This window comes from Vulpes vulpes, chromosome 4 (assembly GCF_048418805.1).
Source record: "Vulpes vulpes isolate BD-2025 chromosome 4, VulVul3, whole genome shotgun sequence".
Classification (NCBI taxonomy): Eukaryota; Metazoa; Chordata; class Mammalia; order Carnivora; family Canidae; genus Vulpes; species Vulpes vulpes.
This window is the reverse complement of record NC_132783.1, coordinates 116,850,887-116,994,724: the sequence shown is the minus strand read 5'-3', so window position 1 is coordinate 116,994,724 and position 143,838 is coordinate 116,850,887. Positions and strand designations below refer to the sequence as shown.

Sequence of the window (143,838 nt, the reverse complement as noted above, 5' to 3'; positions counted from 1 at the left end):
ACACAAGGCTGGTTCAACACTCGTAAAACAATCAATGTGATTCATCATATCAGCAAGAGAAAAACCAAGAACCATATGATCCTCTCATTAGATGCAGAGAAAGCATTTGACAAAATACAGCATCCATTCCTGATCAAAACTCTTCAGAGTGTAGGGATAGAGGGAACTTTCCTCGACATCTTAAAAGCCATCTACAAAAAGCCCACAGCAAATATCATTCTCAATGGGGAAGCACTGGGAGCCTTTCCCCTAAGATCAGGACCAAGACAGGGATGTCCACTCTCACCACTGCTATTCAACATAGTACTGGAAGTCCTAGCTAGCCTCAGCAATCAGACAACAAAAAGACACTAAAGGCATTCAAATTGGCAAAGAAGAAGTCAAACTCTCCCTCTTCGCCGATGACATGATACTCTACGTAGAAAACCCAAAAGCCTCCACCCCAAGATTGCTAGAACTCATACAGCAATTTGGTCGCGTGGCAGGATACAAAATCAATGTCCAGAAATCAATGGCATTTCTATACACTAACAATGAGGCTGAAGAAAGAGAAATTAAGGAGTCAATCCCATTTACAATTGCACGCAAAAGCATACGATACCTAGGAATAAACCTAACCAAAGAGGTAAAGGATCTATTCCCTAAAAACTATAGAACGCTTCTGAAAGAAATTGAGGAAGACACAAAGAGATGGAAAAATATTCCATGCTCATGGATTGGCAGAATTAATATTGGGAAAATGTCAATGTTACCCAGGGCACTTAACACGTTTAATGCAATCCCTATCAAAATACCATGGACTTTCTTCAGAGAGTTAGAACAAATTATTTTAAGATTTGTGTGGAATCAGAAAAGACCCCAAATAGCCAGGGGAATTTTCAAAAAGAAAACCATAGCTGGGGGCATCACAATGCCAGATTTCAGGTTGTACTACAAAGCTGTGGTCATCAGGACAGTGTGGTACTGGCGCAAAAACAGACACATAGATCAATGGAACAGAATAGAGAACCCAGAAGTGGACCCTGAACTTTATGGTCAACTAATATTCGATAAAGGAGGAAAGACTATCCACTGGAAGAAAGACAGTCTCTTCAATAAATGGTGTTGGGAAAATTGGACATCCACATGCAGAAGAATGAAACTGGACCGCTCTCTTTCACCATACACAAAGATAAACTCAAAATGGATGAGAGATCTAAATGTGAGACAAGATTCCATCAAAATCCTAGAGGAGAACACAGGCAACACCCTTTTTGAACTTGGCCACAGTAACTTCTTGCAGGATACATCCACGAAGGCAAGAGAAATAAAGGCAATAATGAACTATTGGGACTTCATCAAGATAAGAAGCTTTTGCACAGCAAAGGATACAGTCAACAAAACTAAAAGACAACCTACAGAATGGGAGAAGATAGTTGCAAATGACGTATCAGATAAAGGGCTAGTTTCCAAAATCTATAAAGAACTTATTAAACTCAACACCAAAGAAACAGACAATCCAATCATGAAATGGGCAAAAGACATGAAGAGAAATCTCACAGAGGAAGACCTAGACATGGCCAACACGCACATGAGAAAATGCTCTGCATCCCTTGCCATCAGGGAAATACAAATCAAAACCACAATGAGATACCACCTCACACCAGTGAGAATGGGGAAAATTAACAAGGTAGGAAACCACAAATGTTGGAGAGGATGCGGAGAAAAGGGAACCCTCTGGCACTGTTGGTGGGAATGTGAACTGGTGCAGCCACTGTGGAAAACTGTGTCGAGGTTCCTCAAAGAGTTAAAAATAGACCTGCCCTACGACCCAGCAATTGCACTGTTGGGGATTTACCCCAAAGATTCAGATGCAATGAAATGCCGGGACACCTGCACCCCGATGTTTCTAGCAGCAATGTCCACAATTGCCAAACTGTGGAAGGAGCCTCGGTGTCTATCGAAAGATGAATGGATAAAGAAGATGTGGTTTATGTATACAATGGAATATTCCTCAGCCGTTAGAAAGGACAAATACCCACCATTTGCTTCGACGTGGATGGAACTGGAGGGTATTATGCTGAGTGAAGTAAGTCAATCGGAGAAGGACAAACAGTGTATGTTCTCATTCATTTGGGGAATATAAATAAAAGTGAAAGGGAGTATAAGGGAAGGGAGAAGAGATGTGTGGGAAATATCAGAAAGGGAGACAGAACATAAAGACTCCTAACTCTGGGAAACGAACTGGGGGTGATGGAAGGGGAGGAGGGCGGGGGGTGGGGGTGGATGGGTGACGGGAACTGAGTGGGACACTCGACGGGATGAGCACTGGGTGTTATTCTGTATGTTGGTAAATTGAACACCAATAAAAAATTAATTTATTTAAAAAAATTATGGTATAATGATGTGGTGCTACCATATGGGTAGACATATAGATCGAGAGAATAAATGGAGACTCTAGAAATCAACCCATATACCTATGTTGAAGTGGTTTTTGACATGAGTGGCAAGAGCATTCAACAAAGAGAGGACTGTTCTTTCAACAAGTGGTCCTGGGAACATTTGCTAGGCACATGACAAGGAATGAACCTGGATCCTTACACCGAATGTAAATAGCTAACAAACACATGAAGAATGCTTGATGTTATTAGTCAGCAGGAAAAGGCACATCAAAACCACAGTGAGATACCACTTCACAGCGACTACATGGCTAACATCAAAACGTCAGATAATAACAAATGGTAGTGATGATGCCCTGAAACTCGAACCGTTAAACACTGCTGGTGGGAATGTAAAATCTTGTAGCACTTTGGAAAAAAAATTGGCAGTTCCTCAAATGGTTAAACATAGACCTACTTTGGACCCAGCAATTCCACGGCCAGGAATCTACCCAAAAGAATTGAAAGTGGTGTGTGCACCGAAATGTATACACTGTTGACACAATCATGTAAATCAAAAGATAGAAACAGGCGCCAGGGTGATGCAGTCAGTTGAGCATCCAACTCTCAGTTTCAGCCTAGGTACAGTGGTCTCCGGGTCATGAGATCAAGCCCAGCCTTTGGCTCAGCACAGGGTGTGGAGTCTGCTGGAATTTCTCTCTCCCTCTCCCTCTCCCTCTTCCTCTTCACCTTGTGCTCTCTCTCTCTCTCTCTCAATAATTCTTTTTTAAGTACAAACAAGCCAAATGTCCATCAAATGGTGAGTGAATCAAGAAAACATGGTATACAAAAACCATAAGATACCTAGGAATAAACCTAACCAAAGGGGCAAAGGATCTGTACTCTTGAAAACTAGGGAACACTCCTGAAAGAAACCGAAGGAAGCACGAAGAAATGGAAAAACAACACTCCATGCTCGTGGATTGGAAGAACAAATATTGTTAAAATGCCTATGATACCTAGAGCAATCTAAAAATTCAACGCAATCCCTATCAAAATACCATCAACTTATTTCGGCGTTGAAACAAAGAATCCTAAAATTTGTATGGAACCAGAAAAAGACCCCAGATAGCCAACGGAACGTTGAAAAAGAAAACCAAAAGGGTGGCATCACAATTCCAGACCGCAAGCTCTATTCCAAAGCTGGAATCATCAAGAAAGCATGGTGGCACAGAAACAGATACGTAGATCAATGGAACAGAAGAGAGAACCCATAAACGGACCCTCAACTCTATGGTGAACTAATCTTCAACCACGCAGGAAAGAATATGCGATGGAAAAAAGTCTCTTCAACAAACGGTGTTGGGAAAATTGGACAGCCACATGCTGAAGAATGAAACTGGATCATTTTCTTACACCATGCACAGAAATAGACTCAGAATGGAAGAAAGACCTGAATGTGAGACAGGAGTCCATCAAAATCCTAGAGGCGAACTCAGGCAGCAACCTTTGTGACCTTGGCTGCAGCAACTCCTCACTAGACACATCTCCAAAGGTAAGGAAAACAAAGGCAAAAATGAACTATTGGGACTTGATCAAGGTAAAAAGCTTTTGCACAGCAAAGGAAAGCGTCAACGAAATCAAAAGAAAACTGACAGCAAGGGAGAAGATAGTTGCAAATGACATATCAGGTAAAGGGCTAATATCCAAAATCCATAAAGAACTTATTAAATTCAACACGCAAAGAACAAATAATCCAACCAGGAAATGGGCAGCAGACATGAACTGACATTTCTCCACAAAAGACATACAAATGGCCAACACACACATGAAAATATGCTCAATACCACTTGACATCAGGGAAATACAAATAAAAACCACAATGAGATACCACTTCACACCAGGGAGAATGGCTAAAATTAACAAGTCAGGAAAGAACAGACATTGGCAAGGATGCAGAGAAAGGGGAACCCTTTTACACTGTTGCTGGGAATGCAAGAAAACAGTATGGAGGTTCCTCAAAAAGTAGAAAACAGAGCTACCCTATGACCCAGCAATTGCACTACCAGATATTCACCCCAAAGATACAAATGTAGTGATCTGAAGGGGCACCTGCATCCCAACTTATAGCAGCAATGCCCACAACAGCCAAACTACGGAAAGAGTCCGGATGTCCATTGACAGATGAATGGATAAAGAGGATGGATAGAGATATAGATAGATGGATGGATGGATGGATAGGTAGATAGATAACTAATCATTCACACATGATTAGTACTACTCAGCCATCAAAGAAATAAAAGAAATTTTGCCAATTGCAATGATGTGGATGGAACTAAAGGCTATTATACTAAGTGAAAAAGTCAGTGAGAGGAAGACAATTATCATATGATCTCACTCACAGGTGGAATTTTAAGAAACAAAACAGGATCATATGGGAAGGGAGGGGAAAAATAAAACAAAAGGAAACCAGAGAGGGAGACAAACCATAAGAGACTCTTAATCACAGGAAATAAACAGAGGTTTGCTGGAGGGGAGGGGAGTGGGGCTAGGTGGGGCTAGGTGATGGACATTAAGAAGGGCATGTGGTGTAATGAGCACTGGATAGTATACGAAAAGCCACTAAATTAGACACTTTAAACGGGTGAATTATATCTCAATAAAGATGTTCTTTATTGAAACAAAAAAAAAAAAGGAAAGTCTTAAAAGTAGTCAAAGAAAACTTATTCCCTTTAAGAACTAAGATTGTCAACTGACATTTTTGTTTAATGCAAATAAGTGGAGCAAGGCTTTATTTTAAGCCCCGGGGAAACTGGTAGAACATAGAAAGAACATGGGGAGGGCAAGAGTCAAGTGTGGGTCGGGGAGGAGTCGTGTGTGCTGCAGGACTGGAGACAGATGGGACACGGGCCTGCGTGCACTGTCCTGGGGCCTGTAGCCACTGGGATCTGACACAGCCTCGAGCCACCCACCTTTGGGCAGAAGTGCGGGGCAAGGCTTGGGAATATTCTGGATGGTGGCTTTCGGGATGCCCAGGGTCGCTCCAGGTGCACAGAGGTCAGGGCTAGCCTAGGGTTTCCCATGGGCATGAGGTCCATACACGTGTAGCCTAGAGGGAAGGGGCACGCGGGCGACTTGCCAGGAAGGAAGCTGTGGACTCAGGCCCGCATTTTCCTCCTAGACCCCAAAAGAGTGGATTGCGGGGTGGAGGCAAATGACTTGTGGCCCGGCGCAGCTCTTTTGCGACTCCCCGAGCCCTGGGCGGCTGACGAGGGGCTCGTCCTGGCAGGGCTGCTCCTGGCTGTGCTCAGCACAGAGGCAGCGCCAGGAGGAGTAGGGCCCGGGACCCATGCGACCCTGCAGGTGGCCTCGCTGGCAGTGCTGCTGGGCTCTGGGCTGGGCCTCGGGGGCCTCGGAGCCGCTAGGTGCCTGGGGCTGGGACTTACACGAGGGGCTTTCGGGCCTGCAGACACAGGGTTGTGTTGAGTGCTGGCTTGGGCCGTGGTGATGGGGGTGCTCCCACAAGGCTGGCCCCGGGTGTTCGGGCCCAAGCTGTCCCCAGAGCGGTGTGTGCCGCTCGGGGCCCTGCTGGTTTGTGGTGTAATGCTGAGAGCTCCAAAGCTGCGCTTCCGACCTGGGGCAGCCTGTCGCCTCCCCAAGCCTGCGGGGGCTGCGGCAACCCCCAAGCTCAAGGGGGCTGGGCTTGCACCGCCAGCTATTGGGCAGGGCTGCCGGCTGTTGGGCCCAGCATTGGTCATGGAGCTAGGGGCGGTGGCCGTGCCGGGGGGCACGACAGCTGGGGTGGCAGCAACGCCTGGCTGGGTGCCAGCATGGGTCCCCGAGGTGCAGGATGTGGGCGGGGAACCCCCGAAAGCCACCTGTGTGGCGCTGCCCAAGGAGAGCTGGCCTAGAGCCGAGGTCAGGGCCGGGGCTGCGGTTGAGGCTGGAGCTGCCCCTTGTCCACAGGGGCCAGCGCTGCGAAGGCTGGTGGCTCCCTGACACTGCCCGTCAGTGGCCCCGAATGTGGGCTGAGCTGGGGTTCCTGGGTTCCCACAGGGACGGTTCCCAGGTGGGCTGGGGCTCCAGAGCCCCAGCGTGTGCAGGCCAGTGGTGGCTGTGACTGAGCCCATGCTGTCTCTGGAGGGCATCGGGAGGGCCTGGGCAGATGCAAAGAAGCTCCCACTAGAGCCAGGGGGAGACCCCGAGAGCAGAGGCTGGCAAGGGGGAGTGCAGTCCATGGGGGTGACCTGGCCGTCAGAGGCTGGCTGGGGAGCCAAGCCTGCGGATGTGCCGCTTGAGGGGCTGCAAGGGACAGCACAGGTGACGGGCAGGCTCCTGGAAGGGGGGGCACGAGGCCCCACGGCGGGAGGGGTGCTCCGGGAGCTGAACACGGGATAGTCAACACACATGGGGCTAGGGCACTGCGTTCTGGAGGTGCTGGTAACAGTGGGGAAGGCACAGCTGGCGTCCGTTAAACCGCTGACCCAGTCCTCGGTTGGCAGAGAGCCCCCTCCCTCGCCTCCCATCCGAGGGCAGTGCCCGCTATGCTTCACCCTGGAGGGGCGCAGGGACTGTGCAGCAGCTGCGGGAACGGAACAGCCAGGAGCTGGGCTGCTCGGTGCACACGCCAGGCCTGATGCAGAGCAGGGAGCAGGCCTGGACGGGTCTGGGCCCTCGGCAGACAGGTCAGCCCTGCCCGATCCCCATCCCGGGCAGGAAGCAGAGGCCAGCAAGGTGCATGGGGCTGCGGGTGGGGATCGTGCACAGGTGCCAGGGAGGGGCTGTGACAGGGAGCAGGGGGCGCCAGGGGAGCTGGGCTCCCCCTGAGACAGAGGCGGCACAGAGACAGCCCCTCCACCAGGCGACAGGACAGCCAGGGGACCCGGGGAGTCCTGCTCCGCCCGCGGTGCACTCAGGCCAGGGGCTGGAGGGACAGCTGGCAGTACAACGGCCGGTGCAGCAGGCCAGGGCAAGGCACTGGAAGGGCACCTGGAGCCGCACCTCGAGACGCCCCCCATCTCCCCTCGCAGAGCACGGTCGATGCGCTGGAGGGCGGCTTTCTTCTCCCTGTCTAGGTCCTCAGCGGTGACTCGAAAGCCGAGCTCAGGGGCTGGCGGCAGCCGCACAGGATCCCCTGGCCTGTGTGGCAGCAGAGGGATCTTGCGTCTTCGGGGCCTGGAGCAGTCAGATGTGGGTGAGCGGTCCTGGCAGGGTTCTTTCTGCCCCGTGGTGGCACCCGCCTCCTCCTGGCGCTGGTTCTTCATCTGGCAAGGCACGGGAGGCGCAGCGGGACACGAGGGGCTGTCTCGGCTGACTTTCTCTGGGGGCCTCGGGGGCAGCGGGCCCTGTCTTCTGGCTGGACCCCTCCTCCTCTGCACGGGCGGGAACTCCCTGGTGGAGCTGTAGGAGCTGCTGATGGCATTTCGAGTGCGGCACGAGCTCCTGCTGGACATGTGGGACTTCTTGTCTGCTGCGTCGGCTGCTCTCTCTGCGGGGAGGCTTCTGTGCAGAGGCCCAGGCCTGGGCACGAAGGAACACAGGCTTCTGTCCGCCCGGAAGGGCCTGAATGCCGGCTGTGCTGCCCCCGCACCTTGAGGGCACCTTCTCCGAGCATCTGGGGGCTCTGTGAGGGCAGGGTCCTCCTCCTCCCGGGCCCTCCACGCCCTCTTCACTGCGGAGACAACTTGGGCACAGTTGGGAGCTGCCATTGGCCCCGGGGTGACAAGCCGCAGCCGGGGCACGTTGGCAGGGAGTCTGCCCAGGGTGGACGCGGAGGTGAGGGACGCCTGTGCTTGGGGGGCTGACAGCATCGTCCTGTGCAGGCCCCTCGCCTGCAGATCTAGGCGATGAGCCCCAGAACAGAGCGCAGGGCCACGGGATCACAGAGTACCTTGTGGCCGATGCTAGGAACCAGTGCTGATCCCAGGTCGCGGCACACTTGCAGGATGGCCTAGGGGTTGACCCCGGCGTTTGGACCGCTGGACCACCCGTGCGGGCCAAGGCTGGTCGGGGGGTGCAGTGAGCGGGCTGCAGGCGGCCGAGGCTTGCTGCGGGGGCTGACCCCGCGGGGCCCGGGCGGTGCCTGAGGGGCGCAGCCTGCCCAGGTAGGTGCCCTTCGAGCACTTGGCTCCGGGCGGAGGCCGTGCATACAGAGCTGGGCTCCCAGCGCTCTCCTTCGGTTGCCAACGTGGCGGCGAAGGCCCAGAGCAGTGTTTGGCCCGTTGCCAGGACACGGCTTTGGAACCCAGGGCGCCCCAGAGTGCGCGCGCGCGGGCACGAGGCCCGCGAGGCCCGGGGGCGCGCAGGGATTGTGCACGCGGGCACCCGAGCCCTGGCACCGCGAGGGCAGTGATCCGGCCAAGGTGTGGCCACCCCGCGACCATCACCCTCAGCTTTCCCCAGATCTCCTGCGGTGATGCTTGAGCTGAGGCACAGGTATCGCCTGGCAGTCAGGGGTCCTTGTCCCTCGGCAGGGCCCCAGCGCCCTCAGGGAGGTCCCGGCATGATCCCCGCTCAACTGACTTTTCAATACAAACTGTGAAAGCCAGAAAACCATGCAGTCCCAGAAGATGTATTAGGATCCCGAGCTCTTTCTTAGCAGAAGGAACAGGGAAAACTACATCTTCCTACAGGTGGAAGTACCTTCCTTCCATCTTCCTACAGGTGGAAGTACCTTTAGGATGGTTTTTTACCATAGAAAGTTTTCATATTTTCCATAACATAATCTAATTTTTCCCTTATGGTAAAAGTGAGAGTCTCTCCACCTAAAGATTTGGTATTAGCCTTATATTTTTAAAATGTTCATAATGTTACATCTTCATTTTTATGCAGTATTTCATGCAGACGAAGGGCATTTACTATAGAGCAGAGGTTGACAAAATTTAGTTTAGGAAAAGGGCCGAATAGGAAACAATTTAGGTTTTCTAGGCCATATGGCCTCTATCACAAGTCAACTCGCTGTTGTAGAGTGACAGCAGCCATAGACAATAATAAATAAGTCAATATTGCTATGTTTCAATGAAACTGGACTTATATACACTAAAAGTAGAATTTCACAAAATGTTCGTGTATTTTGAGACACTATATTAAGCATATTTTTTATCTTCTCCTCATTAGGATGTGTTGACCTCCTGGGGGTGGGGGTGGGGGTGGGGGGTTAATTCCTATTGCGATAAACAACTTGCCTGACAGCACTCCTCTCACAGGTAAACCAGCCCCGTCCCATACCCCCAACCACCTCCTTTATCTAATAATCACAGACGGAGCCAATATTCCCCTGCCCTAAATCAATCAAGGGCCAGGGAACAAAGACAATCCCTATGTCCCAAAGCCCTCCACAATTATTCAAACCAGCCAATTCTAAACTGTTTGACCTGCTCTGCCTTTCCTTGCCCATGGAAATTCCAGAAAAGGCTACAGTCTGTAGTGCATTTGCCATGACGCACTTGGTGTTACATGGAATCGTTGCATCGCTGTATTATATATGTACCCCAAACTAATATTACACTGTATGTTAACTGTACTGGAATTAAAGAAAATAAAAACACTCTTCTCTTTAAAAAACAAACACAGAAACTGTGATCTTTACTCCTGCCTCTTGACACTGGTGCTTCGTGTCCCCGTGACCCTATGTGATACTGTAATTTATTAGAAAAACAGTTTTAGTCAACTCAATGACCAAATATATTTCTCACATTGGTCATTGTCGATGGTTCCTGGCTCACGGCTTCCAAAACCCTTGGAATTTCCTGAGTGAGAAGAGCAATGGGAGCATCTTTGGTCATCCTATTGGTCTCCTGCCCTCAGTTTCTGAAATTGCTTTGGAGTCATAAAAGTGAAACGGGTGTCTTATTATTCATAACAGACCCTTTCCACCACAACCGGGTTGACATTACTGATGTGACTTGTGGAAAGCACCTAAAGAGGGTGGCCGGTTGCCAGGGTAACCAACGATGCATACAGGGGTGAAACTTTTAGTCCCACTTCCTGATCTTCAGGGATGGGCTAGGGGCTGGACGTTGCATCAGGCACCAATGGCCAGTCCTTAATAGATAGAAAGCCTATAGAATGAAGTCTCCCTAAAAACACGAAATGACAGAGTTTGAAGAGCTTCCAGGTTGGTGAACATGTGGAGATAATGGGGAGAGTGGCTTGTTTAGACAGCATGGAAGCTCGACACCTTTTTCCCACACCTGCCCCTACATGTGTCTTCCGTTTAGCTGTTTCTGAATTCTACATTTCATAATAAATCAGTAATCGAATAAGTAAAATATTTGGGTTCTATGAGTTCAAATTAATTGAACCCAAGGGAAGGGCTTTGTGGCTTGTGGCTCTGATCTATAGCCGGTCAGTCAGTAACAACCTAAACTTGTGAACGGAGTTTAAGGAGTTGGCCTGGGAACCTCCAAGCAATAGCTGGTGGGTCATAACCATATAATAACCTGGGCTTGTGGCTAGGGTCCGAAGTGGGGGGGGGGGTGGCGTCAATCTCGTAGGACTGAAGTGTGAAGCTGTGGGATCTAATGCTATGTCCCAGGACGTGTGACACAATTGAGTTAAACTGTGGGACAGCTGGCTGATGTCCAAGAATTGCTTATCATTGGTATGGGGAACCCCCTCAGTGGAATTGGGACCTGGAGACTTCTACCCTGCCTCCCATCTCTAGGGGAACTTCAAGCAACACTAACCTTTTCTTTCAAAGACACTGACCCGTCATCACGCAGCCGCTTTTATACACTAAAACACAAACACAGCTCTCTGAATTCTTTCCAGCAAATGTGAAAAACATCCTATGGTCACAGACGGTAGAAAAACAGGCAGTTGGCTGATGTGGCCTGTGAGTAGCAGTTTACCAATCCATGGTCTACAGCCCTTCTGCCTTGCTCTCCCACTAACTAGCTGTGTGTTCCCCAGCGAGTGGGTGAATCTGTGTGTCTCCATTCAACATGTGTAAAACGAGGTTAAGAATAGAATCTACTTCCTACAGTCCCTATGGGAGTATTAAATTAGTTAATACATTTAAAGCACCTAGAATCATGCATAGTACATAGTGCATAGCCTCGGTGATTTCTGACACTAACTGGCTAGAGTTGGGCCAAACTTCCCAGATTAGGGGCACAGTCCTCCATAAGATTGCCCTCACTTCAGTCACCAGCCGCATGCCCAGGAATCCGCAGGTCACCCTCACCTCTGGCTCGTGGGCTAAAGATTCAGGGCTTCCCAGTACCCCTTCTGATACTTTGATAATTCACTACCGTGACTCACAGAACTCACGAAAGCACTGTGCTGGGGACTACAGTTTTATTATAGCATTAGGATATGAATGAGAACTAGCCAAAGGGTGAGACTCATAGTGTAAGATCTGAAAGGGCTACAAAAGTGAAACTTGTTTTCCTCTCTGGGTTGTCAGGATGTCATAGCCTCCAAGCACGTCAATGGGGCCTACCAGGGACATTACTTACTAGGGAAATGCCAAGAATCTAGAGGCCACCTTTTAGAAACCAAGGACAAAAATCTTTATCTTGCCGGCCACATTCTTTATTCCAAGCAAACGCTCTGTACGTATTTCTTTTCATTGTAACTTTTAAGCCATACGGAAACTGGCACAGCATGGAGGGTGATCATCCAAAAAAACTTTTTCCCCAAGTAACCAGTTTCTCCAGAACTGTGGATACCTACCAGGGCACTGATTAATGTTGCACGAGATCAATGTGAAGCAACAGCACTTTCTGAATGTCCACCTGCCCTGTGGAGGAAACTATCTCTAGGTTTTTTCAAGTTGTTCTTTTTACTATTACTCGAAGGAGTTAGCTATTGGTCTTTATGTTTGTGTCAGCAAAATTAATTGGTGTGTGTTCCTAGAAAATATGCCGCTGTTAGCTTTGACTTACAGGCACTTTCCCGAAAGCTCTGAGACGTGTTTCCCCTCTTGTCACAACGTTATGCTCTCAGGTCCATTCAGGGAGCCAGAGAAGCTGACTGCAAACACAGGAAAGGCCTGGGGTCAAACTCCACTGCCTGAGTTAAGTCCTCCAACCATTAGTGAAACGTGCTCGGGCCTGGGAGAGAGAATTCTCGCCACGTCGTAGGTCTTGCCGCCATGGCTAGGCTCGTGCGCCCGTTGGTCCTCCACCTGGGTCTCTTTGCAGGACCGGTTTGCAGACGGAGGGGCTGGGGGCCCGGCCTCCCGGCCTCCCGGCCTCTCGGCCTCTCGCTGCGCAGGTGCGGCGCCGAGCACACGCATTCATTCTGGGAGATGTATTTCGGGGGCGAAGGGACCCGGCGCCCTCTTCCGCGCGTGTGTGCCCTCCAAGGCCCTGCGGCGGGGCCCCGGGGGCGGGGGCGAGATGCCCTACGCGTGGTTGATGGTTGACGTCGGGCGGGCTGGAGAGGTGGGGGAAGAACAACAGGGTTCAGCAGGCCTCTGGGGGTAGGCGTGGATCGGGGTGTGTCGAAAGCTGCAGGGACCCTCCTCGACCTGGGTCCGTGAGCCCGGGGCGGGCGGGGTCCCGGCACCGCGTTCTGGCTGGTGCCCTGGCGCCGCGCTGCAGGTGTCGTGCCTGGAGCGCATCAGGCCGTGCCGGGGCGCGCAAGGGGTGGACACCAAGGCGAGGAGCGCCCTCCGGGCTGTGGAAAGAGAACCAAGCTTTCCTGGAGGTCTGAAACGTTCCAGGTGGAGGGCTACCTGCTTTTCCAATGGCATCTCACCTCTCAGCCTTCCAGTGGCGCTCCAAGTCCGCTTTATAAGTCATTGGCTACAACCCCGTAGTGAGTATGGGCGGTGAAATCTGTTTAGTGAGCTGGCACTAATAGTTGTATTTGCCAGCATTTTTAGGTGGGACGTAATTTACATAGAATGATTTGCACATAATTTACATGGAACAAAAATGCAAAAATTGCCGATGAACCTGTGTAACAACCTCCCCCCCCCCCCCCCCGTGAACATACAGAACACTTTACTTCCCCAGAAAGTGCTGCCCCTTTTTAGTCAACCCCCAGCCCCCGACACCCGCTTAAGGATCAATCGGTTTTACAATTTTATCTCTGCGGGTTAATTTTGCGTTTGTAGTACATCATAGAAATGGAATCCTGCAGTATGTACTCTTGTATGGGGGCATTATTTAAAAATAGGTAAAATACTGTAGAATACCATATATATTCCCTTGTGATAAGGATCGTTTTATGAAATTTACTACATATAACTGTTTTTTATTAAATGACTCTTTACTGAGCGTCCGTGAACCGCACACTCTTTCTAGTGCTGGGGACACAGTACTGAATCAAGCAGATCAAAAAATGCTACCTTCTTGAATTTAGTTGAAGTAGAAGTAGTCAGCTAACAATAAGCATTATCATACTGTATATTAGATAGTAAAATATAAATTAGAAAGTAGATCAGGTAAAGGGAGATGGGGGATTAAGTTTAAATTAGGTAGACAGCAGAGGCCTCCTTGGTGATTTTGGAGCAAAGACTTGAAGAGATAGAAGACTAAGGGTGCCTGGTCTCTAGCTTACTTTAAGAATACTATATATAGTACCGCGACATACAAAATAGGTGTTAATTGTTATTGATAAGGCTTCCAGTCAACAGCAGTCTATTAGTTACATATTGGAGGAGTCCAAAGTAATATGCGGATTTCAAACTGCATGGGTGGGGGGTAGGTGTCTGTATACCCCATGCGGTACAGAGGTTAACTGTGTGATGGTGGGGACATTAATACTGACCTGAAGATGAAAAAGATCATAAGGATAGTAGGAACAATTATATACCAAAAAATTAGATGACCTAGAAAATGGACAAATTCCTAGAAGCACACAAACTACTGAAACTGATTCAAGAAGAAATAGAACAGCCCTATATCAGACCTATAATGAATGGACTGAATCGGTAAGCAAAAACCTCTCCACAAAGAAAAGCTCAGAACCAGATGGCTTCACTGGAAAATTCTATAAAACACTTAAAGAATTAATGGAAATTATTCTCAAATCTCCCAACAGTGTCTGACTTTTTGATGCTATCTATCCTAGGGGGTATGAAGTGATACTAAAGCCAGACAAAGACATCACAAGAAAATTACAAACCCATATTTCTTAGGAGTATATATGGGAAAAATCTTCAGCAAAATCTTATCAAACCAAATCTAGCACATTAAATGGATTATTCTCTTTATTATTACTACTAGTACGAACAAGTGGGATTTATCCTAGAAATAAAAGAGTGGTTCATTATTAAAAAATCCATCAGCATACATTGATAGAATGAAGGAGGGGGAGCAATCCTGATCATCTCATCATCTCAATTAATGCAGAAAAAGTATTTAACAAAGTTCAATACCCTTTTATGATGAAAATACAACAAACTAGAAGAAGGAAACTTCCTAAACATGATAAAGATAACTTATGAATAACTCACAGATAACATATTCAGTGGTAAAAGGCTAAAAGTTTTCCCTCTGCGATCAAGCACAGAACAAAGATGCCTTCTTTCAGCACTTTATTCAACATTGTGTTAAATGACAGCCAGAGCAATTAGCCAAGAAAAAGAAATGAAGGGCATCCAAATCAGGAGAGATATAAAACTGTATCTATTCATAGGTAACCTAAAATCTAAGTAAAGTTAAAAAAAAAAAATCTCCCTCCTGCCTCACACACAAACTAGTAAGCTAATAAAGAAATTCAGTAAAGCTGCAGGACACAAGATCAGCATACAACGTAAGTGGTATTTCCATACAATTATCAATGAACAATTCAAAAAAGACATTAAGCAAACAACTTGATAATAGTTTCCAAAGGAATAAAATGCCAAGGAATAAATTACACCAAGCAAGTACACTTCTACACTGAAAAGTTAAAGGCCTAAGCAAAAGGAAAGGTAGTATGCGATCGTTGATTGGGAAACTTGATATTTTGAAGATGCGGTATTGCCCAAAGGCATCTACAGCTTCAGTGAACTCCCTATCAAAACTCAGTAGCTTCTTTTGCAGAAATGGAAAAGATGATCCTTAAATGCATATGGAACTGCAAGAGACGTGGAAGCGCGGAAACAATCTTGAAAAGAACGAAGTTGGAGGGCTTACACTTCCTGATTTTGAAAATGACTAAAAAATTATGGTATAATGGGAAAGAGGGGCAAGATGGCTGGAGAGTAGGGTCCCCGAGTCACCTGTCCCCACCAAATTACCTAGATAACCTTCATTCAAATCATCCTGAAAATCTACGAATTGGGCCTGAGATTTAAAGAGAGACCAGCTAGAATGCTACAGTGAGAAGAGTTCGTGCTTCTATCAAGGTAGGAAGACGGGGGAAAAAGAAATAAAGAAACAAAAGGCCTCCAAGGGGGAGGGGCCCGCGAGGAGCCGGGCTGAGGCCTGGGCGAGTGCCCCCAAGACAGGAGAGCCCGACCCGGAGAAGCAGGAGCTGCACCTATCTTCCCTGGCGGAAAGGCGCCCGCGGGCAGTTAGAGCAGGACTCAGAAGGGCGGGGATGCCCTCAGGCTCCCTGGGACACTTACAGGCACCTGCACGCCCAGGAGAGTGCGCCGAGCTCCCTAAGGGCTGCAGCGCGCACACATTGACCCAGGAGCAGCTCGGAGGAGGGGCTCAGCGGTGGTTCCGGGGAGGGGGCTGCAGGGCGGGAGCAGGAATCCAACAGCACAGGCCCGGGAGCACAGGGCGCCGGGACACAGCCCAGGATCCGGCCTCCCCCGGGACAGGGAGAGGCCGGGAGGGCCCAGGACAGCAAGGACGCTCCTGCCCCGAGCTGAGCAGATCAGCGGCCCCGATCCCGGAGCCTGCAGGCCCTGCAGACGGTGAGCTCTGGAGTTCCTGCGGGGGCTGAATCCAGGGCTCTAGAGCTGCCTCAGCCACTGGGGTTGCTCCTCCAGGGGCCTCACGGGGTAAACAACCCCCACGGAGCCCTGCACCTGGCAGGGGGCAGAGCAGCTCCCCCAAGTGCTAACACCTGAAAATCAGCACAACAGGCCCCTCCCCCAGAAGACCAGCTATTAGGACCAGTTCCAGGGGAAGTCAAGGGACTTAAAGTATACAGAATCAGAAGATACTCCCCCCGTGTTTTATTCTTTTCTTTTTGATTTCTGACTGCTTCCCCCACCCCTTGTTTCCCCTTTCTTTCTTTTTCTTTCCCTTTTTCTTCTCTTTTTTCCTTTTATTCTTTTTTTCTCTTTTCTTTCCTTCTTTCTCTCTCTTTTTCTCCTTTTCCCAATACAACTTGTTTTTCGCCACTCTGCACTGAGCAAAATGACTAGAAGGAAAACCTCACCTCAAAAGAAAGAATCAGAAGCAGTCCTCTCTCCCACAGAGTTACAAAATCTGCATTAGAATTCAATGTCAGAAAGCCAATTCAGAAGCACTATTATACAGCTACTGGTGGCTCTAGAAAAAAGCATAAAGGACTCAAGAGACTTCATGACTGCAGAATTTAGATCCCATCAGGCAGAAATTAAAAATCAATTGAATGAGATGCAATCCAAACTAGAAGTCCTAACGACGAGGGTTAATGAGGTGGAAGAACGAGTGAGTGACATAGAAGACAAGTTGATGGCAAAGAGGGAAACTGAGGAAAAAAGAGACAGACAATTAAGAGACCATGAAGACAGATTAAGGGAAATAAACGACAGCCTGAGGAAGAAAAACCTACGCTTAATTGGGGTTCCCGAGGGCGCTGAAAAGGGCCGAGGGCCAGAATATGTATTTGAACAAATTCTAGCTGAAAACTTTCCTAATGTGGGAAGGGAAACAGGCATTCAGATCCAGGAAATAGAGAGAAACCCCCCCCCCTAAAATCAATAAAAACCGTTCAACACCTCGACATTTAATAGTGAAGCTTGCAAATTCCAAGGATAAAGAGAAGATCCTGAAAGCAGCAAGAGACAAGAAATCCCTGACTTTCATGGGGAGGAGTATTAGGGTAACAGCAGACCTCTCCACAGAGACCTGGCAGGCCAGAAAGGGCTGGCAGGATATATTCAGGGTCCTAAATGAGAAGAAAATGCAACCGAGAATATTTTATCAAGCAAGGCTCTCATTCAAAATGGAAGGAGAGATAAAGAGCTTGCAAGACAGGCAGGAACTGAAAGAATATGTGACCTCCAAACCAGCTCTGCAAGAAATTTTAAGGGGGACTCTTAAAATTCCCCTTTAAGAAGAAGTTCAGTGGAACAATCCACAAAAGCAAGGACTGAATAGATATCACGATGACACTAAACTCCTATCTGTCAATAGTAACTCTGAACGTGAACGGGCTTAATGACTCCATCAAAAGGCGCAGGGTTTCAGACTGGATAAAAAAGCAGGACCCATCTATTTGCTGTCTCCAAGAGACTCATTTTAGACAGAAGGACACCTACAACCTGAAAATGAAAGGTTGGAGAACCATTTACCATTTAAGTGGTCCTCAAAAGAAAGCAGGGGTAGCCATCCTTATATCAGATAAACTAAAATTTACCCCAAAGACTGTAGTGAGAGATGAAGAGGGACACTATATCATACTTAAAGGATCTATCCAACAAGAGGACTTAGCAATCCTCAATATATATGCCCCGAATGTGGGAGCTGCCAAATAGTTAAACCAATTAATAACCAAAGTGAAGAAATACTTAGATAATAATACACTTACACTTGGTGACCTCAATCTAGCTCTTTCTACCCTCGATAGGTCTTCTAAGCACAACATCTCCAAAGAAACGAGAGCTTTAAATGAGACACTGGACCAGATGGATTTCACAGATATCTACAGAACTTTACATCCAAACTCACCTGAATACACATTCTTCTCAAGTGCACATGGAACTTTCTCCAGAATAGACCACATACTGGGTCACAAATCGGGTCTGAACCGATACCAAAAGATTGGGATCGTCCCCTGCATATTCTCAGACCATAATGCCTTGAAATTAGAACTAAATCACAACAAGAAGTTTGGAAGGACCTCAAACACATGGAGGTTAAGGACCATCCTGGTAAAACATGAAAGGGTCAACCAGGAAATTAAGGAAGAATTAAAAAGATTCATGGAAACTAATGAGAATGAAGATACAACCGTTCAAAATCTTTGGGATGCAGCAGAAGCAGTCCTAAGGGGGAAATACATCGCAATACAAGCATCCACTCAAAAACTGGAAAGAACTCAAATACAAAAGCTCACCTTACACATAAAGGAGCTAGAGAAAAAACAGCAGATAGACCCTACACCCAGCAGAAGAAGAGAGTTAATTAAAATTCGAGCAGAACCTAACGAAATCGAGACCAGAAGAACTGTGGAACAGATCAACAGAACCAGGAGTTGGTTCTTTGAAAGAATTAATAAGATAGATAAACCATTAGCCAACCTTATTGAAAAGAACAGAGAGAAGACTCAGATTAATAAAATCATGAATGAGAAAGGAGAGATCACTACCAACACCAAGGAAATACAAACGATTTTAAAAACATATTATGAACAGCTGTACGCCAATCAATTAGGCAATCTAGAAGAAATGGGCGCATTCCTGGAAAGCCACAAACTACCAAAACTGGAACAGGAAGAAATAGAAAACCTGAACAGGCCAATAACCAGGGAGGAAATTGAAGCAGTCATCAAAAACCTCCCAAGACACAAGAGTCCAGGGCCAGATGGCTTCCCAGGGGAATTCTATCAAACGTTTAAAGAAGATATCATGCCTATTCTACTAAAGCCGTTTGGAAAGATAGAAAGAGATGGAGTACTTCCAGATTCGTTCTGTGAGGCCAGCATCACCTTAATTCCAAAACCAGACAAAGGCCCCACCAAAAAGGAGAATCACAGACCAATATCCCTGATGAACATGGATGCAAAAATTCTCAACAAGATACTAGCCAATAGGATCCAACAGCACATTAAGAAAATTATTCACCATGACCAGGTAGGATTTATCCCCGGGACACAAGGCTGGTTCAACACTCGTAAAACAATCAATGTGATTCATCATATCAGCAAGAGAAAAACCAAGAACCATATGATCCTCTCATTAGATGCAGAGAAAGCATTTGACAAAATACAGCATCCATTCCTGATCAAAACTCTTCAGAGTGTAGGGATAGAGGGAACTTTCCTCGACATCTTAAAAGCCATCTACAAAAAGCCCACAGCAAATATCATTCTCAATGGGGAAGCACTGGGAGCCTTTCCCCTAAGATCAGGACCAAGACAGGGATGTCCACTCTCACCACTGCTATTCAACATAGTACTGGAAGTCCTAGCCAGCCTCAGCAATCAGACAACAAAAAGACATTAAAGGCATTCAAATTTGCAAAGAAGAAGTCAAACTCTCCCTCTTCGCCGATGACATGATACTCTATGTAGAAAACCCAAAAGCCTCCACCCCAAGATTGCTAGAACTCATACAGCAATTTGGTCGCGTGGCAGGATACAAAATCAATGTCCAGAAATCAAAGGCATTTCTATACACTAACAATGAGGCTGAAGAAAGAGAAATTAAGGAGTCAATCCCATTTACAATTGCACGCAAAAGCATACGATACCTAGGAATAAACCTAACCAAAGAGGTAAAGGATCTATTCCCTAAAAACTATAGAACGCTTCTGAAAGAAATTGAGGAAGACACAAAGAGATGGAAAAATATTCCATGTTCATGGATTGGCAGAATTAATATTGGGAAAATGTCAATGTTACCCAGGGCACTTAACACGTTTAATGCAATCCCTATCAAAATACCATGGACTTTCTTCAGAGAGTTAGAACAAATTATTTTAAGATTTGTGTGGAATCAGAAAAGACCCCGAATAGCCAGGGGAATTTTCAAAAAGAAAACCATAGCTGGGGGCATCACAATGCCAGATTTCAGGTTGTACTACAAAGCTGTGGTCATCAGGACAGTGTGGCACTGGCATCAAAACAGACACATAGATCAATGGAACAGAATAGAGAACCCAGAAGTGGACCCTGAACTTTATGGTCAACTAATATTCGATAAAGGAGGAAAGACTATCCACTGGAAGAAAGACAGTCTCTTCAATAAATGGTGTTGGGAAAATGGGACATCCACATGCAGAAGAATGAAACTGGACCGCTCTCTTTCACCATACACAAAGATAAACTCAAAATGGATGAGAGATCTAAATGTGAGACAAGATTCCATCAAAATCCTAGAGGAGAACACAGGCAACACCCTTTTTGAACTTGGCCACAGTAACTTCTTGCAGGATACATCCACGAAGGCAAGAGAAATAAAGGCAATAATGAACTATTGGGACTTCATCAAGATAAGAAGCTTTTGCACAGCAAAGGATACAGTCAACAAAACTAAAAGGCAACCTACAGAATGGGAGAAGATATTTGCAAATGACGTATCAGATAAAGGGCTAGTTTCCAAAATCTATAAAGAACTTATTAAACTCAACACCAAAGAAACAAACAATCCAATCATGAAATGGGCAAAAGACATGAAGAGAAATCTCACAGAGGAAGACCTAGACATGGCCAACATGCACATGAGAAAATGCTCTGCATCCCTTGCCATCAGGGAAATACAAATCAAAACCACAATGAGATACCACCTCACACCAGTGAGAATGGGGAAAATTAACAAGGCAGGAAACCACAAATGTTGGAGAGGATGCGGAGAAAAGGGAACCCTCCGGCACTGTTGGTGGGAATGTGAACTGGTGCAGCCACTCTGGAAAACTGTGTGGAGGTTCCTCAAAGAGTTAAAAATAGACCTGCCCTACGACCCAGCAATTGCACTGTTGCGGATTTACCCCAAAGATTCAGATGCAATGAAATGCCGGGACACCTGCACCCCGATGTTTCTAGCAGCAATGTCCACAATAGCCAAACTGTGGAAGGAGCCTCGGTGTCCATCGAAAGATGAATGGATAAAGAAGATGTGGTTTATGTATACAATGGAATATTCCTCAGCCATTAGAAAGGACAAATACCCACCATTTGCTTCGACGTGGATGGAACTGGAGGGTATTATGCTGAGTGAAGTAAGTCAATCGGAGAAGGACAAACATTGTATGTTCTCATTCATTTGGGGAATATAAATAAAAGTGAAAGGGAGTATAAGGGAAGGGAGAAGAGATGTGTGGGAAATATCAGAAAGGGAGACAGAACATAAAGACTCCTAACTCTGGGAAACGAACTGGGGGTGATGGAAGCGGAGGAGGGCGGGGGGTAGGAGTGGATGGGTGACGGGAACTGAGTGGGACACTCGACGGGATGAGCACTGGGTGTTATTCTGTATGTTGGTAAATTGAACACCAATAAAAAATTAATTTATTTAAAAAAATTATGGTATAATGATGTGGTGCTACCATATGGGTAGACATATAGATCGAGAGAATAAATGGAGTCTCTAGAAATCAACCCATATACCTATGTTCAAGTGGTTTTTGACATGAGTGGCAAGAGCATTCAACAAAGAGAGGAGTGTTCTTTCAACAAGCGGTCCTGGGAACATTTGCTAGGCACATGACAAGGAATGAACCTGGATCCTTACACCGAATGTAAATAGCTAACAAACACATGAAGAATGCTTGATGTTATTAGTCAGCAGGAAAAGGCACATCAAAACCACAGTGAGATACCACTTCACAGCGACTACATGGCTAACATCAAAACGTCAGATAATAACAAATGGTAGTGATGATGCCCTGAAACTCGAACCGTTAAACACTGCTGGTGGGAATGTAAAATCTTGTAGCACTTTGGAAAAAAAATTGGCAGTTCCTCAAATGGTTAAACATAGACCTACTTTGGACCCAGCAATTCCACGGCCAGGAATCTACCCAAAAGAATTGAAAGTGGTGTGTGCACCGAAATGTATACACTGTTGACACAATCATGTAAATCAAAAGATAGAAACAGGCGCCAGGGTGATGCAGTCAGTTGAGCATCCAACTCTCAGTTTCAGCCTAGGTACAGTGGTCTCCGGGTCATGAGATCAAGCCCAGCCTTTGGCTCAGCACAGGGTGTGGAGTCTGCTGGAATTTCTCTCTCCCTCTCCCTCTCCCTCTTCCTCTTCACCTTGTGCTCTCTCTCTCTCTCTCTCAATAATTCTTTTTTAAGTACAAACAAGCCAAATGTCCATCAAATGGTGAGTGAATCAAGAAAACATGGTATACAAAAACCATAAGATACCTAGGAATAAACCTAACCAAAGGGGCAAAGGATCTGTACTCTTGAAAACTAGGGAACACTCCTGAAAGAAACCGAAGGAAGCACGAAGAAATGGAAAAACAACACTCCATGCTCGTGGATTGGAAGAACAAATATTGTTAAAATGCCTATGATACCTAGAGCAATCTAAAAATTCAACGCAATCCCTATCAAAATACCATCAACTTATTTCGGCGTTGAAACAAAGAATCCTAAAATTTGTATGGAACCAGAAAAAGACCCCAGATAGCCAACGGAACGTTGAAAAAGAAAACCAAAAGGGTGGCATCACAATTCCAGACCGCAAGCTCTATTCCAAAGCTGGAATCATCAAGAGAGCATGGTGGCACAGAAACAGATACGTAGATCAATGGAACAGAAGAGAGAACCCATAAACGGACCCTCAACTCTATGGTGAACTAATCTTCAACCACGCAGGAAAGAATATGCGATGGAAAAAAGTCTCTTCAACAAACGGTGTTGGGAAAATTGGACAGCCACATGCTGAAGAATGAAACTGGATCATTTTCTTACACCATGCACAGAAATAGACTCAGAATGGAAGAAAGACCTGAATGTGAGACAGGAGTCCATCAAAATCCTAGAGGCGAACTCAGGCAGCAACCTTTGTGACCTTGGCTGCAGCAACTCCTCACTAGACACATCTCCAAAGGTAAGGAAAACAAAGGCAAAAATGAACTATTGGGACTTGATCAAGGTAAAAAGCTTTTGCACAGCAAAGGAAAGCGTCAACGAAATCAAAAGAAAACTGACAGCAAGGGAGAAGATAGTTGCAAATGACATATCAGGTAAAGGGCTAATATCCAAAATCCATAAAGAACTTATTAAATTCAACACGCAAAGAACAAATAATCCAACCAGGAAATGGGCAGCAGACATGAACTGACATTTCTCCACAAAAGACATACAAATGGCCAACACACACATGAAAATATGCTCAATACCACTTGACATCAGGGAAATACAAATAAAAACCACAATGAGATACCACTTCACACCAGGGAGAATGGCTAAAATTAACAAGTCAGGAAAGAACAGACATTGGCAAGGATGCAGAGAAAGGGGAACCCTTTTACACTGTTGCTGGGAATGCAAGAAAACAGTATGGAGGTTCCTCAAAAAGTAGAAAACAGAGCTACCCTATGACCCAGCAATTGCACTACCAGATATTCACCCCAAAGATACAAATGTAGTGATCTGAAGGGGCACCTGCATCCCAACTTATAGCAGCAATGCCCACAACAGCCAAACTACGGAAAGAGTCCGGATGTCCATTGACAGATGAATGGATAAAGAGGATGGATAGAGATATAGATAGATGGATGGATGGATGGATAGGTAGATAGATAACTAATCATTCACACATGATTAGTACTACTCAGCCATCAAAGAAAAAAAAGAAATTTTGCCAATTGCAATGATGTGGATGGAACTAAAGGCTATTATACTAAGTGAAAAAGTCAGTGAGAGGAAGACAATTATCATATGATCTCACTCACAGGTGGAATTTTAAGAAACAAAACAGGATCATATGGGAAGGGAGGGGAAAAATAAAACAAAAGGAAACCAGAGAGGGAGACAAACCATAAGAGACTCTTAATCACAGGAAATAAACAGAGGTTTGCTGGAGGGGAGGGGAGTGGGGCTAGGTGGGGCTAGGTGATGGACATTAAGAAGGGCATGTGGTGTAATGAGCACTGGATAGTATACGAAAAGCCACTAAATTAGACACTTTAAACGGGTGAATTATATCTCAATAAAGATGTTCTTTATTGAAACAAAAAAAAAAAAGGAAAGTCTTAAAAGTAGTCAAAGAAAACTTATTCCCTTTAAGAACTAAGATTGTCAACTGACATTTTTGTTTAATGCAAATAAGTGGAGCAAGGCTTTATTTTAAGCCCCGGGGAAACTGGTAGAACATAGAAAGAACATGGGGAGGGCAAGAGTCAAGTGTGGGTCGGGGAGGAGTCGTGTGTGCTGCAGGACTGGAGACAGATGGGACACGGGCCTGCGTGCACTGTCCTGGGGCCTGTAGCCACTGGGATCTGACACAGCCTCGAGCCACCCACCTTTGGGCAGAAGTGCGGGGCAAGGCTTGGGAATATTCTGGATGGTGGCTTTCGGGATGCCCAGGGTCGCTCCAGGTGCACAGAGGTCAGGGCTAGCCTAGGGTTTCCCATGGGCATGAGGTCCATACACGTGTAGCCTAGAGGGAAGGGGCACGCGGGCGACTTGCCAGGAAGGAAGCTGTGGACTCAGGCCCGCATTTTCCTCCTAGACCCCAAAAGAGTGGATTGCGGGGTGGAGGCAAATGACTTGTGGCCCGGCGCAGCTCTTTTGCGACTCCCCGAGCCCTGGGCGGCTGACGAGGGGCTCGTCCTGGCAGGGCTGCTCCTGGCTGTGCTCAGCACAGAGGCAGCGCCAGGAGGAGTAGGGCCCGGGACCCATGCGACCCTGCAGGTGGCCTCGCTGGCAGTGCTGCTGGGCTCTGGGCTGGGCCTCGGGGGCCTCGGAGCCGCTAGGTGCCTGGGGCTGGGACTTACACGAGGGGCTTTCGGGCCTGCAGACACAGGGTTGTGTTGAGTGCTGGCTTGGGCCGTGGTGATGGGGGTGCTCCCACAAGGCTGGCCCCGGGTGTTCGGGCCCAAGCTGTCCCCAGAGCGGTGTGTGCCGCTCGGGGCCCTGCTGGTTTGTGGTGTAATGCTGAGAGCTCCAAAGCTGCGCTTCCGACCTGGGGCAGCCTGTCGCCTCCCCAAGCCTGCGGGGGCTGCGGCAACCCCCAAGCTCAAGGGGGCTGGGCTTGCACCGCCAGCTATTGGGCAGGGCTGCCGGCTGTTGGGCCCAGCATTGGTCATGGAGCTAGGGGCGGTGGCCGTGCCGGGGGGCACGACAGCTGGGGTGGCAGCAACGCCTGGCTGGGTGCCAGCATGGGTCCCCGAGGTGCAGGATGTGGGCGGGGAACCCCCGAAAGCCACCTGTGTGGCGCTGCCCAAGGAGAGCTGGCCTAGAGCCGAGGTCAGGGCCGGGGCTGCGGTTGAGGCTGGAGCTGCCCCTTGTCCACAGGGGCCAGCGCTGCGAAGGCTGGTGGCTCCCTGACACTGCCCGTCAGTGGCCCCGAATGTGGGCTGAGCTGGGGTTCCTGGGTTCCCACAGGGACGGTTCCCAGGTGGGCTGGGGCTCCAGAGCCCCAGCGTGTGCAGGCCAGTGGTGGCTGTGACTGAGCCCATGCTGTCTCTGGAGGGCATCGGGAGGGCCTGGGCAGATGCAAAGAAGCTCCCACTAGAGCCAGGGGGAGACCCCGAGAGCAGAGGCTGGCAAGGGGGAGTGCAGTCCATGGGGGTGACCTGGCCGTCAGAGGCTGGCTGGGGAGCCAAGCCTGCGGATGTGCCGCTTGAGGGGCTGCAAGGGACAGCACAGGTGACGGGCAGGCTCCTGGAAGGGGGGGCACGAGGCCCCACGGCGGGAGGGGTGCTCCGGGAGCTGAACACGGGATAGTCAACACACATGGGGCTAGGGCACTGCGTTCTGGAGGTGCTGGTAACAGTGGGGAAGGCACAGCTGGCGTCCGTTAAACCGCTGACCCAGTCCTCGGTTGGCAGAGAGCCCCCTCCCTCGCCTCCCATCCGAGGGCAGTGCCCGCTATGCTTCACCCTGGAGGGGCGCAGGGACTGTGCAGCAGCTGCGGGAACGGAACAGCCAGGAGCTGGGCTGCTCGGTGCACACGCCAGGCCTGATGCAGAGCAGGGAGCAGGCCTGGACGGGTCTGGGCCCTCGGCAGACAGGTCAGCCCTGCCCGATCCCCATCCCGGGCAGGAAGCAGAGGCCAGCAAGGTGCATGGGGCTGCGGGTGGGGATCGTGCACAGGTGCCAGGGAGGGGCTGTGACAGGGAGCAGGGGGCGCCAGGGGAGCTGGGCTCCCCCTGAGACAGAGGCGGCACAGAGACAGCCCCTCCACCAGGCGACAGGACAGCCAGGGGACCCGGGGAGTCCTGCTCCGCCCGCGGTGCACTCAGGCCAGGGGCTGGAGGGACAGCTGGCAGTACAACGGCCGGTGCAGCAGGCCAGGGCAAGGCACTGGAAGGGCACCTGGAGCCGCACCTCGAGACGCCCCCCATCTCCCCTCGCAGAGCACGGTCGATGCGCTGGAGGGCGGCTTTCTTCTCCCTGTCTAGGTCCTCAGCGGTGACTCGAAAGCCGAGCTCAGGGGCTGGCGGCAGCCGCACAGGATCCCCTGGCCTGTGTGGCAGCAGAGGGATCTTGCGTCTTCGGGGCCTGGAGCAGTCAGATGTGGGTGAGCGGTCCTGGCAGGGTTCTTTCTGCCCCGTGGTGGCACCCGCCTCCTCCTGGCGCTGGTTCTTCATCTGGCAAGGCACGGGAGGCGCAGCGGGACACGAGGGGCTGTCTCGGCTGACTTTCTCTGGGGGCCTCGGGGGCAGCGGGCCCTGTCTTCTGGCTGGACCCCTCCTCCTCTGCACGGGCGGGAACTCCCTGGTGGAGCTGTAGGAGCTGCTGATGGCATTTCGAGTGCGGCACGAGCTCCTGCTGGACATGTGGGACTTCTTGTCTGCTGCGTCGGCTGCTCTCTCTGCGGGGAGGCTTCTGTGCAGAGGCCCAGGCCTGGGCACGAAGGAACACAGGCTTCTGTCCGCCCGGAAGGGCCTGAATGCCGGCTGTGCTGCCCCCGCACCTTGAGGGCACCTTCTCCGAGCATCTGGGGGCTCTGTGAGGGCAGGGTCCTCCTCCTCCCGGGCCCTCCACGCCCTCTTCACTGCGGAGACAACTTGGGCACAGTTGGGAGCTGCCATTGGCCCCGGGGTGACAAGCCGCAGCCGGGGCACGTTGGCAGGGAGTCTGCCCAGGGTGGACGCGGAGGTGAGGGACGCCTGTGCTTGGGGGGCTGACAGCATCGTCCTGTGCAGGCCCCTCGCCTGCAGATCTAGGCGATGAGCCCCAGAACAGAGCGCAGGGCCACGGGATCACAGAGTACCTTGTGGCCGATGCTAGGAACCAGTGCTGATCCCAGGTCGCGGCACACTTGCAGGATGGCCTAGGGGTTGACCCCGGCGTTTGGACCGCTGGACCACCCGTGCGGGCCAAGGCTGGTCGGGGGGTGCAGTGAGCGGGCTGCAGGCGGCCGAGGCTTGCTGCGGGGGCTGACCCCGCGGGGCCCGGGCGGTGCCTGAGGGGCGCAGCCTGCCCAGGTAGGTGCCCTTCGAGCACTTGGCTCCGGGCGGAGGCCGTGCATACAGAGCTGGGCTCCCAGCGCTCTCCTTCGGTTGCCAACGTGGCGGCGAAGGCCCAGAGCAGTGTTTGGCCCGTTGCCAGGACACGGCTTTGGAACCCAGGGCGCCCCAGAGTGCGCGCGCGCGGGCACGAGGCCCGCGAGGCCCGGGGGCGCGCAGGGATTGTGCACGCGGGCACCCGAGCCCTGGCACCGCGAGGGCAGTGATCCGGCCAAGGTGTGGCCACCCCGCGACCATCACCCTCAGCTTTCCCCAGATCTCCTGCGGTGATGCTTGAGCTGAGGCACAGGTATCGCCTGGCAGTCAGGGGTCCTTGTCCCTCGGCAGGGCCCCAGCGCCCTCAGGGAGGTCCCGGCATGATCCCCGCTCAACTGACTTTTCAATACAAACTGTGAAAGCCAGAAAACCATGCAGTCCCAGAAGATGTATTAGGATCCCGAGCTCTTTCTTAGCAGAAGGAACAGGGAAAACTACATCTTCCTACAGGTGGAAGTACCTTCCTTCCATCTTCCTACAGGTGGAAGTACCTTTAGGATGGTTTTTTACCATAGAAAGTTTTCATATTTTCCATAACATAATCTAATTTTTCCCTTATGGTAAAAGTGAGAGTCTCTCCACCTAAAGATTTGGTATTAGCCTTATATTTTTAAAATGTTCATAATGTTACATCTTCATTTTTATGCAGTATTTCATGCAGACGAAGGGCATTTACTATAGAGCAGAGGTTGACAAAATTTAGTTTAGGAAAAGGGCCGAATAGGAAACAATTTAGGTTTTCTAGGCCATATGGCCTCTATCACAAGTCAACTCGCTGTTGTAGAGTGACAGCAGCCATAGACAATAATAAATAAGTCAATATTGCTATGTTTCAATGAAACTGGACTTATATACACTAAAAGTAGAATTTCACAAAATGTTCGTGTATTTTGAGACACTATATTAAGCATATTTTTTATCTTCTCCTCATTAGGATGTGTTGACCTCCTGGGGGTGGGGGTGGGGGTGGGGGGTTAATTCCTATTGCGATAAACAACTTGCCTGACAGCACTCCTCTCACAGGTAAACCAGCCCCGTCCCATACCCCCAACCACCTCCTTTATCTAATAATCACAGACGGAGCCAATATTCCCCTGCCCTAAATCAATCAAGGGCCAGGGAACAAAGACAATCCCTATGTCCCAAAGCCCTCCACAATTATTCAAACCAGCCAATTCTAAACTGTTTGACCTGCTCTGCCTTTCCTTGCCCATGGAAATTCCAGAAAAGGCTACAGTCTGTAGTGCATTTGCCATGACGCACTTGGTGTTACATGGAATCGTTGCATCGCTGTATTATATATGTACCCCAAACTAATATTACACTGTATGTTAACTGTACTGGAATTAAAGAAAATAAAAACACTCTTCTCTTTAAAAAACAAACACAGAAACTGTGATCTTTACTCCTGCCTCTTGACACTGGTGCTTCGTGTCCCCGTGACCCTATGTGATACTGTAATTTATTAGAAAAACAGTTTTAGTCAACTCAATGACCAAATATATTTCTCACATTGGTCATTGTCGATGGTTCCTGGCTCACGGCTTCCAAAACCCTTGGAATTTCCTGAGTGAGAAGAGCAATGGGAGCATCTTTGGTCATCCTATTGGTCTCCTGCCCTCAGTTTCTGAAATTGCTTTGGAGTCATAAAAGTGAAACGGGTGTCTTATTATTCATAACAGACCCTTTCCACCACAACCGGGTTGACATTACTGATGTGACTTGTGGAAAGCACCTAAAGAGGGTGGCCGGTTGCCAGGGTAACCAACGATGCATACAGGGGTGAAACTTTTAGTCCCACTTCCTGATCTTCAGGGATGGGCTAGGGGCTGGACGTTGCATCAGGCACCAATGGCCAGTCCTTAATAGATAGAAAGCCTATAGAATGAAGTCTCCCTAAAAACACGAAATGACAGAGTTTGAAGAGCTTCCAGGTTGGTGAACATGTGGAGATAATGGGGAGAGTGGCTTGTTTAGACAGCATGGAAGCTCGACACCTTTTTCCCACACCTGCCCCTACATGTGTCTTCCGTTTAGCTGTTTCTGAATTCTACATTTCATAATAAATTAGTAATCGAATAAGTAAAATATTTGGGTTCTATGAGTTCAAATTAATTGAACCCAAGGGAAGGGCTTTGTGGCTTGTGGCTCTGATCTATAGCCGGTCAGTCAGTAACAACCTAAACTTGTGAACGGAGTTTAAGGAGTTGGCCTGGGAACCTCCAAGCAATAGCTGGTGGGTCATAACCATATAATAACCTGGGCTTGTGGCTAGGGTCCGAAGTGGGGGGGGGGGTGGTGGCGTCAATCTCGTAGGACTGAAGTGTGAAGCTGTGGGATCTAATGCTATGTCCCAGGACGTGTGACACAATTGAGTTAAACTGTGGGACAGCTGGCTGATGTCCAAGAATTGCTTATCATTGGTATGGGGAACCCCCTCAGTGGAATTGGGACCTGGAGACTTCTACCCTGCCTCCCATCTCTAGGGGAACTTCAAGCAACACTAACCTTTTCTTTCAAAGACACTGACCCGTCATCACGCAGCCGCTTTTATACACTAAAACACAAACACAGCTCTCTGAATTCTTTCCAGCAAATGTGAAAAACATCCTATGGTCACAGACGGTAGAAAAACAGGCAGTTGGCTGATGTGGCCTGTGAGTAGCAGTTTACCAATCCATGGTCTACAGCCCTTCTGCCTTGCTCTCCCACTAACTAGCTGTGTGTTCCCCAGCGAGTGGGTGAATCTGTGTGTCTCCATTCAACATGTGTAAAACGAGGTTAAGAATAGAATCTACTTCCTACAGTCCCTATGGGAGTATTAAATTAGTTAATACATTTAAAGCACCTAGAATCATGCATAGTACATAGTGCATAGCCTCGGTGATTTCTGACACTAACTGGCTAGAGTTGGGCCAAACTTCCCAGATTAGGGGCACAGTCCTCCATAAGATTGCCCTCACTTCAGTCACCAGCCGCATGCCCAGGAATCCGCAGGTCACCCTCACCTCTGGCTCGTGGGCTAAAGATTCAGGGCTTCCCAGTACCCCTTCTGATACTTTGATAATTCACTACCGTGACTCACAGAACTCACGAAAGCACTGTGCTGGGGACTACAGTTTTATTATAGCATTAGGATATGAATGAGAACTAGCCAAAGGGTGAGACTCATAGTGTAAGATCTGAAAGGGCTACAAAAGTGAAACTTGTTTTCCTCTCTGGGTTGTCAGGATGTCATAGCCTCCAAGCACGTCAATGGGGCCTACCAGGGACATTACTTACTAGGGAAATGCCAAGAATCTAGAGGCCACCTTTTAGAAACCAAGGACAAAAATCTTTATCTTGCCGGCCACATTCTTTATTCCAAGCAAACGCTCTGTACGTATTTCTTTTCATTGTAACTTTTAAGCCATACGGAAACTGGCACAGCATGGAGGGTGATCATCCAAAAAAACTTTTTCCCCAAGTAACCAGTTTCTCCAGAACTGTGGATACCTACCAGGGCACTGATTAATGTTGCACGAGATCAATGTGAAGCAACAGCACTTTCTGAATGTCCACCTGCCCTGTGGAGGAAACTATCTCTAGGTTTTTTCAAGTTGTTCTTTTTACTATTACTCGAAGGAGTTAGCTATTGGTCTTTATGTTTGTGTCAGCAAAATTAATTGGTGTGTGTTCCTAGAAAATATGCCGCTGTTAGCTTTGACTTACAGGCACTTTCCCGAAAGCTCTGAGACGTGTTTCCCCTCTTGTCACAACGTTATGCTCTCAGGTCCATTCAGGGAGCCAGAGAAGCTGACTGCAAACACAGGAAAGGCCTGGGGTCAAACTCCACTGCCTGAGTTAAGTCCTCCAACCATTAGTGAAACGTGCTCGGGCCTGGGAGAGAGAATTCTCGCCACGTCGTAGGTCTTGCCGCCATGGCTAGGCTCGTGCGCCCGTTGGTCCTCCACCTGGGTCTCTTTGCAGGACCGGTTTGCAGACGGAGGGGCTGGGGGCCCGGCCTCCCGGCCTCCCGGCCTCTCGGCCTCTCGCTGCGCAGGTGCGGCGCCGAGCACACGCATTCATTCTGGGAGATGTATTTCGGGGGCGAAGGGACCCGGCGCCCTCTTCCGCGCGTGTGTGCCCTCCAAGGCCCTGCGGCGGGGCCCCGGGGGCGGGGGCGAGATGCCCTACGCGTGGTTGATGGTTGACGTCGGGCGGGCTGGAGAGGTGGGGGAAGAACAACAGGGTTCAGCAGGCCTCTGGGGGTAGGCGTGGATCGGGGTGTGTCGAAAGCTGCAGGGACCCTCCTCGACCTGGGTCCGTGAGCCCGGGGCGGGCGGGGTCCCGGCACCGCGTTCTGGCTGGTGCCCTGGCGCCGCGCTGCAGGTGTCGTGCCTGGAGCGCATCAGGCCGTGCCGGGGCGCGCAAGGGGTGGACACCAAGGCGAGGAGCGCCCTCCGGGCTGTGGAAAGAGAACCAAGCTTTCCTGGAGGTCTGAAACGTTCCAGGTGGAGGGCTACCTGCTTTTCCAATGGCATCTCACCTCTCAGCCTTCCAGTGGCGCTCCAAGTCCGCTTTATAAGTCATTGGCTACAACCCCGTAGTGAGTATGGGCGGTGAAATCTGTTTAGTGAGCTGGCACTAATAGTTGTATTTGCCAGCATTTTTAGGTGGGACGTAATTTACATAGAATGATTTGCACATAATTTACATGGAACAAAAATGCAAAAATTGCCGATGAACCTGTGTAACAACCTCCCCCCCCCCCCCCCCGTGAACATACAGAACACTTTACTTCCCCAGAAAGTGCTGCCCCTTTTTAGTCAACCCCCAGCCCCCGACACCCGCTTAAGGATCAATCGGTTTTACAATTTTATCTCTGCGGGTTAATTTTGCGTTTGTAGTACATCATAGAAATGGAATCCTGCAGTATGTACTCTTGTATGGGGGCATTATTTAAAAATAGGTAAAATACTGTAGAATACCATATATATTCCCTTGTGATAAGGATCGTTTTATGAAATTTACTACATATAACTGTTTTTTATTAAATGACTCTTTACTGAGCGTCCGTGAACCGCACACTCTTTCTAGTGCTGGGGACACAGTACTGAATCAAGCAGATCAAAAAATGCTACCTTCTTGAATTTAGTTGAAGTAGAAGTAGTCAGCTAACAATAAGCATTATCATACTGTATATTAGATAGTAAAATATAAATTAGAAAGTAGATCAGGTAAAGGGAGATGGGGGATTAAGTTTAAATTAGGTAGACAGCAGAGGCCTCCTTGGTGATTTTGGAGCAAAGACTTGAAGAGATAGAAGACTAAGGGTGCCTGGTCTCTAGCTTACTTTAAGAATACTATATATAGTACCGCGACATACAAAATAGGTGTTAATTGTTATTGATAAGGCTTCCAGTCAACAGCAGTCTATTAGTTACATATTGGAGGAGTCCAAAGTAATATGCGGATTTCAAACTGCATGGGTGGGGGGTAGGTGTCTGTATACCCCATGCGGTACAGAGGTTAACTGTGTGATGGTGGGGACATTAATACTGACCTGAAGATGAAAAAGATCATAAGGATAGTAGGAACAATTATATACCAAAAAATTAGATGACCTAGAAAATGGACAAATTCCTAGAAGCACACAAACTACTGAAACTGATTCAAGAAGAAATAGAACAGCCCTATATCAGACCTATAATGAATGGACTGAATCGGTAAGCAAAAACCTCTCCACAAAGAAAAGCTCAGAACCAGATGGCTTCACTGGAAAATTCTATAAAACACTTAAAGAATTAATGGAAATTATTCTCAAATCTCCCAACAGTGTCTGACTTTTTGATGCTATCTATCCTAGGGGGTATGAAGTGATACTAAAGCCAGACAAAGACATCACAAGAAAATTACAAACCCATATTTCTTAGGAGTATATATGGGAAAAATCTTCAGCAAAATCTTATCAAACCAAATCTAGCACATTAAATGGATTATTCTCTTTATTATTACTACTAGTACGAACAAGTGGGATTTATCCTAGAAATAAAAGAGTGGTTCATTATTAAAAAATCCATCAGCATACATTGATAGAATGAAGGAGGGGGAGCAATCCTGATCATCTCATCATCTCAATTAATGCAGAAAAAGTATTTAACAAAGTTCAATACCCTTTTATGATGAAAATACAACAAACTAGAAGAAGGAAACTTCCTAAACATGATAAAGATAACTTATGAATAACTCACAGATAACATATTCAGTGGTAAAAGGCTAAAAGTTTTCCCTCTGCGATCAAGCACAGAACAAAGATGCCTTCTTTCAGCACTTTATTCAACATTGTGTTAAATGACAGCCAGAGCAATTAGCCAAGAAAAAGAAATGAAGGGCATCCAAATCAGAAGGAGAGATATAAAACTGTATCTATTCATAGGTAACCTAAAATCTAAGTAAAGTTAAAAAAAAAAAATCTCCCTCCTGCCTCACACACAAACTAGTAAGCTAATAAAGAAATTCAGTAAAGCTGCAGGACACAAGATCAGCATACAACGTAAGTGGTATTTCCATACAATTATCAATGAACAATTCAAAAAAGACATTAAGCAAACAACTTGATAATAGTTTCCAAAGGAATAAAATGCCAAGGAATAAATTACACCAAGCAAGTACACTTCTACACTGAAAAGTTAAAGGCCTAAGCAAAAGGAAAGGTAGTATGCGATCGTTGATTGGGAAACTTGATATTTTGAAGATGCGGTATTGCCCAAAGGCATCTACAGCTTCAGTGAACTCCCTATCAAAACTCAGTAGCTTCTTTTGCAGAAATGGAAAAGATGATCCTTAAATGCATATGGAACTGCAAGAGACGTGGAAGCGCGGAAACAATCTTGAAAAGAACGAAGTTGGAGGGCTTACACTTCCTGATTTTGAAAATGACTAAAAAATTATGGTATAATGGGAAAGAGGGGCAAGATGGCTGGAGAGTAGGGTCCCCGAGTCACCTGTCCCCACCAAATTACCTAGATAACCTTCATTCAAATCATCCTGAAAATCTACGAATTGGGCCTGAGATTTAAAGAGAGACCAGCTAGAATGCTACAGTGAGAAGAGTTCGTGCTTCTATCAAGGTAGGAAGACGGGGGAAAAAGAAATAAAGAAACAAAAGGCCTCCAAGGGGGAGGGGCCCGCGAGGAGCCGGGCTGAGGCCTGGGCGAGTGCCCCCAAGACAGGAGAGCCCGACCCGGAGAAGCAGGAGCTGCACCTATCTTCCCTGGCGGAAAGGCGCCCGCGGGCAGTTAGAGCAGGACTCAGAAGGGCGGGGATGCCCTCAGGCTCCCTGGGACACTTACAGGCACCTGCACGCCCAGGAGAGTGCGCCGAGCTCCCTAAGGGCTGCAGCGCGCACACATTGACCCAGGAGCAGCTCGGAGGAGGGGCTCAGCGGTGGTTCCGGGGAGGGGGCTGCAGGGCGGGAGCAGGAATCCAACAGCACAGGCCCGGGAGCACAGGGCGCCGGGACACAGCCCAGGATCCGGCCTCCCCCGGGACAGGGAGAGGCCGGGAGGGCCCAGGACAGCAAGGACGCTCCTGCCCCGAGCTGAGCAGATCAGCGGCCCCGATCCCGGAGCCTGCAGGCCCTGCAGACGGTGAGCTCTGGAGTTCCTGCGGGGGCTGAATCCAGGGCTCTAGAGCTGCCTCAGCCACTGGGGTTGCTCCTCCAGGGGCCTCACGGGGTAAACAACCCCCACGGAGCCCTGCACCTGGCAGGGGGCAGAGCAGCTCCCCCAAGTGCTAACACCTGAAAATCAGCACAACAGGCCCCTCCCCCAGAAGACCAGCTATTAGGACCAGTTCCAGGGGAAGTCAAGGGACTTAAAGTATACAGAATCAGAAGATACTCCCCCCGTGTTTTATTCTTTTCTTTTTGATTTCTGACTGCTTCCCCCACCCCTTGTTTCCCCTTTCTTTCTTTTTCTTTCCCTTTTTCTTCTCTTTTTTCCTTTTATTCTTTTTTTCTCTTTTCTTTCCTTCTTTCTCTCTCTTTTTCTCCTTTTCCCAATACAACTTGTTTTTCGCCACTCTGCACTGAGCAAAATGACTAGAAGGAAAACCTCACCTCAAAAGAAAGAATCAGAAGCAGTCCTCTCTCCCACAGAGTTACAAAATCTGCATTAGAATTCAATGTCAGAAAGCCAATTCAGAAGCACTATTATACAGCTACTGGTGGCTCTAGAAAAAAGCATAAAGGACTCAAGAGACTTCATGACTGCAGAATTTAGATCCCATCAGGCAGAAATTAAAAATCAATTGAATGAGATGCAATCCAAACTAGAAGTCCTAACGACGAGGGTTAATGAGGTGGAAGAACGAGTGAGTGACATAGAAGACAAGTTGATGGCAAAGAGGGAAACTGAGGAAAAAAGAGACAGACAATTAAGAGACCATGAAGACAGATTAAGGGAAATAAACGACAGCCTGAGGAAGAAAAACCTACGCTTAATTGGGGTTCCCGAGGGCGCTGAAAAGGGCCGAGGGCCAGAATATGTATTTGAACAAATTCTAGCTGAAAACTTTCCTAATGTGGGAAGGGAAACAGGCATTCAGATCCAGGAAATAGAGAGAAACCCCCCCCCCTAAAATCAATAAAAACCGTTCAACACCTCGACATTTAATAGTGAAGCTTGCAAATTCCAAGGATAAAGAGAAGATCCTGAAAGCAGCAAGAGACAAGAAATCCCTGACTTTCATGGGGAGGAGTATTAGGGTAACAGCAGACCTCTCCACAGAGACCTGGCAGGCCAGAAAGGGCTGGCAGGATATATTCAGGGTCCTAAATGAGAAGAAAATGCAACCGAGAATATTTTATCAAGCAAGGCTCTCATTCAAAATGGAAGGAGAGATAAAGAGCTTGCAAGACAGGCAGGAACTGAAAGAATATGTGACCTCCAAACCAGCTCTGCAAGAAATTTTAAGGGGGACTCTTAAAATTCCCCTTTAAGAAGAAGTTCAGTGGAACAATCCACAAAAGCAAGGACTGAATAGATATCACGATGACACTAAACTCCTATCTGTCAATAGTAACTCTGAACGTGAACGGGCTTAATGACTCCATCAAAAGGCGCAGGGTTTCAGACTGGATAAAAAAGCAGGACCCATCTATTTGCTGTCTCCAAGAGACTCATTTTAGACAGAAGGACACCTACAACCTGAAAATGAAAGGTTGGAGAACCATTTACCATTTAAGTGGTCCTCAAAAGAAAGCAGGGGTAGCCATCCTTATATCAGATAAACTAAAATTTACCCCAAAGACTGTAGTGAGAGATGAAGAGGGACACTATATCATACTTAAAGGATCTATCCAACAAGAGGACTTAGCAATCCTCAATATATATGCCCCGAATGTGGGAGCTGCCAAATAGTTAAACCAATTAATAACCAAAGTGAAGAAATACTTAGATAATAATACACTTACACTTGGTGACCTCAATCTAGCTCTTTCTACCCTCGATAGGTCTTCTAAGCACAACATCTCCAAAGAAACGAGAGCTTTAAATGAGACACTGGACCAGATGGATTTCACAGATATCTACAGAACTTTACATCCAAACTCACCTGAATACACATTCTTCTCAAGTGCACATGGAACTTTCTCCAGAATAGACCACATACTGGGTCACAAATCGGGTCTGAACCGATACCAAAAGATTGGGATCGTCCCCTGCGTATTCTCAGACCATAATGCCTTGAAATTAGAACTAAATCACAACAAGAAGTTTGGAAGGACCTCAAACACATGGAGGTTAAGGACCATCCTGGTAAAACATGAAAGGGTCAACCAGGAAATTAAGGAAGAATTAAAAAGATTCATGGAAACTAATGAGAATGAAGATACAACCGTTCAAAATCTTTGGGATGCAGCAGAAGCAGTCCTAAGGGGGAAATACATCGCAATACAAGCATCCACTCAAAAACTGGAAAGAACTCAAATACAAAAGCTCACCTTACACATAAAGGAGCTAGAGAAAAAACAGCAGATAGACCCTACACCCAGCAGAAGAAGAGAGTTAATTAAAATTCGAGCAGAACCTAACGAAATCGAGACCAGAAGAACTGTGGAACAGATCAACAGAACCAGGAGTTGGTTCTTTGAAAGAATTAATAAGATAGATAAACCATTAGCCAACCTTATTGAAAAGAAGAGAGAGAAGACTCAGATTAATAAAATCATGAATGAGAAAGGAGAGATCACTACCAACACCAAGGAAATACAAACGATTTTAAAAACATATTATGAACAGCTGTACGCCAATAAATTAAGCAATCTAGAAGAAATGGGCGCATTCCTGGAAAGCCACAAACTACCAAAACTGGAACAGGAAGAAATAGAAAACCTGAACAGGCCAATAACCAGGGAGGAAATTGAAGCAGTCATCAAAAACCTCCCAAGACACAAGAGTCCAGGGCCAGATGGCTTCCCAGGGGAATTCTATCAAACGTTTAAAGAAGATATCATGCCTATTCTACTAAAGCCGTTTGGAAAGATAGAAAGAGATGGAGTACTTCCAGATTCGTTCTGTGAGGCCAGCATCACCTTAATTCCAAAACCAGACAAAGGCCCCACCAAAAAGGAGAATCACAGACCAATATCCCTGATGAACATGGATGCAAAAATTCTCAACAAGATACTAGCCAATAGGATCCAACAGCACATTAAGAAAATTATTCACCATGACCAGGTAGGATTTATCCCCGGGACACAAGGCTGGTTCAACACTCGTAAAACAATCAATGTGATTCATCATATCAGCAAGAGAAAAACCAAGAACCATATGATCCTCTCATTAGATGCAGAGAAAGCATTTGACAAAATACAGCATCCATTCCTGATCAAAACTCTTCAGAGTGTAGGGATAGAGGGAACTTTCCTCGACATCTTAAAAGCCATCTACAAAAAGCCCACAGCAAATATCATTCTCAATGGGGAAGCACTGGGAGCCTTTCCCCTAAGATCAGGACCAAGACAGGGATGTCCACTCTCACCACTGCTATTCAACATAGTACTGGAAGTCCTAGCCAGCCTCAGCAATCAGACAACAAAAAGACATTAAAGGCATTCAAATTTGCAAAGAAGAAGTCAAACTCTCCCTCTTCGCCGATGACATGATACTCTATGTAGAAAACCCAAAAGCCTCCACCCCAAGATTGCTAGAACTCATACAGCAATTTGGTCGCGTGGCAGGATACAAAATCAATGTCCAGAAATCAAAGGCATTTCTATACACTAACAATGAGGCTGAAGAAAGAGAAATTAAGGAGTCAATCCCATTTACAATTGCACGCAAAAGCATACGATACCTAGGAATAAACCTAACCAAAGAGGTAAAGGATCTATTCCCTAAAAACTATAGAACGCTTCTGAAAGAAATTGAGGAAGACACAAAGAGATGGAAAAATATTCCATGTTCATGGATTGGCAGAATTAATATTGGGAAAATGTCAATGTTACCCAGGGCACTTAACACGTTTAATGCAATCCCTATCAAAATACCATGGACTTTCTTCAGAGAGTTAGAACAAATTATTTTAAGATTTGTGTGGAATCAGAAAAGACCCCGAATAGCCAGGGGAATTTTCAAAAAGAAAACCATAGCTGGGGGCATCACAATGCCAGATTTCAGGTTGTACTACAAAGCTGTGGTCATCAGGACAGTGTGGCACTGGCATCAAAACAGACACATAGATCAATGGAACAGAATAGAGAACCCAGAAGTGGACCCTGAACTTTATGGTCAACTAATATTCGATAAAGGAGGAAAGACTATCCACTGGAAGAAAGACAGTCTCTTCAATAAATGGTGTTGGGAAAATGGGACATCCACATGCAGAAGAATGAAACTGGACCGCTCTCTTTCACCATACACAAAGATAAACTCAAAATGGATGAGAGATCTAAATGTGAGACAAGATTCCATCAAAATCCTAGAGGAGAACACAGGCAACACCCTTTTTGAACTTGGCCACAGTAACTTCTTGCAGGATACATCCACGAAGGCAAGAGAAATAAAGGCAATAATGAACTATTGGGACTTCATCAAGATAAGAAGCTTTTGCACAGCAAAGGATACAGTCAACAAAACTAAAAGGCAACCTACAGAATGGGAGAAGATATTTGCAAATGACGTATCAGATAAAGGGCTAGTTTCCAAAATCTATAAAGAACTTATTAAACTCAACACCAAAGAAACAAACAATCCAATCATGAAATGGGCAAAAGACATGAAGAGAAATCTCACAGAGGAAGACCTAGACATGGCCAACATGCACATGAGAAAATGCTCTGCATCCCTTGCCATCAGGGAAATACAAATCAAAACCACAATGAGATACCACCTCACACCAGTGAGAATGGGGAAAATTAACAAGGCAGGAAACCACAAATGTTGGAGAGGATGCGGAGAAAAGGGAACCCTCCGGCACTGTTGGTGGGAATGTGAACTGGTGCAGCCACTCTGGAAAACTGTGTGGAGGTTCCTCAAAGAGTTAAAAATAGACCTGCCCTACGACCCAGCAATTGCACTGTTGCGGATTTACCCCAAAGATTCAGATGCAATGAAATGCCGGGACACCTGCACCCCGATGTTTCTAGCAGCAATGTCCACAATAGCCAAACTGTGGAAGGAGCCTCGGTGTCCATCGAAAGATGAATGGATAAAGAAGATGTGGTTTATGTATACAATGGAATATTCCTCAGCCATTAGAAAGGACAAATACCCACCATTTGCTTCGACGTGGATGGAACTGGAGGGTATTATGCTGAGTGAAGTAAGTCAATCGGAGAAGGACAAACATTGTATGTTCTCATTCATTTGGGGAATATAAATAAAAGTGAAAGGGAGTATAAGGGAAGGGAGAAGAGATGTGTGGGAAATATCAGAAAGGGAGACAGAACATAAAGACTCCTAACTCTGGGAAACGAACTGGGGGTGATGGAAGCGGAGGAGGGCGGGGGGTAGGAGTGGATGGGTGACGGGAACTGAGTGGGACACTCGACGGGATGAGCACTGGGTGTTATTCTGTATGTTGGTAAATTGAACACCAATAAAAAATTAATTTATTTAAAAAAATTATGGTATAATGATGTGGTGCTACCATATGGGTAGACATATAGATCGAGAGAATAAATGGAGTCTCTAGAAATCAACCCATATACCTATGTTCAAGTGGTTTTTGACATGAGTGGCAAGAGCATTCAACAAAGAGAGGAGTGTTCTTTCAACAAGCGGTCCTGGGAACATTTGCTAGGCACATGACAAGGAATGAACCTGGATCCTTACACCGAATGTAAATAGCTAACAAACACATGAAGAATGCTTGATGTTATTAGTCAGCAGGAAAAGGCAGATCAAAACCACAGTGAGATACCACTTCACAGCGACTACATGGCTAACATCAAAACGTCAGATAATAACAAATGGTAGTGATGATGCCCTGAAACTCGAACCGTTAAACACTGCTGGTGGGAATGTAAAATGGTGTAGCGCTTTGGAAAAAAACTTGGCAGTTCCTCAAATGGTTAAACATAGACCTACTTTGGACCCAGCAATTCCACGTCCAGGAATCTACCCAAAAGAATTGAAAGTGGTGTGCGCACCGAAATGTATACACTGTTGACACAATCATGTAAATCAAAAGGTAGAAACAGGCGCCAGGGTGATGCAGTCAGTTGAGCATCCAACTCTCAGTTTCAGCGTAGGTACAGTGGTCTCCAGGTCATGAGATCAAGCCCAGCCTTGGGCTCAGCACAGGGTGTGGAGTCTGCTGGAATCTCTCTCTCCCTCTCCCTCTTCCCCTTCACCTTGTGCTCTCTCTCTCTCTCTCTCTAAATAATTCTTTTTTAAGTACAAACAAGCCAAATGTCCATCAAATGGTGAGTGAATCAAGAAAACATGGTATACAAAAACCATAAGATACCTAGGAATAAACCTAACCAAAGGGGCAAAGGATCTGTACTCTTGAAAACTAGGGAACACTCAGGAAAGAAACCGAAGGAAGCGCGAAGAAATGGAAAAACAACACTCCATGCTCGTGGATTGGAAGGACAAATATTGTTAAAATGCCTATGATACCTAGAGCAATCTAAAAATTCAACGCAATCCCTATCAAAATACTATCAACTTATTTCGGCGTTGAAACAAAGAATCCTAAAATTTGTATGGAACCAGAAAAAGACCCCAGATAGCCAACGGAACGTTGAAAAAGAAAACCAAAAGGGTGGCATCACAATTCCAGACCGCAAGCTCTATTCCAAAGCTGGAATCATCAAGAGAGTATGGTGGCACAGAAACAGATACGTAGATCAATGGAACAGAATAGAGAACCCATAAATGGACCCTCAACTCTATGGTGAACTACTCTTCAACCACGCAGGAAAGAATATGCGATGGAAAAAAGTCTCTTCAACAAACGGTGTTGGGAAAATTGGACAGCCACATGCTGAAGAATGAAACTGGATCATTTTCTTACACCATGCACAGAAATAGACTCAGAATGGAAGAAAGACCTGAATGTGAGACAGGAGTCCATCAAATCCTAGAGGCGAACTCAGGCAGCAACCTTTGTGACCTTGGCTGCAGCAACTCCTCACTAGACACCTCTCCAAAGGAAAAGAAAACAAAGGCAAAAATGAACTATTGGGACTTGATCAAGGTAAAAAGCTTTTGCACAGCAAAGGAAAGCGTCAACGAAATCAAAAGAAAACTGACAGCAAGGGAGAAGATAGTTGCAAATGACATATCAGGTAAAGGGCTAATATCCAAAATCCATAAAGAACTTATTAAATTCAACACGCAAAGAACAAATAATCCAACCAGGAAATGGGCAGCAGACATGAACTGACATTTCTCCACAGAAGACATACAAATGGCCAACACACACATGAAAATATGCTCAATATCACTTGGCATCAGGGAAATACAAATAAAAACCACAATGAGATACCACCTCACACCAGGGAGAATGGCTAAAATTAACAAGTCAGGAAAGAACAGACATTGGCAAGGATGCAGAGAAAGGGGAACCCTTTTACACTGTTGCTGGGAATGCAAGAAAACAGTATGGAGGTTCCTCAAAAAGTAGAAAACAGAGCTACCCTATGACCCAGCAATTGCACTACCAGATATTCACCCCAAAGATACAAATGTAGTGATCTGAAGGGGCACCTGCATCCCAACTTATAGCAGCAATGTCCACAACAGCCAAACTACGGAAAGAGTCCGGATGTCCATTGACAGATGAATGGATAAAGAGGATGGATAGAGATATAGATAGATGGATGGATGGATGGATAGGTAGATAGATAACTAATCATTCACACATGATTAGTACTACTCAGCCATCAAAGAAAAAAAAAGAAATTTTGCCAATTGCAATGATGTGGATGGAACTAAAGGCTATTACACTAAGTGAAAAAAGTCAATGAGAGGAAGACAATTATCATATGATCTCACTCACAGGTGGAATTTTAAGAAACAAAACAGGATCATATGGGAAGGGAGGGGAAAAATAAAACAAAAGGAAACCAGAGAGGGAGACAAACCATAAGAGACTCTTAATCACAGGAAATAAACTGAGGTTTGCTGGAGGGGAGGGGAGTGGGGCTAGGTGGGGCTAGGTGATGGACATTAAGAAGGGCATGTGGTGTAATGAGCACTGGATAGTATACGAAAAGCCACTAAATTAGACACTTTAAACGGGTGAATTATATCTCAATAAAGATGTTCTTTATTGAAACAAAAAAAAAAAAAAGGAAAGTCTTAAAAGTAGTCAAAGAAAACTTATTCCCTTTAAGAACTAAGATTGTCAACTGACATTTTTGTTTAATGCAAATAAGTGGAGCAAGGCTTTATTTGAAGCCCTGGGGAAACTGGTAGAACATAGAAAGAACATGGGGAGGGCAAAGGTCAAGTGTGGGTCGGGGAGGAGTCGTGTGTGCTGCAGGACTGGAGGCAGATGGGACACGGGCCTGCGTGCACTGTCCTGGGGCCTGTAGCCACTGGGATCTGACACAGCCTCGAGCCACCCACCTTTGGGCAAAAGTGCGGGGCAAGGCTTGGGAATATTCTGGATGGTGGCTTTCGGGATGCCCAGGGTCGCTCCAGGTGCACAGAGGTCAGGGCTAGCCTAGGGTTTCCCATGGGCATGAGGTCCATACACGTGTAGCCTAGAGGGAAGGGGCACGCGGGCGACTTGCCAGGAAGGAAGCTGTGGACTCAGGCCCGCATTTTCCTCCTAGACCCCAAAAGAGTGGATTGCGGGGTGGAGGCAAATGACTTGTGGCCCGGCGCAGCTCTTTTGCGACTCCCCGAGCCCTGGGCGGCTGACGAGGGGCTCGTCCTGGCAGGGCTGCTCCTGGCTGTGCTCAGCACAGAGGCAGCGCCAGGAGGAGTAGGGCCCGGGACCCATGCGACCCTGCAGGTGGCCTCGCTGGCAGTGCTGCTGGGCTCTGGGCTGGGCCTCGGGGGCCTCGGAGCCGCTAGGTGCCTGGGGCTGGGACTTACACGAGGGGCTTTCGGGCCTGCAGACACAGGGTTGTGTTGAGTGCTGGCTTGGGCCGTGGTGATGGGGGTGCTCCCACAAGGCTGGCCCCGGGTGTTCGGGCCCAAGCTGTCCCCAGAGCGGTGTGTGCCGCTCGGGGCCCCGCTGGTTTGTGGTGTAATGCTGAGAGCTCCAAAGCTGCGCTTCCGACCTGGGGCAGCCTGTCGCCTCCCCAAGCCTGCGGGGGCTGTGGCAACCCCCAAGCTCAAGGGGGCTGGGCTTGCACCGCCAGCTATTGGGCAGGGCTGCCGGCTGTTGGGCCCAGCATTGGTCATGGAGCTAGGGGCGGTGGCCGTGCCGGGGGGCACGACAGCTGGGGTGGCAGCAACGCCTGGCTGGGTGCCAGCATGGGTCCCCGAGGTGCAGGATGTGGGCGGGGAACCCCCGAAAGCCACCTGTGTGGCGCTGCCCAAGGAGAGCTGTCCTAGAGCCGAGGTCAGGGCCGGGGCTGCGGTTGAGGCTGGAGCTGCCCCTTGTCCACAGGGGCCAGCGCTGCGAAGGCTGGTGGCTCCCTGACACTGCCCGTCAGTGGCCCCGAATGTGGGCTGAGCTGGGGTTCCTGGGTTCCCACAGGGACGGTTCCCAGGTGGGCTGGGGCTCCAGAGCCCCAGCGTGTGCAGGCCAGTGGTGGCTGTGACTGAGCCCATGCTGTCTCTGGAGGGCATCGGGAGGGCCTGGGCAGATGCAAAGAAGCTCCCACTAGAGCCAGGGGGAGACCCCGAGAGCAGAGGCTGGCAAGGGGGAGTGCAGTCCATGGGGGTGACCTGGCCGTCAGAGGCTGGCTGGGGAGCCAAGCCTGCGGATGTGCCGCTTGAGGGGCTGCAAGGGACAGCACAGGTGACCGGCAGGCTCCTGGAAGGGGGGGCACGAGGCCCCACGGCGGGAGGGGAGCTCCGGGAGCTGAACACGGGATAGTCAACACACATGGGGCTAGGGCACTGCGTTCTGGAGGTGCTGGTAACAGTGGGGAAGGCACAGCTGGCATCCGTTAAACCGCTGACCCAGTCCTCGGTTGGCAGAGAGCCCCCTCCCTCGCCTCCCATCCGAGGGCAGTGCCCGCCGTGCTTCACCCTGGAGGGGCGCAGGGACTGTGCAGCAGCTGCGGGAACGGAACAGCCAGGAGCTGGGCTGCTCGGTGCACACGCCAGGCCTGATGCAGAGCAGGGAGCAGGCCCGGACGGGTCTGGGCCCTCGGCAGACAGGTCAGCCCTGCCCGATCCCCATCCCGGGCAGGAAGCAGAGGCCAGCAAGGTGCATGGGGCTGCGGGTGGGGATCGTGCACAGGTGCCAGGGAGGGGCTGTGACAGGGAGCAGGGGGCGCCAGGGGAGCTGGGCTCCCCCTGAGACAGAGGCGGCACAGAGACAGCCCCTCCACCAGGCGACAGGACAGCCAGGGGACCCGGGGAGTCCTGCTCCGCCCGCGGTGCACTCAGGCCAGGGGCTGGAGGGACAGCTGGCAGTACAACGGCCGGTGCAGCAGGCCAGGGCAAGGCACTGGAAGGGCACCTGGAGCCGCACCTCGAGACGCCCCCCATCTCCCCTCGCAGAGCACGGTCGATGCGCTGGAGGGCGGCTTTCTTCTCCCTGTCTAGGTCCTCAGCGGTGACTCGAAAGCCGAGCTCAGGGGCTGGCGGCAGCCGCACAGGATCCCCTGGCCTGTGTGGCAGCAGAGGGATCTTGCGTCTTCGGGGCCTGGAGCAGTCAGATGTGGGTGAGCGGTCCTGGCAGGGTTCTTTCTGCCCCGTGGTGGCACCCGCCTCCTCCTGGCGCTGGTTCTTCATCTGGCAAGGCACGGGAGGCGCAGCGGGACACGAGGGCCTGTCTCGGCTGACTTTCTCTGGGGGCCTCGGGGGCAGCGGGCCCTGTCTTCTGGCTGGACCCCTCCTCCTCTGCACGGGCGGGAACTCCCTGGTGGAGCTGTAGGAGCTGCTGATGGCATTTCGAGTGCGGCACGAGCTCCTGCTGGACGTGTGGGACTTCTTGTCTGCTGCGTCGGCTGCTCTCTCTGCGGGGAGGCTTCTGTGCAGAGGCCCAGGCCTGGGCACGAAGGAACACAGGCTTCTGTCCGCCCGGAAGGGCCTGAATGCCGGCTGTGCTGCCCCCGCACCTTGAGTGCACCTTCTCTGAGCATCTGGGGGCTCTGTGAGGGCAGGGTCCTCCTCCTCCCGGGCCCTCCACCCCCTCTTCACTGCAGAGACAACTTGGGCACAGTTGGGAGCTGCCATTGGCCCCGGGGTGACAAGCCGCAGCCGGGGCACGTTGGCAGGGAGTCTGCCCAGGGTGGACGCGGAGTTGAGGGACGCCTGTGCTTGGGGGGCTGACAGCATCGTCCTGTGCAGGCCGCCTCGCCTGCAGATCTAGGCGATGAGCCCCAGAACAGAGCGCAGGGCCACGGGATCACAGAGTACCTTGTGGCCGATGCTAGGAACCAGTGCCGATCCCAGGTCGCGGCACACTTGCAGGATGGCCTAGGGGTTGACCCCGGCGTTTGGACCGCTGGACCACCCGTGCGGGCCAAGGCTGGTCGGGGGGTGCAGTGAGCGGGCTGCAGGCGGCCGAGGCTTGCTGCGGGGGCTGACCCCGCGGGGCCCGGGCGGTGCCTGAGGGGCGCAGCCTGCCCAGGTAGGTGCCCTTCGAGCACTTGGCTCCGGGCGGAGGCCGTGCATACAGAGCTGGGCTCCCAGCGCTCTCCTTCGGTTGCCAACGTGGCGGCGAAGGCCCAGAGCAGTGTTTGGCCCGTTGCCAGGACACGGCTTTGGAACCCAGGGCGCCCCAGAGTGCGCGCGCGCGGGCACGAGGCCCGCGAGGCCCGGGGGCGCGCAGGGATTGTGCACGCGGGCACCGGAGCCCTGGCACCGCGATGGCAGTGATCCGGCCAAGGTGTGGCCACCCCGCGACCACCACCCACAGCTTTCCCCAGATCTCCTGCGGTGATGCTTGAGCTGAAGCACAGGAATCGCCTGGCAGTCAGGGGTCCTTGTCCCTCGGCAGGGCCCCAGCGCCCTCAGGGAGGGTCCCTGGCATGCTCCCCACTCAACTGACTTTTCAATACAAACTGTGAAAGCCACAAAACCATGCAGTCCCAGAAGATGTATTAGGATCCCGAGCTCTTTCTTAGCAGAAGGAACAGGGAAAACTACATCTTCCTACAGGTGGAAGAAGTACCTTTATGATGGTTTTTTACCATTGAAAGTTTTCATATTTTCCATAACATAATCTAATTTTTCCCTTATGGTAAAAGTGAGAGTCTCTCCACCTAAAGATTTAGTACATATAGCCTTATATTTTTAAAATGTTCATAATTTTACATCTTCATTTTTATGCAGTATTTCATACAGACGAAGGGCATTTACTACAGAGCAGAGGTTGACAAAATTTAGTTTAGGAAAAGGGCCAAATAGGAAACAATTTAGGTTTTCTAGGCCATATGGCCTCTATCACAAGTCAACTCGCTGTTGTAGAGTGACAGCAGCCATAGACAATAATAAATAAGTCAATATTGCTATGTTTCAATGAAACTGTACTTATATACACTAAAAGTAGAATTTCACAAAATGTTCGTGTATTTTGAGACACTATATTAAGCACATTTTTTATCTTCTTCTCATTAGGATGTGTTGACCTCCTGGCGGTGGGGGTGGGGGTGGGGGGTTAATTCCTATTGCGATAAACAACTTGCCTGACAGCACTCCTCTCACAGGTAAACCAGCCCCGTCCCATACCCCCAACCACCTCCTTTATCTAATAATCACAGACGGAGCCAATATTCCCCTGCCCTAAATCAATCAAGGGCCAGGGAACAGACAAAGACAATCCCTATGTCCCAAAGCCCTCCACAATTATTCAAACCAGCCAATTCTAAACTGTTTGACCTGCTCTGCCTTTCCTTGCCCATGGAAATTCCAGAAAAGGCTACAGTCTGTAGTGCATTTGCCATGACGCACTTGGTGTTACAGGGAATCGTTGCATCGCTGTATTATATATGTACCCCAAACTAATATTACACTGTATGTTAACTGTACTGGAATTAAAGAAAATAAAAACACTCTTCTCTTTAAAAAACAAACACAGAAACTGTGATCTTTACTCCTGCCTCTTGACTCTGGTGCTTCGTGTCCCCGTGACCCTATGTGATACTGTAATTTATTAGAAAAACAGTTTTAGTCAACTCAATGACCAAATATATTTCTCACATTGGTCATTGTCGATGGTTCCTGGCTCACGGCTTCCAAAACCCTTGGAATTTCCTGAGTGAGAAGAGCAATGGGAGCATCTTTGGTCATCCTATTGGTCTCCTGCCCTCAGTTTCTGAAATTGCTTAGGAGTCATAAAAGTGAAACGGGTGTCTTATTATTCATAACAGACCCTTTTCCACCACAACCACCCGGTTGTGACATTACTGATGTGACTTGTGGAAAGCACCTAAAGACAGTGGCCGGTTGCCAGGGTAACCAACGATGCATACAGGGGTGAAACTTTTAGTCCCACTTCCTGATCTTCAGGGATGGGCTAGGGGCTGGACGTTGCATCAGGCACCAATGGCCAGTCCTTAATAGATAGAAAGCCTATATAATGAAGTCTCCCTAAAAACACAAAATGACAGAGTTTGAAGAGCTTCCAGGTTGGTGAACATGTGGAGATAATGGGGAGAGTGGCTTGTTTAGACAGCATGGAAGCTCGACACCTTTTTCCCACACCTGCCCCTACATGTGTCTTCCGTTTAGCTGTTTCTGAATCCTACATTTCATAATAAATCAGTAATCGAATAAGTAAAATATTTGGGTTCTATGAGTTCAAATTAATTGAACCCAAGGGAAGGGCTTTGTGGCTTGTGGCTCTGATCTATAGCCGGTCAGTCAGTAACAACCTAAACTTGTGAACGGAGTTTAAGGAGTTGGCCTGGGAACCTCCAAGCAATAGCTGGTGGGTCATAACCATATAATAACCTGGGCTTGTGGCTAGGATCTGAAGTGGGGGGGGCGGGTGGCGTCAATCTCGTAGGACTGAAGTGTGAAGCTGTGGGATCTAATGCTATGTCCCAGGACGTGTGACACAATTGAGTTAAACTGTGGGACAGCTGGCTGATGTCCAAGAATTGCTTATCATTGGTATGGGGAACCCCCTCAGTGGAATTGGGACCTGGAGACTTCTACCCTGCCTCCCATCTCTAGGGGAACTTCAAGCAACACTAACCTTTTCTTTCAAAGACACTGGCCCGTCATCACGCAGCCGCTTTTATACACTAAAACACAAACACAGCTCTCTGAATTCTTTCCAGCAAATGTGAAAAACATCCTATGGTCACAGACGGTAGAAAAACAGGCAGTTGGCTGATGTGGCCTGTGAGTAGCAGTTTACCAATCCATGGTCTACAGCCCTTCTGCCTTGCTCTCCCACTAACTAGCTGTGTGTTCCCCAGCGAGTGGGTGAATCTGTGTGTCTCCATTCAACATGTGTAAAACGAGGTTAAGAATAGAATCTACTTCCTACAGTCCCTATGGGAGTATTAAATTAGTTAATACATTTAAAGCATCTAGAATCATGCATAGTACATAGTGCATAGCCTCGGTGATTTCTGACACTAACTGGCTAGAGTTGGGCCAAACTTCCCAGATTAGGGGCACAGTCCTCCATAAGATTGCCCTCGCTTCAGTCACCAGCCGCATGCCCAGGAATCCGCAGGTCACCCTCACCTCTGGCTCGTGGGCTAAAGATTCAGGGCTTCCCAGTACCCCTTCTGATACTTTGATAATTCACTACCGTGACTCACAGAACTCACGAAAGCACTGTGCTGGGGACTACAGTTTTATTATAGCATTAGGATATGAATGAGAACTACCAAAGGGTGAGACTCATAGTGTAAGATCTGAAAGGCTACAAAAGTGAAACTTGTTTTCCTCTCTGTGTTGTCAGGATGTCATAGCCTCCAAGCACGTCAATGGGGCCTACCAGGGACATTACTTACTAGGGAAATGCCAAGAATCTGGAGGCCACCTTTTAGAAACCAAGGACAAAAATCTTTATCTTGCCGGCCACATTCTTTATTCCAAGCAAACGCTCTGTACATATTTCTTTTCATTGTAACTTTTAAGCCATACGGAAACTGGCACAGCATGGAGGGTGATCATCCAAAAAAACTTTTTCCCCAAGTAACCAGTTTCCCCTGAACTGTGGATACCTTCCAGGGCACTGATTAATGTTGCACGAGAAAATGTGAAGCAACAGCACTTTCTGAACATCCTCCTGCCCTGTGGAGGAAACTATCTCTAGGTTTTTTCAAGTTGTTCTTTTTACTATTACTCGAAGGAGTTAGCTATTGGTCTTTATGTTTGTGTCAGCAAAATTAATTGGTGTGTGTTCCTAGAAAATATGCCGCTGTTAGCTTTGACTTACAGGCACTTTCCCGAAAGCTCTGAGACGAGTTTCCCCTCTTGTCACAGCGTTATGCTCTCAGGTCCATTCAGGGAGCCAGAGAAGCTGACTGCAAACACTGGAAAGGCCTGGGGTCAAACTCCACTCCCTGAGTTAAGTCCTCCAACCATTAGTGAAACGTGCTCGGGCCTGGGAGAGAGAATTCTCGCCACGTCGTAGGTCTTGCCGCCATGGCTAGGCTCGTGCGCCCGTTGGTCCTCCACCTGGGTCTCTTTGCAGGACCGGTTTGCAGACGGAGGGGCTGGGGGCCCGGCCTCCCGGCCTCTCGGCCTCTCGCTGCGCAGGTGCGGCGCCGAGCACACGCATTCATTCTGGGAGATGTATTTCGCGGGCGAAGGGACCCGGCGCCCTCTTCTGCGCGTGTGTGCCCTCCAAGGCCCTGCGGCGGGGCCCCGGGGGTGGGGGCGAGATGCCCTACGCGTGGTTGATGGTTGACATCGGGCGGGCTGGAGAGGTGGGGGAAGAACAACAGGGTTCAGCAGGCCTCTGGGGGTAGGCGTGGATCGGGGTGTGTCGAAAGCTGCAGGGACCCTCCTCGACCTGGGTCCGTGAGCCCGGGGCGGGCGGGGTCCCGGCACCGCGTTCTGGCTGGTGCCCTGGCGCCGCGCTGCAGGTGTCGTGCCTGGAGCGCATCAGGCCGTGCCGGGGCGCGCAAGGGGTGGACACCAAGGCGAGGAGCGCCCTCCGGGCTGTGGAAAGAGAACCAAGCTTTCCTGGAGGTCTGAAACGTTCCAGGTGGAGGGCTACCTGCTTTTCCAATGGCATCTCACCTCTCAGCCTTCCAGCGGCGCTCCAAGTCCGCTTTTTAAGTCATTGGCTGCAACCCCGTAGTGAGTATGGGCGGTGAAATCTGTTTAGTGAGCTGGCACTAATAGTTGTATTTGCCAGCATTTTTAGGTGGGACGTAATTTACATAGAATGATTTGCACATAATTTACAGAGAACAAAAATGCAAAAATTGCCGATGAACCTGTGTAACAACCCCCCGCCCCCCGTGAACATACAGAACACTTTACTTCCCCAGAAAGTGCTGCCCCTTTTTAGTCAACCCCCAGCCCCCGACACCCGCTTAAGGATCAATCGGTTTTACAATTTTATCTCTGTGGGTTAATTTCGCGTTTGTAGTACATCATAGAAATGGAATCCTGCAGTATGTACTCTTGTATGGGGGCATTATTTAAAAATAGGTAAAATACTGTAGAATACCATATATATTCCCTTGTGGTAAGGATTGTTTTATGAAATTTACTACATATAACTGTTTTTTATTAAATGACTCTTTACTGAGCATCCGTGAACCGCACACTCTTTCTAGTGCTGGGGACACAGTACTGAATCAAGCAGATCAAAAAATGCTACCTTCTTGAATTTAGTTGAAGTAGAAGTAGTCAGCTAACAATAAGCATTATCATACTGTATATTAGATAGTAAAATATAAATTAGAAAGTAGATCAGGTAAAGGGAGATGGGGGATTAAGTTTAAATTAGGTAGACAGCAGAGGCCTCCTTGGTGATTTTGGAGCAAAGACTTGAAGAGATAGAAGACTAAGGGTGCCTGGGTGGCTCAGTTTGTTCAGCATCTGATTCCTGGTTTCCATTCAGGTCATTATCTCTAGGTCATGAGATGGAGCCCCACGTCTGGGTCCAAGTTCAACTGGGAGTCTGCTTGAGATTGTCTTCATTTCCCTCTGCCCCTTCCTCTCTCATTTTCTCTCTCTCCCTCTCCCTCCTTCTCTCTTTCTCTCTCTCTCTATGTCTCTCTCTCAAAAAAAAAAAAGAAAAGAAGAAATCTTAAAAAAAAAAGAGAGGAGTGTGGTAGGTAAACAGCCATCATAGATGCACACGCATACACACATACACATTAACATATTAATATTAGGCAGTTTTGTAAAATATGTTTCTTACCTTCATCACTGATAACACAGATTTTATTTCTAATTTTACTGAGGCTTCAGAGTTGAAATTGATGACTTGTCCAAAGTCAAATAGCCAGCAGGTAAATTCAAGCTCAAATATTTACCTCCAAATCTCCTACTCTTTATGTCTCCCAAACTAAAATAAAGCATTTAACTGACCTCTCCTTCCCCTTAGCTTCAAGCACAGAGATCGGCACCTCAACTCCCCTGGGAAAGATTCCAGAAAGACTGTTGCATGAATCTCACCATGTGGACATTATATTTACAGAGTCTATTGGTATCTTTTCTGCAGTTCCTGGGTCCCACTGAGAACCCGTCGGTGGTACATTCTAACTTCAGACTCCAATCTGTCTGTGTTCCTACACAGAAGGTCCAACTAATTGGCCAGAGAAGGATGTGCACCAACTGCCATTACATTACAATACTTGGCAACATAGTTTTTGGTGACTGTACATTACTTTATCTTTGAGTATATATCTGTTTTATCTGTTCCTTAATCTGTTCCAACTTTTCAGTATGTTAAAAAGTGCTGCAACAGATATTCTTGCAGCTAAATCTTAGTGCAAATGTCTGGTTTTTCTCACAATGAATTCTGGAGGGCCCAGGGGACATTCTCCCACAGAGTGACTTCCTCAACCAAACTGTTGAGGCACCCATGTATGGGTTTGTTACATCAGTGATTCTGGGATCTTCAAGTCATACCTGGTCTCTCATGGCTCCATCTCTTCCCCTACCTCTGCCTTCAAAGATTTCTGTCTTCACCCAAAGCATGCAGAAAATGACCAAATCCCAGGTGAGTTAGTTTGTTCCATTATATAGGAACAGTAGTGAAAGATCGTAAAAATGACCATGGAATTTAAAATCATGCAAAACAATCTTAATAATCAAGGGGATTTTTTTTTACATTGGTTATAGTTGTTCTGTGATCTTCAAAAATTTTGGTTAAAACATTAAATCATCTTACATACACATATAGGAAAATGAAAAATAGTAAAACATTTATACATTGTTAATTTGAAACATTGAAAATTAAAATAATTTCTGTGTTGAAAAAAACTTATCAAGAGTATTTTGAACAGTGCCTTCTTCCCTTTGTATAACTCAATATCAAGTGAGCATCTTTTCTGAGCCTTGGCAGATTGGACCACATTCCAATATTTGATCCTTTGCATCTAGAACAGTCAGTTCTAGACATGTATGGGGTGTTCAGTAAATGTTTGCTTAATGGCTTAATAAATGAATGGCATAATGAATAATGAACATACAGCGTAAAGTATTTCAGATACAATTTTTGTGTTACTCACAAAATGGAACATAAAACTAGACAAATGGGCGTCAAAACATAGAGCTAGAGAAACAGAATGAGACCAAATTAGTATAATATTTTAGGTGACTAAGATGAAATGGGGCTAAAATGCAGGAAACATTATCATATAACGAATATCCTTTAAACAAGTTGCCATTCTTTTTTTTTCCATTTTGTGCAATATGATGACTGTAGTTGGAATAGGATTGTGTTGTTACAGGGACCAGTATCATTCAAGGATGTGGCTGTGGATTTCACCCAGGAGGAGTGGCAGTACCTGGACCTTCACCAGAGGGATCTATTCAGGGATGTGATGCTAGAGAATTATATCAACCTCATCTCAGTGGGTGAGGACCATTTCCCAGTGTTGATTGGCATGTGACTAGTTAACTACTTTTCCTTTCTCAGTTACTCTAAACAGTCAGCCCTTTGAAGTACTTTTACAAGTGTAGCCCTGAGTCTTAGTAGATTTAAGATTGATCATATTTGGGAGGTACGGCTACAAGTTTGTTTAAAGACCTTTTTCAGGTATAAATTGGTATCTTCATCAGGCAGTCTCTGATGAAGTTCAGAGTTCAGAGGACCTGAAGCCCAGTAGCTAGGTCCAACTCCCTTATCATTTCCCATTGACAGGATATCAAACCACTAAGCCATCTGTGACCCACAAGTTGGAACAAGGTGAAGAACCATGGATGGTGGAAAGAGAAATCCCATGTGGGAGCTATGCAGGTGAGTTAGGCAAAGGGCTCTGTGGATGGAAGGGAATGAAATTAAGATCACAGTTGATCTAATGGTTACCAGAGGGGTGGTGGTGGGAGGATAGGTGAAATAGGTGAAGGGTATTAAAACTATACTGGTCATGATGAGCACTGAATCATATACAAAACAGTCAAATCATTGTAATGTACTCCTAAAACTAATATACTATATGTTAACTATACTGGAATTCAAAAGAAATTTTTTAAAAGGATTACAGTTGATCGATAAAAATTGGCATCTTTGAAAAATATGCTTCAAGATTCTCTTCTTAAATGCCTTGGACCTTTGAAAATAACTGGGATGGGGTCCCTGGGTGGCTCAATCCTTTAAGTGTCTGCCTTCGGCTCAGGTCATGGTCCTGGGATCAAACCCTGTGTCAGGCTCCTTTCTCCTAGAAAGCCTGCTTTTCCCTCTCCTCCCCATTCCTGCTCTCTGTCACTACCTCTGTCTCTCTCAAATAAATAAATAAATAAATAAATAAATAAATAAATAAATAATATTTAAAGATATATATAACTGGGATGGTCAACATAAGTTCCTTATTTACCTGAATGCCATTTGCATATATCACTTTCCCATATTAATGCTCTTCTTTGCATGGCTATTAAAGAATATTTTCCCTTACAGGTATATTCTGCCTATGATTCTTACCAACTTCATTTAAGACTTTGAGAAGATTTTTTCCTCTTTTAAATTTTATCAAAATATACATAACATATAGTGTATTATTTTTAAGTGTACAGTTCAATGGCATTAGGTACATTCATATTGATTTGCCACCATCATCACCATCCATCCTCAGAACTCCTTCATCATCACCAGCCAAAACTCTGTACCCATTAAACTCTATAACTCTCCATTCTACCTCCCCTGCTAGCTACTGGTAACCACTATTCTACTTTTTTTGCTATGAATCTGACTATTCTGGATACCTCATATAAGTGGCATCAAACAGTATTTGTCCTTTCATGTCTAATTTATTTTATTTAGCAGAATATCTTCAAAATTCATCCTTGTTAGGGCACATGGATGGCTCAGTGGTTGAGCATCTGCCTTTGGCTCAGGTCGTGATCCCAGGGTCCTGGGATCAAGTCCCACATCGAACTCCTCACAGGGAGCCTGCTTCTCCCTCTGCCTATGTCTCTGCCTCTCTCTCTGTGAGTCTCTCATAAATAAATAAATAAATAAATAAATAAATAAATAAATAAATAAAATCTTTAAAAAATTCCTCCATGTTGTAGCATGTAATAGAATTTGATTCATTTTTTAGGGCTGAATGGTACCCTGTTGTATGTATATACCACATCATTTTCTTTATCCATTCTATTGTATGTATATACCACATCATTTTCTTTATCCATTCATTTGCAGTGAACATTGGAGTTGTTCCCATCTTTGGGGTACTGTGAATAATGCTTCTAAGAACGTTTGTGTAAAAATATCTGTTTGGGCCCCTGCTTTTGATTTTTTAGATATATACTCAGAAGTGAATTTTCTGGGTCATGTGGAAACTGTGTTTACATTTTTAAGAATTTCTGTGATGTTTTCCACAGCTACCACACAATTTTACATTCTCACTGGCAGTGCACAAAGGTTCCAGTTTTTCCATTCTCAACAATGCCTGTTATTTTTTATTTTGCTTTGTTTTGTTTTTCTGGTAGCAATCCTAATAGGTATAAGTGGTATTTTACTTTTTGCATTGAATGACTAGCGATATTGAGCAATTTTTCATGTGATTTTTGGCCATGTGTATATCTTCCCTGGAGAGGTGTCCAGTCTAGCCTCTGGGGAACCAGTGTTGGATAAAGAATGGAAATCTCACTTTATTTAAAAATTGATGGCTTATATGTCAGGAACTGGGTTAGGAACCTCAGTGGAATTGTTGAATTCTGAGCCAAGGAATGCCTTTATTGCTCTGGATGTAAGTAGCATAAATTCAACAGTAGTCAAGTACTGTCAGAGGTTTATAAAATAGATTAAAATGAAGACAGATAGGATTTTAGATTCAGAGTGAAAAATCTGCCACTTAGTGTCTCCACAGTAATACTATCCAGAAATTTGGAAAGCATGATATAAAGCAGGAAGTGGCAAGCACATAGTTGACTGAGGATCAGCAATAACACATATAATAATGATATCTAACTGATAAAATGTATTATCTGTGAGGCAGCTATCTGAGTACTTTACATCTGTTGACTTGTTTAATCCTCATGACAACACTTACAAGGTGGGTGCTATTATTATCCATTTTTATAGAAAGGGAAATTGAGGCCCAAAGAAATCAAGGAACTTGACCTGTGCCACATGTCTAATTAGTGATAGAGCTAGGATTGAAACTCTGGTAATCTTGATTTACTGTCTATGTCCTTAACTGTGATTCCTCTTCCATATATGGTAGGTAGAGAGGAAGATGGAGAGAGTATTTAAAAGTCAGGATTAATGGAGTATTTGTAAACTATTACAGAATAAGATGGTTCATTCAGCAGTGAGAATTCAGTAGTTAATCTATCCTGAGGCAGGTAGTATTTGGCTTATCCTGTGGCCTATTTCTCTTACTGGACATACAGATTCCCATATAAGAATGAATTATTGTTATATGGTTTTTGAAGCACTGGCTACAAATGTGTTCCTGCTTTTAAGTGGACTTGATGGCTTTGTCAAATCAGTTTTTGTTGATGAATAAATAGACAAGAACTCAAAGACATTGGAAGCAAAGAGACAAGTGATAATTAAACTAGAGCAGTCCAGCAATGAGTTGATGAGGGACCTGTCCAGCTTTCTCTGTTGCTCATCCAGTCTTTATTTCCTCTAGTCACCATTTCACCCAATCATTTTAATTCTCCTAGATGGGCTCTAGCTGTCCTCTTTTGTTCTTTTTATTGCACCTTATAATCATTTTCATTTTTTTCCCCAGTTTGCAAAATCCTATTTGCATATAGCCAGATATATTTATATTCTTTTTTGTACTCTCTATTTCTGTTCTACAAATGCAATTTTTAAAAAATTGTGGTTTTATTGCAAAGCTCAGGGGTATAGCTTCCATTTAGCCTTGGTATTTCTTTTAGATAGGGATACTAGGCCTGAAAGTAAAGATTCAATCTCACAATAGGGTGAAAAGTTATGAGCCATAATACATTCTAAGAATTACTCACAAACAGATAGCTAATTTTGCTTCCTTATAGAAATCTGGCAACTTGATGACCACATGGAAAGAAACCAAGAAAATCAAGAAACACTTTTGAAGCATGTTGCATTCACTGACCAGGGAACAATGACTGAGGAAAAGAGCAACAAGTGTAATGCACTTAGAAATATATTTCCTCTGAGCACAGACTTTTTTTCTTCAAAACAAAGATTCCAAAAATATGACTCTTATGGTAGGAGTTTTAATTATTTAAGCTTATTTGGTGATAACAGAGATACGCAAGAAAGAATGAATGTAGTGAATGTGGGAAAGCCTTCTTCCAGAAGTCAGACCTTATTATACATAAGAGAACTCATACAGGAGAAAAGCCCTTTGTATGTATGGAGTGTGGGAAGGCCTTCAGCAAGAAATCCAATCTTGTTATACATCTGAGGATCCATACTCATGAGAAACCTCATGAATATACTGAGTGTAGAAAAGCTTTTGCCCATAAGTCACACCTCATTGAACATCAGAGAATTCATACTGGGGAGAAACCCTATGAATGTGATGAGTGCGGGAAGACCTTTTTCCAAAAATCACACCTCAACATTCATCAGAGAACTCATACTGGAGAGAAGCCCTATGGGTGTGATGAATGTGGGAGATCCTTCAGCATGAAGTCACACCTTTTTGTACATGGAGAATACACACAGGAGAGAAGCCTTATGTTTGTACCAGGTGTGAAAGAGCTTTCAGTGAAGTGTCATGCCTTATGACACATCAGAAAATCCATACTGGGGAGAAACCTTATGAATGTCATGAGTGTAAAAAAGCCTTTTCTGAGAAGTCTGACCTCATTATACATCACAGAACTCACACAGGAGAAAAGCCCTATGAATGTAATCAGTGTGGGAAAGCCTTCAGACATAGCTCAGCCCTCTGTCAACATAAAAGGACTCATAAAGAAAAAATTACTTAAAAGAGAAACTAATGTGGGAATATCTTCAACTAAATGCCTCAATAGAAATAAAATCTTACTATGTATCAAGAAGTCAAGCCTATGAATTCAACATATTTTTAAAGTATGTAGCTATGTTTTTTTTAAAGATTTTATTTATTCATTCATGAGAGACACAGAGAGAGAGAGGCAGTGACACAGGCAGAGGGAGAAGCAGGCTCCATGCAGGGAGCCCCCGATGTGGGACTCGATCCCGGGTCTCCAGGGTCACGCCCTGGGCTGAAGGCAGCACTAAACTGCTCAGCCACTCAGGCTGCCCTGTAGCTATGTTTTAGAAATTATATTCCAGATGTGATGCCAAAGTATTTCTAGAAGATATTGCAGAAAGTATGCCTTCTTGTAAAAGGATAAATGCTCATGTGGCCTACAAAGATCTTTGAAATATTAGTAAGTGGACTAGTCAGAACAAATTAGAAAAACTTACATGGACAATCTGCAAAGTATGAAAGCATTATATTCCTAGTTTTACCAGTATGTACCATATAGCATAAATCATATATTGGAATTGTATATGTGAAGTTAACATAAATATGAGTATAAAATAAGTATTACATGTACAATGCCATCTACCAAGATCTTCCACATTGGATACTGTTTTCTTCTATTTAACATAAGATATGTCATTCAAGAAGAATTTAAGACTAATATTGTATGTCAACTATATTTCAATCTAAAAAATTCTAAAGTAAAAAATAAAATTTTTTCCTGTTGATTGCTAGTGTATGTCTTCTACTTTTTGATCAATGAAAGAATACAAAAACGTGTTGTTATTGTTCCTATGTACATATGACATAGATACATGAAAACGAGTGAAAGAAAATAGCCATGGCTTCTTAACAGCATTCACTATGATTTAAATAATCAGTTTTGGTGATGAAACTACCTTCTTCTTACATACTGTTATTGTCTTCCCTAATTAAAGTCCTAAATGTCCAGTACCTCAGTGTGCCTGTATTTGGAGATAGAGCCTCTAAAGCACAATTAAGTTAAAATGAGGCCATTCGGCTGACCTCTTCTCCAATCCGACTGGTATCCTTGTAAGAAGAGGAGATTAGGACACCAGGTATGCAGGTTCACAGAGGAAAGACCACGTGAAGAGGCAGCAAGGGGGTGGGCTAAGAGGAACTCAACCCTGCTGGCACCTTGAGTTTAGACTTCCAGCCTCCAGAGCTGTGAGAAAATAAATTTCTATTTCTTAAGTTACCCAGTTTATGGCATTTTGTTATCACAGCCCTGGCAAACTAGTACACACACTACTGCTCTTTTTCACTGGAGTACTTCATAAAGCTGAAAATACAAATTATAAGTACTCCATAATCCAACAATATGATTGGGGGTTCATTGTACTGTGCACCATTTCCGTCTATTTGGCATTTCCTAATTCACCTTGTGATAGAATAGTAAGAAATACTTTAATAAGCATTTTATAATTCAGAAATGTACAAGATTTTGTTCAGAGAGAATCATTCATTTTTAAAAATAAAAGCCATCCAATGGTAGGTGGAGATATCCTGCAAATTTCCATATGAATATCTGTGGGATTAGAAATGGACTTATTCCTTATTTGCTAATTAAAGATAGAACTTCATTCTTTGGAAGTGAGTTTTAATAAAGATTTAGAATACAGACAGGAGAGTGCCCGGGTGGCTCAGTTGGTCAAGCATCTGCCTTTGGCTCAGGTCATGATCCCAGGGTCCTGAAATCTAGTCCCACATCAGGCTCCCTGCTTCATGAGCCTGCCTCTTCCTCTGTCTCTGCCTCCCTCTCTCTGTCTCTCATGAATAAATAAGTAAAAAATTTTTAAAAAAAGAATACAGATAGGAAATGTATAAGAGGGGGTGTGAGAGCTCCTATTCTACAGCCTGCTACATCCAGATTCTAGATTTGCTTTGAGCCTCATATTCTCTTCTGGAATTAGAATAATCCCATGATTTCTTGGGCTACTGCAAGATTATACAATATAATATGTGTGGTGCTCATAAGATGTTATGAGGATATAATTGGAGTTTTCAAGGATATAATTGGAGTTCCCATTGTAATTAGACAGACAAGGAAACAATTCATTGTGATCAAGGCTTTGATGGAGAAGATAGGACCATGGGGGTTACATGCATCATTCTGTTTCATTCTCACAAGGGTATGGGGCTGGAACCACTGCCCTGCATTGTTTCCATATTAAGCCACTTTGTTTAGTGGTTGCACCTAGAAGCATACTACTAATGCAACAAAAAATAAAATAGGTAACATTGGCCTTGTACTCAGGCAATGAGAAAACTGATGTCAGAGCCTGGAAAGATAGTGACAAACTGGTAAAACATGGTAAAATTGTCTCCTCTGTATAAGCCTACTGTGCTGGCACCTCTAGAAGATATTAGAAAACAGAATATTGGTAATATTTGCTGATTGATATTAGCTTCCTTTGGCCAGCTGTTACAAGAAAGAGAAACTCAGGCAAAACTAATGATTGACAAGCCAAAATGAAAACAAATAGAGTTGACATTTGGAATCTTACAAAATTAAAGAAAAACCAACTACTCTAGACTTCAAATAATAAGATAATAACTTAAAATACTTTATTTTTTATTTTTTTAAAGTAGGCTCCATGCCCATTGTGGAGCCCAACATGGGGCCTAACCTTATATCCCTGAGATCAAGACCTGAGCTGAGACCAAGAGTCAGACACTTAACTGACCAAACCACCCAGGTCCCCCTAAAAGACTTTAAATATCAACAACATGATAAGCCTTTTCAGTGAAGTAAAAGGACTCAGAAAAAAAGATCCTATTAAGGGACTGAAATCTCATTCAAGCCTGATATCCTCAAAGGAGAACCTCATCTACCACCTTGGCTTCATATTACAGAAGCTCAATTTTAGTCACCTACAGCTAAGAAAACTGGGGCTGCCATGCCCAACCTAGCTCCTGTTTGTACAACAGATGCCCTACCTAAGGCAAGGGAGGTGAAGAATACTGAGGCCCTGATCCCTCCCCCCATACTCTAGTTTATAGAGCAGATGTTTCATGCCAGGGGGCAAGATGAAAGGACAGCAAGCTATCATTCTCCCAGGTCCCATTTACAAAGCAGAAGTTCTATCGTGGAAGGAGTGAACCTTGGGCTCCCATTCCTCTTCCAAAATCCCACTTGTAGGGTGGAGTTTCTGTGCCAAGAGAAGCCAAGAAGTTCCCTCAGCTCCATTTGTAGGATAGATGTGTTACTCCAAGAAAAATAGGCTGCCCCTTCCACCTCCTCTATTGCTCCAGTGCAATAGAGTAGACATCTATCCAGAGAGAGATGCAAGATGGGAGAGCTGGAAGCTCCACAGCTCCACAGAAGGAGCTGACTTTATCTGGTACATAGTGGGAGGAATGCATGACTTAGGCATTGTTGAAAATAGAGGTCTTAGTTGTAAGCAATTACAATTCTAATGGGCCTATAAAACAACAGCAAAGGAAACAGCAGGCCATCCAGAAGTTTATCAGAAAGAACCAGGGAGATAGCTAAAAAGCGCCCTGTAAGATTACAGTTCAATACTCACTGTCTGGAAGGCTATGCACATGTCTCGGTATCACATGGATTATTAAGGACCAACCAGAGAGGGCACTTGAAAGGCACTAATCACTGTCAGACGTGGGGCAGACTTGAAAGTGAAAGCCTTGCTGGCTCCAGGGGCTTAAGAAAACCTCTGACCCATCACTGGCTGAACATTTTTAAGTTTTTTGAGCCAGGGTGACCTCTAGAAAGCACATGGGGAGACTGAGTACTGACATCAGAGGCTACACACTGTCAGGGAAAATAGACTCCATAAAAATTAATCCAGGGAAGCCATTAAGCCAACTAACAAAATTAACAAAATGGAGCAACATCAATGAGCTCTGAGAGGCATGTATCATATCCAAGATTGCCACACTGTATTATCTCAAAAACTATGAGAGATGTAGAGAAACAGACTATCACCCTTATACAGGAAAAACAATGGTAATAGAAACGATTTTGAAGTGGCCCAAATTTTGAAATTCTATGGCAAAGACCCCAGAGAAGTCATTACAGTTTCAAAAAGCTAAAGGAAATTAGATTAGGATCATGACAGTAATTCTTCAAATAGAGAATATCAGTAGGTAAACATTATTTGAAAGAGCCAAGTAGAAATTCTGGCGTTGAAAGGTAACAGTACCTGAAATGAAGATTCATTATAGGGGCTCAACAGTAGATTTAAGTTGGCAGAAGACTCAATAAATATGAAGCTAGATTGTTAGCATACGATCTGAGAACAGCAAGAGAAAAGAATGAAGAAAAATTAACTGAGCAGGCTTCTGGTTTTTGTCTGATGCAGGGAAGTCTTGGAGTTACCAATCTGATTTTTACAAGCAGAAAAACAATCTGAACAAACTGGAAATCAACAACTCTTCTTGGATCTTGCAGAGAATTGAGGTCACAGAACAAACCACTGCCATGGAAACTAGAGAGGAAGGCAGATTCCAAGAGGTTAGAAGGAGAGGATAGCTCAGGGGTATAGAATGTCTTTCTGAAGAGGATGGTGACCTGTGTTTGTGCATACACTGCAAACCTTGAATTATATGCTTTGAGTGGGCAACTTGTGTGATATATGAACTATATCTCCATAAATCTGCTTCCAACAATTGAACTGCTGGGTCTGTATTATAAAGAGATAATTACACATTTTACAATAAAAAGAGGGGAGAAGAAAAGTTACAGGGAAGTATTTGCATGTGTACTCTCTTCTCTTGGTTTCTTCAAAAGGCAAAATTATGTAAGGCAACAATTTAACACTATATTGTTGGGTTTCAATATATAGAGATATAATGTATGTGACAACAATAACATAAAGTGGGGGGAGTGGAGCAAATTTTCCATATATCTTCAGATTAATATTAGTCTGAAGGATATTATGACAAATTAAGAAACACTGTCTAAGCCCTAGTGCAACCACTGAGGAAATAACAGGTAGTTTAAAAACCAGTAGAAACTCTGCCCTCAGGAATGGAGAGCATAGCTTTGCAGTCCTTAAGTGTTTGCTGTAAATAATGACCTCCAAAGTGGATGATGTAGAGAGGGGAAAATGGTAACTTTACAGTGGAGAAACATGACAAACACTACCTCAGATGTTCAATGTTGATGTCAACACTGATGAGTTATATTGATATCATGTACCCTTGCTATAATATGATGAAGTAGTACTTTGCCTCCGTCATCTTCCTCCCTAAAATGCATAACTACAGGCTAAGCATGGGGAAAATATCAGAAAAATCTCAGTAGAAGGACTTTCCACAAAGTACCTGACCAGTCCTTTTCAAAACTGTCAGGGTTATAAAAACAAGGAAAGTCAGAGAAACTGCCTCAGCCAAAAGGAGCATAAGGAGACATGATGACTAAATGTAATGTAGTATCCTGTAGGGAATCCTGGAACAGAAAGAAGACATTAGATAGAACCCAAAGAAATCTGGATAAAGCATGGACTTCAGTTAATTAATAATAATGTATCAACATTGGTTCATTTATTGCAACAAATGTACCATAGAATATAATATGTTAATAACAGGGAAACTACTTCAAATAATGGAATCAAACCTATATAAAAACTTGACTGTCAGTCTGCATGCTGGAGAATCCACAGATGGTATCCTCTGCAAATGAAATCATCCACTAGAAGTTCTTGAGGAAGCCCCATGAAGTGGAAAAAAATTTAGAACCAACAAGGCAAGGTAAGAGGTTTCTGGCCCCCTTCCTTTTTCTTTAATAGAAATTACTTGGCCTCGTGAATTACTTGGCTAATTGAATTTAAATTTAAATATAAATTTTTTTATTTTTCAAAAAATTATCTGGGAAGCATTCTGAAACCTTTCCATACACAGGGCATGATGGAAAAAGACAGAATTAGCAGGATTGGGAAGACTTAAGTGTATGAAGATTTGAACACGATATACCCGGAGAAGAAGATGGAGTGAAGAATGGCATGAAGTCTGAGTAACGCTCTGAAGGAGGGATGTTCCAAGGGTAGAATGATGTATTTAGGTGAGACACATGAGAAAGGTTTCCTGTAATGTATTTCTGTTAGTTTAGCAGATGGAATGCACATGTTAATGGAGGGTGTGCAGGGGAAATATAGCAGGGTGGATACCATGAGTCTGGGATTAGAGTGATTTTAGAAACATTTTGAAGCCAAGGGTCTTACCCTCTGTTCACTTCATAGAACAGCAAATTCCCTTGAGTAAGACAAACCCTGATGAAAGACCCAGATATATATCCCTTTCTCTCCCAGTTTTCCTTTCGACCCTGGTTGGCTGCAGGACAGAATTCTGCTGAGTTCTCTTCTCTTCCAGGGAGTTATATTATCATTCAGCATTGGCCCTTGAAAAGAGTCACCACCTTGTATTCTAAGATAGGTTCCTTGTAGGGACATATTGACCACTCCTTCCATATTTGCCTCTTTTTCCACTAGGCATCAAAGCCTAGTAGCCAATGGGCTGCTTCTCTTTCTTAAAAAAAAAACTTACCCAAGGTACTTTTTAAATGTCCTCTCTCCTCACGGGAACTTGCCTACCTTATTGAGCATAAGGATGGTTTTCGTGGCTGTCTTTTCCTTACAAAGTAGGTCATGTGGACCCACAGGTGGGCTGTGTTTACTTTCTTTAAGAAGGTATCACTTGGCTTGGAAATACCAGCCAGCCACATCTGAAATCCCAGACACAGGAGACCAAAGATGAGGGTGAGGCTGCCTGTAACCTCTTTGATAACTAAACCACCAATGGATTATAATCTTAAAACCATAGGACCATGGAAACAGTCAACAGAATTTTGTCCAGGTGGTACTAGAGAACTCACATAATCCAACAATTTAACAATAAAAAGAATTTTCACTTACTGATTAGAAAGGTTTTTTTACCCATGTGGCTTGTTTTTTGAACCTGAACACACAGAGCAAGAATAGTAATATCTTCTTGGTTGCCTGACAAAAGCATAAAATAAACCTGAAACCCTGATGTACCAGAACTTACGAGGGAAAAGGAAGCTTACTTGATCAGGAGAGTCAGAAGCATTTACTGGCTTGGAGATGAAAGTAGAAAATATAAGGTGCATGAGATGGGGTGGGGAGATCAAGACCACTACTTCCTTTATCTACTCCCTTGAAATTTCTTCATTATTAAGACTTTCATTCACCTGCCTTTGGTTTTAACATGTAAGGTATGAACTTTAACACAGATATAAATGCTGCTACTTCTGAAATTAAGTTCTTATAATCCCCAGTCTAGTGACAGCTCATCTGGCATATCTCCATAACCTTGCATAAGCAATGGATACTTAAATATGACGCCAAAAGCATAATAAACAAAGTTTAACAAAAGATGAATTGGGTATTATAAAAATTTAAAAATTTTGTGCTTCAAAGGACACTATCAAGAAAGCAAGTAGAAAAAAAAGAAAGCAAGTAGATATCGGACAAAATTTTGGAAAATTATATAGATTATAAGGGACTTGTATCTAGAATATACAGAGTTCCCATTGAAAAGAAAAATAATCCAACTTAAAAGTAGATATAGGAGGGCTCCTGGATGGTTCAGTTAGTTAAGCTTCTGACTCTTGTTTCAGCTCAGGTCATGATCTCAGGGTCATGAGATTGAGCCTTTCATCAGGCTCTAGGCTGGGCATGGAGCCTGCTTAAGACTCTCTGTCTCCCTCTGCTCCTCCACCCCACCCAACTTGCATACAGGCTCTCTATCTTAAAAAACAAAAAAAAACAAAAAAAACCCATAGATAAAGGATCCGAATAGATGCTTTCCAGAGAAGATACACAGTTGACCAATAAGGCCATGAAAAGAGGCTGAACACCATTAGCCATGAGGAAAATACAAAGCAAAGCCACAATGAGATACCATCTCACCCTCTAGTATGTCTGTAATTGAAAAAATGGACAAGAGAAAATGTTGGAAAGGATATATAGAAACTGGAACCCTCATATACTTCTTTGCTAATAGTAATGTAAAAAAAGCAGCTGCTTTGGAAAACAGTCTGACAGCTCCTCAAAAGATTAATTGTACTCCTAGGTATTTACCCTAAGAGAAGTGGAGACATATACCCACACAAAGACTGGTGCACAAATGTTCATAGCAGCATTATTCATAGTAGCCAAAAAAATGGAAAGAGCCTAACTGTCTACAAACTGATGAATGATAAATAAAAGCTGGCATATACATATTACATATGATAAAATATTATTTGGATGTGAAAAAAAGTGAATACATCATACAACATGGATGAACCTTGAAAATGCTATTGGATCAAGGACCACACATTGCAATATTCCATTTATATGAGATGTCTAGATTAAGTAAATTCGGTGTCAAAGTATATTGGTGGTTGTCTAGAGATGGGAAGGTTGGGGAGATATAGGGAGTAACTGCTCATGGCACAGAGTTTGAGGGTGCGATGAAAATATTCTAAAAATAACTATGGTGATGGTTGCACCACAATAAAACCACATAAATACCACAAATGGGTAATTGTATATATGTGAATTATATCTCAAACTGTTGTATATAAAAATGAAACCCAGATCTGGTACTGGGTACACTTGTTGCTCCTGGAGTGTCACAGCTTCTAGACCTATCAACTGAAAGAGGAAATAAATATATGTGTTTACACTAACTCCTGTATATCCACATATCTATTAATATCCCTGTATGTATCTATGTGTATCTACAGTAAGCGAAACACAATTTCACACTGTCTCCAGCTCTAATCCAAAACCATCCAGACCATCCTAACCTTCCCCAACCTAGCTCCCCTGTCTGCCACCCACTTATTTAATTGTTCAATTCCAGTATACATGTGTAGTGGTTCAGAATTATTATCCTATACACCTGTGGAAGATAACTTTAGCAACTGGGGTACAGTGTTTATGTTTATTTGCCTCTAGACTTAATCTTCTGCTTATTTCCCAAGTTGTCTTACCCCTGAAAGGAAATCTCAAGTTGTGTCATTTTTTTAAAGATTTTATTTATTTATTCATGAGAGACAGAGAGAGAGACAGACAGACAGACAGACCCAGGCAGAGGGAGAAGCAGACTTCATGCAGGGAGCCTGACGTGGGACTCAATCCCAGGTCTCCAGGATCACATCCTGGGCTGAAGGCGGTGCTAAACCGCTGAGCCACCCAGGCTGCCCAAGTGGTGTCATTTTTATTATCATCTAACAGGTTCGAAAATTCAGGCTTTAGAGGCATGAAGGGGGAACAGCCTGGAATGATACCCACTAGGTATTTTCAGTATACCCTCAGACAAGTGTTCTGAGGGCCCAGTCGTCAATTTGTTATCTATCCCAAGAACTTTTCTGCCATACAGCTGAAGGGAAACCATATGCACTTTCTCTACAGGGTTTTACTCACTTTCTGAACCCAAATGGAAGATCCCAAACAAATACTGAATTTCCCCAGATTTTGCCCCCATCTGGAGATTGTCAGCTAGGGAAGAAAATTGCACAATAGCCGGGTGTAAACAGAGGGGTTTGTTGTTGTTGTTGTTGTTGTTGTTGTTGTTGTTTTAAAGATTTATTTATTCATGAGAGATGCACACAGACATAGGCAGAAGGAGAAGCGGACTCCCTGCAAGGAGCCTGATGTGAGACTTGATCCCGGATCCTAGGATCACACCTTGAGCCGAAGCCAGATGCTCAACTGCTAAGCTACCCAGGTGTCCCTAAACAGAGGTTAAACAGAGGTTTTGTTTGTTTGTTTTGTTTAAAAAGGACCACAAGCTTTATTAAAAGTAAGTAAAGGTAATATATAATATATATAGATGGCACATGGTGCCAATATTTGCAGATATTATTTGCAGATATTACAATACTCCAATGCATGTTTACAAGTTACACCTTTGCCTTGGCTAAATCTTGAATTGGAGTATTGAATCAATATTCCAATGCATGTTTACAAGTTACACCTTAGCCTTGGCTAAATTTTGAACTACTGCAGAATTTAGCTGTGCCAGAGTGCTGATCTTAGCATGCTTAGAGGTGGCATACTTGTTCTTGATTGTCATGTGCTTTGTAAGCCCACGATTCACCATGACTATATTCTTTAGAACATTTAGAAGGGATTCTTCAGTGTATGACAGATAATGCTGTAGAGTTGGTGTCCATTCACCATTATCGAGAATTTTCAGCGCTAAGCAAAAAGCTCCAGCTGCAATCTGAGAAGGAGGAAAGTGCACCGTATCGTAGTCTAACATAGATAGTTCCATCAGGTATTTGGCCAAAATCTGTTGCTCAACATCAACCTCTCCAATCTTAGATGCTCTCTGAAGGAAATGCAGGGGTGGAGGGCGGCCCAGACCAAAATTTAAAGATCTTAGAATCTTCATTTCCATCTGTCTGATTTGGTGTTTAGTGTAAGTGTTGTCAGTCACAAAGGCAAAGTCACCAATTTCTGGAGGGTACATTTCCTCATATTTGCTTGCAATAAACATGGCAGTGACACCAACCAGCTGCAGCATCTTCTTGGGCACACAGTTATTCTGCATGAACTGGTCAATAATGGAAACAGTCACGTACATGGTCTCCTGCAGTAACCTGAATTTCATTTGAACCTGTACTAGCCAGTCAATTAGGATAGCTCTCATGTTTCTAGTGACTTCACAACCCAGTAGGTATTTTGGTTTGCTTGTTCTTCTTCAAGTTGTCTCAGATAAGCATGAATATCTTTCACATATTCACTACAAAGGTTTGGATGAGCTCCATCTTCTACATCTACATCATACACCTCAAGAATTACATCATAGAAAGCCTGACACAGATATTCTTCTGCAGGGGCACATCTAGATGTTTCCATCCAGCTTGGAGAGGGAGTATCAACCAAAATAGGCTCTGGTGAAAGTTTTTCTCCTTTAACTGGCTCAAGTTCTGGCACAGGTATAGGGGACAGGCTTGGGTGCCTTCTCCAAAGGCTTTGGTATTTTTTTAGCAATGACTTTTCCAGGAACCGAAGTTTTTGCTTCCTTTTTCAGAGGCAGTTTGGCCTGTGGTTGTTCACTGATTTTGTTACCAATGTCTCCCAGAGCAGTTCTTGGCCTCAGGCGGGGCTTGGAGGCTGCAGCAAAGGCCAGAGGCACCCGCTTTGCCCCTGCCATACCTATCTTCACCTTATTTTCAACATTAACTTTTGTGTTCCTGGTGACCCGGAGCACCATGGCCACGTCTTCACTGGGGTAGAGGAGAGCGCGGGAGCGACCAAGGCCTGCGGGTCAACAGCAGGTCCTCCGTAGCACCTAAACAGAGGTTTTTGTACTGACCTAGTCCAGCCTTCTAACTCCTCCACACCGGTGCCCAAGTGGCTTGGAGATCCCCCCAGGAAAGCACACCCATTCCCCATGCACAAGGAGGTGCTGTAGTCCTGGAGCCCTTCCTAAACACTTGAGAAGGAGCACAAGGAGCCTAATTTCCATTAAACAGAGTGGGATCTCAGAATTCTAAGTCACAGACTTGTGTAAGCAGCAGAGTTGGCCTATACTCCAGAGTTTATTTTGCAGTTTCCTCCTGCCCTTCTTCTGTCCAAACATTGAAGAATCAAGATAATATCTGCAAGCCATGGAAATCTTGTAAATAATGATGTTTGCACCAAAGGCACCAAGCCTTTTTTTTAGCCTGCCCCATATACTCATGGCTCCATAAACGGTTATTCTCACCAGAGCCACCAAATGTAGCTGTCATTTAGATTTTCACTTGCCCCCTGGTACTAAAATGTCCGTTTCTGTCATTTAAGTTTTAAAAACTCTCTGGACACCTAGGGAAGTTGTATAACTCAGTGATTAAGAGCACAAGTTTGAGTCCCTGGTTCCAGTTTGTTTAGCCTAGAAGTGGGATTGTTTGATCATATGGTAATTCTATGTTTAATTTTTGGGAGCACCACCATACTGTTTTCTGTAGTGACTTCTGATGTAAAGTTTTAAGTTCAGACTTTCTAATATGGCAAACAGAAAAAGACAAAAAAAAAACAACTGGAGGCAGAACTGACCTTCCCTCATGGAGTCAGATATACAGGCCTTGGTTAAAGATTGAAACCATTATCATCAGCCTTTCTTCTGATATGAGAGTATTGCTTTTTTATCATTTAAATTTTGTCTTATATAGTGATTTTTTAAAACTTAAACTGTATAGACCTCATATGTCCTGGATGTCTGTCAAATGGCCCTCAGGGTTTGAATCTTTGAGAAATGCTGCGTAAACACTGAACAAATGCATACCTCACTCATTTGCCACCTCCTCCAGGGACATTTCCACCCCTCTGCCCAAGGCGGTTCTTGCTGTGCCCTGAGCTCCTGGAGCAGGCCCAAGGAGCAGATAAATGTCTGTTGACACTGCCACTCTCTGAGGTCCTCATATCTTGGGCTGACTCCAGTGTTAGCTTACTGTGTTTGTGCATGCGTTGTACCAGAGCATGAAATATTTTTTAAAAACATGACTCAGAGTACTCCCCGACCCAGATTGGCTTGTCACAACAGGTAACTCGTGGGTATCTGGTTTTACTGACAGGTTCCCCAACAATTAAAAGAGCAGTAATTCATGCTCATTGTGAGAAATCGGACATACAACTGTAAAGAAGAAAGTGAAAAGCAGCTGATAATTCCACTGCCGGGGTAAACACTATTAACATTTAATGGGTTATCCTTTCATATATGTATAGGTATTTACAAAAAATGGGGCATAGTTTATACGTTTATAATTAGAGTTTTACTTAGCAGTACACCATCAACATCTATTTCATTATATTAAAATGGCTTGATTATATTTCTCCGCGCGGATGTGCTACAATATATTTAGCCAAACTCCTATTTGGAGGCCTGGTTTGCTTTCAGTTTTTGAGTAATCGAAATGCTGGGATAAACGCCTGGCTTCTAGATTAGGAGTTTAAGATGCAGTTTGAATTTTATCCACAAGAGGGAAGCAGACCACTGTGAGAAGACATGCTAATGTTTAAAAGCAAAAACAAAAACAAAAACAAAACAAAACAAAAAAAACCCTAGAAAGTTCTTTGGCGAGCATAAGCTCATCCCAAGCTTGTGAGGTAGATATTAATATTTTCTGCATTTTCTAGGTAAGGAAACGATGTGAGGATAATAAGTGACGTATACAGATTCTCACCAACCAGTGAGTGCTAAGGTGGGATTCAAAGCTGTCTTCAACACAGTTGCCTTGCTTCATTTCCCAGCACTTCCAAAGTTGACAACAGTAAAATGTTCTCCCCACGCTCTATTCAGTTCTAGGCACTGTGCTGGCACACTATGCAGAAATAAATAGGAGGATCCCTGCCCCTCAGGGGTCATTATCAGGTATGAGGACAGACTTGCACATAAATAACAGAATGTCTAAATGACCACCAGAATAGAGAAAGCCCAGGAAGGCAGAAAGTCACTTTGCAGCAAGACTAAGCATGACTTTATAAAAGAGACTTGATAACAGTGAGAGTTAAGGTGTATTTAGCATTTACTTTGTAAGAGACACTGTGCTAATTGCTTTATATGCATTTATTAGAAATTCCCCATATGGGGCACCTGGGTGGCTCAGTCATTGAGTGTCTGCCTTCAGCTTAGATCATGATCCTGGGGATCCAGGGATTGGGGATTGGGGATCAAGTCCTATGTCTGGCTCTCTGCTCAATGGGGAGCTTGCTTCTCCCTCTCCCTCTGCCCCTCCTGCCTATTTGTATGCACTCATTCATGCTTCCTCTCTCTCAAATAAATAGAATCTTTAAAAAAAAAAAAAAGTTCCCCCATAGACCTAGAAGGTGTCATCCTTTTTACAGTAAAGAAAATCAATGGTCAGAGAGTTAAAAAACTGGCCACTGTAGAAGAACACTGGAATCCACATCCTTCACGTCGGTTTGACAGGACCAAATAGGGATGGTAGACCTTCAACAGGCAGAACTTGGAAAGAGACTTCTAGGAGAGAAACATGGAAAAAAAGTCCTGGAGTCAAGAAACACAAGTACATTTACAAATGCAAGGGGATCAGTGTGCCTAGAGGGTGAAAAAGGAAGAATCTGAAGAGTTCAAAACTAGAAGTCTGGGAATAGCAAGCCAGGGAGGTCCTACTAGATTTTGTATTCAGGAAGGAACCAATCCAAGAGAATGACATGACCTGTGCCTTATGAAGATTAAGTTACCACATTGCATAAGGGGACAAGGAGACTAGTTAGGGGATTGTTAAAAAAAATCCCAGCCAAAGACAACCAAAGAAGGAATGAGAACTGAATGACATTTCTGAGATAAAAATCCATAGGATGTGACATCTCATTAGATGTTGGGGAGAGAGAAGGGAAAGCTATGATTAAGGTTTCCATGTTCGGGCAACAGGGAGAATGTGAGCATATATTCTAGAGGAGAGGCTGTGGGGAGGGAGAAAGGCATGAGGGACTGGCCTGGGGACAAAACATGTCACTTTTCTTCTGTGAGACTGAGGAAAGAGCCTGAGTGGAGATACTCACTAGGGAGTTGGCAGTAGGAAGCTGGTGCTTTCAATATGGTACCTGAGAGTCACAAGAAATGACCCCAGGGAACTGGCTAGGGAGAATTTATGCTTAAGATTCAGCAGAGGACATTCATACCCCAAAAACCTATAATTCGACTGCCAGATTTCTGTCATAGCTAAATAAAATCACATGTGCACAAGATGTGTGAAGGATGTTCAGGAAGCATTGTCTGTAGCAGTGAAAGGATGGGTGAGAGGAGAAGTGAGCAAATAAACCATAAAACATCCACATTGTGTAGTGGTTAATAATTAAGTAGATTTAAAATGCTAACATGGACAGATTTCTAACACATACAGTGTATGAGGAAAGCAAATTGTAGCACAATAATAATGTGTCATGGGATCCCTGGGTGGCGCAGCGCTTTGGCGCCTGCCTTTGGCCCAGGGCGCGATCCTGGAGACCCGATCAGATCCCACTTCGGGCTCCCGGTGCATAGAGCCTGCTTCTCCCTCTGCCTGTGTCTCTGCCTCTCTCTCTCTCTCTGTGTGTGACTATCATAAGTAAATAAAAATTAAAATAATAATAATAATAATGTGTCATAATATTTATAGGGGAAAAAAGGAGAAAAAAAGCCAAACAACAACAAAATACTGTCACATATATATTTTAAGTGATGCATGTGTGTGCACATAGAAAATTCTGGAAGGATAAACAGACTGCTAATTATGTGAGAGGAGAAGAGTTGTGACAAAAATGGAACACAGAAGGGGTGGAATGGATTTTTGCCTTAGTTATCAAGTTTTAATTTTACAATAAGAATGTAATCATGTATTGCTTAGTGAATAAAAATTCCCAAACTATTGAAAAACAACATAGTTCCAATGAGAATAAGAGAGAATGGGAGAGACAGGGACATATTTCAAGACTCAAGGTAGGGCAATATTAATGGGAACACTGGGAGAAGTTTCTGGAAGTTCCAGGTGAAGGGAGCAAGGATCCTCTGCACTCACCAACTCGGCAGCAACAACCAGCAGGATGAGCCCTGTGAGTCCAGCTAGTTTTCAACACCTTTCAATTATAGCCACAGCTCCTGTGTCCTTGAAAGGTCACCATGTCCTACCACTTGCCTTGGAACGAGATGGTGTTTGTTTTGTTCTTTCTGAGTTGTGACTGTCCTAAGACATTTCATTCAGCTCTTGGGTTTGGACATATCCTCTTTTCCCAGAAATCCCACAGGGTTCTGGTTCTCATTCCAGTCTTTCAGACTGTCTGTAAAACCCACTTCCTTTCATTCCTGCCCCAGTAAATACCTGTCGCGCCTCTTGTTCCCCATTCAAAAATATTCCCATTCCAGGTCGCTTGCTGTGGGAAGTTTTTAATGGAATTTCTCAAGAGACACCCAGCATAGCTGTAGCTAACACTGAGCACATGGAGGTGCCAGGCACGGTGCCGAACTTCACAGAAGTAACTCATTTAATCCTTCCAACAACCTCATAGGTGAGTACTATTATAACCCTCATTTCACAGTTGAGACTTGGTATGTGTGATTAAGCATGTGGTTGGTGAGAGTGTGTGTGTGTGTCTGTGTGCCTGTGTGAGTTTGTCCTAAGGGATTAAGAAGGGGGTTGATAATTGGGAAGGCATGAGGGACTGGACTGGGAACAAATTATCAAGTGCTCAGGGGGTTTCAGTTTGCCAAGTGCCTTTATAACCATTATTTCATTTGATTTCACCACAGTGCTCGAATGATGGTCATTAGGAAAAATAATGAGATGAATCAAGCTTTAATTCCCTTAAAGCAGCAACCATTGGGTCAAAGGTTTTTGGGGCCCATTAGCCCACCATGCAGCCTTGGACAAATCTGCAAGGGGGAGGATGTAGACAGAACGTGTGTTCTCTGTGATTTCCTTTGACCTCACTCTTCAAGGATCATTGAGTTTCTAGCAGCCGTTCCTCCCAGTCTGGACGCTCTGGGCCAGGCACACCCCCCCAACCCCCTCCCACCCCGCTTTCCAAGCCTGCCCATCCCAGGAGATAAAGCTAAGTGGCAGAGGAGCCAGTTTCCTGGGGTTAATAAACAGGCTGTTTATAGCCAGGAGCAGTCACGGGGCAGGAACAGGCAGGCTAGGAGGTCATGCTCCTTCTGAACATTGAGATTTCTCATAAACATCCCCTGTCAGCCTCCTGGGATGCAAGGACAACTCTGGGCCCATTGCCCTTGCCTGGCAGAGTGCCAGGGCCCCCACACCTGACTTCCTTCTCCTTTCTCCCCACCATGGCTCTCCTCCTCTTTCTTTTCTCCTCTCCTATCCCCTTCCATCACCCCTCTTCCATAATGGAGAGAGGACCCATTTCCACATTAGCCACATTTAATAACTTTGGGCAGGTAATTCATCCCTCTGAGTCTCAGTTTCCTCCCTTGTAAAATGGGGGTAATAATGGGGCCCTCCTCCAAGAATATCTGAGAAGGTGCCTTGCACTGTGTTTAGCACAGACAATGGGTATAAAAAAAGGTTTGCCTTTCCCTTTCCCCATCCACCTCATCTCTTCTCCTTAATCCTGGTCCCCACCCATGTGGTTTTACATTCTAGTTGGGAGAATGGGATAGATTTTAGATAGGTAGATAAATAAATGAATGAGGTCACTTAAAGTTGTGAAAAGGTAATAAAAGAATAACGAAACAGTGATCTGGGGAAGGAGGCTGCTTCTGTCTGCTGTCCTTGGGATAAAGTCCAAGGTCATTGCCAAAGCGCATCTCCATCTGCCTTTGTTTACCCCTCCAGTCTTCCCTCTCATCCCTTTTCACTTTGTGCTCTCTGCTTTAGCCATGAAGAGCACAGAGTATCAAAGCTGGAAGAGGCCAGTCAGCCTTTGATCCAGTGGTTCCTTGGGCCCCAAACACTCTCCCCTGTGTTGCACCATGAAGGAGACCTCCTACTCCTTCTCAGATTACTAGTTACTTCCACCTGGAAGCTGGCCCTGTGGCCACTGAGCTAGTTAGGTTTCCCTCTCTGTGCTATGACTTTTCCCCGGGAGAGTAGCCATCACCCAGCACAGCCTAGGTTTATAGTCACCTCTCTACCAGCCTCTGAGCCTCTTGAGGGCCAGAATCACTCCTCATTCACGGTGAATCCCCAAATCCTCAGCAGTTGGGACAGTGCCTAGCACCTGGTAAATGCTAAATAAAGACCTGTTGTTTACTAATATGCCTATGGAATACTTGGTTTAGTTTAAGAGCTAAGTGATATGAGGAAAAGGCACCGACAAGGCATGACTCTGGAGACAAAGAATGAATTGGAAGGGGAAAAAAATCTGTTCTTGTTGAAGTTCATGTTTTAGTGTCTTTCTGCTCCAACACTATTGGCACTCCCCCAAAAGGCTTACTGAGCAAGCAGAGCAGAAAGCATTGACCCCACTTATCACTTCCCAGAGGAGGATCATGCCCCTGAGGGGTGAATCTGTTTTGGCTGAAGTTATGCAGGCAGGTGGTGGTAGAGCGCATCTGGGTAGAAGTTTAGGGCTCCAGAGATGAATGCCCAACCAACCTCCTCATCTTTCAGGGCATTTGGATGGGCATGGTGATATGCAGACTCTGAACTCAGTGTCCTAGCTCATTTCAAATCAAAATAGCCATTGGAGAGTGATAAAAGCCATGAAGGAGGAAACAGTATGATTTATCCACAGTCCACCCTAACCCTATAACCCAACTCAGATTCTCCGGGGCACCACCCCATTTGTCCTCATGGACTCCTCCCCCAGGTCCAGTTCATGAGAAGCTACACCCTTATAGACTGACCAGGATGGGCAAAACCCTCGAATTCTAATTTCCTCATGTCTGAATTGGAGAGACTGCAAGGTTCAGAGAGAAGGGACTGGTCTACGGCACGTACTAAAATAGGATCAGGACTCCAGACTATCATATCACTCCAAAACCTTCTCAAGTAGACTTCACAAGCCCCTTTGACATGAACCTTCTGAGTTGGGGAAAGGGTAGGAATGACAAGGACCTGACCTGACCATTTGTAAGCTGTGGTCCTGTTGGGAAAAGAGAGAAAGGGAGGGGCACTGATAAGCTACCGACCCCATCTTGTTGTTCTGCTCTAGAGTTTACTAGTTTCTTTTAGTCCTCATTGGTTTTGTGCGTTGTTAGTTAACCCACAGGAAGTAGGATGTGGGTTGTTCACTGTTAAGTGATTGTTTATGAAGGGTGTTACTGCTTCTCCAGCACTACCATCTCCCAGCCCAACAATAACCTAGAAAGGAGGGAGGTCGGTGGAGTGAGGCTAGCACAGACATAGGTAGGGCTCCCTTATTAAGAAATGGGAAAAAGAGTTTGGGGTTCTAGTAATACATAAGGGTATCAAAAAGAATGGAAGGGACCTTTCTCACTGAAAGTGTGGAACTGCATATAGCCTAGATTTGATTCTTATGGTGCCTATATTTGCTGTGAGACCTGAAATCACTCAGCCTCTCAGAGCCTTAGCTCTCAGATGGGAGGGTTGAATGAGATAGTCTCTAGGGGCTCTTCCCCTTTTTATAAGTCCTCCCACTTATAAGGCTTTGGAGCAAGTAAGAGTCATTAACTTCATGTCAGGTAAGCTCAACAAACCTGGTATTGTCCCAGGCCAGGTCCTGGTGGAAGTTTAATTGGGATATCTGCAGAAAAGAGTAAACATAGTAGGATTGCTATGCTTCGAAAGATTTGCTTGTATAGTTGGCCCTTGGTTGGCATTTGGAAACTTCAGTTTCAGGAGAATTCCCACCGTTCCCAGAACTGATAAGAGTGGGTCACTATGCCCAAACTGTTGATAAAAACAATGTGGTTCATGCTGAACACCTGCTATCCTTCTGGGAGTCTGGAGTTTTGGTACATGCTAAACAGAGGATGCCTACATGGCTATCCCCTGGTAAAAGCCCTGGGCACTGGGTCTCTGATGAGCCTCACTGGCAGACAACATTTTACATGAGTTGTCACAGTTCATTGCTAGAGGAACTAAGCACATCCTGTGTGATTCAACTGGGAGAGGACTCTTGGAAACTCGTTCCTGGTTTCCTCCAGACTTTGTCCCATGCACCTATTCCATTTGCTGTCTTGGCTTTGCGAGCTTTCACTGTAATAAGTCATAGCATGAGTATGACTATATGCTGTGTTTTGTGGATCCTCCTTGTTTTGTGGAATCACTGAACCTGGAGGTGGTCTTGGGGACCTTAAACAGAAGATGAGCTGAGATTTCACAACCATAATCCTTTACCAATCTCTTATGATTCTATAGTTTAAACTAGTGCTGTCTAGTAGAAATATAACATCAGTTGCATATGTAATTTTAAATTTTCTAGCAGTCACATTTTAAAATGTAAAAAGAAACAAATGAAATTAATTTCAATAATATATTTTGGAGACATGTGGGTGGCTCAGTAGGTTGAGCATCTGACTCTTGATTTTGGCTTGGGTCTTGATCTCAGGGTCATAGGATCAATCCTCATGTCAGGCTCTGTGCTCAGCATGGAGTCCACTGTCCCTCTCCCTCTGTTCCTTTCCCCGCTCACCGACTCTCTCTCCCTTCCTTTCTCTCTCTCTTTCTAGTTCTAAAATAAATAACTAAAATCTTTTTTTTTTAAAAAAGAATCTATTTTCTTTAACCCACTATATAAAATATTAAAATTCCAACATGTAAGGATATAAGCATTTATTGGGATATTTTACATTCTCTTTTTTCTTTTGAAGTCTTCAAAAACCAGTGTGCATTTTACACTGGTGGCACAACTCAATTTGGGCTAGCTACATTCCAAGTGCTCACTAACCACACCTGGCTGGTAGCTGCCATGTTGGACAACATAGGCTTAGAGATCTGGAGACAGAATATCTGGACCAGAATTCTATCATCTACCAACTGCATGACTTTAAACAAAGTTACTTAACCTCTTTATGTATTAGTTTCTTCAACTGCAATTGGAGATAGTGATGTTAGCTACTTCATGAGGTTGCATGGATTTTTCAGAAAGTTAATAAATTTAAAGCAATACCTGGTACATATAGGATGTTGAGTGAACACTGGCTATTACTCTTACTATCCAACAGTTTTGCCCTTGAGATCAATTAATCCAACTCCTCATTCCATAGATGAGGAAACTAAGGCCCAGAGTTTGAAATGCCCCAGTTTCAAAAGTAGAGGCTCTAACTTCCTCTCCTCTTTATGGACTCCCTGTCTCCTGGCTGACTCTGAGATTGGATCAGCCAATTATTCGGGAAACCAGCAGCAACAGGTCACACCTGGGTTCTGCAATCCCTTCTTGATTGCAAAACAGGGCCACTGTTTGAAATTGGCACCAAGGTGATGGGGGTTGGGCCTCCCTTCTGCTGCCCCCATCTGGACCATCAGTTGGGCTGGCTGACCCCATCAAATCCAGCGTTTACTCAGCAGTGATAGGGCTGGTTTCCATTGTTCTGGCTTTTCTTCAGCTCTTCTTGTTTATCAACCCAAAGACACAAAGCATAGCACTTTTAAAAAACCTTCTTTAAGTCACCTGTAGTCATCCCTACCTAACCACCAAACAGGTAAGTAGTAAGCTCCCTGTCTATCTCCAAAAAAGATGGTGAAGAGGCACTGGGTGCCTCCTTGTCTGGGACTCTGTAGTGTACATTCTCAGGCTGGAAGCAAAACTGGCTTCTGATTCCTCTACAGCGTCTGTCTCCACACTTCCTTTCCTGAAATTCAGTGCAAATCATTTACTCTCCTGTGATGAGCTCACTTAGCTTCACTCACATGTCTCAAATCTTACTACCAGCTCAAATCTGACCAGTTTTATGGGCTTATACTCTTAGCACCTCCTGACCTGAAGCTCCACTTATTCTATATGCTAAGTAGTGTTTTATTTGACATTTATTTAGTATTTACTGAGCCTCTACTATGTATTAAGCCCTGTGCAAAGTTTTTGAAACGAAGCCTCTGTGGACCTTGCAACTTCGTGTAGCAAGTAAACAAGAAATGATGATAAAGGACAACAAAGGGTTGATACAGAAAGTATCAAACATTCTAGGAACAATACTAAAGCAAGGGGACCTAAACAGAAGTGGAGATGTGAAACTTGGTAGGAGAGAACCAGTCAAGGAGAGAATGTAGAGTGTTCCAGGCAGAGGGAACAGTGGAGACAAAACCTGGAGGTAAGAGAGAATGGCATGTTGGAAGAACCAAAATAGGGCCCAGTACAGCTGGGATAGAATAAGAGGAGTGTGGCTGGAATTTGAGGACATTGTCTAAAGCACTAAGGAATTTGGACTTCAACCTGAGGCCAAGAGGAAACAGCCTGGCAGAGAATAACATCTTTCAAAACATAGGGTTCTGGGAACGAATCAACTAAATGAGCTCAAAAGGTGGGCAGTGAAAAGACTGAGGCATGCTATTTCTACGTTTGTCTTCGTGCTCTTGGTGTGAAGGCTCAGCCCTCCTTCGGAAGAGGCGAGTGGGTGGCCCTCAGCACCCAACATGTGCCCCTGGACCCCAGCCCACTTTCTGTGAAGCCACTACTTCTGAGCTTCTGGCAGCACATACTTTCCTTAGACCCTTGGACCTGCAGAGCCACAGAGACCATCACTGAGAGACTGCCAAAGACTCTTAGAAAAGAGTTGGAACAGTTGGAACAGTTGGACCAGTTGAGGCCCAGAGAAGTAAAGTAACTTGTGTGTGGCCCCACAGCAAGCCTCAGGCCCTCTGATTCCTTATTATTTCCCCCAAAGAAACTGAACACCAGGCCTGGGACTAGGATGAGGCAAGTCAGGCACATAGGGTACAAAATTTAAGGAGGCACTCACTCTCAAGTGCCAGCTGTGCACTTGCAAAACCCTAGGTGCCCCCCTGGCCTCATCTGGATACACCCAGAGGACAGAGATTGTAACTTTCAGAAAATTCTCTGATGTCTCTCATGGTGTTTACATGATGCTAGGCACATATTTCGAGAGTCACTAGCTGCCTACTGATGATAACGAACAATGGATTGCTGACAAACTGATAGGTGTACTGATATTTGTATCTTTGGGTAAATATGACCCTCAAAAGACAACAGAACAAAATGAAGGCTGGCTGAGACTGGAGTCTAGAGATCTTGATTCTGGTCCCCACTCTGCAACTGATTTACTATTGGAACTCAGGCAGATTGTTCTTCGTCTCAAGGCCTCAGTGAAATGAGGTGGTTGGATAACATTTATTAATTATTATTAAGCACATACTCTGTGTCAGCTGCTATTCTAATGCTTCTGCGCTTTAACCCATTCGAAGACTTTCTGGGTTTCAAGATCCCCTTCCCTTCAACAGGCTGTGGTTTGAAGTAAGAAAGGCTTTATGGAGAATGTGGGACTTGGGACCCAATTTGGAACTTCCAAATTCCCATGGGGACAATATGGTCAATCAGAGTAAAGGCATGCTAGCTAGCTATCTCAAGGCACTTCTCCGCCAGAAGACAGAATCATCTGCCTCAGAATCACCTTTGGAACATACCTGAAGGCTGAGCTGCAACCTTTGCTCCCTGAGATTCTAATACAGTGATTCTGGAATGGGGTCTGGGAATCTATTAAAAGCTTCTGAGGTGACTGGTAGTTGGGCAGATTTGGGAAGCACTGATCCCAACACATTCCCCTATCTATGAATAGGATCATACCAAGACAGCCCAGACCTACAGCTGCCTACCTCATCCATAGTATTTCCAAGTAGAGAAATGAATTCTTTGATTGATTAATTTAACAAATATTATGCACTTGTGCTCTAGGCCCTGTGCTAGGTAGTGATTATGGTCCCTACTCTCAAAGAACTTCTGTTCTAGGTCACTTATTTTAGAAGCAAGTCATCTAGCCAGAACCAGAAGAGCTTCAGTTTATCAACGAATCCCATCATCACACAGTCAGAGAAAACAAGGCCCAGAGGGGGAAAGTAACACATTCCAGACTATGCAGTGAGGAGATGTATTTTCTTTTTTTCTCTTCTTTTCTTTTCTTTTCTTTTCTTTTCTTTTCTTTTCTTTTCTTTCTTTCTTTCTTTCTTTCTTTCTTTCTTTTTTTTAGATGTATTTTCTGCTCCTAGATCAGCTAAGGTCTCTCACTGTTCTTCCCAGGAAAGGGCTGCATTCAAAATCCATGGGCACCGAATCTTTACTCTTATTATTATTATTTAGGATTTTATTTATTTATTTGAGAGAGAGAGAGAGAGAGAGAATCCAAAGCATACTCCTCCCTGAGCTCTGAGGCTGATGTGGGGCTTGATCCCACTACCGAAGATCATGACCTGAGCCGAAACCAAGAGTGGGGTGCTCAACCGACTGAGCCACTCAGGCGCCCCCCACTCTTTGCTTCTCCCTGCTAAAGCTGCACGGAGCAAGCCCTCCTAGGAGTCTCATCTCAGATCTTGCTGTCCTTTTTAATCCTCGACATCCCTTCAACTGGAATGGAGGAAGGAGGAAAGAGGGAACATCTCAGGGTGTTTTAAAACCTAGGAGTAAGCAATATTTTCTAGGATTGAGCCTTCCTTCCATCAGTTCTTCGGTGATATTTAAAGCCCTGTGCCCCGGCTGCGCTGGGAGGACATTGCGCCTGCCTCCTCCCGCACTTTAGAGCCTAAAGAAGAGGGGGCCGCCTCCTGGGTTGACGGGGACCTACTCCCAATTCTGCCCAGACATGCTTATGTCACTGTCGCCCCGAGCCTAGGGAGGAGGAGGGCAAGCTGTGCCCGCCCCTGAGATGCCAGCCGCCCTGCGATTGGCTACAGGGACCCCGGCCCGGCCGCGGATTGGTCATCGCTGAGGGCTTGAAAGGCGGCTGAGAGCGCCGGGCCCCTCAGACGGCGGTGGCCCGGGATCAGCCCGCGGCCCCGGGAGCCCGAGACGCGCCCCTGCCCGCCATGGCCAGGCTGTTGCGGGCGTCCTGCCTTCTCTCCCTGCTCCTGGCTGGCTTCGTGCCGCCCAGCCGGGGGCAGGAGAAGTCCAAGGTGAGTGAGCCTGGGGGGTGGGGGCCCGGCGGGAAGATCAGGGCCCCCAGGGGGCCGTCCCTCGGTGACCCGGAGCCCCTTCCTCCCGGGCTCCCCTCCAGAAGGGCGACACCTGGCGCGAGGACCCTCCCTCCGGGCCCCCCTCTCCGCCCCTGGGACCCCTCCCCGGAGCGCCCCTATCTTCGCAGTTGCATCTCTGGGAGATCTGGGTGCCCCGGGTGGGCAGAATGAACAGGGAGGGGGTCACTCTCGCCGCACTGACCCCGTCTGCCCCGCGGCTACTCCAGGGTCGCCTTGCTGCGTGCATGCCAGGACGGTCCCCAGCTACTCCCCTCCAGGCGGCCCGAAGGGGGCGGGGGCTCAGAAAAAGGCCTGGACGCGGCGCCTGGGGCTGGCTGCGCAGATTCCCCGGGGAGACTGCCGGGCCAGGAGACAGGGAAGGAGCTGGGTGGTCCCCCGTCTTGATAAATTGCAAGGAGGGCTCTTCTAGCCCAAGAATTAACGCAGGTGGAAATGACCACTTGGATTCCAGGGCGCTGGTAGGAGCAGCGGAGATCTGTGACAGAGGGTACTCTGGGTTGGCAGTGCACAACACCCAGGGCCTTGGCTAGATCCTCAATCCTTTCTGGGCCTCAGTGTGTCCATTTGTGGAGAGAGGGGGTGGGGGGGCTGGCCGGGTGAGACAGACAGCCCCCCCCCCCCCCCCCCCCGCAAGGAAGTTGATGGCTTCAGGGGGAATTCTTGGAGAAGCTGTAAAATCCACATGCTGTTCTTTCAAGGGCTGTTCTGGGGCAGCCTCACTACCCCCCACCCACTGCCTGTAGTGGCCTGAGCAAACCTGGTAGTTGGGGAAAGTTGGGGACTGTGAGCTCAATAGGAGAGGCAGAAATTTCCTGAGACTCCATCTATCCCCAGCAGGGTGGGGATGCTGAGGCCAGGAGTGGGGTGACCCAGCAAGCTTATCTCCTAGGATAGTACATGCCAAAGTAGGCCACGTAGACCTCTCTTCTTCCCCAGGGTGGGAGGCAGAAGCCAGGCATCGGTATAGAGAGATTTCCAAAGAGAGATTTCCACCCTCCCAACACTTGTAACATTCACACAGACACACAGACACACACACTCCCTACATGCTTGTGTAAGCTCAAGAGGAGCTTTGAGCTTCTGGGGCTCTACAACCTTCTAGGTCTTTATTTGAAAATTTTAAGAGTCCATAATTGTATTTTCAAAGTTTTATCCACTGTTCAACCAGCCCATTCCAAGGGTTCCTTTCGTATGTTTCTATTCCCCGCATCTGTCCTCAGCTAAATCCTACTCAGTCTGTTTCTCTTTGGAGTAACCCTAGAAACTGGATGGCTATGAAGGTACAACTTCCACAGCCCTGTTCATTATCCCCAACTCAAAAGGTATTTTCCAGGGCAGGGATGGGACTGAGTTTCAAGACTATGGTGTGGGGTAGAGGTGGGGGTAGGCAGGCCAGCACCACGGAGTCAGCCCTTTACTCTCAGTTTGGGGAAAACCAGAGAAGAGAAGATTGGGTCTTGACTCAAGAAGGCTAGAGGTAAGAATGTGGACCCCATGAGTAGTTCATCATAGCTGTGTGTTCTTTGCTGAACTCTGGGGAGGAATAGGTGGATGCAAAGAGAACAGGATGGGTATGGTCTAGAAAAGTCTTAGGGTGAGGTATGATCCTATCAGATGCAACCAGTTAAGACTTGCTGGCTGACGACAGTCTGGGCAGGCCCATCTCTCCTCCCAAGCCCTCCAAGTCAAGATGTCATAGCTCTGGATTCTAAGACTCAACTACCTACCTTACCTCCAACTCCAGGGCCAAGGGATAGGATGGTGGGGCAGGTGAAGAATGGGATTGACAATAGGCTACAGTCCTGGATGGACGTCTGCCTCCTTGTAGTCAAAGGGAAGAACCAGATAACGAAGGAAATCCTCCTTCTCTTGCTGGTCCCCCGCCTGCCCCCCAGTCCAGCTTACAGCTCCCCAGGCAACCTGTACTTGCTGCGCAGAAGGACTCCGCAGAAGCTGGAGAGGGTAACAACTGCTGACGTGCACGGGATCCTAGTAACCGCTGGTTTCTAGGTGACTAAACGAGGCAGAGAATCATGGAACTACAGACTGACAGAGCTGAAGAGCCCTTAAGATGACACTGAATCTAAGCCCATCTGACAGGCAAGCAGCCAGAGCCCCAGACAAGGGAAAGGAGTGGTCACACAGAGCCAGAGTTGCGGCCAGGCCCAGGACTCAGGTCTCCTGCCCCCCAGGCCCAGCCTGCTTTCCCAGCATCACACAACGCAGTGGTAGATGGGAGAAGGGAAAGATTCAAGGCCAGCAGCCCAAGCCGACCAGGGTCCTGGCTGAGACCCCCTCCAACTCCCGAGCCCCCAGCACAGCCATACTGTCCAGCCACAGTGGGACTGAGGCATCTCCTCTGCCCTCCCTGCTTCGAGAGTGGGGCTCTAGCATGCATGGGTCCCGGGAGAGGGAAGGAGGCTCACAGCTCACATGAGGATGGGGCTGCGGTGCTCAGTGGTGAGTCCAAGCCATGGCTTCCACCCCTATGGACCACCCTCTGAGCCCTCTCAGTCTGAACCCACAGCTCTGGTCCCACTGGCCCCAGTAGAAAGCTCAGAGGCTCTGTCTTCATCCCTTCTCCCCGAGACACCTTGCGCAGCAGCGCAACATCATCTTTACACTGGCTGGGAACATCAAAGCCCTCCTCACAATAATGTGGGAACCTCAGGGCCCTTTACCCTCGTGGCAGACAGAATAATCGCTCTCCCCTGATGTGGGGATTTCTCTCCAAGAGGCTTTCAAGACTGTTTTGTTCTGTGCATAGATTCTCACAGCCATTTGGGGAGGCAGGTGGCATTATCCTTGCCTGTCTGAGGCTCAGAGTAAAAGTGACTCACTCACCGGGGCCAGGGCCACAGAGCCAGTACAGGCTAAAAAGCTTAGTGAGAGGAGTCCCCTTACCCCACCCCCATCCCAAAGCTGTGCCAGAAGTGGATCATCCTGTTGTTTACAAGCTTCTGTTATTTGAACAACCTCTTGGCTTTTGTTCCTTCATTTCCCAGAATTTGCCTTTGGATCGGGGTGGAGTAAAAGAGGTGGAGGGGCATGCAGGGAGGCCTTGCCTTCTGGCTATTAGACCTCAGGGCCAGTGGGGCTGTGTTTGTTGTGCCCTGGACTGTTTGTATTTTGTGGGGGAGCCAACCCAGCTACGGCCAGGGAGACACAACACAGGTTCTAGAGGAATGTTGAGCTTGGGTTTTGGACCTGCCTCCCGCACCCACTAAAAGTCACAGGGCACAGGATATCAGTCTCATGGAAAACAGGGAATTTGCATCAAAGCCAAGAGAGCTTGCAGCTTCGCCTGGCTCAGTAGGCCTCCGACATTTTCCAGACAGAGGTGGCTTTTCTACACCTTCCTGGGGCCACACCCTGCCAGCCAGATGACTCCCTTCACCCAGCTGGGCCCACGTACCTCACCTCAACAGCAAGCCTTCCAGGACTGATGCGAAGGAGAGGGTGTGGATTTGCTTCTCTAGCTCCAATCACTTATCTCTGTCTCTCCTGGTCCATAATGCACTTTTGGACTTCATTTTAGTGTCTTGCCATCTCTCAGATTACCTGATACAACGGCAGCCAACATTTTCCTTTCCCATCATGACCAGCGCTGCTGCTGATTGTGTTATTGATGCCAAGACACCCTTTCAAGAGTCTACCCGGGTTTTCGTAGCCTGTACCAGAGCTGGGATAGGCACAGAATAGAGTCTGCTGCAATGTCCTGCTGGATGCCCGTGATCCCAGTCCTCCTCCCCACCAGTAGTGAGGCTGACCAGCCATCATGGCTGAGCACAGCTGGTCCAGTTCAAGGTTCTCATCAAAGAGGAAGTTGAGGCCCAGAGAAGAGAAAGGGCTTAGCCCCAGACCACACAGGGAGTTAGTGGCAGAGCTGGACGTGGCATCTGGGTCCCCCACCTCAGAGTCCATTGTTGGCTACTTGCTCTGGAGGTTGATGGGGGGAGGGTAGCAGCTGGGCAAAGAGGAAGGCTTACCGGTCGTCCCAGGTGCACACTTACAGGGACCGTCTCACATGGGCGAGGCCCTGTTGCTCTGCCCTGGCCGTCACACTGAATCCTCCTGGCAGGCCTTCCCCTTCCTCGTGGCTCCTTCTTCCCTATTTTATAGCGACAGCCTCAGCTTTCCAGTCCTCCAGATCTGAATCACCCCTCTCCACACCACCGCTTCCTCCTTTCTGTTCAGTTCCTCCTCCACGATGCTGTTGTTCACCCACAGCATCACCTGCCTGGCTGGTGGTGGCAACGGCCACCCTGGGAGCCTCCATCCACGGGTCCAATAATGCAACCACCGGCACCAGCACGGCCTCCCCCAGGCCTGGCAAATGTTTACAAGTGGGCATGGGAGGCAGAAGTAATGGTCACAGAAAGCAATATTTCAGGTTTCCATACAGTCACTGGCTGATTAAGCACTTTCATAATCATTACCTTGCACAGGGAAGTAGACCTTTGTTCTGGTCCATTTCCGGTTCGGAGAATGGTCTTGGGCAAGTCACTCCCCCTGTTGGTATCTCACATTATCTTGAAAATAGAGATGCCCAGTTTCCCTTCCAGCTCTAACAGCTCCCTGCTGCTGGTCTTCCTCTGTTCCAGACGGACTGCCACGGGGGTGTGAGCGGCACCATCTATGAGTACGGAGCCCTAACCATCAACGGGGAGGAGTACATCCCCTTTAAGCAGTACGCTGGCAAATACATCCTCTTTGTCAACGTGGCCAGCTACTGAGGCCTGACAGGCCAATACGTTGGTAAGAGCCCACCCCTGCTTTCCTGCTTTGGGGCTGTTTCTGCCAGTTGGGCACATTTTAATCACCGAAGCTTTTTTGGTGCAAGTGGGAAGGGGTGATCGTGATCATGAGAAAACAAACCCTGTATCCCAATTCTACTGTCTTCCATATTTTGGTGAAGATGATTATATAAGCCTGAGGTCTGATCACCTTCGGACATGTTCTGCAAGATTCTTTGTTACCCTTCATCCCTGGGCCCCCCCAACTGCCCTGAAAGCAGAGGGATGGAGGAGATTGGGTGTGCCTGGAGCATCCTTTCACTGGAGTAAGAAATGGTAGCGTTATCCGGCTGAGAATCTCCCACCTTCCCGCAGCCCCATGTGCCCTAACGCTTCTCTTGGCCCCTATCTGGGAACCAGGCAGGTAGGCGGAGGTCCTGAGTACGTGTGTCAGTGGCAATCCCAGGTGTTTCACCCAGGTTTCATGATCCTGGCATCCTCACTCCTCCCTGCTGAGCCAGGGCAGAGCAAACAGCCTGAGGGAACAGGAAGATGCTGTGAGGCTGAGCACAGTCGGCTGGTGATGGTGGGGGAGTGGTGGGGCGGGGTGGAAAGCAAGGGCAATCTGACCCTGCATGTCTGCCTGGCAGTCTCAGGCAAATTCCTGAAAGTGGAAGGACAGTGGGCTGGATGGCCGAGAGGGCACTGGGTGCTCTGGTCTAGAATGCTTCTGTCTAGCCTTGGAACAGAGCAGAGTGTGTTCCTGCAAGAGATGGGCTAGGTGCTAGCACCCAGGGAACCGGGGAGGCCCTCCCATCGATTCCCAAACTGCCAGAGTATAGGGTGGGTGAGGAGCCCACCCTCCCCTCAGGAAGTCCTTGGCCTTCTGCCCAGGGATGTGTCGCTCTTGCTCTAAGACACTCAATCTTGAGAGTCCTGAAGGAGCCCTCAGCCTGCTGGCCCAGTGGTGGTGGGCAGCTGACTACTGATTTGAGGAAGGGTATTGTTCTCTTTCCTCCCCAAACCTCCAACCCAGCCAGACTGGAGCCAGGGGAATGGGACTTGTATACCCGCACTGCCACACTCACTGGGCAACTTGGCCAAGGCCCCTCCCCTGTCAGGCCTTGGTGACTTCAGCTATACGATGGGTAAGCAGGGGGAGTGGTACGGATGGGCAGGCCTCCTTGATAGGCTACCTTCCTCTCTGCTTTCTCCCTGGCCCAGAACTGAATGCACTACAGGAAGAGCTTGCGCCATTTGGTCTGGTCATTCTGGGCTTCCCCTGCAACCAATTCGGAAAACAGGAGCCAGGAGAGAACTCGGAAATCCTACCCAGCCTCAAGTGAGTGCTTGCTTGCTTGGTGTCTTGAGAAAGCTCAGCCCCCCGGTGCCCCAGCCTGGGTGCCAGGCATCTCTTGCATTGGCCCCTATACATGACGAGTACTTAGCCACCAAGAATTACGCTTCCCTTCCAGGAACCCCAGTTGCTAACATGAACAGAAGAGGGGTTGGAGACAGGGGTGACAGGGATGACTGTGTGTGAGTGCGTGGTGCGATGGTGGGGCGGGGGCGGGGGGGTGGTGTAGGCAGGGACAGAGTTACTGAGAAGGTACCAAACAGGGAAAAGCAGCTTGCTGTGCCTATGCCCACACTGTACCTATGCCCATTCGATACTTATCAGCTCCCACTGCCGGGTGTGGAATAAAATCCAGATTTCCAACACCCCCTCCCTGTTCAGTCCATTCTGGTCATTTCTGAGCCCTATGCCCATCTCCTTGGGACCCACATAAGAACTTTCCTTGTAGGTATGTCCGACCAGGTGGGGGCTTTGTCCCCAATTTCCAACTCTTTGAGAAGGGGGATGTGAATGGAGACAAAGAGCAGAAGTTCTACACATTCCTGAAGGTGAGTGGTATAGCCACCTTTGCAGGAGCCACTCGGCCCGCTGGACACCTGCCCTGGACAGAGCTGCGGCCACTACTGGCTCCAGCCCACGCAGAGGCAAGGCCTGTGCCACCCTCCCCTACTTCCAGGCCCCTGGGAGGATTTCTTGGCATCTATCATTCCAACCATAAGGCTTTGCAGACCCTAGGATCTCAGTAGCCCATTTTATCGATAAGGCCGCCCATGCAAGGCCCCAGAAGGGACAAGTAAAGGTCTTACAACCTGCTAGAACCAAAGGTGGTCCTGGGATTCCACTTTCAACTCCAAAATGGGTGTCCTTTTCTCAGTGCCAGGCTGTCCTCCTATCCCCTAGGAAGGCCTGGAGAGGGAAGGTGGGAAGGGCCCCAAGCAACATTGACACTCCTCTCATCCCTGCTGCAGAACTCCTGTCCACCCACCTCGGAACTCCTGGGCTCACCTGGCCGCCTCTTCTGGGAACCCATGAAGGTCCATGACATCCGCTGGAACTTTGAGAAGTTCCTGGTGGGGCCAGATGGTATACCCATCATGCGCTGGTACCACCGGACCACGGTCAGCACCGTCAAGATGGACATCCTGGCCTACATGAGGCGGCAGGCGGCCCTGGCCATCAAGGGGAAGTAAATCAGGCCTGCCCTACCCCATGTCCACCACACCAGGGCTGGGGAGGGACTCCATTCAGGAAGGAATCCATTCCTCTAACCGCACCACACTCCCACCATAGACCTCCTACTATTACACAAGGCCCCAACCCAACACAAACATGCGCATATGATTGTGTCTGTATTGCTGTGCATGTGCGTGTTTGCACACATGCCTAGGTGTGTGTGACCGTGTGTGCATGAGTGTACAGCCACCTGTGTCTACCTGCATGAATACAGGAGACGTGTGCCACAGGTGTGTGCACAGCTGTTGTGCTATGGAGAGTACTAGGGAATACCTCCCCTTTCTCTCCAGTTCTCTGTTCCAATGATAACCATTCACTTTTAGCTGAGCCCAAAACCAGCTCTAGATCCAACAGTTCTGCTCTGACCTAGACCTCAACCTTGAGGCCAGCACCTCCCATTATCTCCAAATACCACCACTGAAGTGCCCAGAAGTTTCTGGGTCTACCACACTGCTCAATCTTTCTCTCCACTGTGCAACTGCTCTCCTTCCTGAAGGGCCCTCCCAAGCCCCCTACCCACCCCTTAGTGCTCCCAGAAAGCAGCCAAGGAAGACGTGAGAGCAAAGGCCATGTTTCCCGTGTCAGGAATGGCATCTCCATGAAGGAGGGGCCCGAAGCCCTCATGGGCGGACCTCCCCTGAGCCTGTCTAAAGGGCCGGCCCTTAGTGCATTCAGGCTGAGGCCCCTGGACAGGGATGCTACCCCTGCTTCTCTGGAGGATGTGCCCTTTCCCCTCACCCTGGTCCCTGGCATTAGACTCCGCCCCCCCCCCCCAATCCCCATCTGCCCAGTAAAGGCCTTTGTGCAGCACCCGAGCCTACTGCTTCCTCCATGGGGCCACTGTAGCTGGGGTGGGGAAGGGAGGGGGTGGGAGTGCGTGCTTTGGGCCCCTGCTGTTCGGTTTCTACCTAGGCCCACTCTGCTTCTCTAATTGGCATCTGGAATTTATGAAGCCAGTTCACGTCCACTCCCATTCCCTCCTGCAGTTCTCCAGGCAGCTGGGGCTGAGATGAAGTATTTCATTTGACAGGTGCAGTAACAGGCTCACAGAAGGGGCAGCCTTGCCCGGTCTCTCCTGATGTGTGGGGGGCAGGACTGGAATTTAAACCTGGGTCACCTGACTCTCAGCCCAGACCCCTTCCACTGCCCCTGGGTGCCCCAACCACGGGAAGGCTTGGAGCAGGGCCCAGGGGATATTGGCCACGAGTCCTGGCGATGCTCTCGGTGGACTAGTGGGGACAGGGCACAGAGGGACAAGGAAAGCAGCACACTCACTGGGAGGGCGCCATTAGCCAGGGCATAAAAGAACACAAGTCACAGAATACTGATCTTCAACTTGGATTTATGTCCAAGGTTCGTGCAAACAGCCGCCCAGGCATAGCCAGCCACCTTATTCTGGGCCTCTGGCACACAGGCCTCCAGCTGCGGGGCCGAGGGTCTGGTGGCTTCACGGTGGGTCCCTCAGGCCACGCGGCCAGCACGGCCTCCATCCCAGGCTGCCATAGCGCAGGCAAGGCTGCCGTGAGTGGAAGCAGAGGGCCTTGCAACAGAACACCCTGTCGTTCTCCTCTGCTTCTGGGAGCAAACCCGCTCTTCCCACAGCTCCTCAGAGGGGAAGGGTTGGCCATGGGGCAGGTCCTGCTACTACAGAGCTTGAAGCAAAAATTAAACACACACATGAGTTGAACGTGTTCCTCAGAGGGGCTGGAACCATTTCCAGGGAAGTTTTGAAAGGAAGGGGTCTCATCTGCTACCCTACTCTTGAGACTGATGTCCTTGTGATTCCACAAACATGGCAGGTCAAGGTCGGGTGAGGCAGGCTTCTCTCCACTTGGTCACAAGGTAGTGAGTTTCTCCTGGTCACACCAAAGGAGGGGCCCAAATGGAAGCCTTCTGGGTGGAGCCTCTCCAGTGTGTAAACAGTTCAGGTTGGGCTGGGGCACAGCCCAGTGGCCCGTTGGCTTCCCATCCAGCCGAGGCTCTGGCTACACAGAGAACACGGCCTCTGGATTTCCGTAATCTGGGATCAGGTAGCTCTACAGGACTAAGGTGGAGCCAAGTGACGTAATCTGGTCTCACTGAGGCCCCTCACGGTCATTTTTCGTAGACTCTAAAGAAAGAAAAATATTGAGGACTTTAAAGATGATGGAGTAAGTAGACTTTAAAGGCCTATGGAAACCAGCAAGTAACAACGGAAATCAGAGAGTTAAGTGCTGCTAAGCACCAGGCCCTAGGCTAGGACCTTAGGGACGTTTGTCATTCAATCCTTGCTTGGCCCTACAAGGCAGGCATATTAGTATCCCTTTATGGGAGAGGGAGTAAGAGCACAGAGAGATTTTTAAGAATTAGCCTCAAGTGCCAGATCTAAGAGGTATTTGAGCTGAGCCCGTCTGGCTCCAGGTCCCAGAGGGGGAGCAGTTCTGGGGGAGGGGACAACCCTGCCCACTCCCCCCTCATTACAGCAGCGTCTAAAGGGCCCCACACAACCTCCAGGGCTCTGCCGGGAGCCAGGAGAAAATGGCCAATAAGCCCAAGGCCTCCTCCCAACCACACTGCCTCCACGTTATCCTGCAGCCTCTGCTCGCACACCCCTCACCCTGTGAGGGCCCTCTAACCTCCTGGCAGAGCTGGCTCTATCTCTGCAAAGCCACAACCCTCAGAGAACCCTCTTTGTGCTGAGGGGACTCAGCTTCCCTGATGTCCCCACACACCAGCAAGGCAGTGCCTTCCGCCCCACAGAGCCTTGCAAAAAGCAGGGTCATCATTAGGGACCTGGAGTCCTCCTATGACCAGTGAACGTCTAGACCTCTGGTCCCCAGCTGTTGATGGTCAACACCATGCGTGACCTGACGGGGCTTTTCCAAATGCACATCTGATCTGTCATGCCACTCTGCTGTCATTATGTGCAAGGATTCCACATCATCTTTAGGAAAAGGCCAGTCCCCTGCCATCCGTCCACAAGTCCCTGACAGCCTGCACTCACCTACCTCCCTGACCTTGCCTCGCCCGTTTCTCCTTCCCCACCTTGTCCTTGGCTCCTCCAGTCTTCTCTGGCCTTCTGTCTTCCCTCCCTCCCACCAGGGCCTTTGTATTTTTCATTTCTCTACAAGAACATCCTCCACTGTCACCTCTTCACCCGGCTAATGCCACACTCTGAGGGTCTCAACTCCAACATCATCGCCTCCAGTCCAGGTTGGGCTCCGTTGTTAGCTGCTCTCCTTCCTTCAGGACACCTGAGTGCAACTGAAGCCCATTTGTGTCAGGTTTTTTTGGTGTGTTTTTTTTGTCATTTCTTTGTCCCCTACTTTGTAAGGGCAGGAACTTACAGGAACTTACCTGTTTCTACCATGTGGCTTCCCTAGCACCCAGCACAGAGCCTGGCATTGAAACACCACACTCAGATTAATGCACGAATGACTTCAATCCCCTCACTCTGCAGTCACCTCCTCATCCTCTCAACACTATTTTGGAACATGAGACCTCTCTTCCACAAGACCAGAAGGTAGTCACATCATCCCCAAACTGGGGCATTCCCAGTAGGAAAAAAGTTATCTCCCCCAGTGAGATAGACCAGGACTAGACCACACTCACCTGGTTCCACAGGCCTGGCTGTGGGCGAGTCCATCACTTGGGAGCTCTGATTGCGCATCCCTCCACAGGGCGGCCGCCAGGTGTATTCTGGCTGCAACAAAACTGGTGCTTAGTAGTCAACAACCAACTACACTAAAAAATTAGAGTAGCAGCTGCCACGCCAGCACAGCACTGAATGTGTGTTAATCCAGTACAAATGAATCCTTACTACAACTCAGGTTGCCATCCCCGTTTTACAGGTAAGGAAACTGAGGCTGAAGGTCCTCTAGCTAAGGAAGTGGCCAAGCTTCGGTTCTAGGTCTCTGTAACCCCAGAGCCAATGTCTGAAGCCGCACACTCTACTCCAATGTAAATCCCCAAGAAGATGTGTGTAAGGACTAGTAGGAGAAGCTAGAAGAGAGGCCAGGCAGGAGGCATGTCCCTGTCCAGGTGGGAGTGGGGATGCGGAAACAGGACCCTGGCAGAAGGTGGAGAGGATGGGACAGGTGATGGCAGCTCTTTGGAGAAAGAATAATAAGCAAATAAGAGGAGAAAGGGACAGGAGGAGAGAAGGGAAGGGGAAGACAGAAGGACAGCTTAGGAGAGAACGCATGGTGAGGGCCCGATACCTGATTACACGTGCATGTTCTAAGGAAAAGTCAAAGCAAACTCTGACCCACTGGCCTGCTTAGTGGGCACCCAAAGGGAGCCCACCTTTCTGCTCTGCCCTCTGAGCCTTTTCTGTCCTGCCCCAGGACCCTAAGCAGTTTTGGGCTAGAGAGTCCTGCTGGGCTCTGGACAGGTGCCTGCACACCTCAGTGCTGTTCCGCAAAGAGCCAAGGATGCAGTCTCAGATCCCCTCACTTGACCTTGCCCTCTAGAAGGTGTGTGGGCTGGTTTCTGTGTGTCCTGGAGTGAAGGAGGGGCACAGACTCACCAGATGGAAGAGGCGTGAGTTTGGGAGTGGGGGTGGGTGCTCCATGGCCATGGGGGGTGGGGGGTAGCGGATCTGGGACCAGTCCTCAAAGCCGTGGTGTGGCACCATAGGTGGCATGGGCGCATAGGCATAGGGGTAGGCCCCGCAGAGGTGCTCTGGGTGGGGTTCCACGTGGTAGCGCTCCGCCGAGGCCTGTAAGAGATGCTGATGTCTGGCTCTAGCCTGTGACAGGCTGCACAGGCCACCCCCAGTGACATGACACCTGTCTTATCTCTTTCTCGATTTGGAATCTTAGTTCTCTGAAGGCTGGTACGTGGGCACCAATGGCTGGTACATGGGACACAGATGGCTCATACAGGGACACAGATGGCTGGTACATGGATACAGATGGCTGGTAGAAGGGCACCGATGGCTGGTACAGGGGCACAGATGGCTGATACATGGGACACAGATGGCTGGTGCAGTGACACAGATGGCTGGTAGAGGGACACAGATGGCTGGTAGAGGGGCACAGATGGCTAGTATGGGGACACAGATGGCTGGTACAGGGACACAGATGGCTGGTACATGGGACACAGATGGCTGGGACAGGGACACATAGTTGGAATGGGGGGACAGATGGCTGGGACAGGGGCACAGACGGCTGGGACGAGGGCACAAAATATCAACAATGACAGCTAATGTGTCATGAGCGCTTGCTCTACACCAAGTACTATTTGAAATGCTCTACCTGCGTTCCTTCATTAATTAGTTGGATACCTGAGCAGACACTGACTCTCCCCTCCAGCCCTGAATAAGATAGAATGAGGTAAGTGCTGCTTCCTCCATCAAGCCTCCTCACCTTGGCTTTCCTCTTCTGCTGTTTGAGGGCTTCTTTTGTCTTCTCCTCATCTTTGAATGCTTTTAGCTGAGAGGAGGAGGGAGGGGGAGAAGACTGTTGGCATAGGTGCTCCCTGGCCAGGCCTGGACCCAGGGCGAAAGCAAGTGCACAGGGCTACCACTCCCGGCTGCCTGCCTGGCGCAGCCCCAAGGAAGGGTCTTGAGGGGGCGGGAAGGCCCCTTGGGGCAGAGCACAGCCCAGGCTGGCTGCTGCAGGTGAGGCCTGCTCACCATGGGTGGTCTGAACCCAAGTCAGGAGGGTTCACACGAGCCCTGTTGCTGTGCGTCCCTGTTAACATGCCTTAGTTCCATTCTGTGAGGGTGGTGGCTCTGACTGGAGTTCCGAGAAGGATAGGGACTCAGAAGTTTGCTGGCAGGACTGGAAGAACCAGTGAGCGTCCTGACTTCTGGTTGCATCAGGGACCCTCCAATCCACACCCCCTGCCCCATGAGGACAGGCCAAAGGGGTGCCCCTTCCTTGGTCCAGCTGTTCTCACCTGGGCATTGGACAGGGTGACCTGGGCCTGCAGCTTCTCCACCTGCTTCTTCAGCTCCTCCTTCTCCTCATTCATGCGTTCTCGATCACTGCGCTCCCTCTGGAAGTCCTCCTCAAAGATCTTCACCTGGAGGGGAACAGGGGTGGGGGTGAGGGAAGAGGGGCTCAGGCTGCTCTGGCCTCCTGCTGGTTTCACCCCATCTTCACATCACTGTGAAGAGGGGGTGGGGGAGGGGAACAAGTGTACCTCTGGCTCCCCGCCCCCATCTTCAAACAGAGTAGTTCAGTATTTTATATTCTGAGCTTCAACATAGGGCTTTATTTAAACAAGGTATCCATGACTTAAAAACAAAGCATGGGGGCATCACAAGCCGCTAACCAGTACAATCCTTTCATTCTGCTAAGGCCCCCATGAGAGGTGAGGCCAGGCCCAGAGCATGGGTGCAGGACTGGAGGTGGTCGCCCAGCTCCCAGGGCAGAGGACCTACAGAACTCTCCCAAAGCTTCGGGGGCACCCTGGCATGGAAGGTGCTGGGATGGCTCCCTGCCTCTGTGCCTGCAGTTCACATCCTGCTGCAGACCAGTGAGACACCGGCCAGGTTAGAGATGCTTTAGGGGGCTCCAAAGCATCACATCCAATAGGAACACACAGGAGAGCCCTCGCCTTTCCAATTTCCTTCCAATCCTTCTGTGCCCCTGGAGGACAAAGTCCCCATTTGTGCTAGCATGTCTTTAACATCCTTCCAGTACTTACTAATTTCCCTTCCCTTCCCTCAAAGAGGACTCAAGGTCAGCATCTTCAACAGGCAAGAGTTTCCAACTAGAGTTTAATCATCCTGTTTTTCTTTCACTGTATTTATTGCTTACAGTTATTTTCTATTTTGTGGCAAATAATTAACAGTGTTTTCCATTTCGAGTAGTGATATAAAGTTCCTTTTTAAATACATCTGTTGAAAGTAATTTATTTAAAATTTATTTTGAAAATACTAGGTAACTAATAGCGCAACTGGGGTACAGAGATGGTTAAACCAAAAAGGTGGCGGAGGAATGACTTAGGGATGCAGTGCTGGGAAGGATAAACCTATAACCGGGCAGGGGACCTGGCTGACAGCCAGAATGTGGTTTCCTAATTAGATCTTCCATGTGATTCCAAGCCCATCCTGGGCCCTCAGGAATGCTCCAGCTCCCCACTCAGTACCTCCTACCTGACCTCCTCCTCTCGGGCTCACCTGCTGTTTCAGCAATTCGTTCTGTGTGACCAGCTCCTGTTTCCTTAGGAGGCCACTACCTCCTTCTGGGCCCCCAAATGCTGGTGGAGAGGAGGGGGAGGCCTGGATGCTCAGTGCTTCCTCCAGGGCCTGAGATTGGGAAGAAAGGAGACAGGCCCATCAGGAGAACCCCTAGAAGGTAGGCCCGGTTAGAGAGGTCATCTTCAGTGACCACCCCCCTGACATTAGTGACAATAATAACTGACACCACCAGTACTATTAAGGAAATGCTACCCTATTTATTTACACTATACGCGCATCACCGCATTGGATCCTCTCCACTGTCCTATGAAGAAAAGACTATGATCATCACCCTCATCTGACAGATATGAAAAGTGAGGTTCAGAAAACCGTGATTTGTCCAAAGTGACATGGCTTATAAGCAGGCTAACCGGGGGTCTTCACATAGAAGGGACAATCCCCCCTTCCCTGAGCAAGTGCAGCTCAATTTCTAGCACCTAGACCTAGAAAGAGTATTAAAGCCCTTTGGGGAAGCTTCCATGGCCTCGACAACCACCTTGCCCTCAGATTCTTTGGCTTTTCCAAATCCAAGGCTACCAAGCCAACCTTTCCATCCCCAACTCTCCTCCGGTAGTTAGATTACACTGGAATTTAATTTTGACTTGTATAATATTTTGCCTTTCTAAGCCTGAAAATGGGCTGAGACATCACCAAATAACATTTTGAAAAAGAAAAGAAAAGCACCTCTACCCTACCATGTTCACAAAATACTTTCCTTTAGGTAAGCCATGGGATCACAGCTTCTCAAAGGTCTCTATTAACCGGTTTTCCCCTCCAGCTCAGTTAACATGTTACTTGAGAACTCTGGAACCCCGCTCAAGACTGGCCACCCTCATCACCACCTGGACTTTAGCCCCCGGGATGGCAGGGCTTCTGCTTGCCATGTATTAGCAAGCAGCAGCCCTAGTACCTCCCTGGATGGTGGGGGGATAGAGAAAACCTCCCCCAACTTGGACTTGGGCCCCTACTTAGTCTCCTTGACTTTCCCAGAAACCCAAGGAAACTCTGCTGAGCCGAGAGTAACCCCAGGATGCTGCAAGGGGAAGCTGTGGCCCTGCTCTATCCTCCTATTTTATCTGCCGATTTCTTAGATAAGAAGACTGAAGTCCAGGAACAGGGAGACTTGCCTGAGGTCACAAGCAAAGCAGATCACTTGCCTTGTTATGAGGCGCCCACACGTGTGTCTCTGTCCCCGGCTATGCCAGGGAAAGTGGGAGGGCAGTGATCCTGCCTGAGTCACTTCTCTAGGATCCAGCATCGTGTACAATTCTGTGCCTGGATTTAGGGCCCCTCAGTCTCCCAGCTCAGCACAGGTCAGTCTTTTCTCTGAGAACAGGTCCCAAGGATCCCCAGAATTGGCAAAATCAATGATTATCAAACCCCAAAACCAAATAGAAACGGTTACCCTAGAAGGGCTGGGGCCCAGGGAATATGCCAAACTCATGCCACAGCCTGCCATGAGCAAGGTCAGGAGGTTGGGGGGCGGAGTGGAGGCAGACAAATGGGAAAAGAGGCAAAGATGAACCACAGAAATCTTCTCCAGGCTTTTGGCTCCTTTCAGAGCCTCTTCTTGTCTGTTCTCTCTCTTAACCCCGTGCTGGAGCGTGGGCAGGGCTGGAAGGAGTCCAACCAGGGTTCAGATGGCAAACCTGAGGCTCAGAGAGGCTGAAGTGGCTAAGCTGGGACCAGAACCAGCCCCCAGAGCCGGCCTCACTCCTACCCATTGGCCTTGGGTCCAAGTGGCAGGTTTCTGCCTTAAAATCCAGCCTCCACTGGACACCCCTATCTCCCTGGGTCCCAATTCTCAAGGACAGGAACCCTCAGGCCTCTGTTTACCCACTCCCTCCTGCAAGTGTTTGCCGAGCATGTGCTTTGTGCCAGGCACTGTTGGTGTGCAGGGGGCACATAACACTGGTAAAGAGGAGCACTCCCTACCCCCCTGCACCTGCCAGAGGGGAAGACAGATCATCAAATAGGCAATCACAGGAAGACACAAGAAGGGAAATGAAAGAAGGTTCTGGTGCCTTAGGAGCATGGAACAGGGGGACCTCAATGAGACTCCAGGGAGGCCTGCCTTGCTCAGGAAGAGGTATTACACTGAACCTGAATGATGAGGGGGGTGGCACCCTGTGAGGAGACAGCGCAGCCTGTGGCCAAAGGCTGGAACAAGCACAAGTGTACCTCAGGGCTGGCCACAGGCACTTGAGCACTTGGGAGGGAAAGGCAGAGGCAGGGGGAACCGTGAGCCTGCATGGAGGCTCTCAGCACCTGCTCCCTGATCCAGTAAATGCCCCCTCTCCTGAGTTGAGGGTCGGGACACTGGTGACAGAAGGGTGTTGCAGCTAGGCTAGTGAAGTCCTGCCTGTTCCAGCGACCGGGGCCAAGGCGCCCACCTTGTTGAGCCTCTGGATCTCCTTTTCCTGGTACTCCCGCTGCCGGGTGAGTGGGCTCAGCTGATCCTGCAGGTACTTGACCTTCTGGCGCAGCTCCTTGGCCTCTGCTGTCAGCTGCTCCTTGTCGGTCTGCAGGGGATGCAGGGGCTGGTTAGGCAGGGAGCCCCTCCAGCAGGCCTGAGCTCCCTGTACTGTTTCCCCCCTCCCCTCCACCCCAGCCAGCCATGCTTCCTCTCTGCCTCTCCCTCAGCAGGTCCCAATGCTCACGTGAAGACATCGCACAAGGCACCCGGCATTAGAGCCATATGCCCACAATGTCCTGTCCTCATGGAAAAGGCAGCTCGGTTCACTGAAAGACTCTGGGCTCTGACACCAGCTCCTTTGCCAACGAGCTGAGACCTCAGCCACGGTCACAGTACCCCCTGGTCAATGCTCACCTATCTGCCATGGGTAGGGGGTTCTTAACATGAGCCACAGATGGGCGTCAGGAGGTCTGTGAGCCCCACAATGGGATGCAAAATCTGTGCAATTTTTTAAGGAGAGGAGTCATAGTTTCCCTAAGATTTGTACAGGGATCTTCTGTGATGCACAGAATTGGTAAACCACTGAGAATATCTAAAGGACCTTTTAGCTCTTACAGTCTCTAAACCTAGGAGAGAAGACACTAAAGAAATAAATGCAGCAAACGAAGTAGAGAGTATCCCTCCACAGAGAAACAAAGCACTGCGAGGCAAAAGAAAGAGCACCCCAGCTGAGAAGAAACCAGGGAAGACTTCAAGGTGGGAGCCCTGCTCCCATGCCTACTATGGAACACACAGGGCTCCTTCACTGCCGAGGGCCACAGCCAGACTGGCCTTTAGAGAGCATCAAATCCTAATCCCTTTACGTGATGGGAAATGAATGTACAGAGAGGGAAGGTGACTTACCTAAGGTCACACAGTGAGCTGGGGCTAGAACCCAGGTCTCCTAATTCTGGGGCTCCTTCTCCCCTCGCAAGTCAAAGGAAATGTTTCAAATCGGGGAAGTCAGCCATAAACTGGGGAGAGCAGCCTTGGGCAGACCTTGTGGGAGGTGTTCTGGACGCCCATGTAAGTGGCTCCAGCATTAGCATGGCCTCTATTACCACGTGTCCTTATGGGGCCACACTTCATCTTGTGACATCCCACCTCTCCCCAGCTAATAGGGAGGACTGTCCCCATCCCAGAGACTTATCTCACCTACCAATGTCAGCTAGGGGAAAGGACCAAAGAGCCAGGGGTCTGGTGACAGTCACAGATGTGACCACACTTGGAGAAAAGCCAGGCAGTGTCCTTACACACATCTTCAGGGCAAGGCACGATCATTGGGCAGGCTGATCCCTCAGATAAAGCCCCTGGGTGTCACATGCTGACAGAGGGAACTTGGAAATGCAATCTGTGTTGAAAATGTCCATTTTCAAGCCAGGCAAAAGCAGCCTCTGCCCAGTTCCCATGAAGGGGAAGACACTAGGACATAAATACAATCTTCCAAGAGCCTGAGGGTCAGTGGCCTTTCCTCTTTAAGCTGTCCCTGGATCCTGGAAGGCTGCTGTCAGTGATGGATCAGATGCTATTTCTTCAGAGGACTGGCTCCCGATCCCCTTCAGACTGAACCTGGTTCCCCTTTACGCCCTCTCCTTGCTCCCTGTAACTTCTCCTGTGATACTGGTACATACTTCTATATATTTGCTTCTGTAATGAGTTATTTCGTTTTTCTTCCCCACCAAGGGCAGGGCTGGTCTGTTCCCTGCTGAGAGTCTCTGTGCCCAGCACGGAACCAAGTGCACGCTCTGTTGCACAGTGGTTAGGCTGGTGGAGAAGGGAGGCTCCATGTAATATCTGATGGCTTTGCAAACAGCCATCACTACTCTGAATGTCCAGTAGCAGCCCACTCCCATCAAGCACCAGAGCAGCCTACATGTGTCTCTTTTATATTCTGTGCTCTCCTGGATGGTTTCCTTGTCTCGAACATTTTATTATTTTCTAAAGAGTTTATTTATTTATTCATGAGAGACACACAGAGAGAGAGGCAGAGACATAGGCAGAGAGAGAAGCAGGCTCCCAGCAGGGTGCCTGATGTGGGACTCGATCCCAGGACCCGGGATCATGACCTGAGCCAAAGGCAAACACTCAACTGCTGAGCCACCCAGGTGCCCCTGTCCAGAACATTTTAATTAAACAAAAAGCTCTTCCACATGCAAACAAGAAAACACAGAAAGCAAGAGCTAGGGGAGCCTGGGTGGCTCAGTGGTTGATCATCTGCCTTCAGCTCAGGTCGTGATCCCGGGGTCCTAGGATCGATTCTGCATCGGGCTCCCTGCTCGGTCAGGAGTCGCCTCTTCCTCTGCCCCTCTACCTGCTTGTGCTCTCCCCCTCTGTCTTAAAAAAATACATAAAAAAATTAAATTAAATTTAATTTAATTTAAAAAATAAAATAAAATAAATAAAATAAAATATAAAATATAAAATAAAATAAAATAAAGCAACAGCAAATCCAGTTTCTATTTTTAGATGGGAAACAGAGGGAAGGAAGTGCTTTTGCCTAGGGCCACAGAGCCCTCTGCCCTACGGCCAGCGCAGGAGTCCCCAGGTCTCCCAACCTGGGCCCACAGCCTACTTCCTGTACTGAGCCCTCGGCTAATGGGGCAGGGACAGAGGCCCCCAAGCTGGGCCCGCCGCACCAGCTGTCCACTTGCCTCCTCCATTTCAATCTTGGACTTGGCCAGGAGGAGCTTCCGGTCAAAGTCACGCTGCTTCTGCTCCCGCTCGGCCTCCAGGTCGGTCACCTGCTTCTGCAGGTCCGCCAGCTTCTGGCGCAGCTCGGTGATCTGGGTTCAAGGGCAGAGAGGGGGGTGTGTGAGGGCAGGGGCGCACCTCCACAGTTCAAAGCTCCTGGGAGGGAAGCCGCAGGCCAGAGACCAGGGTGGCCCGGATTGCACAGCCGGGAATTTGGGGTTCAGCCTTGAGCTCCCGCAGCCCCACACTACCTTCTGCTCGTACTGCTGCTTCATGGACCGGAAGTGCTGGTCCCATTGCTTGTTCACCTCGAGCAGCTGCAGGGAGAGATGGGGGTGAGCAGGGGCTAAGCAGCTAAGGCACAAAGACCAGCTTCCCAGGGTACACATGGCGTGTGTGGGGGAATGGTGGCCCATGGACATTGCCTCAGAACCCCTTCTTGAAATCTCGGGGTTCTCCAAGCAGTAACTTTCACCAGCTGCTATATCCTATCCAAGCCTAATGCTAAAGGCGCGTGTGCCGTTACACAACACACACGCGAGTTGCAATTACGTATGAAAGCTTCACATTCTCATTTTCCTTAACTCAGTGTCTGTCTCTGAAGATGAAACCTAAGGAAGCGCTTTGCACAAGTGTGCGAGTGCACCTCTTCAAGGCTGGCCCTCCCAGCAGTGTTTGTATCACAGCCAAATCCAGGAGACGACCTGCACGTAGGAGGTCGGTTACGAAAATTACAGCAGAAACTGAAAATGAGGCACCCATGCACTTATTAAGAAAATCAGGCCCCTGATACATGGCTGCGTTATTACTGAGATGACCCTAATTATCTGCCATGCATGACACAACAATTTCTCAGGGAAGAAAAACAATCTACACCATTAAATACATAAAACAATGGGGAAAAGGCATCGCCATTTCAGACACGTTACCATACGATAAAGACTAACTCAGAAGCGAAGAAAGAGTAGATGTTTGATACATAAATACCCTCAAAGAGAGCTAATTTTGAAGGAGAAAAGAAAAACAGTAACCTGTAATAATGCAGTATCAAGGATATAATTTTTTCTGCCTATTTTAAAAAACAGGTTCTATGTTAGTAAGTTCACAATAAAACAGGATTGTTGCCAACTTGTGGGCAACTCTAAGTGGTGAGATTCTCGCTATTTTTCTAACGAGCATTATGTTGCTTTTGTCACCAAAGCAAACACTTTATAGCAATACAAAAAAAAGAAAACTAAAATTGATAGACATGTAAGCAAAAGACTGACGGAGGCCTAACTTGCAAATATGCTGGAGGCCCAGGGATGGCAGCAAGGCCCAGGAGTCTGGAGGAGCAGCTGAGCTGTACGGAGGGGAGCAGTAAAGAGAACAGGAGTTGGGCTTCCACCTCCAGTCTGGAAATTCTGGCCTGGCGTGGGAGATAGAGGAGGCACAGGGGGATAACCTCAATTCTAGATCTAGAGACTTCCAGCTGGTGAAATGCAGTGCTACAAGAAGGTGTCGGATCATCTCCATTTGTGACAGTCCCTCCTCGACCCAGGTGCATGGTGACAGAGGAGCCCCAGGCTCCCCATCCTAGATGCTGCTACTTGCCTACCTTATCACAACCTCCTTCCACCACCCAGAGTGTACCTTCCAAAATTATCCCCTCACCAACAATTTTAGGCTATGCCCCAAATGCCCCGTCTTCAGAGTGACCCTCGTAGGCAGGAGAACTGATTAAGAAATAAGAGCCCCCCCCACCCCCCCACCCCCCAAAAAAAGAAACAAGAGCCCAGAACAAGGCAGCAGGTTTCCTCAAGGAGCAGATGGCTCCGTGGTCACCATGGTAACTCATCATGGTGACCTGGGATGAGACAGGGTACCAGGGAAGGCCTTTGTCCTGCCAAGCCCAGGAGGGAAGGTGGGTCTTCCCTCACCACCACCACTCCCTCTAGCTGCCTACCTCGGTGCGCTGCTGCTCCAGCATCTTCACCTTCTTCTCAGCTGCACCCAAGGCCCCCACCTCTGGCATCTTAGCTGCTGTCACACAAGCCTGGGGAGAACCACAGAAGGGCCCTCAGCAAAGCCTCAAAAAACAGTTCTATCATCCACTCAGTGCTCCCCGAAGGCCTTTACCGAGCCCCCAGTCTCCCACTTCTCTAATCTATCCACCAGCCAGGCCACTACTACACATCCCAGCCATGACTAAGCCTGCTTTGGAAAGTCTATCCAGTCATTATTCCTCCACCCCTGCCCTTCTGCCCACCACTCTCCTTCCCATGGCCACTTCTTCCTCTGCTCAGACTCTTTCTCAAAGGCACCACCACCTTCCCAAACCTGCAGCATCAGCCAAAAATCCTGACCTTAGAAGGCAAGAGTGATGAGAGGTTTTTTTTTTTTTTTTTTAACATTTTATTAAATGTTTACTTAAAAAGCTTTTTAGAAAGATATGGCATAAAGATGTGTATGTGTAGTTAGTACATATATGTGTGTCTCTTAGCTCTGTCCTCTGAGAGAGCCTAGAGCAGTGATACTCCAGTAGCAGTGAGCACACCTAGTGTCCAGATCTTGGTTTCTAAATGCTCTTCTCCAAAAAAAGAAATAGGGTTCCTTAGAGAAGTGACTGATTCCAGGGACAAGGGAAAACAAGGAGAGTTTGGAGTATCTTGTGCCAAAAAGTGAGAAAGTGCTGGGGCACTTGGGTGGCTCAGTCAGTTAGGCATCTGACTCTTGGTTTCAGCTCAGGTCATGTATCAGGGTTGTGACTCTCTTGCTTGAGATTCTCTTCCTCTGCCCCCGCCCCTTCTAAAATAAATAAATCAATCTTAAAAAGTGCTCAATAACAACAATATAAAAAAGAAGAAAAGCATGTCTAATGGGCTGGGAGACAATTTGAAAGAGCTTCCTATGGTCAAAACTGGAACACTTTGAACAAAATTATAACTCATGGTCATACTGGATTATAGCCCAAAGAAAATAAATATCCTTGAGTGCATACTGGTAGAAAGGAATAGCTGAATAAATAAATAAGTGGGGGGAAACAGGAGGACTCCCTCTTACAGAAGAAATCTGAACATGGAAGGAATGAGGGAAATTCAAAATCTACTATAGTAATGATCGCTGCAGGTGGGATCCACCATGGATGCTAAAATTAGTGAGAAATATAAGAAGAAACTGGACATATGCACGGATTTAGAGTTTTTCCTCAAAAATAAGTATTTATTAACGATAAGGGAAAAATTGGTTCCTTTATTATGGAGAAATCAACACACACACACCCTTAGCCAAGCAATCACTGTGGGCAGTAATAAGATATGCTGACGTCAGGCGCCCCTGCCGTGACGCACCATAAAGCTCACAGCGTCACTCCCATGGTGCTCTCGCCCAAGTGCACACCCTTCATCTAATCACAAGGAAGCATCGGTTAAACCCCACTGAGGGACACGCTACAGAATCACTGGCCAGTAGAACTCAAAGTGTCACACTTGTGAAAGACAGGGTGAGCCTGGGAATGGTCACAGGCTGGCATACGCTAAGGAAATGTGGGGTCCCCAACTGGCGGCGCCCGCACAGAAGGTGCAGGAGGAGGATGCCAAGTGAGCAACTGGCAAAATCTGAACAAAGTCTGTAGTTTAGTTAATAGTATTGTTTATTTTCCAGTTTCGATCATTGAACCACAGTTATGTAACTTGTTAAGGGGATGCGGGAATTCTCTGGACTACTTTTGAAACTCTTTTGTAAATCTAATGTGATCTCAAGATAAAATTTAAAAAACATTAAAAAAAAAAAACTAGGAAATATTGAGGCGAAAGGGCACAACAAGCTTCGGAGGCCGACAGTGGAGTGCTGGCTCTAGGTCTGAGGCCAGGCCGGCAGGAGCCACAACCCACGCCAGCTCTGGGCCTTGGTACAAGGCTATCGAACAAGACGGGCTCTGAAGGCCCTAATCTATGACATCCAGTGGGCTTGTCAGCATTTGTCCTGGGGTCACTGCCCACATTCCCTCTATCCCTTGCCTTCCTGCCAAACTCCCCCAGGGCTGGGGGTGGGACTGGAGGAGGGGGGTGGTCTTGAGGGTAGAACTAGTGAGGCTCAAGTAGCCCCCGCAGGCTAAAGTCTACCAGCATGCCACAGAACCAGGGCTGGGGGAGCCCTCCAGGGACCCTCGCCTTTAAGAAAGGCAAAGGATAGGCCTGCCTCTAGAAGCCTGCTGCCTCCTTACAGGGCAAAGAGTAAGAAGGGATCGGGGCTCCTGGGGGGTACACCCTGAACCTCCACAAAGAAGAGAAGAGTCAGCTCACCTGGCTGCTGGCACCAGAACCGCCATTAAAATAAACAGCTAAAGTTCACGGTTTACCGTGCGCCCAGCGCCAAACCTACTTTACAGGCACTCACATCTCTGAATCCTCCCCCCATCCTTTGAGGCAAGTGTTGTTACAGTTTCCATTTTATAGAGGGAGAAACAGAAGCCACAGTTGGTTTAGGTAACTCATCCAAGGCGGCAGTGCTGGCAGGAGGAGCCAGCCTTCAACCCACATGCGGCTCCAGAGCACTGGCTCTGCCGCCGCCCGTAAGACATGCCCCCCTGGGACCTTCCTCCCTGGCAGCCTGGTAGGAAGAGCTGGGCCTTCAGGGAATCAAGCCAGATGAGGGCCCGGGAAAATGAGGGGGCCTGCCCACAGAATCCCACACCCATGGTGGCCAGGGAACCCACAGGAGATCAGGGGCTCCATCACTCACTTCCCCAGGAGGATGAGCCAAGGCAGGCTCTGCCCTTAGGGGTAAATGGAGGAAGGGAGGGGTTTCACAGACTGGAATTCAGAAAACCATTTATCAGCACGTTTTGCTGGCCTATGGCTCTGGCTTCGGCTTGTCCGTGTGATGGCAGGTGATGCAGGGATCTTGATGACAGGTCACATGACCTCCCCACACCTCCTGCCACAGCTGTATCATGGAGTAATGGACCTGACCCTACCTAGCTTACATGTAGAGTGGAGATCCAAATAGGATGACAGCTTTGCAAGTCCCGCAGAAATTCTACATTGCCACATAGTAACAAGGAATTAAGTTATTAGGATAATTGCTGCCATTACATAGGTGTGGGGTTTGTTAAAGATGTGGAGTCCCGCTGTGCAGTCATTAAACCCCATTAAAAGGGAAAAATGTGTCAGGAAGAAGTTGGGACTCAGCTCTGCAGGAAGGAGAAAGACATAGACCAGGCAAGGGAGGAGGGCCAGCAGGTGCCTGGGAACTGGATGTGAGCCACAGCTAGGAGGGGCCGTGGAAGGGGTGCCAGGCCACAGCAGTGTCAGCTGACCCCCGCTTCTCTCCAGGTCACAGGCTCCAGGGCGTAATCCCAGGAGCTTACCAGGGTCCCCTGAGAGGCTTTCTCAACCCAACACCCTAATTCTGCTAAGAATATCGGAGATGTTAAACTGACCTTTGAAACCCACCCATCAGAAACCTTCACAAACTTCCTCTCTGGGCCTGAGAGAACATGTTTAGGGAATGTGCCCAGACTGCGCGAAGGACTCAACAGTACTTTGTGCGGGCAGTGGCCAAAGGAATCAGAGCTGCTCTGCCTGGAGAGGAGAAGGCCTGGGGAATGGGGGGGGGGGGGGGCACCAGCCAAGGTCATGGCCAGCAACCTGCGTGTGTGTATCCCAGGGAATCAGATGCTGAATGAGGGCTGAGGAGTAGAAGCTCCACGGGCAGATTGTCAGGCTGAGCTAAGGAGAAGACATCTGATGAGAAGCTGGTTAACAGGGGAGCTGACTGCAGCAGCAGGAGGTGGTGAGCTCACTGCCACACGACGTGGCAGCAGAGGCCAGGCACCAGGGACGGAGGATGCTGGAGAAGGAGTTTCTGGGCACGTACCTGCTGCTGTCCGGCCACCCCCTTCTTGCCTACGCCTTCTATCTTTGGTGAGCCTGGCTGCCCACAAGCATCGTCTTTGCCACAGCTCATCAACAACTTCTTGAGCTCCATGTTTTCCTCCCTGGGTCAGAAGCAAACAGAGAGGTCACATTGCTGGCCCCGCATTGAGGCTGGGGTCCGAGGACCTACTACTCATGTGAAGTGTAGCTGTGCCCTGGAGAATACAGCAGGATCCTGAAACCAGCCCTCGGCGGGAACAAAAAAAGGTGTAAAGAAGGCGTCCTTAGGCCACTTTGCTGTCAATGTGGGCTTCTCTAGAAGTCTCTGATCATCAAAGGCAGGGTTTCCCAACTGTGGGAGGTCTGCATACATGAGATCTCTAGGACGCATCCAAACCTGTATTACACGACCCTGATGGCACTCCAGGGAGAAAGTTACACCCTTTCCAATGAGCTTCAAACCTCCTGTGTAGAGCATGGAAACAGTCCTGGCTGGTGCTAACGGGTCTGGAGCTCTCCTCCAGGATTTGCTGGTCTCCACTGCTCGCAGGGAGAGTGTAGGCTGCAGGCTCAGACCCTTCCCTGGGTGGCGGCACTTTGCCAGAACTTATTAACACCCATTTTCATTGTATTTATCAGTGGAGTTATCTTCTATTCATTATAGGTAATGCTGTTTTCCATTAAGTCCAGAGCAAGTTTTCTTTTTATAATAACATTAAGCAAAAATGTGATTAAAATCAAAGCAAATTCTTAAATCAATAAGGTGACATAGGACATAATAAAAGTGTTGATGTGGGTTCAGGCATGACTGAAATAGGGAAAATATTTCTTTATGTTCTATTTGCCACCTAGGTGTCCATGTAATAATAGAAAAACAGAGAAGCAAAGTGGCTTTCCCAAGGGTCACATAGCAAAGACCTGCACTGTTGCCTCCTAGTCACGAGTCTTTCCTCTAGCCTGGGTCTCAGACCTGTGGATGGAGTCATGATGACCCCAAAACTCCCAAGTGTTTGGGAGTAAACACTTGGACCCCAGAAGTAAAGAGGCACATGCTGACTCAAAATGGCACAGTGACTCACTAGTTAGACATTACGCTCTCTGGGCCTCAGTCTCCCCTCTGCACAATGAGGAGTCTGGCCTGCATAATCCCGAAGGGCCCTTGAAACTCCGACAGTCAAGAGCAGTGTTTCTCAAGTGTGATCTGGGGTCTACCTACGTGGTAATCACAGAGGCCCTTGGGAAAATGCCTAGGCCTGCTTCACACCCAGAGACTCAGGATCTCAGCAGAGGAGGGAGCGGTGGGAGTGTGAACGGGTCACGCCTTCCCTGACCCTCAGTGATCCTGAGGCCAGGAGGCACATGAGGGACCCAGACTGTTAGCAGGAAAAAAGCAGGCCTCGATGGTGACCAGCAGATGGCAGCAACGTCCCGCACCCTGTCCCAACAGCAGGCTGGCCTCTCCGTGGACAGGCTAGGGTGGCAAGTTCCCCAGGAAGGAGCGCAGTTTGCACAGCCCTTCTTCTGAAGCTCTCAGGGCACTCTACAACGGCATTAAAAGGCCCAGAGAGGAAACACCAAGGTACCCAAGGAGAAGGACCAACAGACCTGCCATCCAAAGCCTCGGCCCTCAGCCCACTGGTGCCAGGCACTACCCTCTTCTCCTGCCCATCTGACTCCTCGCTCCAGAGGAGCCTGGACTTACCGCAGCCTCTCAGCAGCCTGATCCCGCTGTTCCAGGCCCTTGTCCAGCTTGGCCTTCAAGGCCTCATTCTCCTTCCGAAGCTGCTCACACAGGGTCTGCAAGACAGAGAGGCAGATGGGGGCGAGGTGAGGGAGGGGGTGCATCCCAAACCCAGAGTGATGATGGAGGACAAATAAGACCATCAAAGCGTAAGCACCCTGTGGCCTGCCAGTCACCTGGCGATACCTGAGGACTCCTGCTGGAAGCACCGCGAGGTGAGGGGGCCTGGAAGATGGCTGACCAGGCCCAGGGCCTCACAGATGGGAGGGCAGGAGATGCCTCCTAGGACCGTTGACACACCGTGTCCATATGAAGTTACTCTTTCGACAAAAACTTAGTGAGCACCTAGTACATGCTGTGTCCATGGCTAGGTGCTCTTCCATTCGCTGCCTCATGGGAGCTGCAGGGCTTCCCCAGAGCTACATAACTCATCTCTGTTTTCAAAGCAGGCTGGTGCAGGTGAAATAATTTGCATGAGGTTGCACAGCTGCTAAGAATCACCACTAGGATTACACTCCATGTGGCAGACCTGAATTGGCGTGTCCCCCTGCATGCCCCCGCCCTGCCTCATGCCACAGGCAGGTGCAGAGAGAGGAGGAAAGGCCTGTAGCTAAGCTGGCTCATGCACAGCCAGTGGTATTCCCTGCCTTCCACCCGCTATCTTGTTTCCATGTCCCAGACTATCCTGAAAAGTACGCAGCAGCAATACATGTTCACTTCTGGGCTGGCCCCGGGCACAATTCTCTGGTCTCTCTCCCCTGTGGCTGTGGCTGCCTCATATCCCAAGGGGCATGAGATGCTGGAGTGTCTGTTGGCCTGGGCCTCTCAATAATTAAGGAGCAGAAACAAGCCTCTGCCATATGTAATCTGAGGGAAAACTATGTTAGCCAGGGAATTGTTTGTTTCCACAGCAAAACCTAGCTCTTTCTGACTAACACAGGGGAAACCTGGGAAGGCTGCATGGAGGAGACAGCCTAGAAATAGAGGCTGGTAGGACATGAGGAATCTGTGGCCAAGAGGACAAAATACTACTGTGACTGGTTTCTGGGTCTAGCAGAGGCCTTGCACCATACCTGCCTTTGACAATGTTTGTTGAGTGAACCAACAAACAAATCAATGAATAAAGGAGGAGGAACTGGATTAATGTGCCTCCACCCACGGGGTAGGCAAATACCCAGGATGCTGTGGCCCTCGGCAGGAACAGAATGTCCTGCTCCCCATCACTAAGTGAAGGTCAGGACGAAATCTCATGTGCTGTCTACCTTCCAGTCCAGTCTCTGGGGGATGTCACCAAGGTCATCGCCTTCTATCAAAGGGGCCAGAGAGCTTACCTAGGAAGTGATCTGATCATTCATTCACTCACTCCCTCAAAAATGCACATGAAACACTGCTAAGTGCTGGACACTGGGATGTGGTGGTGAATATGACAGACAAGGTTCCTACCCCATCTTGTGAGCCTTATGTTCTAGCGGGGAGTGCAAGGGAAAGAGATCAAACACAGCGTAAGTAAACCACCTAACAAGATAAAATGATGACAAACTATAAGAACAGCGAAGAAGGAAACACACAAGGGAGCTCAATATATAAAAAATACTAGAAGTTGGCAGGACCCTCATTTATGAGGCCTGGTATCAATCCCCATTTCAAAGCCAAAAAGCTGACACTCACAGGGATCTCACGCCACACAGTGTACCAGAGTCACCTTCCCGGAGCTTGGGTTGATGCCTCGAAGCCTCTCTGATATCAGAAGGATGTCTCCCTTAGCCTGGCCCGCCCACAAGACCCTCACAGTGGACTCCAGTCACTCCCCTCACTCCCCTCAACGTGTGCCTCCCCCACGGTGGGATGGGAGTCCTCTGCCCCTCACATCTCTCCTCACACCTGGACGCCCTTCCTGCTCTTGTCAACCCAGCCCTTCCCAAAGTCCCACACAGTAGACTGCTCCTCACCCCCACTCCCCATCAACCGGAAGGTCTTGAATGTCTGCTGACATGAATGAGACCACAGATCAGTGACTGGTACCACGGAAGGAAGGAGACTTCAAATTAAGCCTTGTCACTAAGGTGAGAGGTGCTCAGGTGCTCCTAGAACCAAGTTTCAACATCTGGGAGTCCTTCCCTACCCAAGGCCCATGAGGCTTAAGATCCCCTGTCCAGTACAGATGACCGATCCCCATGAAAGAAAAAAGAAAAAGTCATTACTACAACCATTCTATCCCAAGGCCTGGCCTGGCCTAGGAAGGAATCTGACTTCACTCCCACCATGCAGGGAGGGCTGGGAGGCAGATTAGGATGATGCTTAGAACATGGGATTTAGAACTGAGGTCTGAATCCCAACTGTAGCACTCACTAGAGGCAGGGTTGCCGCGACCTGCCCACGTCCACGCCCGCTGGTATCCCCAACCGTGAAATTTGCATTGGCCACCCACATTTTCCAAATTTCCTTCCTCTTCCTCATACCTTCCCACAACTTCCTTACCTTTCTCGCCACCCTGAACAATAAGTCAGCCCCCAGTATCACCCTCAGAGGTGCCTGTGGTACCCCTGGCTTCCCAAGAAGAGCTGGAGGAAGCAGAGAGGGAGTACACCTGCATACCTGGCCACCCTCCCAGCCGGCCTCACCTGCAGGATGGAGGTGCGCTGCTCATTCTTGTGCACTTTGGAGGCCAGCCGGTTGAACTCGAGGGCCATGCGGCCCAGGTGCATGAAGAGCTGGCTGCGGTCCGGCTCTTCGGCACACACGCTCAGCGTGGTCTCCAGGCGCTGCAGATGCAGCAGCAGGTTGCTGTCCTCATGAGGTAGGGGACCCAACTCCTGGTGGGAGGGAGGGCACATGGACCACTCATCACCAGCCATTCTCCCTCTGCTTCCCCATGCCTCATGACTCAGTTTACCCTCTGAACCCAGCTCAACCCAGGGAAATTCTCCAGTTACATAGGTTCCCTGTCTGGGGCTGACTCACAGGGCAGGACCTGGGACTCCCAGGCCATAAGCTGGCTTCCCAGCAGCAGAGCCACCTTCTTCCCACACTCTAGGCCTCACTAAGTGTGGGTAAACCACTCGTCCACTAGGCCTCAGAATCTTCCTCTACTAAATGTACACACCCTCCCTCCCTCCCATCTACCTCACAGGTTTCTTTTCTTTTAAGATTTTATTCATTTATTCATGAGAGACAGAGGGGGGGAGACACAGGCAGAGGGAGAAGCAGGCTCTATGCAGGGAGCCTGATGCGGGACTCGATCCCAGGACTCCAGGATCACACCCTGGGCCGAAGGCAGGTGCTAAACTGCTGAGCCACCCAGGGATCCCCTCACAGGTTTCTCAGGAGGGTGAACTGACATGTGGAAACTGCAAGCCCAAGACAGGGGTGTCACTTTATCTACAGCACTGCTTCTTTGATTCGGGGACTCTTGACCAGGGACCATGGAGAGACCAGAAGCACCTGACTTCTATGTCTCTATGTGTATCTTCGGGGTAATGGTCCAAACATTCAACAACTCCTTAGAGGAGCCAAGAGTTAAAAGAGGTCAAGAACCATTGCTCTTAAAAAACACACACACACACACACACACACACACAAACAAAAACCATTGCTCTAGAGGGATCAAAGAGTAGATTTAGTAGAGTATACAAGTTAGTAGAGTATACAAGAAATGAAGCATACTATGGGCAAAACAGTCCAATCTTAATAATTAATCAGTCTCTGTCTCTGTCTCTGTCTCTCTTTAGCCACCTCTCCTCTGTTTGGAACATTCTTACCAAAGACAATGGTGCCTTAGTTATGCCAATACCATGCCCAAGGATCCTCACTGGCATCTTATAGCTCACTACATCGAGCCTGGCTCCCCTACCAGGGATGAGTCCCCACCTTCCCCTGCCTGAGCCTCCATGTGCCAGGCCCTGTGCCTCCTCAGGTTTCATTCCCACAGTTTCCCCTCCGCTTAACCTTCTCAGTCCTGTCGATGTTTCAGCTCCTCTAGCAGACTCCCCTAAATATTTATGGAAGTTACAGGCGTCAGTGCCACAGGGAGCCTCAGGGCTCAGGCTGGAAAACCATAGTATGGGCAGAAGGAACTTGCCTGAAGTCGCCCAGTGAGTCAGTGGCAGAGCTAGGACCGGAACTTAGACTTCTGACTCTTGATCCAGTGCCCTGCCACACTGGGCTCCCCTGTCTCTGCACTCTGCGGCCCTGGAAATGCCCTACAGCCACAACTTGGCATCTAGTCAATGCCTATGTAATACTGCTAGCACCTTATCCTAGCAGAAGATAAAGCTGCTTCTTCAATTCTGCATTCATTTCTCCACTGCCTCTTCCCACAAGAGGTGGTGACTGCTGCTCTATTTTAAAGGCTCATAAATTGCTTCATCCCTGCAATTTCTCCAACCAGCCTGCAATCTCCCAGGGGGCAGGGAGGCTGTCCTGCCTTTGCTTGGCACAGACTAGGCACACGGTGGGGCTAAGGAGGAACCTATTAACAAGATGAAACTACTGGTCCAAGGTCATAAAGTAAAACACTCTGAGCAGGGCTGGGGGATAGGGGCTGTCTCTCCTCCTCTGCCAGCATCTCAGAGCCTTCAGCGATAGAGCAGGATAAGTAGGCAAAAGCTCCCAGGAGACAAAACATGAAACTTTCTGATACTAATATGGTGAGGTGCCACTGTCACTGAAGACATGCTACTGGAAGCTGGATGACCACCTGATGGGGACCTCACACTGGGCACTGACAGATGCAACACATCACCAAGGAGCCAAGGAGCAACATCGGCCTCCCAGTTCTTGGTGGGGGGTAGGAAACAGAGACCAAGGGGAAGAGTTAGGCCGCTTACTGCCTTTATAACCACCACCAAAAAACTCTCAAAGTGGACACAGAGAGGGAAGGAGGAGAGAAGAGGGCTTTAAGACTTTTGACGAGGAATATTCTAGATCTTTTGCAATGGTTCTCCAGTAAGTCTACCATTTTAAGGGACAGCAGAGAGGGACACGGTTAGAATAAAAGCAGCAAGTAGAATAAGGTACAGAAAGGATGCTGGGTAGATGCCCCCAGAGCTGGAGGAGTGTGTATGTGTGTCTGTGCGTGTGTGTACACATAAATGCCCTGAAGGGGAGCCTGGGAGGAGCAGAGAGCCTACACAAAAGGCGAAAGCATCTGCCTTAAGCTATTTTGGGTTTCTCCGACCCTTTCCACTCCAACCGGTGAGGAGCCCACAGGCCCAAAAGCTGAGTCACGGTTTGTGGGGGTGCTCAGCACAAGGCTGAGACCAGCAGGGCTGGCAATGTGCCCAAGCTTTCTCAATGGTCTGGTGCCTGTATGGCCCAAGTCGGGGAAGTCACCAGCCAGGAATTTGCATATGTGAGCGAGAAGCACCCCCTGCCCAGCCCCCTGTGGATCCCCAGTGACTCCAGAGTACCCAAGGGATCTGAGCAGATCCTGTGCCTCTCAGCCTGGGCCAGGTGACCAAAACAGAGAGGAGACATGGGACGTGCCAGGGACCTGCCATCCACTCACCATTGTGTTCCTGGTGCGGCCACCATTCATGGGTGGAGATTTCTGCTCTTCAGTGGCGACCACTTCAAATTCAGAGGAGGTGCCCTATACGGAAAGGGAGTTAGGGATGGCCTGAGAGAAAAACACCTCGCCCCTCCTCGAGGGCCTCGTGACTGAGGGCAGCCCCTCTGTGCAGAGGCTGAGCTCACAGGGCAATTCCATACCACTTCCTGTGAGACCACAGAGCAGGATTCCCAGCAGGTCCGCCCGCACTCCACTGTGTGATCTGAGGTCACTTTCCCCTCCGTGGCCAGTTTCCTCATGTGTAAAACAGGGATGGTGGGACCAGTGCCCTTCAACCACTAGCACTCTGAAACCTTATTTTCTTCTAGAGGGCTTTGCACTTTTAAAACATCTTCACAAATTCCATTATTTCTCAAAGCTACCTACCGAGGTCAGAGGGTTATATCCCCTTTGGACAGATGCGGAAACTGAAAGCATGTGGTTAGTTAACACCAGAGCAGGGAATACAGATCACAGTCAGGGCCACCATCAAGGCCATCCTATGCCAACCATGCCAACCCAGTCCCAGAGATCCCAGAGCAGTGGAATGATCTGCAGTAAGTCCCAAGGACACGCCAACAAATTTGGAGAGATTTCAGAATTCACTCAAATGCAGGGTGGCCAAGGACTCCCAGATTCTTCACATCTCCTGGCCATACCAAGTAGAATACACCAGTTGTACAACCAACAGATAAGCCTGTAGGTCCTCTCAACCAGGAACTGTCTCTGGCTATTAAACCTGGTCTCCAAGGACTATTCCAGCCTTCCCTCATGCCAGGAATGGGCAGACAGGTGGAAAGATCTCTGTACCCAGCTGCAGCTGAGCCTCAGGGCCACCAGGACCCCAGCTCTGGATCTCGACCCTGCCCTAGGAAGTCTCCCTTTCAGTCTCCATCTCCTCAGTGGTCTGTGTGAGACCTCACAACCAAACCCTCTTCCCTCTCTAGACCTCATCTGTAGGATGGTGACGCTAAACAATATGACCACCATTCCTTTCCAGTGCTAGAATAACAAGAATGACAAGAACCCCGCAAGGTAAATCTGGAAAAGACACTTTCCGAGCCCTCTTTGAGAATGTGAGTTTCACGTCACATCTATCCATTTTCCCAGCGATTGTGCACGGTCCACACATGCTTGGCATGATGCAACTCAGGAGCTGGGAGGAATGCCCTGTGCATAGCAGGGTCTTCCTGGTAAGTGTTAACTATGCCCTTCCTTTGAAAACAGGGAAACTGAGGCCCCAGGCAGACAGACTGAGGCCCAGTACCACCTAGCAAGTCAAAACCCAAGTTTTTTGACCTCAACCCTCTCTCTTCAAGTTCTTGTATCTGCCTCCCCACGGGCCCTTGAGGTCTAGGCAACTTTCAGCCATGACTCCAAACGTAACTTACACTGGATGGAGGTTTTGGGACCGGCTGTGACTTGTCACTGGGGTGTGCAGGGTCAGCAGGGGGTGCTGGGACACCTGCATCCTTTCCTAGAGAATTGAGAAGACATGGATAAGCAGCAGGAAAAGGGAGAAAGCCCAGATACCACACCCTTGAGGACAGCCCGGGGTCAGCAGAGTTCTCACCATTCCCTCCATTGAGTCTGGGGAAGTGGGAGACAGTCCCACCAAGGCCAGGTAGCCTAGGAAAATGACTGGAATTATGGGGACAGAACTTGGGCATAGAGGCCATCTTCTGTGGACTTGCTGGGAAAAGGTCCCAACGTGCTCACTGTTCCTCGCTAGCCTGGACCTGCCTCGGCAACAAGGGTGACACTTGATGATTAACAAAGTATTTTTACATCAGCCAATTCTCAGGACAGCTCTGTATCTCCATTTTCAAGTAAGGAAACAGGAAGCATGGAGAGGTCACCAGGAGGCCCACAGTCACAAGGCCAGCAACTGCAAAAGCAGGACTTAACCCTGGCTCTCCCTCCTACCTCCTGGAGCTGCTGGAGGGTAGCCGTCTCACTCAGGGGGTGGGCCCGGCACCCAGCTGGGACTCAGAGATCACTGCTGAACGGACTAGTGAAGGCTAGATGTGCCCACTGACTGCAGCGCAGTGGACTCTGGGATCATCACTGTCTTCCACTTGCCCCTTCAGCAAATGTAACTACCAGCCAGTGGAAGGCTGTCACAGCGGCCTACATGAAGACCATAGGTGGGCTGTAGCAGAAGCCACCTGCGCCTTGTGTGCGGGGACCAGGTCTTCCAACCTTGCCCTGGACTCAGGGACACATGCCGAGGAATGTGTGGCAACCGTACCAGTACTATAATCCTTCCCCATCAATGCTTCCCTTTAATGGGTAGTGTGTGCCCCTCACACCTGAAATACACTGCAGCTTGGCTAACAGGAAACCCTGGTTCTTCCATGGGCCTGGCTTCCCCTGGGGTAAAGTAGAAAAAGTAGGGCCAGCCCAGAGAGCTTTTGACCCAGGTGCCAACTCTGAGCAACTCGAAGTCATTGTCAAGAACTCTACACCTGGCACGTAGTAGCTGCTCATTACAGATCTGCTAAACAAATACGCTGATACAGATCCTGAGGCCACATCTTGGGTGCAGAGAATTGTGATCCATCGCTTATGTCTGCAAGGACCTCAGAAGGGCTACATCATCAGCCATTTGTGGACAGAATTATTCTGAAGTCCCTTCCAAACCTGACCCTCTGAGGGAGGCTGTAGACAAAACATGACTAGGAGGATGGTTTGTGGCCTAAGGATCCACGGAGGAGATGCGGATTTCCAAGTGAGGAGGGAGACCACACGGTTCAGGGACTAGAGAATTAGGAGTCTGGGGGAGGGAGTGGTCCACCCGGGCCCCCCTCATACCTGTGAGCTCAGCCAGGTGGTCAAAGGAGGTCAAAGAGGGAGACGGTGGTGGGAGCAGATCGCTGTCTTTGACTAGCTCCTCAGCCTTCTGCCGCAGTCTGGATGCTTCCATTTGGGACTCTTCCAAAAGCTCCCCTGGGGAGACGACAGGGAGCAAATGAGTCAGTCAGCTGAGTGCACCGGTTGGCCCGGGCCCACGCCCTTGAGCCTGCTTCTGTGTGGGGCTTCTGATGTCACAGGCCTTGGGCTGGGCCCCCACCACGGCCTTGTGGGCTGAGTGCAACACGCACCATTCCAGCCCCCAAGCAGAGATGGGCCAGGTGGAGAAGGGCCCCACAATCAGGGAAAAAGAAGAGGGGAACCTGAAACGAACTTCTGGCCTCCAGCTACATCAGGCCAGGGACTCTGCAGAAAGCCAAGGGCTCTCTGAGACTGACCATCATGGCACATGGCGGCTACCCCCAGCCCCCACCCGCCAGTCAGGGGCTGCCAGAAGGGAGGAGACCCTTGGTAATACCACCACCCCTCTGGGCTTCAGTTTCCCTTCTGGAGGTGGAGAATGAGGAATGCCACTCCCCCTTCCCTAATCTGCCATTCCAAGCGGAGATCTGCCAAGCAAGGAGTAAGCAGCTGGAAAATCGGGGAGCTATGCTCATCCCCAAAGCCTAAGGCCAGAGAAGGTGGCAGCAGGGCAAAGGAAGAGTGTTAGGGGCGTGGAGCAAAAGAGACTCCTCTGGACAGGGAATCAAGGAATCCTTCATACAGGGAAGCAATGGCATCTGGGCTGGTTCAGGCATGGGGCGGTAAGGGGACCTGCTTCAGGCAATGGAGACAGCCAGAGCAAAAGCCAGGAAAAGAGACATCAAGGGATCTCTTCCCACTTTGCTTCAAGCCAAGCTCAGGCCCCCGCTCCAACACTTGGGGACTGTGCCCTTGTCGCCCTGCTGATGTCAGCTCTCCCATTCCTGGTGCTTCTGGAAGAAGAGGCCATCCTGCTTCCACATCCACAGACCTGGACCTTCTAGGTCCTCCTCCCTCCCCCACCCTGCCTGTTTCAACGTCCCTTGGGTACTGTAAGCCCTGTCGTCACGGTGCTGGGGAATCGGAATCCAGGATGGGAACGCTGCCATCATGCTACAACAGTGCAGAGACACAGCCGTGAGGCAGGAGCCACTGCTGGGCCAGGAGGGCCAGAGGGATGACCTGGGTGGAGGCGCATGCCAGGTGGCACTGCAGGCCGCAGGGAGGAGGCTTGCGGGGAGAGCGTGGGGTCTGTTTTACCTAACATCTTTATCCCTTGCATTTTTTCCTTCAGTCGGGAATTCTCCTCCACTAGGCGCTCAAAGGCTGCGGAAGCCTCTCCCAGGGGCACGCCGCCCCCTGGGTCGTAGATCCGGTATGGTCCTCTCCCTTCCATGAGGGTGGCTCAAGCCCTGCCGTGGTGCCCACCTGGCTGCAAGGACAACAGCAGTATGTGAGGGGGCTGGCCAGGCCACTGACGCATCCTAGTCCATCAAGGCTCCCAGAAGGCAGTCCCCATAACCCAGGAGCAAATGTGGCACCTGCGGCTGGCCTGGCCACGGTACAGCAGGGCAGCACAGTCACCTCCTCTGATCTGGACACTGTGTCTCTCTGAAGAGACAACCCAAGAGGGGCATCAGTTTCCGTAAGCAGCCTTACAGCACTGCTGGTTCATTTGGGACAGCAATCCACTAGAAGTGCCACATAAAGTACAAGAAAGAGCAATGGGCTCGGGAGTCAAAAAACCTGAGTTCACGTCCTGTTGGTGGGGTCCAGGACAGGACTGCAGCCCCACAGCCCCAGCGCATAGTTCGGTGAAGCTATAAAGGGAGTGTCTGGTGAACACTTACTGAATGAATAAATGGTCTCACCATTAACTCACTGTGGGATCGTGGGCAGTCCCTGCCCCACTCTGAGGGGAAATGAAAGTCTTACACTAAATCAGTGATCTCTAGACTAAAATGCCTGGGCCCTAAGGGATATGCAAGTCAACCCAATCCAATGTTTCATTTATATATATGTTATCTTTTTTAAATGAAAGAAGAAGAAGAAAAAACCCTGACTAATATTTAATATACTAATTGACACTGTCACCCTCTTCTTCAGCCTCATATTGTGTATGGCCTGTCCCTTCCAGTTCTAATGAACACAGATGAATTTTCCATCCAACCACGATCTACTTGAGCAGCAAGGGTTTTGCATCAATCTGTTCAATTTTGTCTGCTTTATTTTGTTTGACTCCACCATGCAAAATGATTTCAGAATTCCAGTTCTGTAACATAGTAGAGAAATGTCCTTCTTCCATTCATTCATTTAGTACGTTTTTTTTAAAGATTTTATTTATTTATTCATGAGAGACACACAGAGAGAGACAAAGACATAGGCAGAGGGAGAAGCAGGCTCCATGCAGGGAGCCCTATGCAGAACTCAACCTCAGGGCCCCAGGATCATGACCTGAGCCGAAGGCAGGCGCTCAGCCACCGAGCCACCCAGGTGTCCCCATTCAGCAAGTATTTATTGAGCATCTACTCTGTGCTAGGTACCAGTCCGTGTGCTGGGAAATGATGAGCAAGTAAGACAGACAAACATCCCTCATGGAGCTCGCATTCTAGTGGTCAAGACAGATGATAGATGGGTAGATAAACATGGTATTCGGGGTGATTAAAACATCTATGGACAGAAATTAAGCAGGGAAGTATGAAGCAGGGACTTCGATTTTAAGTAGAGCTGTCAGGAAAAGCCTCACAGAGAAGGAGGCATTTTAGCAAAGATTCGAAGTAAGCAAAGGAACCAGCCATCTGAGGAAAGAATATTCTAGGCAGAGAGAATAGTTAATGCAAAGGCCCTGAGGTTGAAAAATTGATCCAGCAAAGAGCTGGCCAACAAGAAAGAGCTCCAAAGGGTTCCACTGGGGGCCTCAACAACCTCCCTCCCAAGATCACCACCCCCAGGGCAAAAACTATTTTGGTCAGGAATCTTCAAGGGTCCCATGAGCATCCACACAGGGCTCACTGGAAGAAAAGAGTGAATAAGGACTCATAATGAGAGCCCCACTGGCCAGGCACCACACCCACTGCTTTGGGGGTACCACCTCAGTGAAGCTGTGTGACAACCCTACGGGCTACGTTATCCTCGCCATGTGAGGAAGGCTCCGTGAGGTGAAGTGACACAGCCAGGATTACAGGGCCAGCACAGGAGAGCCAAGGTGCAAATCAGTTGTGCCTAAGAAAGCGCGTTCAATTAGCCCCCTGCTACACTGGCTCTGCTCCCCCAGCAAGACTCAGGCCCGAGGGGCGGACAGTGAGTTCCAGCCTGTGGGGTAACACCTATCCAGCTACCAGGTACCTTCTGGGCTGTTTTCCCTGCCTTGCGGCACATGAAATAACAAGGATCCTGCCCCGAGGGTCCATGTTACCACGGAATGACAAGGCTGGAGAGAAAATCAATTCCAGAGGAGCGGGGTCCCTCCCCCTCAAAACTGAGAAACAGAAGACGAGCACCCACTTCGAGAGGCACCCACGCCTGGCTGGGCCCCGCAGAAGCAAAGGACAACTGCCCACACGCCCAACACAGCAGTCATCACTTAGTTTAGGGGGGACTTGTTTTCGACTTGAAAAGGTCAAAGTGACACAGCAGAGCACTGAGAGTACTTAAGTAGACAGTGTGGATAGAGCACTTAGCATGATGACTGATGACCAGCAAGGTGCTCGAAAATGCTGGTAGACGTGAGGGGTGGGGAGTCCTTCCTCCACACTCCCCACGCTCCTCACATGCCTCTCCAACAAAACACTGCCGCCCAGTATGCAATGTGGGTGACTGGTGTAAGCATGTGTGTGCTTGACGGAGAACTTCCTGGAGGAAGGAGCATGCTCCATGCATCTGTCAGCAGCACAGGTCTGGTGCTTGGAAGCTGAGCCAATGACTGAGAGCTGAATGCACAGATGGGGGTGCCGAGGGCTGGCAGAGGCTTACACCCACTTTTGGTGATAAGTAGCCCCCATGTGTCCTGGATCCTGCTCACCCCTCTACACTCACCCTAAACAGAACTCACCGCTGACTTGACGTGACATTTTTTACTCTACATCTGGCTTGCCCAGTAGACTGGGAGCGCCATAAGAGCAGGGGCCGAGTCCACCTTGTCCACCAGTCTATCTTCAGAGTGGTCCAGAACAGCCTCTAATCAGAGACACTGAAGGACAAAAGGAGCCAGTGACCTGCCTCTGCCTCCTGAGAGGCCATCCGAAAGCATCCTGAGGGCTTCTCTGGGACCCACTGACCAGTGATACTCTGGACAACCATACACTTCTGGAACCAGCACAGCCCTGCTCCCTCTGAGAAGCCCAGACATACAGCCAAGCAACAGGGTAGGATGTGGAATACAGAAACTGAAATCCCACCTCCGTGTCCTCTAAACTGTATGATGTTCGGGTTCTTCCTCAGCACTGGGGAAGTGCCATGGAAGGGGGCCCGGGAAGCCAAGGAAGGAGCAAGCAGGGCCACTGTCCCCAACCCCAGGCCTGGCAGGCAGAGCTCGGGGCAGGATAAGAGAACAGGCTGCCAGGCAGTAGGCCAATGGAGCCCACACAGAACAGCCTGATGGGAGAAAACCCTCTGGAGCTCAGGGAAGCCATCTGCGGGAGGGCCTGGACTTCTGGGGGGAAGAAACACAAAAACAGAAACAGGGAATTTCCACGTCCCGCTGACCTCATGCCCAGATGGTCAGCGGCAATTCCAGGACGACTGCCGGGCAGACAGGAACTCTCCTGTCAGTGTGCTTTCTAGAACCTTTCCTGAAAAGGGGACTCATTCCCAGGATGACAGAACTGGAAGGGAATCCCCAAGGGCAACAGGATGACCTGTTAGCAGGTACCCAGGGGCCCGCTGAGGGGAGCACTGCACCACTCTCCCGCCTCCTAGGCAGGCAATAGAGTGTGTGGAGGGGGCAAAGGGGTGCGGACCCCAGCCCCTGCTTGGGGCAGTACCGGAGCTCAGCGCCCAGGCCTCCTGGGCATCAGCTCATCTGACAGCAGTGAGTCAGGGCCCGGAACAGGAAGACCAAGCTCACCCAACAAGTCAGGATGGAGCTGGAACCAGAAGGTCCTTGCTCGCTCTCTCGCTCCTCTCTCTCTCTCTCTCTCTCTCTCTCTCATCTGCCCAGTGCCCTTACCCTCCACTTTCCGCTCCTGGGCTAAGATCCAACAACAACGCAGAGGCCCCACCCCACGTTCTTCCAGGACCTGGCCAGAACCCACGTCCAGCTACAGACCCGCAGGCAACCCACCAGCAGGGGGACACCAGCCCACCTTCCCATCACAGAGCTCAGCAGAGGGGTGACCAGAGCCCCCACAGCCCGCCCCGCTCCCCTGAGGGGTACCTGCTGGAACCAGACCCAGAGCGGGGAGGCCAGGCGGCAACTGCAGGGTGTGAGGATGGAAATGATACCGTAGGAGCCAGGGGCCCCAAAGAGGAGGAGGTGGCGTGATGAAGCGACAGAAGAGTGGCTGACAGGGATTGAGGGGGGCAGGAGAGTGGGCTCAAATCGCAACCTCCATCCGAGAAGAAAAGAAGTGAAAGAGGCTGGAGTGGAACTGAACGGCCATCCCAGCTCCCCACCGAAGAGCCTGGCCCGTCTGGTGAGCCACGGGCTGGCGCCGGCGGGGGGCTCCGAGGCCCCCAGAGGAGATAAGCTTGCACAGCCTGTAACAGCTGCAAAACACCCAGTATCTTCCCAAGCTCTGTCTGTCCATTCAATCGCCATAAGTCTCGGGAAGCAGCGGGGGGCTGACGTCCGTCTGACAGACGAGGAAACGGAGGGAACGTCCAGGAGCTTGAACTAAGGCCCCTGGGTACCGGCTGCGCTCCGGGGCAGATGAAGTTCTCCCTGCTGCGGAGGGGGAAGCCTCAGCAGATCTCCGACCGGAGTCGGGGTTGGGGGGGCCCAGGAAGCAGCCAGGGGCCACCTGCAGAGGCAGAGTAGGGGCTGCCCAGGGTGCCAGTGCGGGGGCTGACAGTGGGCAGAAGGGAAGAGGTCTCTAGGAAAGAAGGCCCAGGACGGAAAGCCAGAAGAAGGTGCTGGCATCCTCTCTGCGGCCTTTTAGGGCCACGGGAGAGCCCGGCCACCCACTGCACAGTGGTTCCCTTGTGCACAAAGCGATGACCCTGGGCTGGAGAGAAACCCGGGGATGTCGTGGAGCTGGCCTAAGGACCAAAGGAGACCAAAGCCTCAGGAGCCAGCAGCGAGGCAAGGAAAGAGAGGGGATCCCCCACACTGGGAGCAGTACAGCCATGGAGTCGGGAAGAAAGGGTCCCCATGTGACGCAGGGTCTGGGGTGAAGCAGGTGAGGCACACGGGACAACACTGAGAGGGGCACTCGAGTGCAGGCACAGGACCTTGAGCAGGAGCCCTCCTCGTGGGCGGCACCCCAGGGGCTTCACCGGTGTCTGCCCCTCCCTGGTCCCAGCCCTGTCCCCCCTGGAGGTTGCAGGCTTTTTCTGAGCCTCGGCTGCCTCTGCTGCAAAACAGCCCGACCTGCCCTAGGACAAAAGCAATGAAAGGCAACAATATGTGTACAGCGGCGGCAAGGGTGTTCTCACTTTCTACCTCTTACTTCCTGATTACTTGATTTACTCAACAAGAAACATATTCATTTTATAATAATAAAATTTCCAAAGTAATAATGATGTGTGTAGAGCACGAAATTAAATGTCTGGCATGCCGTGGGTTCTTACTAAAAGGTTGGGGCAGCCCCATAACTCTGCCACACTGTTTAGAGCCGCGTATTCCCCACTCCCTTCTACTCCCCCCTTTTAATGGAGTTTTTAGGTTCCTTTGCCGTCTCGGCAAGTTAGGTTGTGACACCAACTTAACTTCTGGTAACTCCAAAAAGACATTAAGCAGGGACACTGTACAACCACAGCCAGTGAAGATCCCAGAAGCCGATGGGCCGTGGAACCGCACTCATGAAAGACTGGGAAGCATCTGAGCCTCCTTCTCCTCAACTGTAGGTGGGAATATCCTGCAATACTCCCCAGGGGTGACAGGAAGCCATGAAAGCACTTTGTAAACTAAAGTAAAAAATCTCTCCATATTCATACTTTATGATGATCTCCAGCCCTCCCCCCATGACCCCATTGTCAGGAAAACTATGGACCCAGGGCCATCCATCAAAGAGCCCACCTTGAGGGACTCCTAGATGGCTCAGTGGTTGAGGGTCTGCCTTCAGCTCAGGACATGATCCCGGGGTCCTAGGATGGAGTCCTACATCGGGCTCCCTGCAGAGAGCCTGCTTCTCCCTCTGCCTATGTCTCTGCCTGTCTCTGTCTCTCATGAATAAATAAATAAAATATTTTTTAAAAAAGAGCCTACCCTGGCATCCTCTCCAGTGAGCCAAGTACTTACTTAGTCTGCAACAATTCAGTAATAAAGAGGCTATAGGTGTAGCATGTAATATAAGGAACCAGGCCCAGAGCAAACATCTTCCCCTCACTGGGCCTCAGTTTCCCAAAAGGAGGGGTTGTATTTGCAACACTGGCAACAATATAACAGAGAGAATCGACTAGAGGATCTTTAGGCCCCTCTAGTTCTGACATTCCAGAACTTGCCATTAATTATCATCCCTTCCTACAACCTGTCAGACTTTGAGAAGGCTGCTCTCCTCAGCAATAATCCCTAAGGCCCAAGTGGATTCCCCTAAACCAAGAGTCCTCCTAACAAGTACTATCGGGGTGGCTTTACCTCCCCCAAGGGCAGTCAAACCCGCAGATGGTGTCTGCAGCCCCTCGCTGGGTCCCCCCAACTCCCTAGCATGCACCCCGGCTCCAGCCCAGCTTGAGAACTGTGTCCCTCACACAGCACACATCTCCTCTGTGTCCTCCTTCCTCCCCTCCCCTGTGCTGACTCACCACGGAGAGAGCCCCACGGCCTCTGCCTGCAAGACTCAGGCTCCACACCACCTGCCTGGGGACAAGGGGGTGGAAGGAAGCAGACTCAGAGAGGTGAAGTCGCTTGCCTAAAAACACACAGCTGGTGAGTGGTAGAACAAATAATCCAGGCTCAATTTGTGAGGCTGCAGTGCCGCTGCCCTCTCCCCTGGCCTGCTCCCCCTGAGACAACGGGCTGAAGCTCAGTGGGAGGAAACCAGTCCTGCCGCCTGGCTGGCTCGACCAGACTTCCAAGTTCCCAGCCCCTGCCTCAATGGATCTCTAATTTGGTATGCAATCAAGTCCCAGTCTGCCTCTGATCACCTGCAGCCACCAGGGCTTAGAGTCTCAGGTGGAAGGAAGTTCAGGGGAAACACAGTCCTGTGCTGATCCAGTCCCCAGGGGAGCCAAGGGACTCCGATGACCATCTTCAGTGACCCAACTTCCTCCCTAAGGACCCTCCCCTGGGTAGCCAACACTGGCTGCAGTCAGAGTACTCCTAGTTCCACTTCCACCAGCACTTACTCTGCCCTCTGAAGTCCTCTGGAACAAGGAACACGATGTCCCTCTTCTCCAGTTCAGCCCTGAAGACATTTGCAACCTGCAGCATTCTCCTGTAGCTAGTTAGACCCTGTTCCCTATGCTGTTCCTTGAGGGGCTGGCTTGCAGCCCCCTTCCTATGCCCTCCCCCACCTCAACCCTCTACCTCTACCTATCTGTAATGGGTCCTAAAACTGAACACAACACTCCAGGTATGGTTCACAAACAGAGGAACTTTCACCTCCACCTTTTTAGGTATTATGTTTCTATTGATGTAGCCTTGCATACATTTTGTTTTTCTTATAGCTGAGTCACTGGCAGCAAAGAATGTCCTTTCTCAATGATGTCAATACCTGCTTACACGTCTGATTAGCTGAGAACAAAGTTCTCTTACAGAGACGTATGCCCTGAAGTTTTAGTTAACTACAGGGCCAGAGGTTTACTGCCCAAATCAGTAATCCTCTACCTAAGAATCTAGAAATGTCTGCGTCACTGCCCACAGGGGCTGAACAAAGATGTGTACTGCCACATGCTTTATAACAGCAGAAATGTCCTAAATGTCCACCAGGGAGGCACCGGTTTAATAAACCACAGTGCATTCACTCACTGGAATGCTATGCAGCCATCAAAAAGAATGGGGCACACTGCTTGGCAATGACATAAAAAGATGTCCATAGAATACCATTAAGGATAAAAAGCCCAAGTATAATAGAATACTAATTTTTTAAGTTTATTATTTTTTCTTTTACTAACCTCTACACCCAGTGTGGGGCTCCAACTTATGACCTAAAGACTGAAAGTCATACGATATTCCAAATGAGCCAGCCAGGCACCCAAGAATACTATTAAAAAAAAAAACCACACAACTACATACATGTACATATGTACGTGCATATATATGTGTATAAAATCATAAATGTGCGTAGGATAAGGTCTGGAAACATACACACCAAACGCCTACTAGTAGACAGCTCTAGAGAGGGACCTGAGATAGGGGCTGGAAACAAATGAAACATTTATTTCACCTACAAAAATTTAAACTCTTTACAAGGAAATCTAGTCTTATTCCATTGAAAAAATTAACTTAAAAATATAGTGGGGAAAAAAACATATATATAGTGGGAACAGGGTCAGGGGAGAAGAAGAGAGAAGATAGCTTTCAATTTTTACTTTATACCTTTTGTATTCCTTGGGAGTGGCTCTTCCAATGAGAATGTTATTTTGTAACTTTTTAAAAATGGATATTTTAAAATATTTTTTAAAAATTTAAGTGTCTTGACAAGGTCAGAAGGCACACTGTTGGGGCACCAAATGAGACTGGAGGGCTATGGGCAGGGGTGAGAGCGCATTATGTACCTGCTTCATAAGGACACACAAGGCTTAGGGATTTGATCATAAAAAAGAAGGAAAAGTCCATGGGGATCTCTGGGTGGCTCCGCAGTTTGGCGCCTGCCTTCGGCCCGGGGCGTGATCCTGGAGTCCCAAGTCGGGCTCCTTGCATGGAGCCTGCTTCTCCCTCTGCCTGTGTCTCTGCCTCTCTCTGTGTCTCTCATGAATAAATAAATAAAATCTTGAAAAAAAAAAAAAAAAGTCCAGAAGCAAGTTTTCTAGTCAGGAAAGTCACTGGATGGAGAGTTGGCAACCTAAGAGAGGATCTGGCTTCAGGAAGGCCAGGGCTGTCCTTGAGGTGATAAAGATGGGAAGAGAAGTAGCAGACTTTGGATACCCATCCTCAACTGGGGAACAAGTACAGAGCTCCCCGCCCCCTGCCTGTGGGTCCTCACACCAGGCACACCTGCTCTGCTGGAGAGGAAGCTGAGCCCAGGCAGGTGCAGAGCTTGGCTTGAGGCCACACAATTCCCAAGAGACGCAGCAGAACCCGCACCTGATCATCACATCACTGGTCCCACCCTGTACTCCCTGCTGCCAAAAGCTCCCCGAGAAGACAGCCCCAGGAACCCCAGCCCACCTTCCTTCTGCCCCATGCACGCCTCCTCTCAGCTCCTGCGATCCACAGGTATACACGCTCCAGGCCAGAAGCCGGCTTTCCTCCCAGCAGCTGGGACCTCACTTGGCCCAGAAGGAGGACCCCGACTATCAGCTGTGGGGACACAGGGTACTAGGGCCACCCTTAGACAAAAGGGATGAAGGCTTTGGCTGTCTTTCTGTCTCCCAGTCCCCAATATGCCCAAAGCTGGTTTACCCAAAGAAAGGTTTCTCCAACCCTGTAACTGCCCCCTCTAAGGGGGAAGAGGATAACTTAAGAATTTCCCCTTCTCGGGATCCCTGGGTGGTGCAGCGGTTTAGCACCTGCCTTTGGCCCAGGGCGCGATCCTGGAGACCTGGGATCGAATCCCACGTCGGGCTGCCAGTGCAAGGAGCCTGCTTCTGCCTCTGCCTATGTCTCTGCCTCTCTCTCTCTCTCTGTGTGTGACTATCATAAATAAATAAAAATTTTTAAAAAAAACTTAAAAAAAAAAAAGAATTTCCCCTTCTCTAAATATGGTGAAAGGAGGGCTCATTGGATCCAAATCCTGGTTCTCTGCTCCTTGCCACGTGACCCTGACCTGGCCTCACTTCCCATGTTCTTCCCTACGGAAACGCTGGGAGGACCCACTAGGAGCCACAGAGCTGTTGACCTTAAAATGCCACCCAACAGGTGCCATAGTGGCTACTAAGGGGACAACCAGACAGGGGTAACACCACTCAAATAAAAGCCAAAGATTTCCTATTCTAGCAGCAAAGGCTGGAGACTCCCTGATGAAGAAGAAAACAAATAAATACATGGGGGTAAGTTCACACCAAGGAGTACGATACAACTGTGAAATGAATGAACTATAGCCACAGATACAAACCAGACCAAATCTCACAAATATAATACTGAGCACAAGGAAGTTGTCAAATACAAAGTTGTACGACAGCATTTAAAGAGTATTATTAAACATACAAAAGAGTACTACCTATTATGTAAGGATGCATATGTTTATAACAAAACTAGAGACATTTATAAGAGAATAAATGTTAAATTCAGAACACTTGCTACTTCCTGATGGGAGGGAAAGGGAATGATCAAGGAGAAATTTCAGGTGTACAGAAAATGTGTGACTTCTTAAGCCGGGCTGGGTAGGGGCTTGGTGTACACACGTTGCCCTCCATGTCTGGAAGATTTCTTCATATTTTCTAAAAGTCAGTGTTGCTGTCCTTGGACTCCTGCTCTTCCCAGGGGCTGGGCCAGGGGGAGGGGAGAACACATGCAGAGGCCTAAATGGGGATGTGGAGGGACCAGGGTTCCTCAGCCCATTGATGAAGCTGGCCACGATGAAGGCCCAGGATGGTGGCCTGCCAGACAGTGGAAAGTGGAGCAAGCCCTCTCCAGTGTGGGTGGAGACCAAACCAAAGGCCCCTGACTCATGGGACACCCCCCACACCCGCCCTAAAAATACCAGCTCTGACCTCTGAGTATGACTCCTTGGTGACACAACTCCCACAGCACCCCCACCCTTCCCCCACAACACACACACCATACATCTGCTGGGCCACCCGGTTTGTCCACCCTGTAAGTATTCAAGGGCACAGGGAACAGCTTCAGGGTGAGGTCCCTGGGGAGACAAGAGCTCAGCCCTGCCTGGGGACAAAGAGCCAGCTGCTCCTCAGGCCAGTCATCTGTTCCTTTTGGAAGAGTGACTGTCCTGGGCCAGTCATGGGGGAAAAACATCAAAAACTTCCCACAACTAACAGGCTACGGTGACTGCCAACGTCCATCTCTGGAGGTTGAGGAGCTCTGCTCCGCAGAACAAAGGAAGCTTCTTCGTGCTTTTCCTGTGTCTCCCTTTTGGCAACTCTCCAGAGGGCCCCAGCCACCCTCCCTTCCAAGAGGGACAGGGAAAAGAGAAGCAGGCACTGTGGGCCGGCAGGGTTGCAGCAGCAAGAAGAAGTGGGGATGGAGGGTGGGCACAGAAAGGCCTGGCCCAGTAGGAAGAGCTCAGGACTGGATGGAGCCAGAGAAACGGCAGCCCAGTTACTGGGCAACAGCGTTTTTAGAGCTGAGAGGGAACGTTCTAAGACCCCAGCCAGTGCAATCCCTTCATTCTGCAGCTGGGACACCAAAGCCAGCAAAGGAAAAAGGCCTGCCCAAGGCTGCATAGGATGACAGTGACACAGGGGGAAGCAAACCTAGGCCTCCTGCCAGTGCACTCTCTTACTGCACGGCACCACGCTTGCCCTCCCTCCAAGTGGTCAGGTGGGCAATGAGGGAAAAGGGGAGTGAGAAAGGAGGAAGCTGCACCCAGGGGGACCCATGAAAGCTAACCATCCATAACATGGGAAGATGCTGCCTACAAGCTAGAGCACTCCCTGACCCTGGGGATGGGAGTCAAGCCGAGACTGGATGATCATCTGCTGGGGTGCACCCCTCCCACTTGTAAGTGTCCGCTGTTCCAAACATGGATGGAAAGACATCTGACACAGAACAAAGGACAATCCATCCAGAGAGGACACAGCGTGGTTCATAGGTGGCAGAGGGGTTAAAGGCAAGTTATCCCAATGCTTGGAAGATGGCACCGTCCCCACCATCTCCTACTGAAATCCCTTGTATGCTCAGGATTGTCATCACTCACGAGATCAGCAGCTAGCACTGACTGGTTGCCAGCAGCAGCCCTGTGCTGTCTCATTAACTCACAGCACTGGAGAAGATAGTGGCGACATCAGAAAACCTTATAGACGAGTGAGAGGGGCCACACCCACTCAAGTGAGCCAAACTTTGAAGCACACACTCTCCACCAGAGGTTCCCAAAGTGCGCCACACAGCAGCATGGCCACCACCCACTGAATGGAGCCCCTCTGGGGACACAGTTATATATGTGTTTGACAAACCACTCAGGTGCTTCACATGTGTGCTTGTTTGTCAACCAACTGCTCTAATCACTTCCCGATGCTGCACACAGGGAGAAACCACAACTTCTCTGCCCGGCAGTAAAAGACCTTAGGGTTTTTCCTGGTCCAGCTGGTCAGCTCCCCCAACCCAGCAGAGCCTTACCTCAAATCCTCTATCCAGTCTACTGAGTTCCAGAAGGTGCTCAGGCCCCACTCTGCACTCACCATCTTTCTAGAGCCTGGCCTTGGAGTCACCCCCTCTACCAGGAAGCCCCTCGACTACCTGCTGCCCCCAATTGTCCTGTACTCCAGTGAGACTTATGCCAGGCACCTGAAGGCACATAATGCCCTCCACATGAATCAAAGATTTATTTTATTTTTTTTGGATTTTATTTATTTATTCATGAGAGACACAGAGAGAGGCAGAGACATAGGCAGAGGGAGAAGCAGGCTCCATGCAGGGAGCCTGATGTGGGACTCAATCCTGGGACTCCAGGATCACACCCTGGGCCAAAGGCAGATGCTAAACCACTTAGCCACCCAGGTGTCCCACATGCCTTCCAGATCACATTCAGAGCACAATTTCTCTCCATTCCACTACAAATTCCTAGAGAGCCAGGTGCATAGTTCCTATGTACCTGGCATCATGTTCCTCTGCAAGCACTGGCCACAAAGGCAATTGGGAAAAATTTGCTGGCTATGAGAAAGAAAAAAAAAACTCTTGGGGAGCAAGTTCTGGTTCTCAACCTGACATTGCCTCTACTCCTAGGACAAGTACCTTCCCATCTTTTGGCCTCAGTTCCCCTCATCTGTGAAATGCACCCTTATTCTAGTTTCTTCTATTCTACTCATCCATTGAACAAACCCAGCAGAGCTTTACCTCAAACACTCTTATCTTGTATCAGGGATGCACATGCACCAAAGTGGTCCCTGCTCTCACCCTTGTACTCCAGGAAAAGAGAAAGGCAACAAACAAGGAAACACTAAACATTATTATATTCTAGGCACTAAGTTCTATACATATACTTTCTCATTTGCAAATAAACAAGATTATTTCAGAGCATGAGTGTATAAAAACATAATAGTAATATGACAGAAAGTGAAAAAAGGGGCCACTTTGCATAGAAAGGTCAGGGAAGGCCCCTCAAAGGAGGTGACATTTGAGCTGAGACTTAACAGTTAAGGAAGAACCAGCCATGTAAAAAAAAATGGGAAAGGTGTTCCAGGCGGGAGGAACAGCACATACAAAGGTCTCAAGTCAAGAACAAGCTTGGCACATTGGAAAGAAAACAAAAAAAACAAAAAAACAAAAGCAGGCTGCCGTGGCTAAACTGCAGTGCAAGCAGAAACTACCCAGTAGTATTCAGAGAGACAGACAGACAACCTCCTACAATTGTGAGGTGCTCAAATCAGGTCTGCCCGACTCACCCCAGGACATCCGGGCCCCAACTCATAGGCAGCATTAGGGGTAAGGGTATGAGTCAGACCCCACAGCTTCCTGGGGCCCCAAAAGACCTGCTGTGGGCATAGGGGCAGCTACCACCCTTCAGCAGGAGAGCCTCACCATACCCACAGGACCCCCTTGGGTGGGGGAAAACAGGATCACAGAAGTATAAGGAATACAGAACACTCACAACTGTAGCTCCCAGGGGAGACATGATCAAGTGCTTCCATGAAGTGCCAGTTCCTGATTACATTATTTTCCCAGGACACAGAGAGGACAGAAATCGTGGTCAGTGGAAAGGGAACAGGGCTATACTATTCAAGGCTTACTGATCTCGGCCAAGTCTTAATCTTTGTGGGCCTCAATTTCCTCATTTGACAATTGAGGCTACTGTTAGTGACTATCTCCTAGGATTGTTGAAAGATTAAATGAGATACTGAATGTAAAGCACTGTGCCTAGCACAGGTAAGTGTTCATTAAGTGTACGCTGTCATTACTGCTCTTGGTTTTTCACTGTCTCAGTTCTGTCTGCTGTAAAATAAAGATATTAATACAACAACACAAGATTCTTATGCCTTTGTACTAATCAATATTCCAGCCTCCTAATACAGTATCCATGATTAGGAGTAAAGAAAAAAAATTGAGAGTCATCTTTTCTGACCTCTCAACAGATGCTGAATTCCCCTCCATCATACCCTACGGCTTGGAAAATACGTGCTGATTAAATTCTACTTTGGTGATACTGTGAAGTTAAAATGATGCATTAGGAATCCACAGATTTCTCTGTACCGTCATTCTGCAAGGGGGGGGGGGATGGATGTTACTGATTCCTCAGCATCATCCACAAACCACCTCCAATCAAAACACAAACTCTCACCGGGTCACACAAAATTCACGCCCACTTCCATACACACAATTAATGAAGGTATAATGGGATCACTTCCAAATGCACCATCACACACACACACACACACACACACACATACACACACACACAAATGTTCTACAGTGGAAAATTCACCCATATATAGAAACATCACACCCCAAATCCCTCCCAGAAGTTCCCTACAGACAGCTACCCTGCACGCACATGCACACAAATGCTGCTGCCTCCAACCGTATGTTGAAAAGAAACCGTATAGCTGGAACTCTAGAGCCAAATGCCAGGGTTCGAATCCCGACTGTGCGACTCCCTAGCCGTGTGACCCCCAATCTCCAGGCGCCTCGGTTTCCTCAACTGTAAAATGGGGATGATAATAATACTCATTTAAAGAAAGATGCCACCACTACAAGACTTTAACACACGCAGAGTTTAGATCCGCACTTGGAAAGCGGCCAATACCTTATGATCTTCCCCTTCACCCCATGCGCACCCTGCTCCCTGGGGGCCCCGCACCCTCCGGACACGGCCGCGCCGGCCCGGCCCCCCGCACCCCCCGCACCCCCCGCACCCGGCCCGGCCGCAGTGCGCAGGCGCGCCGCCGCCCTCCCTCCGCGCGGGGCAGGGACCCGCCGCCGCCGGGGCCGCGGAGCCGAGCAGCGCCGGCCCCCGCGCAGGGCCCCTGCCGCCCGCCTCGCCCGCCTCGCCCCGCCCCGGCCGCCCGCGTACCTGCGCGTGGGGCCCGGGCACACGCCGCCCCGCTCTCCGCGTCCAACCCCGGTCCGGGCCTGGCCCTCCAGCGCTCGGCGGACTCGGGGCCGGGGCGGGGGAGCGCGCCCGGGACGAGGAAGTGCCGGGGGCAGGGCCGCCCTACCCCTGGGAAAGTCCCCGGCGATTGACAGCCCGGCCGGCCAATGGCGCTGCGCCCTCGGGGCGGGCCGGCCGCGGGGTGGGCCGCCGCGAGGTAAACAGCCGCAGCCCGGACGCCGGCCGGCCCGGGGCGCCCTCCCGCCCCCCCGCCCCCCGCCGCGGCCTCGGGGGCGCCCCTCTCCCCGCGCTCCCGCGGAAGCCCGGAGCCCGCCACGCGGCCGGAATTGCAGAGCGGGGCGAGCCGCGGAGACCACCCCAGCCCTTCCTCGCTGCCCGGGAGACCTGCCCTGGGGCACGTAAACGTCTGGAGCTGAGCCAGAGCGCGAGCTCAGGGCACTCCCGGACAACTCCGCACAGCGCCCAGAAAGTCGTGCTGCAGGGACTCCCTAAAGAACTTTTTTTTTTTTTTTAAGATTTATTTATTTATTTATTCATGATAGCAGAGAGAGAGAGGCAGAGACACAGGCAGAGGGAGAAGCAGGCTCCATGCAGGGAGCCCGACGCTGGACTGGATCCTGGGGTCAAAGGCTGGCGCTAAACCGCTGAGCCACCCGGGGATCCCCTCTCCCTAAAGAACTTTTTGTGCATACTTACTGGCCCCCAGGCCCTGCAAGCATTTTGCAGGCATTACATTATTTCTTTCACTGGGCCATCCTAGTGAAATGGGTTTGTCCCCTTGTTTACCGTAAATAAATCTAACAGGCACGAGAGGTTAGTGGACAGTAAGTGGCAGAACCAAGATTCAAACCCCCAAGTGGGCAAATCCAGAGCCGGCCTCCCACCCTGTCTGCATATTTGTGAGCCAGATCATCCGAAGAGTTGTGGGATTTCCCAGACCCTTAAGGAGCAGCTTGGTTTAACCGTGAGGAACGCTTTCTCTGGTCTCTTTTTAAGCCCGTCATTTCTTTTTTTTTTTTTTTAATTAATTTTTATTGGTGTTCAATTTACCAACATACAGAAAAACACCCAGTGCTCATCCCGTCAAGTGTCCACCTCAGTGCCCGTCACCCATTCCCCTCCAACACCCGCCCTCCTCCCCCCTTCCACCACCCCTAGTTCGTTTCCCCGAGTTAGGAGTCTTTATGTTCTGTCTCCCTTCCTGATATTTCCCAACATTTCTTCTCCCTTCCTTTATATTCCCTTTCACTATTATTTATATTCCCCAAATGAATGAGAACATACACTGCTTGTCCTCCGATTGACTTATTTCACTCAGCATAATACCCTCCAGTTCCATCCACGTTGCAGCAATTGCACTGTTGGGGATTTACCCCAAAGATTCAGATGCAACGAAACGTCGGGACACCTGCACCCCGATGTTTCTATCAGCAATGGCCACCATAGCCGTCATTTCTTTTTAAAAGAGAGTTTTAATTTCAAAAAGTAGAAGGACCTGTACTGGAGATAAGGGAGAGCTCTTTAAATGGGGGTAAATAGAGCTTTATGAAAAACCTATTGCCAAAGACTCAGTTCCCCAGAGCTGATAAAACCTTAGTCAATGACAGGTCCTCATGCTCAGAATAGATTCTGAGAGCTCATTCCTCCAGGCCCTCATTTTTGGAGAGATCTAATAATCAACTGTGACTGAAAAGACACACATTCACTGCTACCCAGGTAGAAATCTAACCCCAGGATTCTCCTCAGACTTTGTGACTTCAGTTGCTTCAAAGGTGTCCTCAAATTCTGGGATTCCTTGAGTTACTTCAAAAGTGTTACCAAATTCTCAAAACAATATTAATTCTGGTTCGTTTTAATTATGAAAAGAAGTACTCATATACTCTGATTTTAAAGGGGGGTGGGGAGGATGCAAAGACCAAGCAAAGCACCTTTGAGTGTCCCCAACGGGGGGAGGGTATGGAAGGATTAGAAACTGGGGCTGGTTCACAGGCAGCTCCCAGGCATCACTCTTACCCATTAGGCCTCCCCAAATCGGTTTTCTTTCTGCTCTTTGTCAGCAGTTCCCAATTTGCCTCCTCTGGAATGCTATCTTCCTAAGCTCAACCAAAGTCTTCTCCTGAACACTGAAATCTACTTTTAAAAAATGTAGCGTCTCCAACTATTTGCATTTTGTTTTCCAACTATTTCAGCTGTTTTTGTAAGACGTCTGACCTTCGAAAGTTAGGCAAATAGCTTCACCCCTTAACATCCCTGATGACCCCTGGATGGTCTTGTTGGACAGTGCTCTGGTATGACATGAAAAGGTCACATAGTTGTTGTTTTTTTGTTTTTTTTTTTTTGCCTGATTCCCTATTTTGGGATAATTTTTCTTAACACAACATATGAGGAAACTTAGCTCTTCAAAGTCATGACCACACCCACCCCTCTATCCTTTCAAGTCTAAGTTTGAATTCAGAACTTCCTGGCATGTTAGAAGCCATGGAGACAGACCATTGTTCTTTATCCCCTCTTTGACATATAGGTAAATTGAGGCCTAAATATAGTAAACGGTTCCTTCAGGGCTACACACATTGAGTGATGCCACCACGGTTGGAACCCAGGACCTTGGTTTCCAGGCATATGTGCTCTTTCCACTGCACCATGTTGTCTTTCCAGTGTCATGATTTTTCCTACAGAAACTCAATGCTCGTTATGAACACAGGCTATGGATTTAACTAATTGGGTTCTAACCCCTACTCAACCACTTGCTACCTGGGTGGTCTCCCTAAACCTCAGTTCCTCCCTGAAAAATGGAGAAAATTGTATCTTACCCCTGATCATGGGGATAAATGAGATAATGCAAGTAAAGCCCAAAGCTTGGCACACAGTAGGCGTTCGAGAAATGAGAGTGGTGTATAGACATGGATCGCAGGCCCCTGACAGAACTTCACTGGTAAACCCAGGAATGCCCCCCTCCCTAAGTTCCATGTCACCATCCACATCCTCTATAGGCCCCTAGACCCTGAAAGGGTGGGAAATAGGCCACCTAGCCTGGTACCCCCTGCCACCCCTGCATCTGGAAGAAGATGTCCAAGCCAGGAGCTGAGTGACTCAGGCAGCTGGAAACTTCTTGCTCTTCCAGAGTGACAACAAGCACCTGCATAAAGCCCTACCTGGGAGGAGAATCAAAGGCCTATGTTTTGTTTTATTTTGTTTTAGTTTTAAACCATGCAACTTCCTTATCTCCTTTCCGCCACTCCCTCCCTCTGCGCCACCTCCACTAAAGATGCTCCAAAGATAGACCTACGTCCACATTTGGAGGAAATAGAAAACATACCAAAAATTCACCTGTAACTGACTGAACTTTAAATCAAGTGCCTAAAAAGGCATGGAGGCAGCATATTAAAAACATTAAGAGGTAACATTTACAGAGCATTTGCCGTATGCTAGGTCAGCACTTTGACATAACACGGTATCTCCCAACCACCCTGAGGTCATTAACACTGTCATCCCCATTTCACAGATGAAACTGGGGCTTTGAGGTATTAGATTATTTGCCCAAGGTCTTATATAGCAACAAGTCCTAAATTCTTTCCCCTCTTAAGCCTGATGCTTATGCAGTCTTGCCAGCCAGTGAGACAGAGCTCAAAATGCTTGTCCTTAAAGCCTTGTTTAGAAATGATCAGACCCAGCCCTTCTCTCATAGGGATAAAGCCATCGAGGGCCAGAGAGGGATAGGGACTTGCAGGAGGTCTTACAGTGAGTTTGTGATTAGTATTGAGGGCTAGAGCCCATAGCTCCTGCTCCTAGAGCATTGCTATCTCCACACACCCCACTGATGGGAAGTGGAGCTTCTAAAGCCAACAAGCTCAGCCTCACTCTATTAGGTGAATTTGTGAGTTAGGGTCTTGGCTAAAGGTGAATGAAACTCAAGGTGAGCAGCTAATGAATTAGGAAAAGAGAGATCCCAGCTCTGGGTCCTTTCCTTCCATCCAGTCTCCCATCTCCATAGCCTGAGGCAGTCTGGGGAATATAAAACCCATGGTGGATTCTAGGTGCTTTTCCATATTATGTGTGCACACGAGAGAGAGATTTTAGTGATAGTTAAATGAGAAATGCATGTCAAGCACATGATGTTGACTGAAATTGTAGTAGGTAATCATATTTTTTGATAAGAAATAAATAAGTGAGCAGAACCTATGTATGGTCCCTGTTTCCTACCCCTGGCCTCAGAAGCATTTTTAATTCTTTCTGCCTCCCCAATCACTGCATGAGGGATAGATTGCCGGCTCTGAGCTATAAGTTTTCATGTCCATTAGGCACCTTAAGGTAAATTAAACCATATCATACTCACAATTTGCCCCTCCTTAAGAGCATGCATGCCATGTAAGGGTTAAGGTATGGGCTCTGGAGTCATAGAGATCTAGGTTCAGGCCATAGCCCTGCCCTTACATCTTATATTCCCTCTCTGCCTGTTTCCTCACCAGTAACTTGAGGGGCAGAGTCCAATGCTGAGTGGAGAGGAAGAATGAGGTGCCACAGGGCCTGGAATGAGTTAAAGGCATCAAAGCCCAGGGCCCAGAGCTATGGAGGAACTTGCCCTAGACCTCCCAAAGTGTTCTCAGAAGAACCAGGCCTAGGAGGCATTTCTCCCGATTTTTTCTCCAGGGTCTTTCCTGTTTGCCTCTTCTCCCTCCCAGCTGTTTCCGCTGCTGCCCTGGGCCTGCCAGCTTCACTAGGGTTTCTAGGACGCCACTGGTGAAGAGGAAAGAGCCAAGTGACTCTGGGGGAAATTCCCGGCCTCAGAGCATATGTGGCCAGGCACCTCCCACGGTTCCAGGGAGCCCCAGGCTTCCCCTAGTCCACCTCCTCTCCCTCTGGCCTCCCTGTCTTTAGGTCAGGCTGTCCAGCCAGATCTAAGTTTGGATCCAAGCTTGCTCCTTGTCATCCTCCTGGAAGTGGGGAGCCGGCAACCAAGCCCAGCCCCTGAGGGAGGCAGCCCCACGGGAAACAGGCATTTCCTAATCCTGGGAAGCCCTGACAGGGCCCAGAGAGCAATCCTCCTACAGCCTCACCCCGTGTCCTTTCTCATACTCCCTCTTCCAGGGTCCCTCCACTTCTCCCTCCATTCTTCTCTGGCCCAGAAGCTGCTGTGACAGTGACTTGGTCTCTCTACTCCTTGCCCCTCCTAGCCAGGGACTTCCCTGGGCTGGGCCTCTGACCAGCTCTGGAAAATCAGGACTGCTTGTGATTAACAAGGAGGCCGCCTTACCACTGTCTGGCAACCCACTCCCAGTGCCTCAGACCCTCTATCAAAGCTTCAACCACAGAAGGGTCCAGCCAACCCTAGGAGGAAAGCAAGTGGGGAGAGCCCTCCCGAGATCCATTTGCTCCAGCGCTGAGGAGGGTCCCAGCCCTCCATCGTGTTCCCAAGGGAGGCAGAGCTAGACTCCCACCTGGTCTCTTCCTACCTAGCTGTAGACCACTAAAGTGCCCAATAAACATGCCCACACCTACCCTCAAAAACTCACATTCACACACAGACACATGCATTCACATAATGACCCAGACACTCACAGACACACTGGCAAACCCATAGATGTGCTTGCATACACATGTATGCCTCAACAGACCTGACACATGCCCCAAAACATAGACAGACGCACGTTCTCACACCAACACAAATCCACATTCACACTGGTGAACCTAAATCCCTTCCCTTCAAGGAAGGATAAGACAAAACTAGACTTTTCTTTCCCTTTGGAAAAACTAGCAGCGACTAGAAAGAAAAACACTTGCTGAGGAAGGGGCAAGAAGGGGAGGGCAGGAAGAGGAAATAAGAAATGGAGAGAGAGAGGCAAGAGGAGAATGAGGCCAGGCAAGGAGGTAGAGAGGCCCAGAGCCCAAGCCCTGGTGGGGGGGAGAGGGAACCGGCCCAAAGGAGCAGCCAAGGCCAGCTGGCAGGAAAGTAGGAAGCCAGGTGGCTCTTGGTGCAGAGCTGGGGGGTGATCTGGTGGCCCTGGCACCCTTGTGCAGTGAGCCCTCACCGCTTTCCTGCCCCCCCTTCCCCCTGCCACTGGGCTGAGGCACTTACCTGGGGCAGGAGAAGACAAGGGTGGGTGCAGCGGGGGCTGCCACCCTGCGAAGGCTCAGCGCTCACTGTGCTTCTGCAGGAAGGAGGGCTGGGCTGGGCTGACTTTTAGGCAGGAGGGGAATTCCCCGAGATGGAGGAGCCAGCCGCCAGGCAGCCCCACAAGGCCCAGCTGAGGCCCCATCCTGCCCCCTGGCAGAGCACAGGGCCCTTGTCAGTTCCACCTGTCACTTCCCAGACTGGCTATCACTTGTGAAGCATTCCGGGGAGGGGAGGGAGTTCTGGGGAGGAGCTGGAAGCCCGATGATTCTGTGACTGAAACTGGAAAGGGGCAGGAGCAACCTGGTCTGCCCACCCTGCCCCACCCCCAGGCTCTCCCAAAGACCACTAATTCCTCCTTTGCCAAAGGTGGGGGATTCCAGCCCCCAGGGCCCTCAGGAAACTGCCAGATGCCCAGCCCACATTCTCCACCCCCCATTCCTAATCCATCTATTTCCATTTAGTGTCTGTGGACTCTCCACAGGGAAGGAAAAGCCCATCCCTTCCCTCTGTGCTGGGTCTCAATTTGGTGTCAAGTGGGGGCCTTAGTGACCTACCCACCAAGGAGCAGCCCAGCTCTACACTAACCAGCTGGTTCTCCGGAGCCTCACTTCCCCCTCTGGAGCTTCAGTGATTCCCCCTGCTGTAAAAAGGGAATAATGAGTCCTGCTGGGCCTGTGTCCTGTGGTGGTAATTAAAACAGAGTGATTTGCAGACATCAAAACTATTGAGTACCTTACGAACATAAGACTTTAGTTCATTATCCACAGCAAAGGTGCTTGGGGAGGGGATGGGCTGGCTCTGGATGAGCTGGTGTGAGCTGATGAGCTGACCTTTCTTGATCATTTCAGGTTCTGGAATTTCTTTGTTCTTAAAGGCAACTTTATAGATCACTGAGGATACAGGAATGGACAAGTCAGACCCACTTCCTGTCCACTCAGAGGTCACAGACTCTGGGGCTGCCCTGTCTAGTATGGTAGCCATAAGCCACCCATGGCTATTTAAAAATAAATTAGTTAAAATTAAATAAATTAATAACTCAGTTCTTCAGTAATGTTAGCCATATTTCAAATGCTCAGTGGCCACGTGTGGCTATCACCCTAATAGGCTTTACATATAGAACATTTCCATCATCACAGAAAATTCTATTGCATAGCATTCCTCTTGGGGCTATAGGCTAACAGGTAATTATAATGAAGTATGGTAGAGATGTGTTATGACAGGAGGAGCATGGGGAGCTCCAGGAGCCTGGTCAGGGGAGCATCTAGTCAGGATTTGGGGATCTGGGAAGTCTTCCTGAGACTTCAGCTGAGAGCTGAAAGCAGCCAAGTAAGAGCACAAGGAAGAGTGTTCTTGGCAAAGGGAATAGAATATGCAAAGAGAGAATACATTCAGGGAACTGAAAATTTTTCACTCTGAGTGGAGCTTGGAGTTTGAAGCAAGGGGGAAGTAAGAGAGATGGGCCTGGAGAAACAAGCAAGGCCAGGTCACAAGAGGCCATACTCAGTTGAGCAGGGAGTTGGGAGGTGGAGGATAGGAGGTGAGAGATGGGGAGAGTCCACGGAACCCCATCCTCTGCTGCTTCTGCATCCTTCAGATTGGAACTCCATGGGGAATGCTAGAGAGACCTCCTGGCCCAACAGATGAGGAAGTGAAGGCCAGACAGGGGAAGTGCCTTTCCAAGTGAGTAAACAAAGGGACTTCCTGACTCCTGGTCCAGTGCTCTTTCCCACACTGCACTTGGTCCCTTGGTCACACTGGCCACTTCTTAAATGTCCAATAGCCACGTGTGGCAAGTGCCTACCATACCAGACTGTGCAGATATGTCCATCAACACAGAGAGTTCCATAGGACCAGCAGCACCAGTCCTTGAGCTAGATCAGGTGCAAAGGATGATACACTTCCCTGCACAGAGACCCTTTTCTCTGCAGGGAGTAAAAATACATCTCAGCTGACTGTGTCAGGTGCCCTGTCTCTGCCCTCTTAACAGCAGCTTGCAGGGCCTCTCTCAGCCATGTCCCCAACGGGGCAGAAACAGGCACTGGGAATGGTGGCAGGACTCGATTTCAGGGAGAAAGATTTTGTCCCTGGCTCCCTGTGGGAAGCCTCCTGGTGGCCTAGGAAGCCATCTGGGTCAACCAGAGCCTTCTGTGGAACTGAAGAATGTCCCTTCCTTGAGGAAACTTTGTTTCAGATTCCTCATCA

The 143,838-nt window shown here is 48.5% G+C and overlaps 2 protein-coding genes and 2 pseudogenes across 10 annotated transcripts; 2 read left to right on the top strand and 2 right to left on the bottom strand.

Annotated features, from left to right (window-relative positions):
• The first annotated feature begins 47,249 nt into the window (after nt 1-47,249).
• On the top strand, nt 47,250-58,914 carry LOC112928229 (uncharacterized; annotated as a pseudogene).
• A 9,980-nt stretch (nt 58,915-68,894) lies between these two features.
• Nucleotides 68,895-70,145, bottom strand: LOC112928720 (G2/mitotic-specific cyclin-B1-like; annotated as a pseudogene).
• A 12,840-nt stretch (nt 70,146-82,985) lies between these two features.
• On the top strand, nt 82,986-91,611 carry GPX3 (glutathione peroxidase 3). The gene is made up of 5 exons (XM_026008353.2): nt 82,986-83,394; nt 88,080-88,233; nt 89,436-89,553; nt 90,017-90,116; nt 90,537-91,611. The coding sequence occupies exons 1-5, from the start codon at nt 83,308-83,310 to the stop codon at nt 90,756-90,758; spliced, it is 681 nt and encodes a 226-aa protein (XP_025864138.1). The 5' UTR covers nt 82,986-83,307; the 3' UTR covers nt 90,759-91,611.
• A 515-nt stretch (nt 91,612-92,126) lies between these two features.
• Nucleotides 92,127-141,840, bottom strand: TNIP1 (TNFAIP3 interacting protein 1). Of its 9 annotated transcripts, none has more exons than XM_072756801.1 (19): nt 135,486-135,613; nt 134,967-135,113; nt 120,361-120,532; nt 119,080-119,214; nt 117,657-117,742; nt 116,224-116,307; nt 113,339-113,530; nt 110,679-110,773; nt 108,978-109,098; nt 105,064-105,153; nt 103,370-103,435; nt 103,079-103,210; nt 100,366-100,494; nt 97,913-98,041; nt 96,685-96,810; nt 96,150-96,215; nt 95,309-95,500; nt 94,393-94,483; nt 92,127-92,911 (listed from the first exon to the last, which is right to left on the bottom strand). In XM_072756801.1, the coding sequence occupies exons 3-19, from the start codon at nt 120,494-120,496 to the stop codon at nt 92,877-92,879; spliced, it is 1,905 nt and encodes a 634-aa protein (XP_072612902.1). In that variant the 5' UTR covers nt 120,497-120,532; nt 134,967-135,113; nt 135,486-135,613; the 3' UTR covers nt 92,127-92,876. The 9 variants fall into 9 exon arrangements, with proteins under 9 accessions (XP_072612902.1, XP_072612905.1, XP_072612903.1 ...); XM_072756804.1 differs by having other exon boundaries at nt 94,393-94,479; XM_072756802.1 differs by lacking the exon at nt 134,967-135,113 and adding an exon at nt 127,003-127,057 and having other exon boundaries at nt 135,486-135,596.
• Between the last annotated feature and the right edge of the window lie 1,998 nt (nt 141,841-143,838).

Excerpts from the sequence above, each read along its gene's own strand:
- TNIP1 (XM_026008344.2), bottom strand. The coding sequence starts at position 120,496 with ATGGAAGGGAGAGGACCATACCGGATCTACGACCCAGGGGGCGGCGTG. Across the intron at positions 100,495-103,078 it reads CCAAGATTGAAATGGAGGAG|ACCGACAAGGAGCAGCTGAC; the intron begins GCAAGTGGACAG and ends CATCCCCTGCAG. Across the intron at positions 96,811-97,912 it reads ACGAATTGCTGAAACAGCAG|GTGAAGATCTTTGAGGAGGA; the intron begins GTGAGCCCGAGA and ends GTTCCCCTCCAG.